This window comes from Ochotona curzoniae, unplaced genomic scaffold (genome assembly GCF_017591425.1).
Source record: "Ochotona curzoniae isolate NIBS_2020 unplaced genomic scaffold, NIBS_Ocur_1.0 contig_2723, whole genome shotgun sequence".
Classification (NCBI taxonomy): domain Eukaryota; kingdom Metazoa; phylum Chordata; class Mammalia; order Lagomorpha; family Ochotonidae; genus Ochotona; species Ochotona curzoniae.
In genome coordinates, this window is record NW_024465573.1 from 20,536,780 (window position 1) to 20,680,958 (window position 144,179).

Consider the following 144,179-nt stretch of genomic DNA (forward strand, 5'->3'; position numbering starts at 1 on the left):
GGGACCTGCCACCCACCTGAGAGACATGGACCAAGTTATGGGCTCCCAGCTGAGAACTGACCCTCCTCTGCCTGGTGGGGGTATCTGGGGACAATAAGCCACTGCATAAAAGAGCTTGCTCCATCTATTTTTGTTATTGAAGTAAGAAAAAAATTTAAAAAGTAAAATTACAGTTAAAAAATATAAAGCTATTCCCTTCTGGTACCCTTACCAAGTTTAGGACATTTAATAAAGTTATTAAAGAGCAGGAATGTATTTAAACCTGGATAGGAGATGTTGTAATGCTTAAGCAATGATCATGTCAGTATCACTCTCTTCAAATCAGATTGGCTAATATCAACCTGGCCTTGTAACCACGTGTACCTACCTACTTTATGCCCCGATTATTTAGAACCTACCCGTGGTCCCTGCACAGGCGAGGGCAACACTTTAAATTCTTGCTCTGTGACAAACTCTCCGATGGGAACTGCATCTGGAAGTCTGCTCTGAGTCATTGCTACTCCCCTGTTTAAACCACAACTACAAGGCTAAATATTTTCTTGGGCTGTAGACCACAGAAACAGGTCAAGCTGGTATTTAAATTTACATGCGTCAGATTTCATTGTCAATATTCTCTCCGTGAGCCACATTTTTTCTCTCTCTCTAGATGTGTGTGGGCATACGTGTAAGGCAGAGAGACACATGCAGAGATCTTCCATCCACTGGCTCACTCTCTGAATACCTACAACGGCTGGAGTTGGCCAGCTTGAACAGGAAAACCTGAAACTCCATCTAGGTCTCCCATGTAGAAGGCAAAGACCCAAGACTTTAAAAAGCCAGAGTTATAGGGAGACAGAGAGAAAAGGCTTATTATTGGCTGGCTCTTACTGGCTGGCTGCAACTATCAGGATTGGGTCAAGCCAAAGCTAGGAGCCTGGAACTCCATTTGGGTCCCCCACACAGGTGGCAGGGTCACAGACATTTGAGCCATCTTTTGCTATTTTTCCCAGGCCATTAACAGGAAGCTGGATCAGAAGTGGAGCAACCAGAACATGAAATGACTCCCACATGGGATGATGGCCAAGCAGGCAGTAGTTTTACCCACAATACCACAATATTGGACCAGATATCCAATTCTTTAAATATATATATTTTTTAATCTGAAAGGTATTTTTAAAATTATTTTTTATTAGAAAGGCAGATAAACAGAGACAGAAAGATCTTCCATCTGCTGGTTCACTCCCCAGAGGGCCAGAGCTGAGCTGAACTGAATCCAGGAGCAAGGAGCTTCTTTCAGATCTGCCACACAGGTACAGGTAACTAAAGACCTGAGCCATTCTCAACTGCTTTTCCAGGCCATAAGCAGGGAGTGGATATAAGTTGTGCAAATGCAACATGAACTAGCACCCATATGGGAGACGAGCACTTAAGGTGGAGTAGCACTTGACTAGCACTCAAGCCTGTTGAGCCGTAGCACTGACCCCTGAAGGGCATATTTTACAGAGAAGGAAAAACACAGAGAGAGATCTTCCATCTCTCAAGTGGCCACAATGGCCAGACCTGAGCCAAGCTGAACTCAGGAGCCAGGAGCTTCTTTCAGGTCTTCCACAAAGGTGCAGGTTTCCAAGGACTTGGGCCATCTTCCCAGGGCCCAGGGCATAAGCAGGGAGCTGGAGGGGAAGTGGAACAGCCAAGATACCAACGGGTTACCAAAAGGGATGCCAGCACCCATATGAAGAGTTAGCCTGAAATGTGATCACATTGACCATGAAAGCCCCAATTCCTTTTAGTTTTTTAAGATTTTTTATTGGAAAGGCAAATATATAGAGAGCAGAAGATACAGAGAGGAAGATCTTCCGTCTAATGGTTCATTCCTCAAGTGGCCTGAACAGCCAGAGCTGAGCCAATTTGAAGCTAGAAGCCTGAAGCTTCTTCCGGGTCTCCAATGCAGGTGCAGGGTCCCAAGGCTTCAGACCATCCTTGATTGCTTTCCCAGGCCACAAGAATGGAGTTGGATGGGAAATGGACCAGTCAGGATTAGAAGCAGTGACCATATGAGATCCCAGAGCATGCAAGATAAGGAGTTTGGTCATTAGGCCCTGCAGACCCAATTCTTAAGCCACCACTTGCTGCCTCCCAGAGTGGGCCTTGGCAGGAAGCTGCATCAGAAATGAAGGGGACCTGTACTTGAACCAAGTACTCCCAAATGAATGCCAGTGTCCCAAGCAATGTTGAAACAGCTGTGCCGAACACCTGCCATTGAAACCCATCTTTTAAGAGATATGCTGACTCAGCATGACTTATAAAGCAAGAAGCCATATTAACTTCTGAATGTAGCAGAGTCTGTGTAACTTTGTGAATGATGGCACTTGGAGGTCATCTCGAAGACTCTTCCTTCTGTGAAGTATCTAACCACTCATCTGGGAGGATGCATGGCCTGACAATACTACCTCACTGCAGACAGAAAACTGGCCATCCTACCATGCAAACTATAGCAGCAGAACTAGCACACATTGGATTTTTTTTTTTTAAGATTTTTTTTTATTGGAAAGCCAGATTTATATAGAGGAGAATAGAGAAGATCTTCCATCCACTGGTTCACTCCCCAAGTGGCCACAATGGCCTAACTGAGCTGATCCGAAACCAGGAGCCAGGAGCTTCCTCGGGTCTCCCATGCAGGTGCAGGGTCCCAAGGCTTTGGGTCATTTTCTACTGCTTTCCCAGGCCACAAGCAGGGAGCTGGATGGGAGGAGGAGGAACCAGGACACAAACTGGCACCCGTTTGGGATCCCAGTGCATGCAAGGATTTAGCCAATAGGCTACTGTGCCAGACCCCCACATTGAATTGTCAAAGTTCACCACTGGTAGATCTTGGGTACTATTTTTGTGCCAACTTTCAAATTTCACGTCATCTAAGATCTTTAGACAGTTTCTATCACTTAGCAGTTCGTCGAAGTCAGTATTCCTAATTCACTTCTATTGCCATAAATTCCAATCCTGCTGGTGTAGCAGGAACGGCCCAGGCTAATCGTATTTTTGGAAAAGAAAGAGATCAGGCCCTGAGCAGGTTCTGTTCTCCTGTCAGTAAGCAGCTCACCTGTCAACACAATAAAGAGCTGGAGGAGTCATGAACAGCCAACAACCCGAAGGCCAGTGGAGCTATCAGGGGCTTAGGAACGAAGACGGGAACATGTCCTTCTAGAACTTGTGAGCCAGATCCACTTTGACTTATAATAGATACATGAATCTGTTTGTTATTCAACAACTTTAAAAAAGCAATGTGCACAATTTTCTTTTTAACGTTCAGGAAAAAGTAACATACTGCTGGCACAGCACAGAATTTAAACTTGTGAGCAAACTTTAAAAAACAGATATGTCCATTCATGGAAATTAAAGGCTGATGATATGGAACATGGTGCATTCTTCCCTATGTCCCTCAAACCTGTGTAAGTTAAAACACACCCATTCATCCAGTATAGAACCTGTAATACCTGAAGCTTCTGCAGACGTTTAATAAAACCACAGAATTCACAGTGTTGGTCACCATGTAAAAGCCACTTCCTTAGGCACGCAAGGACTCAGAAGGAGTGGTTCTCAGCTGTGATTGTACCTGTGACTGCCTGTGATGCTCGTTAAACATAAAAGCAACCAGCCAGGCCTGTGAGATAGAGGCTTTGGCAGTTACGTTTTTGAAAGTGACACAGCTGGAGCCCAGTGCGGTAGCTTAGTGGCTAAAGTCCTCGCCTTGTACATGTCAGTTCTAAGCCCAGCAGCTCCACTTCCCACCCAGCTGCCTGCTTGTGACCTGGGAAAGCAGTCGAGGATGGCCCAAAGCCTTGGGACCCTGCACCCACATGGGAAACCTGAAGGAAATTCCTGGCTCCTGGTTTCGGATCAGCACAGCTCCGGCCATTGTGGCCACTTGGGGAGTGAATTATTGGATGGAAGATCTTCTCTGTCTCTCCTCCTCTCTGTATACCTGACCTTCCCATAAGAATAAAACACATCTTTAAAAAAAATTAAATGACACAGCTGATTCTGGGTTAGGAACCACTGCCAGAAAGCTTGGATTTAAAACAGCCCAAAAACTTACAAGGGAAAAATAAAATAAAAGCTGCTTCCTTCAAAAGATTAGCTAATAACTGCCTGAAAATACTAGCCAATAAAGAAAAGCATGAATCTATACATCAGCCACTATTAGTATGGAAAGAAGGATAGCACTGTAGATTCCAGAGTCATTAGGGAAAAGATGCAATTATGAACCTCCCGCCAAATTTTAAATTTTAGACAAAATGGGCAGATTTCTAATATTTTCCAAAAACTAAGTAACTGGAAAAATATCTGAAAATTCCATGTATGAAAGAAACTGCATCTATAATTAAAGCATTCTAGCAAAACACACAAGAACAAAAACTCCAGCCTCAAGCGGTTTCAACCATGAATTCTCCCCAATATGATGGCACCCATATAGGATGCTAGCAGGTAGCTTTACCTGCTTTGCCACAATGGTGGCCCCTTGGCATCACCTTTATGTTTTTTTCCTAAGATTTATTTTTTTTTAATTGGAAAGGCAGCTTTATAGAGAAAAGGAGAGCGAAGATCATCGGTCCATTGGTTCACTTTCCAAGTGGCCACAAGGGCTGGAGCTGAGTCAATCCAAAGCCAGGAGCCAGGAACCAGGAGCTTCCTCCGGCCTTCCATGTGGGAGCAGGATCCCGAGGCTTTGGGCCATCCTCTACTGCTTTCCCAGACCACAAGCAGGGAGCTGGATGGGAAATGGAGTAGCTAGGACATGAACTAGAGCCCATCCTGGTGCGTGCATGGAGAGGATTTAGCCACTGAGTCATCACACTGGGCCCAACTTTCATTTTTTACCCCCAAATCCATTTTTACATGAAAGGCAGACAGAGACCAAGATACAGACAGGAGTAATCTTCCATCTGATGATTCATTTCCCTACCGCCTGCAATTCAAGCACTTTCCAGAAGAGTAAAATTAAAGGTCAATTTCTTACATGAATAAGCATGCAGAAATCCTAAATGAAATGTAACAGGAGAAATTCAAGTTACATATAATATATATGTCATGACCAGACTTTTGTTGTGACAATGCTTGACTGACTTAACATCTGAAATCAACAGCATAAAGGAAGCATACTATATTTAATCATTTTAATGTATATATTTTTTTATTTCAGCAGGGTTTATTTTATTTTTTTTTTCATGTTTAACTGAGTCAGCTTTGCTCTCTCACAGATTCTTTAATTAATTTTTAAAGAGTATTAATTATTTTTATTTTTGATGATTTTAACATAGTTAATTGGGCTGATTAGGGTCAAGGGCTGCAGGAAGGTGGGTGAGATCACCATTTCCACATTCTCTTTTTTTCCTTCCTGTATCTGGGAGAAGGGGAGAGACATGGATAGAAGCCACACCCAGCCTCCCAAATGCCTCTATAACTTGGGATGGAGGACAGCCACCCAACACTATCCCAGGGACCCTGATGTGGGGCATGCACTTCACAATTAGACCATGGAACCTGCAATTCTCACCATGGTTGGGGTTCTGGGTCCAGCAATTCAGTTGAGGAGATGCCCATAGAAACTTTATCTAAGGTGATCCCAGACCTGATTCTTGTGTGTGCTTGCCAGTACAGAGTCCAGCACAGTCCGTTGCCCCAGTCAGCTTATGCATATGTGGGTGGTTGCAATTGTTGGGTCAGTTTTGCCTCCAACCCTGTCTTCTACACAAACCAATGGGTGTTGCAGTAATTGGTCCTGCCCACCACACACTTGGCCTTCACGCAAACCAGTGGGACCTGCAGACTAGTCAGAGCAACTCGCAATAATGCCCACCAGGCCCACCCCTGCCCTGGTTCCCATGTTTGCCAGTATGTACAGCAGACTGGTCCAGTTTATCCCATATCCCATTCAGCTCTCATACATATTAATGGGCATTATAACTTAGTTCAACCCAACCAGCCCCCCTATCCAGCCCATACACTTGCCGGCAGGTGCTACTCTCTGTCTAGTCATGCCTGCCCCAGTCTTGGTTTTCATGCTCACCAGCTAGAGTGGCAACCGAAGGAAGGTGGCTACTACTTCCCTACTGAGCCCATTCCTAGATCTTGTATTCTCCAGATGGTTCTACACTAACTTGACAGAATTTGCCACCCATGCCAACATCTGCCAGCTTATGCTGTGGCAAACCCCATCTAACCCACACTCACTCTGACTTATGCATGCACCAGTAGGAACAAGTCAACCCAGCCTGGATTGCCCCTAATCCAGCCCACAGGAGGTCAACATGTCTTGTAGCCCTGCCCAGTCTTGTCTGCCCCATCCCAACTCTGATGCTATCCAGTGGGAGTGGTGGTCCAGTAGGGGAGCCTTCCATAGACCCTCTACCAGCTTTGCCCCCTCCCCACATAGGTCTCACACGTGCTGGTTGTGTGCTGTTGCCCAGTCTGGCATGGTCCACCTCTCCTCAGCATTTGCCGAAGGGTGCTGTAGCCTGGCCAAGCCCGGCTCACCCCCAATTCCAACTCACACTGGTGGGGGCTGCAGCCTAGTCCAGCCCAGCCCTGCCCAGCCAGCACCCAGTCCTCCTCTCATGTGAACTGGCTTATATTGTGACCCAATCCGGCCCAACCCACACTCCATTTGGTGATCAGATTTTCCAGCAGGTGATATAAACTGGCCCAGCCTGGTTCACCCCCAACCTGTGCTAAATGTATGCCAATGGGTACCATTTCTTGGCCTGGTATGGGCTGCTTCCTATTGTGGTTCTTGCACTCTGACCTGCAGGGATTGTGTCCCAATAGAGGAGTTCCCCAAGCTCCTCCATCAGAACATCTCCTAATGCCAGACCTTGTGCCCATTGGTGGGTCCATGGGCCAACCTTCCTTAGTCCACCTCCTGTCCTAGCAAGAACAGTGGCCTTTTCTGATTGGCCTTCACCCATCCTGGTTTTTACTGTTGGGTGTTACAGCCCAGCCAAGCCTGGATCACACCCTGACACAGCTCACACATGGCTCAGCAAGGGCTAAGACCTAGCCCAGCCTGTTCTACACCTACCCTGGTTTTCATGAGCACCAGTAGGTGCTGAAGTCTAATCTAATCTGGCGCACCCAGACCCAGCCCACGCTTTTGCCAAGGGACACTGCAGCCATACCCAGACTAGACAATAGCCTCAATTCTGGCCTTCACACTCACCAGTGGGAACCCCAACCCAGCCAGGATGTCCCCTTTGTTCCCCAACCAGGCCTGTTCCCAGCCATAGATCTTGCAAGTACCATTGGTTGCTCTGACCAAGCTTGGCATAGCCACACATCTTGGTGTTTGCCTTTGGATGTTGTATCCTGGCCTGATCTTCCTGTACCCAGTCCCAACTCTTGCTGGAGGTTACTGCAACCTGGCCCTGCTCAGTCTGTTCCCATCTCTGGCTCGTGTAAACTAGTAGGTGTGACAGCTAGCCCAGCATGACCTGCGTTCCAGCCTGGATTCTTTACTTTGCAATGAGCTAAGGTTTGCTCAGTGCTGCCCAATCCACTCCCTTCCAAAACCAATCTACACATTAGCCAACAGTTAGAGCTACCTTGCCCAGAACACCCTGCTCTCAGGCCTGGACCACATACTCACCAGCAGAAGATATGACCCATTTTGGGAGTTTCCCAGGTACCCCCACTCAGCCCACTCCCAGACACAGACCTCATGCATGCCAGAGGGTGCTAGGCCCTTGGCCCACCATAGCCTGCCCGTACTTCTTGGCCTCTTATGAGCTGATGAATGTTGTGGCCTGGCCCACCCCACACCCTATTTTAGGATGCACACGCGGGTGCTGCAGCCTGGACCTGCCCAGACTATTCTTGGTCCTTGTACCCATGAGAGTTGGCAGGTTCTATGATCATATCTAGTTCAGCCCATCACCACACCAACTCTTGAGCAAATCAGTGGGACTTGTATTTCCACAGGGTTTGGCCCACACATTCCTCACAGAATCCACCTCTGGACCTGGTTCACTCATGTGCTGGTTAGTGTTATGACCTTGCTTAATATGACCCATCCCCTGTTCAAACTTTTAGTTAGCTACTGGAATGAAGCCCTGAACCCACATGGGAGACCTGGAAAAACCCCTGGCTTCAGATCAGATCAGCTCCAGCCTTTGCAGTCACTTAGGGAGTGAACTGGAACATAGAAAATTCTGTCTCTCTTCTCTATGACTCTGCCTTTCAAATAAAAATGAAATACATTAAAAAAAAATTAAATGAATATGTTGTCAGTAGTTATTCAAAAAAATGAAAGGTGAAAGGAGTCTGACATTTACATTACTTGTATTATTTTAGGGCTTCAAAATAAAAAGTATTTTATAATTGTTCTTTACTATAATAGTTCATCTCTTTATATGCCTAATTTAAATATTCAACTTTAAAATATACTAATAAATAAAGATGGGGCTAGCACAGCAAACCAAGTTTCTGCTTGCAACACGTGGCATCCTATATCAGAGGACTGTCCTACTGCTGTGTGCTGTTTCTCACCCAGTTTTCTGCTGATAAGCCCAAGAAAGTAGCAGAAGGTGGCCCAAAGGCTTGATGCCTGCCACCCACACGGGACACCAGTCAGGAGCTCCTGGCTCCTGGTTTTGGCCTGATTCATACCTATTTCTGGTAATTGGGAAATGCACCAGAAAATCAAAAACTTCCCTCTGCCTCTCAAATAAAAAAATAATAATTTTTAAAAGATTCGCATTTATTTGTATTGGAATAAAATAAGATTTACAGAGAGGAGAGACAGAAAGATCTTCCGTCCACTGGTTCACTCCCCAAGTTGGTGCTTTTTAAAAAAGCTTTTTTTTTTTAAAGCTTTTTTGAAAAAAGCTTTATTTTATTTTCATTACAAAGTCAGATATACAGAGCAGATATACTTTCCCAGGCCACAAGCAGGGAGCTGGATGGGAAGTGGAGCTGCTGGGATTAGAACCGGCGCCCACCTGGGATCCTGGCGTGTTCAAGGTGAGGACTTTAACCGCTAGGCCATGCCACCGGGCCCAATAAAAATAAATCTTTTTTTAAAAATTCAGTTGTGTGTGCCTCAGAAGACGTGTATGTATTCCTCATAGCATTAGGCATAATTACCCGAAGACCACTCAAATGAAAACACAGAACAGATTGTGACAGAGACATACAATGAACCAAGCACCAGAGTCCCCCACAACCATGTGAGCTCCGGAAATGCCCACACCCCTCTACCCTATTCCTGTCTCCTCCTGGCTCTTCCTTCAATCCTTCTCTCATTCGTTTAAGTTGCTTTGCTGTGTTTATCGACCGAGTACTTCTTTCTTGAGGTGGGTAGGGTAAAAATGAATTTATATGCCTCTTAATATTTGCAGGAGTTGAGATATCTAAACAACAACAACAACAAAAAGGATTGCGATTCCAGTTTTGAATTGCACAGAAGGTCATGGGACAATTTACATGAAGGTGAAATATCCAGCTCAAACCCAACTCATTTTAGGTAAGGGTCACAGATTTCTTCTTCTGTCTCCTGCTATCCTTCCCCCTATCCTTCTCTATTACAACTCTTTGAAAAGCCTAAATATAATTCTGAGCCTGGAAAAAAGCTAAAAGCAAAACTATCAAGGGATTAGTTTGAGAAGCCCAGTAAGGAGGCTGTACTGAACAGCCCGCCTAGGTGGGCAGCAGGAATGGGTTGTCAGCACTCCCCCTAGTGGTGGATGCAGAACTGCGCAACAGCCCTGGGAGCCCTGCACTCACTCCACGGGTGTCATTGTTGCCTTCTTGGCCTTGTGTAATTCCCAACAGCTGATCAGAAAACAAAGTGGAGAAGGAAACAAAATATTTCCCAAGGTTTTCCAAAGAGTGTTGAGCAGTCACTAAAAAAACAGGCCATGGTCTAGCTAATGGTAACCTAATGGCTAAAGTCCTTGGCTTGCACGTGCAGGCATCTCCTATGGGTGCCAGTTGTAATCCCCGCAGCCCCACTCCCATCAGCTCCCTGCTTGTGGCCTGGGAAAGCAGTCGAGGACGGCCCAAAGCCTTGGGATCCAGTACCCACGTGGGAGACCCAGAAGAGGCTCCTGGATCCTGGCTTTGGATGGGATCAGCACCAGCCATTGCAGCCGCTTGGGCAGAGAACCATTGGACAGAAGATCATCCTCTTCGTCTCTCTGTATACGCACCTTTCCAATAAAAGTAAACAAATCTTTAAAAAAAAAATAATAATCGGGCCCAGCGCGGTGACACAAGTGGTTAAGGTCCTCGCCTAGCATGCCCGGGATCCCATATGGGCACCGGTTCTAATCCCGGCAGCCCCGCTTCCCTTCCAGCTCCCTGCCTGTGGCCCGGGAAAGCAGTCGAGGACGGCCCAAGGCCTTGGGATCCAGTACCCGCGTGGGAGACCCGGAAAAGGATCCTGGCTTCAGATTGGCATAGCATCGGCCGTTGTGCTCACTTGGGGAGTGAATCATCGGACCTTCCTGTCTCTCCTCTCTGTATATCTGCCTTTTCAATAAAAAAATAATAAAAATAAATCTTCAAAAAAAAGTAATCTACAAAGTAAAGTAAACTGAGAAATTCTAAATAGTGAAATGAATGCATTTGTAAGCTAAAGGAAAAAACTTGAATCAAATCCTGGCAATGCACTTTAAAATCCACACAACATGGCCTACCACTAATTAAATCAAGGTGGCAGAAACTGTTTTCAGGAAAGCCTTTTTGCTTTTTAACACGTTGTGTCAGAGGTGGGCATTTGGCGAGTGGTTAGCAAACCGAGTGGCTGGGGGTAGGTCCTGGCACTGCTCCAACCCCAGCTTCCCCCTCAGAGGCAGCACATGGTGGCTCTTTCTGCCATCCACGTGGGGAGCCCCAGATGGAGTTCCTGGAGGCTGTTGTTAGTCTGGCCCAACCACAAGTTTTGTGGGTATCTGGTGTGTGAACCATTGATGGGAAGACCCTCGTTTGTCTCTCTGCCTAAATAAAATGTACCTTGCAGCATAGAGGGAGGCAGGGTGGGGAAGGAACCACACAGCCTTGCAAATTCCAAAGCAGGTATACTTGCAGGCCATGCAAATCGCAAGGGTGGGAAAGAACTCATTCACCACTAGGTACTGCTCAACTGGCCTGCTCTTACTCCAAGCGTTGACACTGTCATCCCCATCAAGTTTCTCAACTCAATTTTTTTTAAAGTATGCATTTCCAATCTTTTTAAGATTTATTTGTTTTTATTGGAAAAACAGATTTAGAAAGAGGTGAGGGAGAGAAAGAAAAGATCTTCAGTCCATTGATTAAACTCCCTGCTAAATGGCTTACAACAGCCAGAATTGAGCCGATTCAAAGCCAGCGGCTTCTTTCAGGTCTTTTAATGAGTGCAGGATCCCAAGTCTTTGTGCCACCATCCAGTGCTTCCCCAGGCCACATGCAGGGAGCTGATGGGAAGTGGAGTAGCCGGGACACAAACTGGCGCCCATATGGAATCCTGGCACGCACAGGGGGACGATTAGCTAATTGAGCCTTTGCGTTGGGCTCAGCTTTTTCATTTGGAAGAAAAAAAATTAAAACGATAGAAATACTCACCAAATCCATACATTTCCCAAATGGGAATTATAAATAAAGGCCATAATGCACACCAGAGGCAAAACAAGTATCTTTATTGCACATTTATAAAATCTGCATAGTTGGATTATTTTTCCCTCCCACAATTTCTCGATTAATCTTTAAAATTTGGTTAAAACACAATTTTCAATTAGTAATCTTTTAAAAATGGTCAACAGGGGATAGTTCTCTCTACATATACATATATATATAGACATATTTTCCTTTTTACAAATCCACATCCCTTAGTTTTAAAAAAAGAAAAAAGGAGAGGGGAGAACCAAAAGGTATTTTTGGGGGGCACCAGTAGCCTTAGACACCTGTCTGAAAATCTTCAGATACTAGAAACTTCTGTCTAAATAGTTAACAACTATTAAAACACTATCTTTACTCAAGTTTCACGATGCTATTGTGTCTAAAGTCCTTAATGCTTTCCTTTCTTTCACTGAGAACTGACTGTGAGGTTTTCTGGTTCATTTAAAAATATGAAAAACAGAAGAAAGGAGAAGCAGCTTGCAGGACAAGCTCAGTCCCCACCCACCTGTGACCCCAGCACCCACTGTGAACTCTCCCGTCAGGAGCCAGGCACAGCCATCCCCCCCATCTCTTGTAGCTATGGATTTTTACAAGTCATCTGTGTTTGACAAAATAACGAGTGGCTGCTCATCTGGTTCTGATGAGTCACTCTTCTACTCTGCTGTCAAAAACATTTATGTCTGCAAGATAATTAGAAAAGTGGCAGGAGACTTATATAAAAACACAAGCCGTTTTTTGGAGGGTTCAAAGGCATTTCAGGTCTTCTGGTATCACTCAACACCTTAGTATACTGGCTCTTATCTTTCCTAATGAAATAGCTTTTCTGATTCTGTACCCAAAAGTACAATTTTGTTTTTAATCCTTCCTTAAATATGCAGCATCACTGGGGCCCACATCGGGACCTCATTTGTCCAGTCTTCCCCAGGTGAGCACTGACAAGCGTGTTGAACATGTGGGAGCTTATTTCACTGTTACAGTTGAAACGCCTTGAATTGACTCCATGACAGCTGCAAATCGGCTGCAAAGGTCGTAGGGAGAATTGGGTCGAATAGTTGGAGGCTCCTTCAAGACAATGATTTCTGCAGAAGGATCTAGAAGCCTGGGCAGAAACTCCCCTAAGCACAGCTGCAGATTTTCTGTGGAAGAAAAATGGAAGGTTACATTTACAGCTAAAAATATCTCTGGACAAAAAGCAATATGCCTATAAAGGGTATATTACAATATATAAACTATACAGAGGGTCTTTAAAATGCCATGATTCAACTCTAATGGTCCAAGCATTATGCTGGCCAAATAGCAGCAGATTATTTCTTCACGCACAAGCAAGACTAAAAGACCCACTTGCCAAATGCACTCCATATCATCCCTTGTTGGCTGACCAACACTGTATACACACTTCATACGGAGAGGTCTCATAACCAATTTTCCTTTTAAAATCTGAGAAGTTGGATATGACACTCTGTATTGTAAGCATCATGATGGTATTTTTCTGGATGCTAAAACAGACATGTGTATACACACAGCACTGAGAAAAACTATATAGCACACATTCTCTAATTAAAACTAAAGGCATTAAAAGAAAATATGTAACAGCTAGTTATTATAGCATTCATAATAACTCAAAATACTTGAACAAGCCAGTGAAATAAGAAGCTGACAGAACTTAGATCAGAATACACACCGAGCTTCCAGTCCACTCCTCACCATGTTCTGCACAACCAAGGGTTAATCCATGTGTTAATTAATTCACTCATCTCAAAATCTTGACAAATAATATTTTTATGCTCGCAACTTCAAGGCACAGGAAAATTTACATCAGATACGTCTACACAATTATACTGTGCACAAACCAGCTTTTACATTTGAACTGTAAGAGGATTCCAACTTGGACTGAAGGCAGGAAGAGAAGCTGGACATGGCCGGACAGTGTGTTGGCTGCTTCTGTAGTCAGAGGAGGTTAGGGGTGAGTGGGCAGAGGCCCGGGCACCCCAATGCTTGCTGCAGTAGAGCAAATCTATTGTTAACTCATTTGTATTTTGTGTGCATGTCCAGGAGGGAGAGAGGACATGGTAAGTGCTCTAATTCCTTAAAAAGGTTTGGTAACCAGTGAGACCACTATCATTTCTTTAATTTTTAAAATCTTAAGGGATTTTACCAACACCATACCTGCAATATCTTGCCCAAGGTAGGAGCACCAATGGTTTCTCATGACCTCGATAGCGTCCAGGTCATCCTTGGAGATGTCATTATTAATGATGAGGTGAATGCAGGGAATGATAAGCTCATTCATCACATTGATGCCCTCAGTAACAGAGTGGTCATCATTTGTTTCAAAGAGAGAAGCTGCTTTAGCGTTTAGCTCCTACAGATAAAATTATATATTTAATAACAAGTGGTTATTATTAACAAGTGGTTTCCATACCAGCACACATTGGAGACGCCTGAGGAACTTCACAAACTACTGATGCCTGGCCTCCACCTAATACCTGCTCACTTAACCAGTTTGCAGGTGACCTGAGCATCGGGCTTTCATCAGTTCCCAAAGGGATTTTTTTTTAATTTATTTTATTTTTATTGCAAAGTCAGATATGCAGAGAAGAGAGACAGAAAGGAAGATCTTCAGTCCACTGATTCACTCCCCAAGTGGCCGCAATGTCCAGAGGTGAGCCAGGAGCCAGCAGCCTCTTCTGGGTCTCCTGCACTGGCACAAGGTCCCAAGGCTCCTTGACTGCTTCCCCAGGCCACAAACAAGGAGCGGGATGGGAGGCGGGACTGCCAGGATTAGAACCAGTTCCCATATGGAATCCTGGGGTGTACAAGGCGAGGACTTTAGCTACTAGGCTACCACGCCAGGCCTGAACATCCCTAGTTTTTGGAGGCCTTAAGGTGGTCTGCAAGCTCTGACATGTGGGACCACACAGGGAGATGACAGTGATGGAATGAATCTGAATCCCGAGACTGCATTACAGTACATGCTGACTGGGATATTCAAAAGGTCAATTTGTGTTTGGTAATTTTAAAAAGAAGTGCATGGGTCCCGTGTGGTTGGTTGCCTTGCATTAGCTGGGATTCCATATGGGTACTAGTTCATATCCCCACTGCTCCACTTCCCACCGAGCTCCCGACTGTAGCTCGAGGATGGTCCAAGGCCTTGGGACCACATGAGAGACCTGGAAAAAGCTCCTGGCTTTGGAATGGCTTAGCTCCGGCCACTGCAGCCACCTCAGGAGTGAACCAGCAGATGGAAGATCTTCCTCTCAGTCTCCCTCTTCTCTGTAAGTCTGACTTTCCAATAAATAAACAAATAAATCTTAAAAAACAACAAAGTGCATAAGCCTAGCGTAATGGCTGGATTGGTTAATCTTCTGCCTTGCAAGCACTGGAATCCCACATGGGTGCAGTTCTGTCCCCCGGGCCCACTTCCCATCCAGCTAACTGCTTATGGCCTGGGAAAGCAACACAGGATTGCCTAAGTCCTTGGAACCTTGCATCTACATGGGACACCAGGAATTCCCGTCTCCTGGCTTCAGATGCACTCAGCTCAAGCTGTTGAGGCCAGTGGAGGACTGGATCAGTAGTTTTTTTTTTTTTTAATTAATTACATTACATTATGTGACACAGTGTTATGAGCACTGGGATTCCCCCACCCCTCCCCGAACCCTCTCCCTATGGTGGATTTCTCCACCTTGCTGCGTTACCACAGTTCAAATTCAGTTGAGGTTATTTCATTTGGACCAATAGATTTTTACCCCTCCTCTCTATAAATCTGCCTTTCCAATAAAAATAAATTAATCTTTTAAAAACACACTCATATATATAATACAACCATGAGGCTCTAACGCAGTTTGGATCACTGAAACCTGCAAGGCCCTTTTCCTCTAGGTTGTCCTGTCCCAGACATAACTGACATCAAACTCAGGAATGCATCAGGACACACTCCATCCTCACTGGTGCACAGCAACGACACTCACAGAACAGCAGGACCAATTATTAGGGCACAAACCTTGTTCCAAAAACTAGACTGACAAGTTGCTGATAACCTACTTGCTTAGTGGGGAACAATGAGGAAGCAGGCCTCCTTCCAGCACTTTAACCTGCTTCTCACCAGGCATAGACAGCTGGACAGGACGACCTGTGCTTGGGGAGCCCAGGAGGCAGCAGGGGGTAAGCTAACCCAGGTGGGAATACAGGCAGGCAAAATCATTTCATCCAGCTCTGCCAAGAAAATGGCAGATGGGACTCCCAAGTTCACTAACACTGTAGCAGGCTGATTTTAGGCTTAAGGTTCTGCATGGCCCCACACTTGACTCAGAGTAACTTAGAAGGACCTGCTGCAATACCAAAGTGCTCAGCAGAGTACAGGAAAATCTAAAACTTACTGGAGGGGATGAATGTGTTATAGTTCATCAGATTTCAAGCAGCAGAGGGCATGCGTGCGCGCGCGCACACACACACACACACACACACACGACAACCTCAGCCTTTACAGCAATACAGACCAGCAGGCATTTTCTTCGGTACAAAGCAATCACGGACTCCTTCACACCGCGGCGAGGCCCTTTGGTCAACAGGGCAGCATTACTCTGGTAGGCATACACCAGGTAGGACAGCGCCTCTTGGTACCTTGGAAATGGAAGACACACGACACCTCAGTCCTCTTTTGCCAAAATCTAGGGCCTAGAACTCACAACCCCCTAATAGGAGAATCTGCTGGGCTACAATCATGGAGAAGGCCAACAGCATTGTGTCCTGTGAAAAGCTCGAGGGCAACTACTGCAGCCAATGTTCCACCAAACGACCAGGAGACCAGCCCCAAAACTCCAGGGCGACCAGTCTTCCTCAGCTTAGATCAAAGCAGCCAGTTGGCTGCTTTCTAGGGATGCCAGCTCACAATTTACATTCTGGGTTCATCTTCATTTGTCAGAAACTCTGATGCTGTGTCTCCATGTGGTAGCCAAAGAAAAGTGGAAGCACTGAAAGGTACACAAGGATATGGCAAGGCTGGGACGCAGTCCACTGTGCGTGAGTGGGCCCTGGTGAGCAACAGTGAACGTCCTGACCTGACATACTCTCAAGAGAAATCAAAGGCAACATACTTTCCTTTTTGATAGAGTTCCAGGCCTGTCAGGAGGTACACAGACACCTTTCGGAACAAACTATAATCTTCATGCCACTTCTGAAAAGAAATTAGAGCATTCAAGTAAAATAGGCTGCATTTCCCACTAGGTGAAATTTTAAATTCAAGACCAGTTTGTATTGAGCACATCTGGAAAGGCATAAAAACAGCAGACACAAATTTTCAGACAAAAACTGTTCAACGCTTAGAATAAAAATCTCCCACTGGCTTTAATTATTATTATTACTATTTTTCTTAAGCGTTCTGTTCCTTCACTTGGGAACAGAAATACTCATTTCACATAAGCTTTAGACTTTCTCATCCCAATTCTTCACATCACGGTCACGGTCAGTCATTGCAGGCTTGAATGACTGACCTCTCAAGGGTTGACAAAGACTACCCGGATCCAGGGGGACAGGAAGGCCAAGGCCCTTTCCCAGCTGGACAGATTGGCAAACAGGCCCACGGTGGGCTTCTTGTAGAATGCAATGAGCTCTTGTAGCTATATTTGTCTCTTAATGCCTTCCAGAAACTTATCATTTAAGGTAAATCAAAAGCATCATCTCAAGGACTGCAATGCCTGGGACAAGGCTGAAGTGGGGAGTACTTAGGAAAATCAAAGGGGAATTCTCTTTAATAAACGAATGGAAAGAAAGAGTCCTGCTATTCTCAGGAAGAGATCCTTTACCCATTCTTTCCAGGTTTTGGGGAGCAAGGGTAGAAAAAAATTCAGCCTAGGAAAACACAGATGTGTGAGCTCTGCATCAGGAATTAACAATTACTTTGCAGACTTAAAGACATCACCTTGTACTCTTCCATATTCATGTCATCTGGACCAATTTCCTTTAGTTTGGCTTGAGCCACCTTCATAATACTGATTGATCTGTAACAGGACAAGGTGGAGGAGAAAATCAGAGGGCACAATGGCACAAAAGAGGGACCAGAGCTACACAGAGCAGGAGCCACCAGAGTTGTCCCGTCTTACCTTTCATCATAGCTAAGATTTTTATCCGCAAACTGTTCCAGAAGAGTCCGTTCCACTACCCTTTTGGGGGCTTCATTTTGGAAAAAGTAAACCAGCACATGCTGAAGTCGAGGGTCGCTGTGGGAAGTGGGGGTCTCCTTGGCAAGCTGATAGAGCCTGGAGTATTCTTCATGGAATGCCTGTTACAGACATCACACACGCTCAGAAAGATGCACAGCACCACTCCGTAGAGAAGCTCACACGAGGGCTGCAGGCACCATCCCCCAAGAAATGACGTGCGCAGCTACACATCTACGTACGCTACTTGCATTTCACAAGGAGTGAAACTCCTCTAGCATTCTAGCGCCAAAGGATTTCATTTTTTCCCATAAGGTTATCAGTATGGCATGTATTTGGCTATAATCATTTCAGATAAATTCTTATTTATTTATGATATATTTTTGAGTTTTTAATTATGTGGTACAATTACGTATATATAGGCTGGGATTCAGATATATTCTCAAACCCAGTGACCTGAATCGTAAAAAACCAAACAAATGGGCCTGGTGCAGTGGCCTAGCAGCTAAACTCCTTGCCTTGAACGTTCCGGGATTCCATATGGGCGCTGGTTCTAATCCTGGAAGCCCCACTTCCCATCCAGCTCCCTGCCTGTGGCCTGGGAAAGCAGTCAAGGATGGCCCAGTCTTGGGACTCTGCATCTGTTTGGGAGACCCATAATAAGTTCCTGGCTCCTGGCTTTAGATCAGCACAGCTCTAGCTGTTCCGGTCACTTGCAGAGTGTTTTTTTTTTTTTAAAGATTTATTTTTTTATTTTTATTGGAAAGGTGGATATACAGAGAGGAGGAGAGACAGACGCTATGCCGATCCGAAGCCAGGAGCCTCTTCCGGGTCTCCCACGCGGGTACAGGGTCCCAAAGCCTTGGGCCGTCCTCGACTGCCCTCCCAGGCCACAGGCAGGGAGCTGGATGGGAAGTGGGGCTGCCAGGATTAGAACCGGTGCCCATATGGGATCCCGGGCAAGCAAGGTGAGGACCTTAACCACTGTGCCATAACGCCGGGTGAATCAACAGACGGAAGATGTTCCTCTCCATCTCGGCACCTCTCTGTCCATCTGACTTTGCAATAAAAATTAAAAAGCAACAACAACAACAAAAAATAATTTTAAAAATGCAATTTTTTTAAGTACAATATTCAAAACGTAAGCCCAGTGCAATGGCTCAGTGGCTAGGATTCTTTCTCCCTGCAGATGCCAGGATCCTGTGTGGGTGCCGTTTTGTATTCTTGCTGCCTCATTTCCTTTCCAGCTTCCTGCCTGTGGCCTGGAAAAGCAGTGGAGGATGACCCAAAGCGTTGGAATCCTGGAGGATACCCCCGATTCCTGGCTCTAGATCAGCTCAGCTTTAGCCATTGTAGCCACTTGGGGCACGGACAGTAGACAGAAAATGTTTCTGTCACTCCTTCTCTTGTGAATCTGACTTTCCAACAAAAACTCCTAAATCTTTAAAGAAAAAAAATAACAGCCTAGAGCAGCAGCCTAGAGGCTAAAGTCCTTGCCTTGCGTTCATCAGGATTCCATATGGGTGCTGGTTTGCAACTCGGCAGTCTGGCTTCTAATCTGGCTCCCTGCTTTTGGCCTAGGAAAGCAGTAAAGCACAGCCCAAGGCCTTGGGACCCTGCACCCACATAGGAGACCCAAAAAGAAGCTACTGGATCCTGGTTTCCGATTGACACAGTTCCAACTGTTGCATCCACTCGGGGAGTCAATCAGGGGATGGAAGATCTTCTCTATCTCTCCTTCTCTCTGTATTTCTGCCTTTCCTGTAAAAATAAATACATCTTTAAAAAAAAAAAAATCCAACATCTGGTAAAATTAAGGCCTGCTTTTTTATGTGACTGCCCTCACGTTCCAGAGGCACAATCTCAGGGCTTTACTAACACCTAGCTCTTTAACAACAATGTGCAACCCTCACGGGCAGCCGCAACAGAGTGGGTGCATCTATCAAAGGGAGCAAATGCACAGCCTGCTAGTGATCCGGACAGGTAAAGGCATATTCCATTTTACCTCATTTAAACTCCATTTAACCCATTTTTCCTCCATCCAATATTACAATATGTGAGTTGTAAGGGGTAGAATTTGAGAGTGATACCTTGATAAGCCCTGCTTCAGACCCATCTCGGTCGAAAGTCTGACGGGCTTTAGCTATGGCCAGGATGACCCCTTGCATGGCAGGGCTCAGCATCACCTACCACAAGAGGACACAGGACAGAGAAAAGGGAGAGAAGAAAGGTTCAAAAGATAAGTGTGAGAAGAGCAAGGCGTAGATGACGGTGCTCAAGGATGGCAGAGCAGGCCGCTTCTCAGTCAGCAACAACAGTGCAAGTCAGCTTTTGCACACCTACCCCCTAGGGCATGCACGGTCCCCAGCCTTCCACGTTAACAGCAAAACCTTAGCAACGCATGCGTGTCCTAGGTGGCACGTTCTGTTTCAGACAGTGAAGGAAGTTGCGTGTCCAAAGATATCTCCAAAGGCACTGCTGACGAATGAGCTTAAGTTACAGCTCTCAGCAGGGAGAGGCCTGAGACAACATTTCCAACGTAGGTTTACATTTTAAATACAGAAGTTTTTTTTTTTTCTTCAAATTTTAGGAGGAGGAACAGGAAACCAAAAATAATTTGGAAACAGAAGAATTATACAAATATGACTCTAAGATGAAAACCTTTCAATAATTTTGTTCAAACTCTAAGTTTGCAAGACAGGTTTCATGGCCCAGTGCAGCACAACTGGGCAGGAGATAGGCTACAGATAATTGGGATTCTATAGCCTCTTCTAAAGCTTGACAATTAAAAATGTCAGCAACTTTCATCCATATTTGTTTTGGAAGAAAAATCACTGAACAATACAAAATTGACTAATATAAAATACAAAGAATTCCCACTTAAAGTGAGAAGGCAACTTTTTGTTCATAATACCAAAAAGTAACAATTGTAGTTTCCTGCGCCTTCTGGCCTCTGTGCTGGCCTCCATAAGGACCAGCCTGGGTAGATACATACACCCTAAAGAGGAAGAGCAAGGCTATCTTTTAAATAGTAACCAAGGTCAAAGCCAGACAGGCCTCCTTGTCATTTAACTGCATCAGTGAGAAAATACTAGCTACAACCAGACACTTACAAAAAAGAAAGTGTGCTTAGTCACAAGAGAGGAAAGACTGACGACAGACAGCTACTTCCTGCACTTTTCTCTGTACCTCCTCATCATATCCATCTGCATCACATCTAACCAGAATCCTTCCCACACTGGGGATCTCCACTTCAGAGACCTCAGAAGTAGGCTGGGCAGCAGGCTCTGCGTCAGGTGCTTTTGGGGGCTGTTCTGACTGCTCTGCAAGGGTTGTTTCCTGGGACATGGGCTTCTTAGGTTCAGCTTCCTTAAGCTGTGGTAGCAGAAGGCGGAGAGAGAGAGAGCGAGAGAGAGAGAAAGAACAGGAGAAACAAAGAGGCGTTGGTTAAACGCAGCAGAGATACGGAATAATAGAAATGTGAGAACGCTGAAAGTTACTGTTGAAAACCCAACCTTCTCAACAGTTTGGGCTTTCCTGCCGGCTCACCTCACTCAGCGCTGCTTCCACGCCACTCTTTTCGTACGCATGCGCGGTGTTTGCAATCGCCTGGGCAGTCTGTTCCTTTACAATCACGGCGTGCTCAGAAGACAGGCAGCGGACCCCATGAGCAGAAGTGACAGAAGGCTCTGACAACAAATCGTACAGCAGAATCAGCATCTGAGGACACCTCAGTCAAGAAGAGGATGACAAGAGGCAAGCAGGATGAACACAGCTGCATATACAACCCTACCCTTCTAACATACTTAAAAAAAAGTCTTTTATGAATAAACATCCTCTAGAGAAAAGTGGTTATAAGATGTGGTTGCTTTGGCAAGAACCCAACCGATGATCCTGTACAACCCAAAGTACGCCCACCTATACTGCATTTCTTTCTGCCAGTGGCCACCTGCCTTGAGGAAGATGTCTACCTATCAGACCCATCACAGTTTCTGCATTGCTGGGCAAAAGCATAACCACACAGGTGGCCAAGTCCTTCAGATATGATCCTGCTCATCAGAAGCCACAATCTACAGATACTATTAATTCCATCAGGCTGGGACACAGTAACTACACAGGTTGAAGGCTGTAGCAGCAAGCGGCATGAATGCTACTACACCACGGAGAAGGTCCTGCTCAGATACCTGGCGATGCGGAGAAATCCTGCGACGTGGAGCTGCTGGATGATTCCATCTGAGGGATTTTGCAAGACTGCTCTTCTTCCCACTCCTCTACCTCCTGCTCAAATCGCCAGTTATCTTCCTGAATGTAATGCTTCAGTTCAACAGACAGTGCTTCCACCTCCCCTAACATCTGGTCGGACTCATCTGAGGCTGTCTCTGAGGAGAAACAAAGGGACACATCACCTAGGAACCAGAAGGCCAAGAACAGGACGGTCCACCTTTGGTCTGACCTCTAACTAAAGCACATACATACAAACAACAAGCCTGACAGTATAAGGCCAAAAACCACAGTATACTAGTAACAGGGTAACAGTGCCTGGCAGTTTGGAGGGAGGCAGTCATTAATTAACCTGTTACATCAACTAATGAAGGCATGATAGAGTAGGGATTTGAAAGAGAGGTCAGTAACATGTCTCAGAAATTTGGAAAATCCATAGATTTAATAGAAATTTTAAGCCAAATATTACCAGTTTAACCACTGTGCTCATTATTTTGAAGAATTCCCATTCACCTCAAGAGGATCAGGGATACAGTTGAAGCCATTTATACAGCCTCAAGTTTTGTTTCTTTTTTTAAAGGGATTGGAAATATTTTTTTTAAGATTAATTTTTACTGCACAAAGTCACATATACAGAGAGGAGAGACAGAGAGGAAAATCTTTCCACTGCTTCACTCCCCAAGTGACCACAACAGCCAGTGAAGCGCCAATCAGAAGCCAGGAGCCAGAAACCTCTTCCAGGTCTCCCACATGGGTGCAGGGTCCCGAGGCTTTGGGCTGTCCTCCACTGCCTTCCCAGGCCACAAGCAGGGAGCTGGATGGGACGTGGAGCTGCCGGGACTAGAACCAGTGCCCATATGGGATCCTGGCGCATTCAAGGCGAGAATTTTAGCCGCTAGGCCACGCCGCCTGGGCCCCCGACTCAAGTTTCAAACAAATACCATCTGAAAGCACTGTAAAATAATGGGTAAATGGTTAGTGAAATCTGGCTCAAAGTTTTGAAAAATGGCAAGGATATCAAAAGCATATCAAATTTAATTTCTCATCTTGTGACCAAACCACACCTTTAGCACAGTCACTTATGGTTGTCCTCAGCCAGATGTTTCACAGGGCAAATGTCAGTTTTCATTTGCTTCTTTCTTTTTAATATGTATTTATTTGAAAGGTAGAGTTCATCTGCCAGTTAACTCCCCAAGTGGCCACAGCTGCCAGGAATGGGAGACGCCGAGGCCAGGATCCTGTAACTCTATCTAGGCTTCCTATATGGGCACAAAGACCCAAGCACTCGTACCATATTCTTGTCGCTACTTCCCCAGGCACAATGGCAGGGAGCTAGATCTTGAAATGGAGCAGATGGAACTGGAACCGGGTGCTGGTATTGTAGGTTGCAGGTCAACCCCTGTGGCAGGTTGCACTCCACTTGCGTCAATGACCCATGAATGCAATACTAAGGTTTGGATGTACTATCCACAGCCAGCCCAGTCATTGGTACAGTAACTCCCACAGGTTGATGTTCGTGCTTTCACAGTAGACACCCGATCCTGAAGCGCAATCTCTAGGTGATCATTCTCTTCATCCCAACTAGCAAATCAGATACTATGCTGCATGGGCAGAATGCCCGGCCTATTTCCTTTCTTGACAACAAATTAAGTTTGGATACTCAAAGAAAGCTTTCTATTTTCTCACATGTACAATACTGGTCTCTCACAGACACTGTGGCAGGAAGGAGAAGATAATCGAAATTGGAATAGCACAGAACTGGAAATCAGAACCAGATCTGAATCTGAGCCTGCCATTTGGTTACTGTCTATATGACTAGCTGCTACAGAACTCCATGGAGCCTGTTAGTCAGTTGTAAAATTAGGGTAATAATAATTAATATCCTGTACCAGAGGGATAGTTTGAAAACACTCATTAAGGATTAATGTATTAATATAAAAGATCATTACTGTCAGTAATAACAAAAAGCATATATAGGAATATGTTTTTTTTTAAAAAATATTTATTTTTTTATTTTTGGAAAGGCGGATATACAGAGAGGAGGAGAGACAGAGAGGAAGATCTTCCATCCGATGATTCACTCTCCAAGTGAGCGCAACGGCCGATGCTATGTCGATCCGAAGCAAGGAGCCTCTTCCGGGTCTCCCAGGCGGGTGCAGGTTCCCAAGGCTTTGGGCCGTCCTCTGCTGCTTTCCCAGGCCACAAGCAGGGAGCTGGATGGGAAGGGGAGCTGCCTAGCATGCCCGGGCGTGCAAGGCGAGGACCTTAACCACTGCACCACCGCGCCGGGCCCAGGAATATCTCTTTTTAAATATAGTTATTCAGGTGTGGCACGATAGCCTAGTTGCTAAAAACTCTCCTTGCATCTGCCGGGTCTCCATATGGGGAGCCAGTTCATACCCCGGCTACTCTATTTCCCATCCAGCTCCCTACCTGTGGCTTCAGAAAGCAGAAGAGGAAATTCCAATGCCTTGGGACCCTGGATCAACATAGGAGACCCGGAACAGGCTCCTGATCCACTCAGCCCCAGCCACTGCGTCCACTTAAGCAGTGAACCAATGGATGGAAGTTCCTCCTGTTTTTCTTTATCTCTGTATAGCTGCCTTTCCAGTAAAAAATAAATCTTAAAATATACATATATAGTTATTCCTTAATTCTGGCAGAAAGACATAGCAAAGTCATGCAGTGCCAGAATCACGTATGGATGTTTTGGGTGCTTCACTTCAGATTCAGCTCCCTACTAATAGCCTAACAAAGCAGCAAAGGATGGCTCCAAATTTAAAGCAAAGGATGGCTCCAGCATGAATAAAGCAGACCCAGAAAAAGAACCTTGATCACAGCTTTAGACTGCACCAGGCTGTTGTGGCCATTTGGGTGATGAATCAGAGGATGGAAGATCTCTCTATCTCTCTAAAATTCAAGTAAAAATAAAGGAAAAACATTTTTAATGTAATTATCGTTCAAAAGGCATAAAAATGTGTGTACAAGGATGCCAATTAAAAAACAGATTGTGGGCCTGGCGGCGTGGCATAGGGGCTAAAGTCCTCGCCTTGAATGAGTCAGGATCCCATATGCACGCCGGTTCTAATCCCAGCAGCTCCACTTCCCATCCAGCTCCCTGCTTGTGGCCTGGGAAAGCAGTCGAGGACGGCCCAAAGCCTTGGGACCCTGCACCTGCGTGGGAGACCCAGAAGAGGCTCCTGGCTTCGGATCGGCATAGTATCAGCCGTTGCGCTCAACTTGGGGAGTGAATCATTGGACGGAAGATCTTCCTCTCTGTCTCTCCTCCTCTCTGTATATCTGACTTTGTAATAAATAAATAAATCTTTAAAAAAAAAAAAAAAAACAGAGATTGCAAGCCTGGCGGTGTAGCCCAGTGGCTAAAGTCTTCGCATTACACATGCTAGGATCCCATATGGGAACTGGTTTGTGTCCTGGCATCCCCACTTAGCATCCAGCTCCCTACTTTTGTGTCTGAAAGCAGTCAAGAACAGCCCAAAGCCTTGGAACCCTGCACTCATGTGGAAGACCCAAAAGAGGCTCCTGGCTTTGGATCAGCGAGCTCCAGTTCCTGCAGCCACTTGGGGATCAAATCAGTGGAAGAAAGATTTCCCTCTCTGTCTCTCCCCTCTCTGTATATCTGACTTTTCAACAAAAATTTAAACCTTACAGAAGAAAAAGTGAACAAGCAGACTGCTAGATGTGAAAGGAATGAAAGAGGTACAGAAAAGATTCTTAAAGTCCAACTGGGCCCAGTGTGGTAGGCTGGTGGCCGAAGCCCTTGCATTGCATGTGCCGGGATACCAAATGGGCACTGGTTTGTATTCAACCTGCTCCACTTCCCATCCAGCTCCCTGCTTGTGGCCTGGGAAAGCAGTCGAGGGTGGCCCAAAGTCTTGGGATTCTGCACCCACGTGGGTGACCCGGAAGAGGCTCCTGGCTCCAGGCTGTGGATCAGCTCAGCTACAGCCTTTGTAGCTGCTTAGGGAGTCAATCACAGAGGATCTTTCTCTTTCTCCCCTTCTCTTTGCAAATCTGACTTTCCAATAAAAAAAAAAAATCTTTAAAAATGACTATTCTCTTTCTATATATATATATATATACACACACACAAACACACACTATATAATACATAATGCTGTATATAATACATATACTTTATACTTAATATATACTTTTACAAAATAAATCTTAAAAACAAAGACCACCTTAGCAACTTCACAGTGTACTCTTGTTGGGGGCCAAGTTAGCTCTCTTACGACATTTGTACGTAGTTTATACATAACAGAAAGCTGTAATTTAAAAGGGCAGTAGAGATCCTCCCCAGTGTCCGGCTCTGCTAGGAGGTCTTTACCTGCACTGACGTGTGGCAGCTTGTCGTTTCTATACATCAGACAGTAAGCACTGACGTTTCTCAGACCACCATAGGAATCCCTTTCAAGTTCTTCCCAGGAAGATTCGGTAACAGAGATGTCATTGTACTTGAGCCAGATCTGTCGGGGCTGATTATAGATATAGGCCCAGTAGTGTCCAGCATTGGCTTGACCTTCATGAACAAGAACCGCATGCAAACGATAAGGCACCTGCAAATGAGAATATCCCTGTCAGGTAAAGCAAGGCATTTGGTAAAATGTATTTTAATAGAATTCTTTAGGGCCCGGCAGCGTGGCCTAGCGGCTAAAGTCCTTGCCTTGAACACGCCAGGATTCCATATGGGAGCCGGTTCTGATCCCGGCAGCTCCACTTCCCATCTAGCTCCCTGCTAGTGGCCTGGGAAAGCAGTCAAGGACGGCCCAAAGCTTTGGGATCCTGCTCCCATGTGGGAGACCCGGAAGAGGTTCCTGGCTCCTGGCTTCGGATCAGCACAGCACCGGGCATTTTGCTCCCTTGGGGAGTGACTCATCGCACAGAAGATTTTCCTCTGTCTCTTGTCTCTGTATATCTGACTTTGTGATACAAATAAGTAAATCTTCAAAAAAAAAAATACAGCTTTAGAGTCTATTAATTCTGTCTCAATTCCTCAATCTTTAAAGTGAGGCATCAGATGATCTGTCTGAAGATTTTTTTTTAACTATAAACTACATCACAAATCTAAACCAAAGATGGTCTAGATCTATTTATCCTTCCAAATCAAAACTCAGTTTGTCTAAAAAGAAGAGGACCTTGACCCCTCTATGTTGAGAAAATATTTACTATATTTGGAAATGAAAAACAAGTTCAGCAGCTCTCTTGTCTAAGCTTGTTTGAATTGGAACCAAAACGAAAGATGGCCACAGGTCCCTTATGTTTTTTCTTGTGAGTGATCACACATCCATTTGTAGGATAAAGATCCATGTAACTACAAACTTGCTATGTAATTTTTCAACATGGAGAAAACCAGTAATGCTTGCCGGTTAAGTAAGTTTTAGTGAAAGTAAGGAAAGCCCAGTCTTCAAATCAAGTAAAACCTATACTATCTTGACATGTTGCTACTAGCAACAGAGAATTTTGAAATATGACAAAAAGAATGGGGAAATCGAATGATTTACACTGTGCACTCTTGTTATGCAACTAAACAGTGCCTCGACGTTATTCTAAAAATGTTCTCTTCTCATAGCCATCTTGTCTATTGTCTACTCACACCACAGACACTGCACTGACATGCCCTGACCACAGCCTCTTTCCCCCTTCAGTTCCAGAATGCCAATATCAACGAAGACAGGAAAGCCACACTAGGCTCCTCCCTCTTGGCATCAGCCTGGCCCAAACACAGCTGCTATAAGCATCTCGGGAATGAACCACTGGATGGGAAAACCTCTCCATGCCTCTCAAAGAAGTAAGAATCCAAAACTCAGAAGATTTTTCTTTTTAAATAAAAGGTTATCTGCACTAACTTCCTTTCACAGTTGCAATGGTGAATGAGCCAAAGCCTTCGGATCCTGCACCAGTGGGTAAGACACTTGGGGAGTGAACCAGGGGATGGAAGATCATTCTCTCTGTCTTTCCTTTGTAAATCTGCTTTTCCAAGAAATAAATCTTCAAAACAAACAAAAAAAAAACTTGACAGTTTACTATATAACAAATAACAAATACATTGCAGAATCAAAATAATGCTCCAATTCCACTACTGGTTAAAGCCATTCCTTAGTCTAAAGTGAACAAAACATAACCAATTTCAATTTTAAGTTCAATCTGATATTGTGTTGGAGATTCTCATCCATTTTCAAAGAAATCAACGAGATTCATTTTTTTTCCTGATCTACCATTACCATGTCTTGACCACTTCCCCATCAATTTTTTATTCTACCTGTCGAAGTAGAGGATCACAGTACATCTGCTCAATAGCTTGGGTGGTACTACTAATGCAATTCTTCAAATCTGTTAAAAAAAAAAAAAAACACTTTGTTAGATCACCTTGCTCTGTGCCACAAGGGCTGCTTCTACTAAGCAACAGTATTCAAAATAATGTTACCACCTTACCTTAAACAACAAAGTAGTACACAGTTTTATTATTCAGTATTTTATAAAAGGCTCATAGCTCAGTATAATCACTTTAAGAACTTCAAAAATTGGGCCCGGTGTGGTGGCGCAGTGGTTAAGGTCCTTGCCTTGAACGCCCAGATCCCATATGGGCGCCGGTTCTATCCCGGCAGCCTCGCTTCCCATCCACCTCCCTGCCTGTGGCCCGGGAAAGCAGTCGAGGACGGCCCAAAGCTTTGGGACCCTGCACCCGCATGGGAGACCCAGAAGAGGCTCCTGGCTTTGGCTCGGCGCATAGCATTGGCCATTGAGCTCACTTGGGGAGTGAATCATCGGACGGAAGATCTTTCTCTCTGTCTCTCCTCTCTGTATTATCTGCCCTTCCAATAAAAATAAAATAAATCTTTAAAAAAAAAAACTTCAAAAATTGCCTTTTATAAATTATAAAAGCACCAACTATCTTTGCCTAAGGTCTCTTAGGAAAGACCTTACTACATTGGTCATTTGGCTGGAAAATATGTGAGGGCAGTAAAAAAACAACTCATGGAAAATAAACTTAAAAAAAAAAAATCCTTGAAATTCATTGTAGTTTTTCATATTACAGATTTTAAGACCCTTTTTTATGTCAAAGCTACAGGTTCTGAGAGGACAAGAAAGGGCAGAATTAAATGTCAATGAATAAGATCTTGGGAAGAATCTATTTTACTTGCCTTTTTGTTTCCTAGGTAGCAAAAGAAGAAAGGCCCACTGTCACAGTCTGTGCTTATGGCAAATAGGCCAAAAGCCTATTCAGAACACGGCACCATGACATTCAGTTTTATACTATGTGCATTGCTTAAAGACCCTCAGAAACGTATGTTTCACATACAAAATACCTCAAAATAAGAAATCCAGGTCAGCTAAATTTGTCATTAGGGTCAGTGTTTGGATTATCTACAATAGGAACAGAAATTACTAGACTGAGACCAATCCCAGCAGAAAGATCAAGAGCACCTAAACTTTCAGAAATTTCCAGATAGTCTGAGGAAACACAAGAGGGCGCTTTCTCCCACAGGGAAGTGGGGACATGAGCCAAACTTACGGAGTCCTTACAGCCACACTTACCAGGCCCAAATGCAAAAGTTCACATGAAAATCATGGCAAAGGGCAGCCAAGCTGCCCTACTTCCAAATAAACAGCAAAGACCAATGTTATAAGAGCCAACCTTGTATATCTTGTTCAATCTCACTCCTCCACCTCTGCAGACATGTCTTCACAAAGCTCATCTCCTCATCTGTGACAGAGCGAGGAGCTGGGTGCTCGGGCATCTCCAGGGAAGATCGAGAAGATGCACGTGGCTTACTTATTATCTCAGACTTGAGCGGAGAATCTTCAGGAGAAGAAAAGGGACTTTCAGCATCCTGAGAAGAGCTTTCTGAACTTGTACTGAAGGAAGACAAAAATGATGGTCATATGATAATTTCCAGACATGTGGCAAGTTGCTCTACATAAAAGTACAGCTAACATTTAGTGAGTGTTAAATCTGTATAGTACTGAGCCAAACTTTACATGAATCATATTAATTACTATCTTCACTGTATTGATTACCAATGTAGGCATTAAAGAAATTAACTAACTTAGCAAAGTTCACCGAAACAACGACAGACGAGCATTTAAACTCAGCTCTGGGTTCATGATCTCTCATCATCCAGCATGAAGCCTTCTCACAAAGACAAAATCCTCGCCAGCAAAGAGCTCAACAGCTCCCTGAGCTCCATGCACTGAGTGTCAACTAGGTGGAAAGAGCTAGTGAAAAGGCCCGTTTTCATTACCTTTTCTTGGTGCGCAGGTCAGTACGTGGGCAGAGCACTGTGCTGACTGACAATGCCGCACATTCGTCACTCTGCGGTGGACAGCTTTCCGAGGTGGGTTTTGTACTGGCAAATTCAATAACATATTTCAGCATGTCTGGCAGTGGGAACCGAGCTGGGCCCGAGCCGTACTTCACATACCTAAGAGAAAGAACAGTGGTACTCCACCAGCTGTGTCTGCCTTGTACATGAAGTTTTGCTGACAAAAGACGAGAACAGCCAATGGAGGAACCTATACAAAGACTATGTAACATTTACCAAGGCATTCAAACAATTTATGGGGAAAAATCTACTCAACTACAAAAGTAAAAAATTACTAACCCTATATTTTGATTTATGACAGGAAACATTTCAAACAGGCTAGTAAGCACAGCCATGCAATTTATACTTTTCTCTCAAAGTCACACTCTGTTCACAAAAATAAGAGGTTTCTTCCAGTAGGCACACATATTGCTAGTAACCAAATCAGAAAACAATTCTGATGAACGGGTGCCAAAGGTTTCTTTCCTTGCTGACAGAACTTCCATCTGCAGGTTTACTTGCCAAATGCCTGTAGCAGCAAGGGCTGGGTTAGGCTCAAGCCAGGAGCCTAGAATTCTATCTATGTATCCCATTTGGGAAGCAGGGATTCAAGAATCTGAGCCAAGATCTACGTTTGTTACCCTTTAGACCAAAAGTTTTACAACTGAGCAAAACAAAATAATCAAACCTGAGCTATCGCTTAACACAAGTGGCAAGTCTGTCTTCTCCAAGGATATAAACACACTATCATTCATACAACCACTAAATGGCATAGACTAGGTATAAATTATGGAAGATTTCTTTAGGATGAATAGAGTAGGGACCAAAACAATACCTATTTTAATAACATCCAATATCACTCCATTACCACATTATATTAGATTCATTAAGGAAATTTAGCTCAAAATGATAGTTCAACAAAGTAAGTGGTTTAAATGGCTAGTATATATAAACTGGTAATTAGTAGAATGCAGAAACACTAAAGAAAGAAACACAAAAAAAAACTCCGAAGAAAATTGTTCCTAGAGCAAAAGGACATTATAATTTTGAAACATGAGGGTATACAACATAAGAGAAAGTTAAGTAGAATCTGCATGCCAGAATCACAGCTTTTATTTAAGAGGATTGCAGATATGTAAACGTAAAAAAAATTTTTTTTTAAAAATTAAGGCTTTTACTGCTGCTATTATCAGCTTCTTTCAACCCTCATCTGCAATGCAGGACTGGCACTGTATTGGGATCAAAGTCAGCACTGTATATCTATAACTCTTCCCAAATTTGCAGTGTTCAATGATACTGATATGAAATTCCAGGGAACTTTTTTCTGTACGAAATTTATCTTCAATTTCATAACAAAGCCATTTTCATGTTCTCCACTGAATTTCTTTCGATAACTTTTAGGATCAATGACTTTTTTAAAATAAAGATCTGAGGAAGAGACAGAGAGAAAGATTTGTCTGCTGATTTACTCCCCAAGTGGCCGTCACAATGCCCAGAGCTGAGCCAATCTGAAGCCAGGAGACAGGAGCTCTTCCAAGTCTCCCATGAGGGTGCAGGGTCCCAAGGCTTTGGGCCGTCCTCGACTGCTTTCCCAGGCCACACAAGCAGGGAGCTGGATGGTGCTGTGTCGGATTTTGAAATCCCCAGATAATCATCAAGTCTAAAGCCAGTACTAAGGCATAAAGGTGGTTTATTCAGGTCAACCTAGGTCTCCCAGCCACCACCCCCAGCCCAATAGGGCTGGGTGGGGGAGGGGCAGCCGCAGCGAGGCTGCTGTAGGATCTGCAGGGAGGAGAAAAAAGAAGCAAGAGCAAGAGCACCAGAGAGAGAGAGAGAGAGCGCCCAAGCCCCCCAGTTCTTATACATTTCAGGCTATTAATTATACAGTCATGATTTAGCAGGCTTCTATTGGTGGATTTGAAACAAGTAACTTTCAAAAGGTACAAACTGATGAGCTACAGCGGTGGATCTACACTAGGTACCTCCTTCCTGAGGAGTGGTCTGCCTACGTGACCTGCCAGGTGTCCTGCCGGGTGTCATGCAGACTATCAGGCCTGGAGTTCACAGGCCACCCGCCAAGCCATTAAGGCAGAATCACAAAAGGCAGAAAACGCCTAGGTTCTTCAATGGGAAGTGGACCCACAGTGACAGGAACCCATTACCATATGGGATCCTGAGGCACACAAGGCTAGGACTTTAGCCATTAGGCTATCATGCCTGGCCCAGGATCAACTATTTTATGCAATAAATCACCTATTCTGACAAGCAGAATTAAACAAAAGATGGTTTCAAAAATGCTGGTTACAGAAAGAATAAGAAGTTTGACTTTTGATGTTATGTGAAGGCTATCTTAGAAAAAAAAAGAGTGAATATTTTTATTTTTAATTTTTATTTATTTAATTGGAAAAGTCAGATATGCAGAGAGGAGAAGAGACAGAGAAGATTTTCTGCCCATTGGTTCACTCCCCAGGTGGCCGTAGCTGAGCAAATCCCAAGCCAGGAGCCAGGAGCCACCTCTGGGTCTCCTACATGGGTGCAGGGTCCCAAGGCTTAGGGCCATCCTTGATTGCTTTCCAGGGAGCTGGATGGGAAGCAGAGCTTTCAGGATACAAACCAGGGCCCATATGGGATGCCCTCATGTGCAAGGCGAGGATGTTAACTGCTAGGCTATTATGCCAGGCCCATTTTTATTCTTAAAAGAAAAAACTAGTACACGGTACTTGAATGAAAATGAAAATGTAAACACAAAAAAGTTTAAGTTAGTTCACTATGTAATCTTACCACCATATTTCATTTCTATATTTACTGATATCCCTTAACTCCCAGGAGTATGTCACAACCAAACATGACAGACCTCAAACAAGCAAATGACTATTTTACAACAAAATTAATACCAAAGAAAATATCCCTATACTCCTATTTTAAAACCTAAGTATATCAGAATATTTGGTTGGTTAGTAAGCACTTCGTAGTTATGTGGCTACATAAAAGCAATTAAGATCCTCTAGCCTTGGGCCCGGCGGCTTGGCCTAGCAGCTAAAGTCCTCCCCATGAACACGCTAGAATCCCATATGGGCGCCGGTTCTAATCCCAGCAGCTCCACTTCCCATCCAGCTCCCTGCTTGTGGCCTGGGAAAGCAGTTGAGGACGCCCCAAAGCTTTTGGACCCTGCACCCGCGTGGGAGACCCGGAAGAGGTTCCTGGTTCCCGGCTCCGGATCGGCTCAGTACCAGCCGTTACGCTCACTTGGGGAGTAAATCATCGGATGGAAGACCTTCATCTCTGTCTCTCCTCTTCTCTGTATTATCTGACTTTGTAATAAAAATAAATAAATCTTAAAAAAAAAATCCTCTAGCCTTACAAAGCTCCACTAAAACTTTTAAAGTAAATTCTGCCACACTTAGAAATCCTGTGAACAACTCTGAGGACCACATCTGAGGAGGTGGCTTGCAGCTTAAGGCTCCACAGTGTATCTTGGTAAGTACTTGGTAAGTAGATGAAGCAGGGATGACAATGATAGTGACCGGGCCATCTGGGACCTGGCATGGAAAGTGCTATCCTTTAGGGAAACTAATGACCCAGCAATACAGTGGGTGGAGGTGGGGTGGCAATACAAGGAAAATAATTAAGCAGATAAAGAGGGAAAATGTCATCGTAATGTATGTGATTTCCCTTATAAATGAGAAATCAATGCAACCTACCTGGACTAGAAAGAAATTATACTGACTCGTCCTAAAGAAATCAAGGTGGTTCCACAGAAACAGTCAAGCGCAAAATGAACAAAAAGCAAAGAATCCTCTGAAGATAAAGGATCTTACTGTCAGAAATACTGGCCCTTTTAATCAGTGAGCACGCCACTCTATGGAGAGTAGCAATTTTTTTAGTATTCCTAGACACTTTAGAAACTGCTTTCCCAAAGCAAGTGGGTTGGAGATTGTGAAAGTTCTCTCATGCTGGTGACAACGACGGCAAGGGAGTAGAAGAGGCTATCACATCAGAATTCTGCCTCTCCTCAGCACACGGCCAGCAGCTGACCATGTCTGCGATGCTGCTCAGCCCGACTGCTGTCTCCCTCTGACCTGAAAGGCTGCTTCACACTGCACTTTTTTTTTTTCAGCAGCTTCATATAACACTCTAGATATTACATACTGAGTTAACTTTAAATAAACAAATTATCTCATTTGAATGTTTTACTCCTTATCTTTTGTATTTTTTGTTTTATTAATATAAAGAGGACAGATATGATGCAGTTTATAGATACAATCCTAACATTGTAATACTTACCCCCACCCTCCTTTCTCTTTTGCCAATGTTTTAAGCTTACTGTGATCTACAGGCTGCCGCACTGCTTTTTGTTTCCGTACTGTAGTGGTTATCACGTTCATCTCATATTGGTTTTTTTTTTTTTTTCTTAATACAAAACTGGGCATATATATATGATTTACTAGGTAATATTTCAACACACGATTATACTATGGAGGGTTCAAAGTAGGATAAACTTGCCTATCTTTTTATTTAGCATTTTTTGTGGCAAACTTATCAAATATACATTTTTTTAGGTTTTCTGAAATATATCTTTTACATGTCTAAGTACAACTCACCTTTCCAGTTTTTGCTGAAGAACTTTTATTTCTTCTTTCAGCTTTCGAATACATTCCCTCTTCCTGCGAATAAGCTCCTTGCTTCTGTACATGTACCTAAGAAAATGGTAATCCCACAAACATTAAATTCCTTATTGTCCATAATCACATTAAACTAAATACAAAGAAACTTCCTCAATCTGAATAGACTTTGTAAAAAAATTTCTCATACAAATGATTCATAAACAAGTACATTAAAAATACTCAATATCATTAGTTATAAAAACAAAAAACCACAGAAATTAAAGTAAAATATTCCATATATCCACTAAAAATGCCCAAAATTAAAGTGAGCTGTAGCTATAATCATAGGCAAGGACTTGTTTTGGTTTTTTTTTTCCAAAAAAGGGTCAATAGAAATAAAATGTTCATTTTGCCATATTTTTGAAATCAATGCTATTTTTATGATATATATTTTCCAAAACCTGGTGAAGACTCCTCATACACATAGACTTCAGAAAGTTTTTTGTACCAAAAATTTGCCATCATGTATTCTCTTTTGTTTTGAGTGTCTTTCTTTCTTTTTCTTAATAATCTTACTTAGTTGATTAGGGTTCAAAGCGTCAAGGGCTACAGCAAAGTGCGCAATACCATTGTTTCCACACTAATATCATCATTTCCCCCCTGTGTCTGGAGTCACGGTAGAAACAAAGAGAAAAGCCCTACCCAACCTCCCCGCCAACCCAGGTCCCCGATGTGAGGCACGCTCCAAGCGTACAGGCTTGGAAATATGTAGGAAATAAAGCTATTGGATACTGGTGGAAACAGCTCAAGCATTTCTCTTTCTCTTTTTTTCCAGATTTATTGTTATTGGAAAATCAGATTTACAAAGAGGAAAGATCTTCCATTTGCTGGTGGCTGTTAACTGAGCCAATCCAAAGGAAGGAGCCAGGAGCTTCTTCCAAATGGGTTCACGGTCCCATGGCTTTGGGCCATCCTCCACTGTATTCCCAGGCTATACACAGGGAACTGGATGGGAAGTGGAGCATGCAGGACACAAACTGGCACACATAATGGATCCCAGTGCTTGCAAGGTAAGGTTTTAGCCATTGACCCATCACACTCAGCCATCAGGTTTTCTTAATAAAGTTAAACGTATACCCTTCACATAACCTAGCAGTTCTATTCCTAGTATTTTATCCTACCACATAGTTCTAATCCCAGTGGCCTGGCTTCCCTTCCAGCTTCCTGCCTGTGGCTTGGGAGAGCAGTCGAGGACAGCCCAAAGCTTTGGGACCCTGCACCTGCATGGGAGACCTGGAAGAGCTCCTGGCTTCGAATTGGCTCAGCTCCAGCTGTTGAGGCTGCTTGGGAAATGAACCACTGGACAGAAGATCTTTCTCTCTGTCTCTCCTCCTTCCTGTATATCTGACTTTGCAATAAAAATAAATAAATCTTAAAAAAAAATAAAAAGTACCAGGGTTACTCCATACACTGTTCCTTACATCTAAAATACCAGCTTTGCTCTGAACCCCAGCTGTTCAACTGCAGTCAAAAAAGAAGTAGCTCTGAGCATCTCTCAGAAACACAAACGTAGGCCACAACATTCCATGAATCCAAATCTGCTTATTTATGAAGACCTCCAGGAGACTCCTTGGCCTAGTATACCTAGTACTTAATCATTCTAGTGCTGCAGTTGCCAAGAAGACAATCAACTAGGAACTCACCTGTCCATATAAATAATCTGAGGAAATTCCAGCTTATTGTGAATTTTCTCTGGTTGTCCAAGAGACTGATTGAACTCAAATCTTGAGAGTTCAAAGGTCAATACTGGAGGTAATTTTGTAAACCAGCGCTAAGTGAGGAGAGTAAACAGGAAAGAAAGAAAATAAGCTTTAGGACATGACAGTGGTCACATTTAAAGTATTACTCATCAAATTCTTCTTTCGGTATAGGATTAATTATATTCAAATCAAATTCATACTAGAGCATGTTTTTATCCCAAATACTAACGGAAACGGACACCTTAACTCATATTGTCTTAAAGAATATAGTTAAGCATTCCTCAAGACTCCAACTTTGCTAATGTGTCAAAGCATTCTTTACTCCACCGTTATCCTTACAAATATACACCCTCGAATGTGGGAGCTGCAAGGTACCTACACAACTGATTGTGTATCATCACCATTCAGCAGGGTTTGGAACCCAAGGACAACAGCCAGCTGAACCACAGAGATAGAAATTATGATCTCAACAGCACATCAGCAAGGAGCCAATTGTCTGTATGACTTGTTCAAAAATACTAATGTGAGCAAATATTCTGTACCATTTATTTAGTCTAGGAAGTCTAAATGGAATCCCCTTATGTGTAAAATGTAAACTTAAAGTACCAAAATGGCAAAATGGGCTACTTTGTTTCCAGTTTCTGAGACAAAAAAAAAAAAAAAAAAAAAAAAACCCCAAAAAACTATACTGATGTCCTGTAAGGACAAATCAAACCCACCTACAATCAGTAATACCATAACTTTCAGGAATAGAATGCACTAGCTTATCAAAGAGATTTCCAACTGTCACTGTTACCGGGCGAGGAACCACTAAGCCAGGAAACACATTTCTGTTCCCTTCACCTGTGTGCCACAGATTCCTACAGTGGTGGAGGGTCCCCTTTGGCAAAGGTGCAAACAGTGAATTCAGATAGCCTGTTTGATGACTTCATGGCTCAAGCTAAGCTAGCACCAAGACTGTGTTCGGTTCTCTTTTCAAAAAGAGATCTCACCATTGATTATGCTGGTCCAAGCAGCTGGTGGACACCCCTTTCTATGCTGTGAACAGGTCAGCACAGGAGGGAACCATGACAGGCCTCCCCTTTAGGGACTAGTTCTTTCCTTGAAAAGCTCTGTTGAGATCCAACACTGCTCAACAGCTAAAGTACTTTCACATATCTCATGTTTCAGCTCCCCACTTTAACTCCGGAAAGCTCTTCTTTTTATCCTATTATAATCACTGAGTTTACACTCTTAGAAGAGTAACAGTTGTGTCTCAATATGTCAGACGAAAGAAAAATCTAAACAGTGCAGTGTTGAAATGATGCCACAAATGCTACTAGTTCTTAACCCAACTGGAAATCTGAGGTGTTCCTCTGTTTTGATCTCCCTTTGATCTGATCTATTCCCTTCCAATCCTCCTCCCACAAAAATAAAGGAAAATTAAATTTAAAAAATCTTAAGATGCAAAGGCAGAATTTACAACTGATAACGGTACACACTAAAGAGGGAAAACATTCTGACAGGCATACCAGGTTTTAATCACTGTACTTTTACCCTCCAAAAATATAGAGGCAGTGGGTTCTCCCTACTCAGGGAAAGGCAGGCTTCAACAGAAAGAGAAACTTGATCATACTTTAAACATATTCACAGCACACAGCTTCACATGATTAACTCAAATTCTGAACTTCAGTAAAAGATTTATTTATTAAAGCACAAAGACTGACACACATCAAATGATGAAACAAGACAAAATCAAGTTCTGTTAACTAAATACAAAGCTATTTCGTACAAGAGGGAGATTAGCTTGCCCAAAAGCACAGTCTGACTTAACTGGTTTTGTCACTAGCACAGCAAATAAAAATACCCAACCTACCTCTTGTCCATACTTCACTGAATGATCAGAAGGAAGTAGCTCAATGTCTCCTTCCACCATGGCCCCTTCCAAACACTCGTCTAAGTTGCGATAACCGTTTACCTGAAGGGGATACTGGCCGAAGGTCTCATTGTTACAGAAGGGCTTTCCTAGGCAGAGAAAGAGACAAGCTGATTTTTAACCACATCCCTACAGCAACCTAAAAGTCTATGTATTGGCTGCACAGAGACAACTTCTTCTCATACTGCACTACCTTCTGAGAACTAGCTAAAAATACATGAAGGGAGCCTTGCATCCTCCAATGAGCCCGTGAGTCCAGATACTGGCCATGAAACAGCTAGCTAATGGTGCAGGGGGGGAAAAAAAAAACCCACATGCCTCCACCCTTCTCATCGGACTCTTCAATCAAAGATTTTCACATCACCTACAATTCAGTCTTGCCAAATAAAGCTTTACCTGAATTTGGCCAAGCGTCCAGACTCAAACATCAATTCACAGAAAGAGGAAGAGAGAGAAATATACTCAGAGTATGCTAAATATGGATCAAGGGAGTATAAGAAATACTAAAGAACCAACAAGCCAATTCCTTCAGAAAATACATTTCAAGGAGAAAAGGGTGGTGGAGTGGGGAGGGAAGAGGTGCCAGACACCAAGAACCAAGAAGAGTCTTTAAAGATCAGCCTGTCATAAATGAACCACACTTGATCCTGACTAAAGCAAAGTTCCAAAATAAACTCAATTCTCTAACTACAGAGAATAATGCAGTTATAGACATTTGATATTAAAAAGGCTATTTTCCTGAGTGGTAGTGGTACTAGATTATCCTTTAAAAACAAGAGCAAAAGGAAGAGTTGCCATGGTGAGCTGGGAACAGCTGGCTGTGGGTCGGTGGTGGCTGGGTGCATAGGGTTTGCACATGCTCAAAATTCTGAAGTAAAAAGGATGCTATGCCCAGCACGCAGCTTAGGTATTCTATCAGAAAACTCACCAGAGACCAAGGAGCATCCCTGTGCATCTGACACTAATGCTAGTTGTATGCTCTGCAAACATACAATTTAATGAAACAATCCCAAAGTAAAGACTGCCCACTGCACAGAAGAACAGGATTCAGGAACTCACAAAGTCCTTGATTACACAGACATCAAGAGACAACACCAATAGTCAGAAGTGGCTTTCTCTGACAGTGCCCATTAAGGAGATAGAGTAAGAAAGACATGGTCAAGGTCTAAAATTAACATTCAGTATATAGCAATTACCTTCACGAACCCCTTCCGTCAGGAAAGTACCGTAGAATAGCTGCACCATTGGGTTTTCAGATTTATTCCTGGGACTGCTGTTTTCAAAAAAGAGGAGACAACTATGTATGAGCTACATGTTTCACAAAACCAAGCCCATCAAAGCCAAATCAGTGCATCTTTATCAATCGTCCAAGAGCCAGGTATGGGCTAGAACAGTAACGAACTGGACAGTTCAAACATCCATTGAATAAGCATATGCCCGACACTGTATTAAGGACACAAAGAGAAGACATGATGGCTGGCTGTAAGGTGCTCAAAGTCTCATAGAGGAGTCATCCATGCAAACACAAACATCTGTATGTAATCACTACATACACCTTTGTCCAATGCCAAATGTATGAAAGGCACAGAAGAGAAGAAACTCCACTGTGCAGTTTTTGTAAATAAATAAAAAACATTCTCAGTGGCACAACAGAAATGGAATTAAGCAGTTTTTCTCTACAAATTCATCATAAACTGTTGCTAACTATGTAAATAGGTATTTACAAAGGTGCTTTATGATATACAATTTTTATATCCAGAGTCAACACTTATCACCAGCTTCTCAGTATGTGTATTAGGCAAGCACTTCACATATTCCTAGCCCTGAATTTTACTTATACCATGACCAAAATAATGTACCTCTTGGTAACATTCAAGTAGATTTCAGAGGAGGTCAAGATTTAATTCTATGCATCCACATAGCATCACTCTGTTCACATCTAGCACTTATTTGACCTTTTAGAAAATACATTTTAGAGCCCAGGTTATGACTTTAGTAAAGTTGCTGGCTCCAGCCCTTTCAGTCAAAGCTACTCACATGCCAATGTTCCTGTATCTGAGACAGCAACAGTCAAAGGGAAAGGAGATTCACAGTGAGGTCGGGCCCAGGGATTACCCCACGACGCTTAGGGAAAACCAGCAATTTTTCCCTTGAAAAGTGTAATTTCTCCCCACAACCATAATTCTCACTGGCCCACTGTGAGTCAGAAGGATGCACAAACAAACCCTCAACACTCACTTAACATTAACAGCTAGCTGGAATGCGTCCTCTAGCCAATCCAGGAGCTTGTGTGTGAATTCACTCACATCTTGCTATAAGAGAGGCACAAATTGCAGAAGAGTTAGATGTAGCACTGTACTTACTGGAAGGAAGATTTGCCCGAACCCCACCAATGAGCTAAGATTCTGCTACTATGACCATGCAGGAGGGCTGCACAGTGTGACGCTACAGGACCCTCGAATCTAGCCACTTCTGGACACGGAGGTGTCTTAGGCAACTTCGCGTCAAGTTGTGGAAACAAGGAATCTGGAACTCCACCAGTTCCAGCCACATCTTTTTGTGAAAAAGCAAAAACAAAAACAAACAAAAAAAAAAACCCAAACACACACACACACACAAAAACCCAAATCTTCCAATTTCACCTTCTGAAAGAAAAAGCCCCAAAGAACAGACTAGAGTCCTCTAGGGCACTAAGAAAGGAAATTTTTATGAAATGTTTTGAGAATTTTGCAGAATGTTAAGAGAAAGAATGTCAACATTTATACGACAAAGACATTAATATAAACAACTTTGTGTTTTAATAGGAGATAGAGAAAGCATTAATGTCTACAAGAGAAAAAGCATTCAGAAAAGTTGCAACTTAAGTTTAGATAACTATAAAAATAGCATTTTATCTGGATCATCCCGAAATAAAGACACAAAGACTCTAGTATCCTCAGTGACCCCTCTGTAACTCTGTGAGATCTTTTCCATCCTCTTTCTACTTCAGTACCCCCTGTGTAATTCTACTATTCTGCCTACATTTCTTCTTCTTGGGATTGCTAGCTTTGGGTATGTGTGTGCATGTTGTCTGTCTCCGACTTCCTCTCTCTTTTACACATGTTCTCTCTCACCACTCAGTTTGTAGGTAAAATAAAGAGCAACAACAAGCCAACACTGCCCTGCTTAGTCATATGCCCAGCCTGGTACACTGCTGAAATAATGCAGGAATTCCAGGACTGTTTATGACAGATCACTTGACATTGAAGAATCCCAGGAAACAAGCTTCTTTTGTACCTGCTGTTCCTCAGATGATCGGAATGCTCCCTTTAACAGGTCCACAGCTGCTGAAGGGTCTACAAATTTTCGATTTGATCCCATCATCAGAGCAAACAAATACTGAAGTTCTTGCATAAACACAATATTTCTCTTTTCCTGTAGAAAACATATATTTTATTTGGAAAATCAGAACAGAGAGAGGAGTTGCCAATAATCCACTCTCTAGTTTCTGCTTACCTGGATCTAGACCAAGAACCAGGCCTCAAGCTATCTCACTGTACCCCAGACCACTGAAGAATCCCGTCCAGCAGTCACTGAACTGTGACTGCTTCAATACCAGAAATTTCCATTTCCATTTCCTAAAGCTGCCATCCTCCCTCCAACTAGGGAAATACACCTGACCAAGGTGATACCTTGGAGAGGATGAGTTCACTGGAGGGAGGCCACATCCACTGGCAAGAAGAGACCACCATGTTGGCTGGGAAGGCCCAGGCCAACAAGGTGCAAGGCTAGCTGTTCCACATCACAAGCTGACCACAAACAGAATACCTGAGCACAACCCAAAGAGGACAGATGTTCTGTGCTGCCCTCACCCCACCCAGAAGTGGCTCCTCTTGCTTTCTCAAACTGTTCTTTAATTTTACACGTACTTAATTTTACACATTTGTAAATACTTATTTTGTCATTAGAAGGGAGAATCATTGATAAATGAAAACAAATATTAGTACAACCTTGTAGTTTCATGGTTATCAGTTTTGGTAAAAAATTGGGAAGCCTTTGTGATGAAATAGAAAAAAAAAAAATCCCTCAACACCAACTTACTGTGTGACTTCGACAATTTTCAAGTATATTCTGGGGCAGATTATAACTCAGAACAAGTCTTCGAAACTCAGGCAACTGAAAGAGAGACTGGGAAAAAAAAAAGCAAGAAATGGATTGATAACTTCTTTGCAAAACAAGTGTACAAATAAAATCCAATTCTTTAACTCTCAATCCTAACCATGAATCCAGCAATTTTTTATTATTTCTAAAGAAACAACAAAGATTGCACATAAAGATGAGCTGAAAGACTAGGTAAAAAATAAATCTAACAAGAGGAATCAGATTATACAAATTATAGGAGAACTTCACTTAGGTTTAAAAGATGATCACGGGGCAAGAAATTTTTGAAATCTGTTTTTAAGGAAGGGTCTTCAAATAGTTCATGGTAAATGTACGATGAAGAACTGTGGACCTCAATATTTTTTGGTACCAAAATTATCTTTTTCTTTTCTAAAAGATTTATTTTTATTTGAAATTCAGAAGCAGAAAGACAGAGATCTTCCATCTGCTGGTTTACTCCCCAGGTGGCCACTACAGTCCAAAGTCAGGAACCTGGAACTTCTTCTGGGGCTCCCATGTAGGTGCAGAGTGCTCAGATCTTGGGCTATCCTCTGCTGCTTTCCCGGGTCATATGCAGGGAGCTGGATCAGAAGTGGAAGAGCTGGGACAAGAACTGGTACCCAAATGGGATGCTGGCCAGGCAAAAGAGGATAAACATGCATTAGCACTACACCAGTGCCCTAAAATTATCTGTTAATTCCACTTTCCCAGGTGGAAGAAGATTGGCAGGCTAGAAAGGAAAATCCTAAAAACAGAATCTGAAGTTTGCATGAAGCCAACTACTATATACCTATGAAAATGGATAAACAGTGCTATCTATCAAGTTTTTTTTAAATCAATAGATAAAACTAAGAAATACATATTTTTTCCTGAGAAAGTTTCAGAAAAAGCAATTATACTGTTTATATAAAGTTTAATACTATATAAAGTAGTATTACATATTGTCTGGGGACCTCAAATGTGTAGTTATGCCTGCAGGGCAGGAAAGATGTGACAATTTATTTCTTCAGCTAAAAGCCAAGTATAGCAGAGTTTGTTATTCCACATTCTTTCTTAAAAATACTGTATTTTCAGGCCTGGCGCAGTAGCTTAGTGGTTAAAGTCATCGCCTTGAACGCACTGGTATCCCATATGCATGTCAGCAGCCCCACTTCCCATCAGCTCCCTGTTTGTGGCCTGGGAAAGCAGTCAAGGACAGCCCAAGGCCTTGGGACCCTGCACCCACGTGGGAGATTTGGAAGAGGCTTCTGGCTCTTGGCTTAGGATTGGCAAAGCTCCAGTGAGTGCAACCACTTAGGGAGTGAATCAGCAGATGGAGGATCTCCTTCTCCACCTTTCCTCTTCTTTATATATCTGCCTTTCCAATAAAAATAAATAAATCTTTTTTTAAAAAAAATACTGTATTTTCTACAAGACTGACAGTAGATAATCTACCTCTCTTGTGAGAATTTTTAGCATTTTCATAAAATCACACATTTTCATTATAAAATCACACATTTTCTACTATCTCTTCATAAAGTTAGTTAAAAAAAAAAAAAAAAAAAACCCGGGCCCAGCGTGGCTTAGCCTTGAATGCACCAGGATCCCATATGGGTGCCGGTTCTGATCCCGGTAGCTCCACTTCCCATCCACCTCCCTGCTTGTGGCCTGGGAGAGCAGTTGAGGACGGCCCAAAGCTTTGGGACCCTGCACCCGTGTGGGAGACCTGGAAGAAATTCCTGGATCCTGGCTTCGGATTGGCATAGCATCGGCTGTTGCGCTCACTTGGGGAGAGAACCATCGGACGGAAGATCTTCCTCTCTGTATATCTGACTTTCCAATAAATAAATAAATCTTAAAAAAAATACCTGTCTGAATGTAATTCCCATCCTAACATCCTCCAACAAAGAAGAATTGCTGAAGTTTCCTCTTACAGCTCTGGAAGCAGTACATGAATGACAGGGAATAAAATGCCTTCTAGGTATACCCAGAACACATTCTTTCACTCATCATCACCAGGATTTCTTTCTCTCATGGCTGCTTCTACTGTGTTCCCTGCATCACCTAGCTACTTTCTCCTCCACCAAAATGTCAGAATGTCAGAACAGGGTCAGCATTATGGCACATTAAATCTGTGATGTCAGTCTCTTATAAGTGCCTGTCCAAGTCCCAGGTACCCCACTTCTGATCCAGCTCCCCACTAACGTGCCTGGCAAAGTAGGAGATGATACAAGTGCCTGGACTCCTGCCAGCCACATGGGAGACCAAGATGGAGTTCTAGGCTCCTGACTACAGCCTGGCCCACACTCGGCTATTTCAGCCATTTAGGGAGTGAACCAGAGATGAAAAATCTTTCTCTTTCCCTCTTTATAACTGTGCATTTCAAATAAATAACCATTCACACCCAATGAGTCAGTCCATGTGCTGTTTGCACTGCCTCCTTCCCATGGGTCTCCACCCACTGCTCTCTTCCAAGGCCCACCATGTTGCACCAAGATCACTTAGCATCCAGGTCTGCCTTCAGAACTTTGCCTTTAGTGACAAATCCAGCATGTGGGTCCTTCTAACTACCTCTCTAACAAATCAGGGATAATGTACTCACTCACTGAAAAACTACCATCCCCTGCTAACAGTACTCCCCACCGCAGGGCCTACCATCCTCTATGACTTTGGCCAACATGCATTTCACAGAGCATAGCGGCTACACTGCCTTCAGGATATAGCAAGAACCCAATCACTTCTCTACTTCCACAGCTGCCAGCTCAGCCCCTGCACTATCCCTCCCATGTGGATGGCTTTCCCTCACTTCCTTGTCACCACATTCTGTTCCCACAAGGGCCAAGGAGAGCCTCACTTTCACAGCTCTTCAGCTCAGTACTCCCCATATCATTCAGAATTCTGTCCCCAATGACCTGCAGACTCCTAATGTTCCTACAGCATGCCAAACCTATTTTCACTTAAGGACCAATGCTCTGTGGGTTCCCTACCTGGAACTAGAACGTCCCTCTCCAGAGAGCTGCACGGCTCACTGCCTCCCTGAATTTATTCCACATCTCATCCTCTAGCCAGGCCTAAGCTAACTCCACAGTTGATACTGTGACCTCTTCTCACCTCTGTTTGTTTGGCCAATTATTTTGTAATATATTGCGTATTTACATTTACCTAGTAATCCTTTAGTTCTTAGTTTACCATTTGTCTATCTACCTTACCTTATGAGAATTTAAATTCTGTGAAGGCATGCCTGTCTTTGTTTTGTTCTCTACTGTATGTCAAATGCCCACACTGTCCTAGGCATGCAGTAGGTGTGTAACTACATGTAACCTCCTACCAGAATCCTCCTAGCAGAGTTGTCCTAGCTACAGTGACAGACGACTCCACCCATCTCAATACCACAAGCAAGGTTGCACCTAGAGCCAGCAAAAATCCCACCCTGAACCATGACATGTCTTCTGGTTTAATTGTCCAGCGACCCACAGGCCACCTCTTTCAGCAGGGACCCCAGTAACCTGACTTCTTTCCTTGGTCCATAACTATCAGTTTCTTTCTGTCTTTATTCTGCCATACAGCTTCTACATCCATACCTGTCACAGCAAATCCTCCGACCTCATTGGATGGAGTGCTCCACCTAACAAGGTTAGGGTGTGCACACACGCTCATTTGTTGATGTTCGTAATCTGTATTACCTTTCTATATTGTAATACAGATGCCAATGATCCTCTTCAAACGGAAGCTGGATCCTATCAGTTCTCTCTTCCAAACCAGTACTTTCCTGTTTCACAGGCAATTCCAAGGTCCCCCCCTCATGATCACAAGCTCCCCAACCAACCCCCACCACTGCTTACCCCTCTGTTCTGGGTCACATGGTTCTGACTCCTTGCACCAGAAAGCAAGCTCCTGGTCCTAGGTCATCATACTTGCTGTTCCCTTTGCCTCCTTCATGTAACTATGATTCATTCCTTGTCACATGCGGTCCTCTGCTGAAATGCACACCTTAACAGAAAACCTAACCCTGACCGTTCTATGCACATGGCACTCCTACCTTTTCTGGCAGAATACTCTCCAGCTCCTACTGATCACTACCTGATCCTTGCTTCCTTTACTGCCTCTGACTGCTCCACACTGTGCAATGTAAACTCCATGAGACAAGGGGCGTTGCTTTATTCACTGCTGTTTCCCCAGGGCCAAAAATAGTGCCTAGCTCATAGCAGGCTGCAAGCAAAGGGAGTGTAACACAGGATGATTCCATTTTTGGCCTGAGCAGCTGAGTAGCTGCCATGAACACTCTGATAAAAGACTTCAAGGCGAGGATCAAGGGAGGCACCATGGCCATGTCATGCTGGAGATGTCTGAGATTCAATTCTGGAGCCATCACTCTCTGCATGAACCCATCCACTGTTCCTGGCCGTCCTCCCTCTATTGACATTAATCCCAAGAACTGTATCTGTTATCCAGATCTTTTTCTGAGCTATATATCCCCACTGTTAACTACCCCAAGGCATATCTTCCTATGGGTGTTTTATACGGGCATGTCTAAAACTGTACTGAACTCTATCCTTAACACACCCAAATCAATCGCCCTCCAGTGTCAGATGTCACTATTATTTTCAAAGTTACTCCTGCTGGAAACCTCTGAGCCCTACTTCTCAACTCTTTATGGCATATATCTTGTATCTAATCACAATTCACACCCCAAGGCCTGATCTCCTTGGTACTTCTCTCCTTTCCTGACGTTTTTCCTTCTTTACTGCAGGTTGTCCTTTTCTCCTGCCTGGATGTCTAAAACAACTTCCAGAACTCATTTCTACTCATTTGCCCTTACTCTGCTGTAATACAGAACTCTCTAAATGCTGGCAGCAAAAATTATTCAACATATTTACAGCCACACAAGGATGTGATGGTAATACCACCCAACGTGGGAATCAGAGCATGTAATGTAAACACAGGAAAACAAGTCAAATGCCATAAAGCAGTCATTGGAAAAACTCCCCAGATTTATATTTTAATTCAATGTATAGCTATGTTCTACACATTTTAACTTAGTAAACAACATTATTTCCAGAAGGCACAACCATTTCTTTAAAGTAACATACCTGAATAACAGCACTAAACCAGCATGTATTGCCAACATTTTTCAGCCCCACTGGCCACCCGTCAACTCTCCTCCAATCATTTGGATTGGGGTTTTCTCCCCAGACTTCACAGCGTTTTCGCTTTGAGCGTTTTGTTTCTGCAGAGGTTGCCTCGTGCATCCTGTAGGGTACCAAGACCATACACCAAAATTAGCAGAGTTTTAAAACAAAACACATTCTAAGGAGGATGCTGCTAATTTTTCAGACATAAGTATAAACATCAGAAAAACAATCTATTGGGTAACCACCGGCTAGCTGGTAATGACAAGATGTAATGTAAGAGGAAAGCAAGGCTTACATGCAAAAAAAATCTGTTTTTAATTTTTCATCTGTATGTAACAGAGGTTATGAGCAACAAGGTCCACAAAGTTTTATCCTTCAACAACAGCAATCCATCTAGCATCTGTGGATGAAAGGGGGCCGATGAAATACTATGCCCACAGGTAAGAGTCTAACGTGGTCAGCACACACAGCCAGCCCTGTGTCCCTGAAGGAAACCACTCCGCCGTGTCCAGACACTGACAGACCCCAAGCAGAACTGGATGTCTGTAAGTAGCACCAGACAACCAAGAAAGTCCCAGTTCAATGCATATACGCCCCTGAGCACTTCTATTTCAAAGTTTCTCACAGAAGACATTTAATTTAGGAATCATTCAGGAAACCTGGGAGAAGCCACTTGGTTAAGATCCTGCTGGGATGCCAACATTTCCTATCTGGGTATCTGCTGCGAGCCCCTGGGCACTCTGCTTCTGATTCAGCTTGCTGTTCATGGGCTGGGAGGCAACAGATGTGGGCTCAGGAACGTGGGTCCCTAGCACCTTTGTGAGAGACCTGAATGAAATGCTGGGGTCACGGCTTTGGCATGATCCAGTTCTGGCTACTGCAGGGATTTATACCTGCCCACTTCTCTGCCTTTCAAATAAAGTAAAAATTAACAGAATAAATAACTGCATTTAAAGTAGGAGCTTTAAATTAGGAGCTTGGCAGAATTATTCCTGAATAGCATTCATAGACCTCTGATCTACATATCACAGTGAGAAGCCAAGACAATAAATTAAACACCTGTTAAGATCTCGTCCGTCAGATGGAATCTTGGGGGACTCCAGGAGGCTCAAAGCAATGGCAGCCTGAATATCATCTTTGTTATCATGCGGAATATCATGCGTAAGGTCTATTACTTCTGTAAGACAAACAGATTCAATTAGTGTACAAGCAAGAAACACTGCCGTTCAGTCCATGGTCTAATAAAGGTAGAGATTCATAAAATCAGAACTAGTCCCTGGTTCTCACCACAAACCCGTATTAACAACTTTATTATTCCACATAGAAGCAAATGAATAACTTACAGCTACGCTGTAGCTATGCAGTAGACTTTAGTACAGGAGTAACAAGCTGCTAAAACGCAAGCACCTTCTTTTGCCATCTCATTCCAGAAATGTGTCCACCTTGTATCTACATTAGACTGTCTCTATCATTGTGAAACATCAGTGAAATGTGAAACATTCAGGGACATTTTCAATCTCATATAAACTGTCCTTCAGAACACAGGACACACCTATTTTGTAACTTCAGCATAACAACTAACACATTTCAAACTAAGTATGTATAGCAAAAGAAAAAAAAGATAAAATCATGAGGTCAAAGGAAAAATAAATAAATAATCAAAAAACAAATACAAACTGGATAATTAGCAAGAAGTTAAAGCTGAGTTTGTTGGAGGAATAATGTTAGAAAATTGACCAGTAGGTTTCAGCACAGCAGCTTGTGGTTAAAGTCCTTGCCTTACATGCCTGGGATCCCATATGGGCACCGGCTCATATCCTAGCTGCTCTACTTCCCATCCGGCTCCCTGCTTATGGCCTGGGAAAGCGGTTGAGGATGGCCCAAAGCCTTGGGACCATGTACCTGTGTGGGAGCCCCGGAAGAACTCCTGGCTCCTGGCTTTGTATCAGCTTAGCAGCAAATGTTGTGGCTACTTGGGAAGTGAACCAAAGGATAATATGACCTTCCAATAAAAATAAATCTATCTTTTTAAAAAATTGACCAGTTAAAAGCCACTGTCTGTAGAGTTAAGGAAAAATAATTGCCTCACCAGAAAGAGGTAACAGTATCTGCCTTCAGGATACTGAAACCAACCAGCAATAGAACATTCTTGAGCCGAAAGGACACAGGGGAAACCCATGACTAGCTTCATAGTTAATGGGAACATGTCCACTACTATGTTGGAAAACCTGTCATAAAACCACAATCAACCCCAAGACTTCTCTGACTTCACAAGGCACAGCGACGTCCCACCACTAGCCAGCAAGCAATCAGTTCTGTGGCAGGAAACGGCAGCCAGGTGTCCTCTCATTCAGCACAGTTCTAACAATACCTACAAGCACTCGGAATCAGACTCCATAGGCCAGGGGCCCAGACGAAGTTCACTGAAATGCCAGCTGTAGTGCCAGGTTGTTCCACCTGTGCAGCTGAGTTTTTGGCCATAAACCCAGGTTCCCACAATCCCAATCAGTTTGCTTGAGCAGCTTGCAGAACTCAGTCCCATATACCAGTGTTACCTGAAGGCTACAGATGAAGAGATGAATAGGGTAAAGTATGGGAGCCCACGCTGCTCAGGCACACACCATCTGGGAATCCCTGGATGTTCTGCTGCCGCAAGCTCTGAAGCTGTGCTATGGGATTTTCAAGGAAGTGTCACTACATTTGGACACTACGTTGGACACTGGTGATTGGCTTTCCCTTCATCTCCTCACCACTCCCTGGAGGCTGAGAGGAGCCAGTCCATCCTGAAGCCATCACTGGGAGGGCAAGCCACCAGTCCACACCTTAGCATAAACAAAGGAAGTCCATGGATCGTAGGGGCTGTGTGCCAGGAAACAGACATAAAGACCCAGCACACATTTCAAAATATCACCAGTACATTTTCTTTCACAGCAATACTGAGCCAAAAAGTGTCTCTACCATCACCACTTTTAATCATCATGATTCTGAAAGTGCTGCCTATTGGGAAAAGAACTCCAAAAAGACAAAGACAGGAATATGAGAAGCAAAACTGCTCAGATCCATATATGATGATCACCCACACAGGAAACCCAAATGAATCTACAAAAATGTAACTGGGTAAGGACAAGTGAAAAGAAAATTCTGTACATCGTCAATGACAAAGACTACAGTAATCAACTGCAGTAATCAAGACTGTGCTTCTGGCACAGGTTAGACACAAACACTGATAGAATCAAATTTCCTTCACATTTACAAACTGATTTTCCACACAGGTACCAAGAGAAACATCATCTTTTCTACTAATGATACAGGAGCAATTACATATCCACATGCAAAATAAGCCCTACTGAAAACCACACATTAAAAAAAATCAACTCAAAATAATCAATCAAGACATCAAGCAGGAAAATAAACAGGAAAGAGCACTGTTAGTCATTTCAGACAGGTGTCCAGCAGAGCCTTCGATCTGGCTGCGGGCACACGTGCACTCATATGCATGTTGATCTTTGGACTGGGCCATTGCAGTTCACCAGCTCTCATTAACCATTCGGAAACTCCCATCCCCCGGCCTCCCTCAACTGCCAACATAGAAACAACATGCTTTGTTATGAGACAGCCTTTTGTTCTAAGACAGCCTGACCCTTGTGGGTGCAAATCACAATAACCTCCACCCCACTGTGATTCTAGGTATCAAATGCAGCCACCATTTGGTTAACAACCTTGGAGCACAGTTTCAAGGCTGTTTGAATCCATATTTTCCCAGATTTAAGTCCCAATTACACTAAAAAAAAGCCACACTTTCCTTTGTTCTCAATCAAGCTGAAGGCACGGGCACCAGCAGTCTCCAGAGCAATCCTCCCTGGTGGCCCAGAACTTCCTTTGGACTCGCATCAGGTACAGCTCCTCTCCCTCTCCAGCCCTGGGAATGCTGGGACACAGGGTAGTAGTCCTCCTAGATTCCAACATCCAACTCACCTCTGGCTATGGTCTGAACCTTTATTTTGTAGTTTGAACCAGTATTTTGTAGTTATGCTGTTTGTGGGAATTTCTCTTTCTCTCTCTCTCTCTCTCTCTCTCTTTTTGGCCATTAAGTAAAGGATTGGACTTTTAGATATACAGAGAGGAAGATCTTCCATACAATGATTCACTCCCCAAGTGACTGCAATGGCCAGTGCTGCGCCCATCTGAAGGCAGGAGCCAGGAGCCTCCTCCAGGTCTCCCACACGGGTGCAGGATCCCAACGCCTTGGGCCATCCTCAACTGCTTTCCCAGGCCACAAGCAGGGAGCTGGATGGGAAGTAGGGCTGCCGGAATTGGCACCCATATGGAATCCCGGCGCATTCAAGGTGAGGACCTCAGCCACTGGGCCACCGCATTGGGCCCTAGATTTTGTTTTTGATGCCAAGCAAAAAGTTAGGGTTTAAAAAATTGAGCTGGATTGGAGTGGAGCAGGCAGAACTCAAACCATTGCCCATACAGGACGCTGCTGTTGGTAGGTGGTGTCTTGACCCACTATGCCACAGTGCCAACCACAGCACTAGTAAGTTCTATGTTACTTGGGAGAATCTCAAGTAAATAAAGCTAGTTTCACATTGCTGGTATAGATACAGCTTTCTGCTAGTGGACCTAGGAAAGCAGTACAAGATTGCCCAAATCTTTGGGCCCCTGCACTCATATAGTAGACCCATCTGAAGGTCCAGGCTGCTGGCTTTAGCCTGGCCCAGTCCTGGCTGTTGAAACCATTTGGGGACTGAATCAGTGAATGTAAGATCTCTCTCTATTTGCTTCTCTACTTCCCTCTCTGAACTCTGCCTTTCAAAGAAATAAAATCTTAAAAATATATATCTTGCTGACACATAATTAATCTGAACATCCTGCAATATTAACTTCAACAATTAATTTGAACATCCTGCAATATTAACTTCAATAAAATACTCATGTATTTTACCCCAACGTTCTTGCATGGATGGTGACAGCCTACCATCCACTTGCTGTAAACATGATACCTTGAGACAGTGGGTGTTGAGTTTTCATTACATCAGAACACAGCTAAACACATGTGGGCTTGATGGTAGGCGCTGCATGATCCACCAGGCCTTATCTTTCTGCTCTCTTCACTCACAACGCCTCAGCCTCGGCATATTCCCACCTTCAGGCCTGGTACGTCTTACTCCCTCTCCTTACTTGTGCCTTCTCAAAAGGTTCATCCTATTAAGAGCCAATCCTAGCACCTCTGTTTTCACTTCTTTCATTCTGTCCTTCATCTTCCTCCACAGTACTTACATGATGTATAATTTACTTGTTTCGTTGTCAATCTCCTCCTACTAATAATATATGAGGCAAGGATTCAAGATGCCTGACACGTCCCTGGCACTATTAGCTAATTAGTTTATCAACTAAGTGAAAGCGTTTCAGTACTTGGAGCTGTGGCTGGGACGGATTAAGGGCCTGACAAGCAGCTATCTCCACTACTACTTCCAAAGGAGTGATGTGATGACCAGCACACAGACACTGACTTCTTACGTTCTGCTGACCCAAGAGAAGGAGCCATACAGGACATACTCACTTGCTAGGACTTCTGTGTTGGCACCACTCCCCTCAACCTCAGAGGGCTCTGTGGCAACAGCGTCTGGACTGGGCTCCTTCACTCTTTCATCAGTGAGAAGGCTGACTGCCTGGGTGATGTCACCGTTACTGGCCTAGGAAAAAAAAAAAACCCAAAAAACACAGAAATGTCAAAAGTAATGTATCATTGAATTAAAATAGTGCATCTGTTTTCTGGTTCTATCTCCTCTCTGCCACAGTAACATACTAATTCAGACCAAGTATAATTTTAGGGCAGAAGGTAGAGAGTGAACGTATGTTGGAAAACAGGTCTAAACACCTGAAGCAATCAGTCCTCTAATTCAGGCATACATCTGGCACAGTGGTTAGAGTACTGCATTGCACACCTGCAGCCGTATCAGAGCACCTGCTTCCAATTCAGCTTCCTGTTAAAGTGCAGCTTAGGAGGCAGCAGATGATGGTTCAAGTACTTTTGTCCCTTCCCCTAATATGGGAGACCAAGAAGAGATCTGGGTGTGGCTGTTACAGGCATCTGAAGAGTGAGCTAACAGTTGCACTATCTTTCACTGTTTCTGTTTCTCTATTTTTCAAACATCAAATGCCCAACCCCAATAGATTCAAAATGAAGTGAGCCTCTGTAATAAAAGAGCCAACAGTTATCATATTTTGTAGTGGTGACAACACTTGGGGGAAAATTTCTAACACATAAAAAAGTCAACTGAATAAACCCCACATACCCGTCATTAGCTTCAAACAATGATCATGTCACAGGCACATTTATTGCCTAGTCTTTCTCAGTTGATTTGAAGCAAATGCCAAGCACATTAGTTCACTGGTCAATATTTCAAAATATATATATCTTTCAAAAAGATAACCTTCATGTTACTGTCATAGTTTGGCAGTAATAGCAGCTTTTCAATAACAAACAGCAACTGCAAACTTTTCCTACTCAAACGCTCCTTAGTTTGTTGGTGTAAAGCAGCAGGCATTTAAAGTCTACATGATGCAAATAGTCGATGTGTTTCATTTCTATTTTTTTTAAAGACTTATTTTATTTATTTGAAAGGCAGAGTTAGAGATATTTTTCATCCGCTGGTTCACCTCCCAAATGGCCACAATGGCCAGGCCATTGTGCCAGAAGCTTCTGTGTTTCTCACTTGATGTAGGGCATCAAGCACTTGAGCTATCTCCTGCTGCTTTTTCAGGCCATTAGCAGGAAACTGGATTTGAAGTGACGCAGCCAGGACTCAAACTGGGGACCCATATGGGATGCCAGCAGTTTTATCTATGTCACAATGCTGGCTCCAATGTCTTTTTTTTTCTTAAGATTTGTTTATTTTTATTGGAAAGGCAGATTTACAGAGAAGATAAAGATTTTCCATCTGCTATTTCACTTCCCAAAGGCCACAAGAGCAAGAACTGATCCAATCTGAAGCCAGTGTTGCAGGGTGTGAGATCAGACTAGGATTTCTTAAGGAGTCTTCATTAACCAAGCTTGGTGAGAACAGGACCCACTAGAAAAATAGCAAATCACAAGTCCATATGGCAATGCAGTCAATCCAACAAATGGCCATTACCCTAAAGTCCACCTGTTAAATTGAAGACCAGTGTCCCCGCTTCCCCAACAATATAAGCTATACTAAGAGACATGTAACAAATAACCTGGACACAATTACAAAGCAGCAGACATTCACCTTTCCCTGGCTTTTCTGCCCACATTCCATTACTGCTAGGCCTCACTTCCCTTAGAACTCCTGATAGTACACACATTAGTAATACACAGCATCTTAGCATTGCTATCTTTACTGTCCCACCCAAGCAAGGAACACAGGGTGAAGAATACAGACACACAGGGGCCTTGCTCAGGGGATACCTGTCCTTAGTCTGTCCTTGGGAAGCCGGGAGAGCAAGCAGGTACTGGGGAGACCAAGAGTCAGAGTGCTAGTTAGCTGGAAGAACAGGACCCAGAGAGAGAGCCCCTCCCCAGCAGGGATCTTTATGGAGGTTTGTGAGGGGAGTGGTTACACAGCAATACAGTATCACCCCCTCTCAGGTGATAGGTGAGAGTCACAGGTGGGCAGGAAGGAACACCTAGGTCGTGTTTGGGGAGTGGCTTCCAAGCTCGGGACCTTATTGGTCCCTACCACACCAAGAGCCAGGAGATTCTTGTAGGTCTCTCGCGGCCTCCTCCCAGGGCAGGGTCCCAAGGCTTTGGGCCAACTCTATTAGCCACAAGCAGAGAGCTGGATGGGAAGTGAAGCAGTCTAGACATGAACTGACACCCAAATGGAACTCTCAAACTTTGCAAGAGAGGATTAGCCATTGAGATATTATGCCAGACTCCCTTCCCCCAAGTGCTACTTAAATCTCCATTCTAGGTACTTCTCTCACCTGTTAGACTGAACAGAATTAGGTGGGTGGTCTCTATACTCATGTAGATGTTTAATCCTAGACTAGTTTTATGCTAATGGTAAGTGGATTAATGCTAAAGGTTGCTGACTCTGGCCCAGAGGGGATACTTGATTTAATTGTGGCCTCTGACAGGTGTGGCCAATGGGAGGCCAGAGGCTTGCCCTTAAGAGATAGTACTTACAAAAGAGTTAATTAAGCCAAATTCAGCCTAATCTCCCTATCAGCTTCCTGGCTCACCCTGTGATTGTCCTTCAGAAGTTCATTCTGCCACTGCCAGCGTACACCAGTGGCTAGACTAAAGGGTTACCCAATGGTGAACTGAGTACCTCCAAATCATAAGCCAAAGCAAGTCTCTTTCGTTCTAAGAAGCTCTTCCAGGAACTTTAGTTAAGGTAATGATGAGCTCTGATGGGTATTTGGTGCAATGGTTAAGATGCCACTTGGGATACATGCCATGCTAGAGTCTGTGGGTTCAAGTACCCACTGTCTGTGATACAGCTTCCTGCCAAGGAGTACGCTGGAAGGCAGCAGATAATGGTTCAAGTACTTGGCTCCCTGGAGACCCACACCTGGGGAGTAACACAAGGAATGGCAGCTCTCAAATACATACAAGCATAAATTAAAATTTAAAGAATAACAAAGAGCAGGTGAACACACCCATCCAAATTTGCACTGCCTCATGTTATCTGACAGGTTAAAGGTACAAGGTCACCTGGCCTGTAGGTCTTCTGTCCCCATGCTGCTTTGATTCAATTACCTTGAAAAATTAAATTAAAAAATTATCTTGATCTGATATGGGAAACTGTTTCATAGCCTTTGGTTAAGAGGAATCTGAAAACCAACCTTTAGCGCTTCATGAAGAAAGGAAGGGTCCTGAATGCCTGTGATTTCTCTCAGTTGGTTTAACAGCATCTGGCAGCTCTACATTTGAGAAAAAAAAAATCACAGACATAAGTCAGAAAGGAAAAGTGGGCACATTTACAGCATCCTGGATAAGCGGGCATAACACTTGCATTTTTTTTTAATCGGCAGAATTGACAAGCTCCAAGTTAACAAGATGGTGTTGCTCGGACACATTCTGAAATGCCAAATGAGGTCTCCTTTCTAAAAAGTCATTATTAGACAAAAACACAAAAAACCAAACCCTCTGGCCATGCATGAAAGCAATGTGAGTAAACAGTACAGCTACATATCAGGAAACATTTCTTGCCGCCCTAGTTGATCCAAGTGCCTCGGGGTCTTCCTTCTACTAGCAGTGCACAGGCAGCAGGCCACAGGTGCGAGCCAGGGAATCCACTCGGAGGTGAAGACTTGCTATTTTAAGATTCACTGCACATACTGTTTGTGTGTGTCATCCTTCACTGACAGCAAGTTCCCAATCATGGCATTAGCAAATGATCACTACCACCAACATTGCATTTCCCACTTTAGGTAAGAACTTAAACTGCATGCTAGAATCTTCTGAGTTATTAAATAAAATTTATAATTACACAGAGAATGCTCTCTCTTCATTTAAGGAAAAACCAAACTTGCTAACTTTCAGCTACCACAAGGAGAGGTTCCAGCACCTTTTATCCTAAAACCATCACCCCATTTTGTTTTCCCTTGCACAAAGCTATCCTAAGTAATTTCAATTTCCAACAACTGTCCAGCCCAATCTGAAATTTAATGATTCTTCAGATGAATTCTGAAAACAAACTAGCTCAACACTAGTTCAGTGAGGAAAAAAAAAATCTAATTTACATCATAGCTAGGGTTATGTCAAAGTTAGGTTATGATTCACTACCCAGTATTTCACCATTAATTATCCCTCAGTTAATACACTGGGACAAAGTCCACATTCATGGGCAGCTGTAATAGAAACAGGATCCTGCATTCTTCAGCAGCTGAGGGCCCAAGGCAACGCAGCATCACACAACTAGAAATAACTAGCTAAAACAGCCCTCCCCAGCCCTTAGACCTGGCAAGCTAGTCACAGGCTCATCACTGGCCAGAAGGGTAGCTTTGCTCCACAGAGATCAGCAGTGCAGCCCTGCAGGCTAAGTAAGCCCTGCCTTTGCACTGCGAGAGACTGGGTACCACGCTGCAAAGGTGTCAGGATTTAGTCTTGGCAAAAGCTGAAAACATAGCATGTGACTTTGAAAAAAAGTATTAAAAGATTTTCAAAATGAATTCTAATTCCTCTTTAATTTTACCACAAAACTATGTGTGGATCTGTATGTTTTAGTCATAGGCTGAGTTTTCTGAAAGATCAAAAAAATATTAATACATCTCTCAGAGGGGGAAATAACTGGAAAGAGGAATGAGCAGCATATTAATATCAAGCTGGACCCAAGAAGGTAACAGTGAGATAGATAATCACATCCTTGGGCCTGGTGCCATAGTCTAGGGGCTGAAGTCCATGCCTTGTAAGTGCCAGCATCCCATATGGGAGCCAGTTCATGTCCTGGTGGCCCCGCTTCCCTTTCAGCTTTCTGCTTGTGGCCTGGGAAAGCAGTGTAGGCTGGCCCAAGGTTTTGGGACCCTGAACCTGTGTGGGAGGCCTGGATGATTCTCCTGGCTTTAGATCAGCTCAGTTCCAGCCATTGCAGCCACTTGTAGCATGAACCAGTGGATGGAAGATTTTTTTCTCTGTCTCCTTTTCTTTGCAAATCTGACTTTCTAATAAAAACAAATCTTTTTTAAAAAAGATGGTTTGTAAATAAATAAATTAGATAAGCTATGTCAAAATTTGGAATTACTCTGTCTGTATAGTAATCAATACCTAAGATTCACAGAAAACAATCCCAGGAGAAAACAATAACTAACAAAGAAGCACTGCTCACTTCTGGCCACCTGGTGTTCTAAGCACTACAAGTAGTAACTAATTTATCTCCTTTGTCTCTGAAATAACAAACCTATGAGACAAATCTGCTCATTTGACAGAAACCTGACACACAGGTGTCAGATGAACTACCACAGGCTCCTGCTAGCAAAGACGAGGGATGGGATCTGAACCTGCATACTAACCAATATGACCTGCAGTATCTGAGAAGACAAAATAATGCAAATATTATTATTCTACTATTTTGACCTCGATCTTTGTATCTTAACCAGTTTCTCTGGTTTTTTTCTTTTTAATTTTGCTTGCCTTTTTACAATCACAAATCTGATTACTTAATAGTACAATCTGTTCTAAACAAGCTATCATGAGGAAGTAGAGATAAGTACCATATTTGACTAAGTCAAAAGTGTCACTGGTTATAAACTAAGCAAGGAAAACTACAATTCCCTAATGACCATCTTAGAGACATATGAATGGGCCACACCCCTTCTTAAGGCTGCAAATTCTCTCATCCGTGTTGAGGACTGAGGCACTTTCCCCACTTCCAGGTGCACTGCTGTGTGACAGGCAAATCTTTCGTGTGTTTTTCAGCAACAAAACTGAACAGAATTCAACACAGCTATGAAATATTGCTTTACAAGTCACAACAAACCATGATTGTACCTTTGCAAGAAAATAGGAAAATAGTTTTTTCCTGTACATTCTTCCAGCAAAAATTATTTTGTTTCATATAAAACCAAATTTATACCCTTGTATTTTCATGTCCTTTTTTCAATGCTAAATCACAGTGTATGCTTCTAAAACGTACTCTTAACTGACAAGCAAACTAGGTGGTACTAACAGTGCTGGTAACTTGATGTCATCAGTGACGCCCAAGAGCACACATATGCAAAAAATGCCAACTATATCTGCTATTTGGAGAGCAGCAAATGTAAAAGAACATTGCCAGTAAATATGAATCAATGAAACACAGTATTAACATCACATATTTTACTAATCATCTGCATTTGGCCTTGGATGAAAGTCAGTCGCACTCAAATGTTCTCACGTTCTCTGTCCACTGGACTAAGGAGTAGTGAATAACACATCTGCATATGTAGCACATTCTTCAGTTTTCCTTTTTAGGAAACTATTGGGAAGAGTTTATTTTTCATATTTTAAGCTGTACAAAATTATTTTTACAGCTCCAGGAACAATCCTGCACATGGTCATTCAAACCCAGATCACTTACCTTGCCACTGTGAGACCATTCCTGCATTCCATCCATACCCTCACAGCACAAACCCTTCTACCCAGTTCCTCAAGCCCTCATTCTCTCATGCCCGTTAAACTCTAATAACACCTACTACCTTGTTAAATTACAGAATGCCAAATGACAGGCAAGGATTATACTCCTCCATAGAGTTTTTCTAGGCATAAGGTCCACATTATTCTCTCCTTTTCTAACCTCCCACATTGAAAGAATCAGAGCTTGTGAATGAATGGACTTACTCTACCTGGTATTTCTCCTTATATGGTTCTCTTAATCGTTCTAAAATTAATTTTTTAACCCCCTTTAATACAGCAATCATACAACAAAGAGCCTAACTTTAATCATTCATCAAACTGTACTGGTAAAAATGGTAACTACCCAGCCCAGTAGCTTAGTGGCTCAAGTCCTAACCTTGCACACGCCGGAATCCCATATGGGCACCAGCAGCTTCTGTCCCAGGGGCTCTTCCCATCCAGCTCCCTGCTTCTGGCCTGGAAAAGCAGCAGCGGAGGGCCCAAAGCCTTGAAACCCTGCACCCATAAGAAAGAAGCTCCTGGCTCCTGACTTCGAATCAGCTTAGCTCTGGCCACAGCAGCCACGTGGGGAGTGAATCAGCAGAGAGATCTTTCTCTCTGCCTCTCCTTCTGTCTTCTCTGCTCTGTATGTCTGAGTTTCCAACAAAAATAAACAATCTTTAAAAAATGGCAACTAGGGCCCGGCGCGGTGGCGCAGTGGTTAAGGTCTCGTCTTGCACGCCTGGGATCCCATATGGGCACTGGTTCTAATCCCGGCAGCTCCACTTCCCTTCCAGCTCCCTGCTTGTGGCCCGGGAAAGCAGTCGAGGACGGCCCAAAGCTTTGGGACCCTGCACCCGCATGGGAGACCCGGAAGAGTCTCCTGGCTTCAGATCGGCATAGCATCGGCCGTTGCGCTCACTTGGGGAGTGAATCATCAGACAGAAGATCTTCCTCTCTGTCTCTCCTCTCTGTATATCCGCCTTTCCAATAAAAATAAAATAAATCTTTAAAAAAATGGTAACTAATACTTATTTTTAAAGGTTTGTAATGAGTCGTCTTCTTCTTTTTTTTTTTTACAAAATCAGATACACAGAGAGGAGGAGAGACAGAGAGGAAGATCTACTGTCCGATGATTAACTCCCCAGGTGGCTGCAGCCGCCGGAGTTGAGCCCCATCAAAACCAGGACCCCAGAGCCTTTTCTAGGTCTCCCACACGGGTGCAGTGTCCCAAGGTTTTAGGCTGTCCTCTACTTTCCCAGGCCACAAACAGGAAGCTGGATTGGAAGCGAGGCTACTGGGATTAGAACCGACGGCAACTAATACTTACTAAGCACCTATTTAGTGTCCAGAAGCAGGTACCCTGTGTGCAAGTACACACAGTGCTTAGGACAACCTTTTATAGGTAGACACTGAGTAAAGTAGGAAGATAAGGTTTACAAAACTTATTTATCATCTCACATTTAAGTTAAAAGACAAAGACAGCTACTAAAAAACTGAATAGCAAAGTTCACAAGTATCTTTTTTAAAGATTTATTTATTTCTGTTGGAAAGCCAGATTTACAGAAAGGCGAGACAAGGAGAAATACCTTCCGTCCACTGGTTTACTCCTCAACTGGCCGCCAATGGCCAGACCTGAGCCAATGCAAAGCCAGGAGCATCCTCCAGTACTATATATTAAATGACAGTTTTATAGTAACAAACTGAACATGTCAGAATCCTACTCCACAACTGAGTAACATCACATAAAGTGGATCTGAAAGTCCGCTCCACTGTTAACTGCACTGCTGTGGATAAAGAACACACCCAATGAGAGACAAGACAAAGCCTGTGCTCCTGTCACAAAGAGGCAAATAACTTACAAGAGCCAACAAGTCTGCACTTCCTTAACTAAATTCACGTTGTTTCCACAAAACAAAAAGTGCTGTCTTTTCCTGCCCAGAGGCAGTGAATAAAGACAGGCACACACACATCTCCGAAGGAGGGAGCCAGAGCTACTCAGTGGCTTGGGTGCCATCCAGTGCAATTCTCAGGACTGATAACTTCTTAGAGACAAGTAACTCACTTCAAAACAAGCAATGCAAAGGATGACTCAGATAATGAAACAGTTATTAAGTTTTTCTAACAAATTAAAACTCTGGTCAAATAAGACAAAACTACTAATCTTTGAAATATCTAAGTATTGTGTAGATCTTTCTAGATTATTCCATCTCTTCAGAGATGTTACTTTCTTTTTTTGTTTTGTTTTGTTTTGATTAGAGATGTTACTTTCATCACCCTGATATACAGTACACATTTCCTAATCTGGAATGTCTATTCTTCCAAAGGCATTTCTATATTTAATTCTGGAAAACCATGAAATGTTCTTATACACCAAAGAACTACAAGATGTGCCCACAACACGCCCTTCCTAAGATAAAGATCTTTCTCATTTTAAAATAAAACTTAAATACCCAAGGAAAGCAAAATAAACAAAATTGAGAGGAGGAATTAAAGAAAATACATGGCATCAATCAATTCCAGAAATATTGTCTGGCCAACAGTGTCTTAATAATACATGCTGATACCACTGCTAACATTTTCAAACCTGAAATAAAAAGAAAACAAACAAGGAATGTTCCACAAAAGACTCCGGGGTCTTTTCAGAGTTCCTTCCAGAAATAATTCCACATTGGTCCAGTTTATTCAGAGTAGAAACTTAAAGAGACATAAGGATGCAACTTTCTAAAAACCACCATTAGTAGTAGTTCTTTGTAGGTACTACTAAATCCTCCATCTGTAATGTACTATTTGATAATTTATGTGAATGATGGAAAATCTGGTATGTAAGTATATTTATTTTAGTTCATTAACAGACAAAATGTTTTTTTTTAGCATTAAAATTTTTTAACAGTTAAATACTATTATGTGTCAAATTTAGGCTGGCCCAGCACGATAACATAGTGGTTAAAATCCTCGCCCTGCACATGCCAGGATTCCATATGGGCACTGGTTCATATCCCAGCGGTCCCATCTCCCATCCAGCTCCCTGCCTGTGGCCTGGGAAAACAGTCTAGGATGGCCCAAAGCTTTGGGACTCTGCACCTGACCTGTGTGGGAGACACAGAAGAGCTCCTGGCTCTTGGCTTCGGATTGGCTCAGCTCCAGCCGTTGTAGTCACTGGGGGAGTGAACCATCAGACGGAAGATCTTCCTCTCTGTCTCTCCTCCTCTCTATATATCTGCCTTTCCAATAAAAATAAATAGATTTTTAAAAAAATAATAAATACAATTAAATTTTTAAATCAAGAAAAAAAATCACTTTTTCAGATTTTTCATCTTTTTTTCCATACGCTCTGCATAAGGAGTTTCAACAGCATAAAAAGACACTAAGTGGAAAGCAAATCTCCCTCTTCTTCCTGCTACCGTTCCCATTCCCAGCGGTGACCTACTATTAATAGTTCTAAGGTGTCTTTCCAGAAATTGTTATATATACATAACAACTCGTATATATATAAATAACACTATATATATAAAACAATTCATATATATATATGAAGCATTTTTCATACTGTTCTTAATGTTCAAAATTCTGCTCTTCCTTAGTTTGGAACACAGCATCTTTTGATTTCTTTGAATGCATGGCCTCGCCAAAAATGAGAAGACTGGACACCACTATACTCTTATTTGATATTTAGAAGCAGGAAAAAAAAATCTCAAAAAAAAAAATCTTCAGAAAAACATCTAAACCCATTCCACTTGATTTAAAATGCTAAATGCCAGCCTACCTGAGTCCAAGAGATAAAGACCAATCCAGGCCAAATGCAGAGACAGAAAAACTAAAGCTTTGAGGTACTTCCTCACAGAGCCCCAGGCTTGAGTCCCCAAGGATCTCAGCATCAGACCACAACGTCCCTCCAACCAGGACTTGTGTCCAGACAATCCCAGAAAATAACTCTCATTCCCTTCCCTAAAGATCTGTCTGCTAAATCAACATTATAAATTAAATACCAGCCATGAATGCAGAAATTCCAACCAGGTCTCCCACATGGCAGGGAGCCAGCACCCACCATCTCCCAGCTGCATTCCCAGGGAGCTGGATCAGCAGCAGCTGGGACTCAAATTTGCACTTAGATATGGGATGTAGGCCTCCCAAGCAGCAGCTTAAAACACTGTTTCAGGGAATTCCAAGGCAGCCTAGTGGCTAAAGTTCGCACCTTGCACGTGCCACGACCCCATATATGGGTGCCTGTTCATAATCCCGGCTACTTCATTTCCCATCTAGCTCCCTGCCTGTAGCCTGGAAACTAGGGGACGGGCCAAAGCCTTGGGACCCTGCAGCCTCCTGGGAGACCTGGCAGAAGCTCCTGGCTCCTGGCTTTGGATCAGTTTAGCTCCAGCTATTGTGGCCACTTCAGGAGTAAATCAGCAGATGGAGGATCTTTCTCTCTGGATCTCCTTGTACCTGCCTTACCAATAATAAATAAATACTTAAAAAAAAAAAGCCAACTGAGAGACATTCAGGTTCATAGATTAGAAAACCATATTAGGATTCTCCAAAGAAACAGAATCAACTTAGAGATTAAGCATCCTTAAACAAAACGCCAGGACCAGAAATGTTTCAGATTCTGGGTTCCCTCCACCCGAATTTAGGAATATTTTCACAAACTTTACTGACTGAGCATCCCTAATCTGAAAAGTCAAAATCACTGAGGAAGTTACAGAATTTAGAGCATTGTAAATTTCAGATTTTTATTTGATTAAGGATGCTTAACCTATACACAGAAACTTGTCACAAGGATTTATAATAAAGAGCTGGATCACACAGCAACAAAGGTTGAAAAGTTCTAAGATCGGCCGCTGGTGAGCTGGAGAAGCCGGGAGACCAGGGGTGGCGTCCTAGCCCTAGGGTAAGGTCCCCAAACCAGGAGAGTCCACAGTGTAAACTGCAGAAGGCATGAAAAGACTCCTCCAAGCTCAGGTGATCAGGCAAGAATCCCTCTTCCTCAGCCTTTCTTTACTCAAGACTTGCCCACATGAGGCTCCTCACATCAGGAATGCTGGTGGGCTTTACTCTGTGTACTGTTTTCGATGCTAATCTCATCCAGACACACCCTAAGAGACACACCAGGAATAGCACTCAAGCAAATGGCAAGATATCTTGTGGACCAAACTAGCACAGAAAATTACCATAGTAATGTCTTAATATTGAGAGGACAATACTACCTAAACAGCTTGACAAATTCCTGTATCAAAATTCCAATTGCCCTTTTTGCAATGGAAAAGTAGATCCTCAAATTCATACAGAACTACAAGGGACCCTGACAAGCCAAGACAATACCGAAAAAATTAAAGTTGAAGGACTCCTGATTCCAAATTACAGAACTTACTGCAAACCTACCATTAACAGTAACACTGCAGATCTGTCATAAATGTAGATACGGTTACGCAGACTAATGGAACAGAATTGAGAGCCTACAAATAAACTCATAGTCGATGCTCAATTAATTTGCAGCAAGGCTGCCATCTGTTACGGTTTGGATGTGCTCTGACTACGCTCCCCAAAGGTTTACACTTGGGATCCTGGAATCAGGGTGGCAGTGTTGGGAGATGCATGATCCTCTCAGAGGTGGGACAAGCTAAGGGGAAATTATTGCATTATTCACAGAGCTGCTCTCAAAAGGAATTAATGTAGTTCTTCTGGAACCCTGGTTCATTCTCCTGAGAGTAGTTACAAAACACAAGACCAATTCCTCCGCACACTCGGCTTCCTGACTCACCATGGAATCGCGCCCTTCTTGCACCTGCTCAGGCCATGAGGCCATCTGCCATTCTGTGTCTAAGCCAAGGAGCCCTCCCCAGAGGCCAAATGCATGGGACCAGTTGACCTTGAACTTAGCCTCCAAAACTCCTGAGTTAAATAAATCTCTTCTTGCTGAGTACTCACCTGGAGAATTCTGTTACATGGAAAATCAATGATTACACTACTATAGTCTCTTCTACACAGCTGGCAAAACTGTATGCCACGAATAACGAATGACACAATATACATAAGCTAATTAAAACTGAACCCATAGGGCTGGGCACGATAGCCTAATGGCTAAAGTCCCACTGTGCTTGTGCTGGGACCCCCCCCCCCCATGGGTGCCGGTTCAAATCCCAGCTGCTCCACTTTCCTTCCAGCATCCTGCTTGTGGCCTGGGAAAAGCAGCAGAGGACCACCCAAAGCCTTGGGACCCTGTACCTATGTGGGAGACCCAGAAGCTCCTGGCCCCTGGCTCCTGGCTTTGGATCGACTTAGCTCCAGCTGGCGTGGTCACTTGGAAAGTGAATCAGCAGACATAATCTTTCTCTGTAATCTGACTTTCAAAAAATTTAAAAAAAAACAGGTTAAAAAATGGACAGGCTTGACACGGTAGCCTACCGGCTAAAATCCTCACCTCACACGTGCCAGGATCCCATCTGGGGACTGGTTCTAATACTAGCAGCCTCACTTCCTATCCAGCTCCCTGCTTGTATCATAGGAAAGCAGTGGAGAACAGCCCAAAGCCCTGGGATCCTGCACCAACGTGCAAGACTCAGGAGAGTCTCTGGGCTCCTGTGTTTGGATCAGCGCAGCTCCAGCCATTGAGGCTGCTTGGGGAGTGAATCACTGAATGGAAGATTTTCCTCTCAATCTCTCCTCCTCTCTGTATATCTATCTGACTCTCCAATAAAAATAAATAAATCTTAAAAAAAAAAAGGACCCACAATCTACATCTGAGAACTAAAACTAAAAAATTCTTCCAAGAAGGCATAGAAGAAATCTTCACGATCCTGGACTTGGCAACCAATTTTTAGATAAGCAGCAAATTTAAAAAAACGATAAACTGAATCGCATCAAAACTAAACATCTTTGTCCATCACGAATATCATTGAGAAAATTAAATTGCAACCCTGGAATCGAAAAAATATTTTCAAATAATCTATTTGAGAAGGATTTAGCATCCAGATTCCATAAAAAACTCTCAACAAGCACACCAAGTAAACCGATTTATAATTAGGCAAAGAACTCAACCAGACATTTCTCCAAATACATCAATGGTTAATGTTATGAAAAGATAGCACCATCAACCATGAGGAAAAAGCAAGTTAGAGCATTTCACACCCATGAGGATAGCAATTATTAAACAAAAACCTACTGGTACTACCTCAAAATGTTAAACATAGAATTTCCATGTGATTTAGTAATTCCAATCCTAGGTATATGTCCAAGAAAAGGAAAATAAGTACTCAAATAGTTTACATACATGTTCTTAGCAGAACTATCAAGACAGTCAAAAGTTGGACGTAATTCAAATGCCCATCACTGAAAGGATGATTAAACAAAGCAAGGTGCAACTGTCACAACTGTCACTCTTCACTCCTCAGGGATGGGCGCCAGCAAGCCAAAGGAGGCCAAAATCCTCCGGTGCTCAAGTGTCTCGACATAAAATGACATGGCATGGGACTGGCACAGTAGCCTAGTGGCTTAAGTCCTCGCCTTGCATGCACCAAGATCCCAAATGGGCACCAGTTTGCATCCCGGCTGTTCCACTTCCCATCCAGCTCCCTGCTTGTGGCATGTGAAAGCAGTTGAGGACAGCCCAAAGCCTTGGGACCCTGCACCCTCATGGGAGATCTGGCAGAAGCTCCAAGGTACTGGCCTCAGATGAGCTCAGTCCTCATCATCGTGGCCACTTGGAGAGTGAACCAGCAAATGGAAGATTTTTCTCTTCGTGTCTCCTTCTCTCTGTAAATCTGCCCTTCCAATTAAAAAAAAAACAAAAACACATAAATCTTTGAAACAAGACATGTTGTTTACACATAGCCCAGGTACACCCTTCTGTATACTTTCAATTACCTCTGGATTACTTAGAAAATCCATTAAAATATAAATGATATGGGCCCGGCACGGTGGCGCAAGTGGTTAAAGGTCCTCCCCTTGCACGCCCGGGATCCCATATGGGCGCCGGTTCTAATCCCGGCAGCCCCGCTTCCCTTCCAGCTCCCTGCCTGTGGCCTGGGAAGGCAGTCGAGGATGGCCCAAAGCCTTGGGAACCTGCACCCGCGTGGGAGACCCGGAAGAGGCTCCTGGCTTCGGATCGGCATAGTATCGGCCCGTTGCGCTCACTTGGGGAGTGAATCATCGGACGGAAGATCTTCCTCTCTGTCTCTCCTCTCTGTATATCCGCCTTTCCAATGAAAAAATAATAAAAATAAATCTTTAAAAAAATATATATATAAATGATATGTAAATAAAGCTATTACTCTGAAAGGATGATTAAGGATGATTATTTAGGAATAAATAATGGTGTGGGATCTAGGAAGGGTATTGGGGTACATTTCAAGCCAACTATTAGATGCTTGCATCCCATATCATAATGCCAGATTGAGTTCCAGCTGCTGTGCTTCCAATCCAACTTCCTATTAATGCAACTAGGAGCAGTAGATAACAGCCCAAGTACATGGGTTTCTGCCATTCACATGGGAAACTAGATGGAATTCTAGCTCCTGGCTCCTGGCTCCTGACTCTGGCCTGGCCAAGTCCTAATATTAGTAGGCATCCCTCTCTCTTTCCCCATTTCCCTCTCTGTCACACTACTGTTCAGTTTTTTCGTTTTTTTTTTTTTTAAAGGCTGTCCCAGCACCATAGCACAGTGGCTAAAGTCCTCAGCTTGAACACCCAGGGATGCCATATGGACGCCAGTTTTAATCCCGGCAGCTACACTTCCCATCCACCTTCCCGACTGTGGCCTGGAAAAGCAGTTGAGGACGGCCCAAAACTTTGGGATCCTGCACCCACCTGGGAGACTCGCAGGAGGCTCCTGGCTACTGGCCTCAGATTGGCTCAGCTCTGGCCATTGCAGCCGCCCCAGGATCCCATATGGGAGCCGGTTCTATCCCAGCAGCCCCGCTTCCCTTCCAGCTCCCTGCCTGTGGCCTGGGAAAGCAGTTGAGGACGGCCCAAAGCTTTGGGACCCTGCACCCATGTGGGAGACCCGGAAGAGGCTCCTGGCTTCAGATCGGCATAGCATCGGCCGTTGCAGTCACTTAGGGAGTGAATCATCAGACAGAAGATCTTCCTCTCTGCCTCTCCTCTTTGTATATGCACCTTTCCAATAAATAATAATAATAATAATAATAAATAAATCTTTTTAAAAAGAAATATATATTTTTAGAATTATTTATTTTTATTAATTACATCGCATTATGTGACAGTTTCATAGGCTCTGGGATTCCCCCAACCCCTCCCCATGCCCTCCCCCCTTGGTGGATTCCTCCACCCTGTTGCAGTATTACAGTTCAAATCCAGTCATGATTCTGGGCCCGGTGGCATGGCCTAGTGGCTGAAATCCTTGCCTTGAACACGCCAGGATCCCATATGGGCGCCGGTTGTGATCCCGGCAGCTTCACTTCCTATCCAGCTCCCTGCTTGTGACCTGGGAAAGCAATTGAAGATGGCCCAATGCTTTGGGATCCTGCACCCATGTGGGAGACCTGGAGGAAGTTCCTGGCTCCTGGCTTCGGATCGGCACAGCACCGGCCATTGTGGCCACTCAGGGAGTAAATCATCAGACAAAAGATCTTCCTCTCTGTCTCTCCTCCTCTCTCTGTGTATCTGACTTTGTAATGAAAATAAAATAAATCTTAAAAAAAAAAAAACCCTACCTTTGAACCTGGCACTTTCACAGCAGCTTAAGCAGATGTCTGTATTTCATAATAAGCAGTAGTGGTTTAAGCCCCGGCTGCTCCAATTACAATGCACCTCCCTCATAACACATCTGGGAAAGCAGTACATGCTTGACATACTGCAGTGTGGGCGACCCAGATGGAGATCCTGGCTCCTGTTTCAACCTAGCCAAACTCCAGTCACTGTCGCCATTTGAGGAGTGAACCAAGAGGTAGAGCTCACTCCCAACCCCTCTTCCTCTCTAACTCTACATTTCAAATAAACCCTGAAAGGCTCACACTGAAAAGGCTCTCAAGCAGGCAGCTTGGCAAATGATGCTGTAAAACCACTGACTAGTGCTTTATCACCCAGTCTGTAGCTGCCTGGCCAGCTTCTTGGTAGGCCTTTGGGCGATCAGCCCTACTCTGCTGTTGTTATTGTTATTATTTAAGATGTATTTTACTCAAGAATTCCAGAAAGGGAGAAGTTTATCATCTGCTGGTTCATTCCCAAAATAGCGGCAACAGCCAGAGCTGAGAAAGCCCAAAATTGGGAGCCAAGAGCTTCTTCTGGGTTCCCCACGGGGGTACAAGGATACAAGGACTTGAGCCACCTTCCAATGCTTTCCCAGGCCACACGCAGGGAGTTGGATCAGAAGCAGAGTAGCCAGTACTAGACTACTCTACCGTAGGCGGAAAATAAGCCGGCTATGACCCTGCACTGGTTCCGTTCAACCCTTATCTTGCTGAAATCCAGACAGGTTCCCACTGCCACCCTGTAACAGCTAATGCTGTCATCTCAAGCTCTTTACCGAGATCTGGGAACCAACCTTTCCCAGACTCCTGTCAACTGAGAGTTCACTCTGCTTAGGTCTGTATTTCATACTGAGTTTGGAAAAAATGTGTTAAGAAACAGGTGGTTTATAAAAGTTTGTTCTAAAAGTAAACAACATAAGAGGAATGAGACACACAACAGCTGGACAGGGCCAGCAGGGTATTTCACTGTTGCTCTAAGGTTAAGGACAGTATGGGCTCAGGAGCATGGAAAATGGTTTATTTTATCCACAAATTTCCCACAGTTAATGTGCAAATGAGTCATCCAAGAATTCTGTCAAAAGGTAGGACTGGACACAACAGGTAGAGGTAGAGGGCTGGTGGGCTTTTCCTTGCTTTTACTCACACCTTGGCACTTTTAACCTGCCAACACAGGGTCAGAGAAGACAGAGCTGGAAGAGATGTACCCAAATGCCCCACACAGCAATACAAACTGGCTCCAACACACCCAGCTTCTGATTTTCTACATCCTAGCTGATGTGGCTGTTGCTCATCTGTGAATCAATGTGAATAGCAAGGGACCGGAAAACACTGAAGGTCTGAGTTCTGGCTGCTCTGCTTCCAATCCAGCTCTCCACTAAGGTGCTTGGCAAGACAGCAAGTAACCGCCCAACTCCTTGTGTTCATGGTGGAGATCCAGATGGAGTGTTTGGCTCTTGTACCATCTGTGGAGGAAACCAACAGATGGAAGAACAGAAATGGAGCAGCCAAAGCTTTAATTGGAGTTTCAGTATGGGATGCTGGTACCTTAGGCTTTATTCATTATGCCACAGCACCAGCTCTACAAACACATCTTATAAAAAGGCCTCCAGAGATTTTCAAATCTTTCCCCAGTAGGAACTGCTGATCTAGAATTATCTCTCTGAGAAATAAAAGGTCAAGTGGAAAAGGCTATATCTTCACCTAAAATAAAAGAGATGTTACAATGAAGGACAACACATGAGGCAAGAATTTTTTTTTTAAGATTTATTTTATTTTTTATTGGAAAGGCAGATATACAGAGAGGAGAGACACAGAGGAAGATCTTCCGTCCGATGATTCACTTCCCAAGTGAGCGCAACGGCCGATGCTATGCCGATCCGAAGCCAGGAGCCTCTTCCGGGTCTCCCACGCAGGTGCAGGATCCCAAAGCTTTGGGCCGTCCTCAACTGCTTTCCAGGGCCATAGGCAGGGAGCTAGATGGGAAGCGGGGCTGCCGGGATTAGAACCGGCGCCCATATGGGATCCCGGGCGTGCAAGCCGAGGACCTTAACCACTGCGCCACCGCGCCAGGCCCAAGAAAGGATTTTTTTTTTTTTAATAAAGATTTGTTTTTGGGCCTGGCGGCGTGGCTTAGTGGCTAAAGTCCTAGCCTTGAACATGCCAGGATCCCATATGGGCGCCAGTTCTAAGCCTGGCAGCTCCACTTCCCATCTAGCTCCCTCCTTGATGGCTGGGAAAGCAGTCAAAAACAGCCCAACACCTTGGGACCCTGCACCCGTGTGGGAGACCTGGAGGAAGTTCCTGGCTCCTGGCTTCGGACTGGCACAGCAACGGCTGTTGCGCTCACTTGGAGAGTGAATCATCAGATGGAAGATCTTCCTCTCCGTCTTTCCTCCTCTCTGTATATCCGCCTTTCCAATAAAAATAAATAAATCTTTAAAAAAAGAAAAGATTCATTTTTGTTGGAAAGGCGGATATATAGAGAGGAGGAGAAACAGAGAGGAAGATCTTCCATCCAGTGGTTCACTCCCCAAGTGAGCGCAACAGCCGTTTTTGTGCCAATCCGAAGCCAGAAGCCAGGAGCTCTTCTGGGTCTCCCATGTGGGTTACAGGGTCCCAAGGCTTTGGGACATCCTTGATTGCTTTTCCAGGCCACAAACAGGGCCACCAGGATACAAATCAGCACCCATATGGGATCCTGGGGCGTTCAAGGCGAGGACTTCAGCAGAAGATGCCCCAACTACTTGGGCCCTTGCTACCCACATGAGAGACTTGCATGGAGTTCCACACCCAGGCCTTTAGCCTGTCTCAGTCCCAGTATCACACAGCCATTTGGGGAGTGAACCAGGGAATGAAAGATTCTCTCTCTTTCCCTTCGTCCATCCTTGCTTCCGTCTCTCTCTTTATATCCCCAACTCTGCATTTCAGATAATAAAATACATCTCTACATCTCTAAAAAACAAACAAAGGTCAGCTACCTAGAAAAAGTGCAGGAGTTTCACAGGTTAACACATTGAGGGAGTAGGGGTGTATGGCCAGCATTATGGCACAGCAGGCAAAGCCACTGCCTGTGGTGCTGCCAGCATCCTGAATGAAAGCAGGTTTAAGTTCCAGCTCTCCACTTCCCCTCAGGTCCCTGCTGATGGCCTGAGAAAGCAGTGGAAGATGGCCTGAGTACTTGGGCCCCTGCACCTATGTGGATGACCAGGAAGAGGCTCCTGCCTCCTGGCTTCAGAACAACTGTGCTCTAGCTGGGTCTTAAGGGGAGTGAACCAGCAGATAGAAGATCTCTCTCTCTGTCTCTCCCCCTCTCTGTGTATTCTACCTTTCAAATAAATGAAAACAATTTTTTTTAAAAGGAAGCTAATAAGTTACGATAGAATTTCTAGAGAAGGCACAAGGAAGGAAACGGGAAGGGTCTGAGCCAGAACAAACGGGCTCAGGTTCTTCAAGTCAGAGTTGCTAAGGTTCAGCTCTGGCTGCCGCATTCCCCAGCTGAGTGGCACTGGACTAATTATTTAACAAGTATAACCCTTTTCATAGACACTTCACAGAGCCGTCTTACAGTACCAAGATGAAATGTAAAAAATTAGGAGAACAGAGGCTAGCTGCAACTACTGCCGGCATCATTGTTTCCTTGCAAAGTACTTCACTTTACTACTGGTCTAAACTTCTTTGATGAAACAACAGGTGGAAACATTCTGCCTGGAGAGATACTATTTGTCAATTGGTGTCTTCCGGTGTATTCATTGTGTGAGTACACCTGCTTACAACTGAGAAAACAGTCGTAAAATCCAAACAATCACTGACTAATGTTCCTAAGCTCCCAATTAATGACACAAGGTACCAGGAAATAAAAGTCAGTGACTAAATAGAAGGCAAAAATGGCACTGAATTTACACTGACACTAGCAGGTTTTTACAGGACTGGCATAAAGAACATGCAATGCAGGGTGCCTGCTGCTTGGGACACCCACACCCCACATCAGCACTGCCCGAGTTCAAGTTCTGCCTCCAGTCCCACTTCTGGTTTCCCGCTCATCTGCCCCCAGGTGGTAAAGTGGATTGGGTTCGGATTTCCTAGCTTGGACCAGCCCGACCCTGGTTGCTGTGGGCAACTGGGGAGTAAATTGGTGGACAGAAGAGCTCTCAGTGACTTTACGCTGTTCAAATGAATGAAAAGAAACAAATTTCTTAAAAACTGATGCTATTCCCCAGTAGTGCTGTCAATAATCAAGGTTTATAAGTAAACTGTCTTCCAGCTGCTTATCCTAAACTTTGCCTTTTTTTTTTTTAAATCCAAATCAAGAACAGATTGGAGGGCCCAGCCCAATTGCCTGGTGGTTAAAGTCCTTTCTTGCATTCGTCAGGATCCCATATATGTGCTGGGTTTAGTCCCAGCTGCTCCACTTCCCACCCAGTTACCTGCTTGTGGCCTGGGAAAGCAGTAAAGCACCGCTCAAGGCCTTGGGACACTCCTGCACTGGAGACCCAGAAAAAGCTCCTGGCTCCTGGCTTTGGAATGGCTCAGCTCTGGCCATTGCAGCCACTTGGGGAGTGAGCCAGCAAATGGAAGATCTTTCTCTGTATCTTCTTCTCTCTTATATCTGTCTTTCCAATAATTTAAAAAAAAAATTTTAAAAAACTGTTATTGTAAAATAATTGATTACAATAGAAAGCAGACACCTGTTGCTAAGTAATCACTTTAGATATGTATATCAGTCTGCAGTCTGGAGGATATAGCGATTTCACTCAGTGTCCACTGTCAGATTCCAATACATGCCCAGAGCAGGGATCCTGAGTACTATTTTCTGTCATTAAAATTCTTGTAATGCCATCAAGGGCTCTGTAGTCCTGAATATAAATAACCAGAAAGGGAAAACATGTATATTAGGTTTTAAACAGGTTTTAAGTATGTGTGTGTTGGGGGGCAGGAGGAGCTAGCTCTTTCAACAATTGCAGTTAATTGTCTTCCAAAGGGGAGGTGGAACCACCTCAGAGAATTCAAAATGGAGAATTCTAATGTGACAGAGAAATGACTGAAACCTCTCCCAGTAAGATGGCCGAGGTCCTTTCCCCAGGATAAGTTTCCCCAACCTGGAAGGCTAACTTCAAAGGTCTTTACATTAGCAAAACTAAAAATGGCAAGCATTGTCCAGCATTTCCATCTTATCATCTGTCAGTGCAGGGCATATCACTGGGAAGAGCAGTAAATGTCACCACACTGCAGGTGGCCAGGAATCAGGGGACTCCAGCCAAGCAAGTCCTGGGAGTGTCAAGCTGTCCCAAAATAGCTCTGACTTACATATAAATGCCCATGAAACACCTCCCATGCGAACTCAACAGCAGGGCTGGAAAGGGGTCACTCCTCAACCTGAGGCAGAGGTAGGAACAGCTCTGATGTTATCAGGACATGGTCTTAAATGACAGCATCCCAACAAATTTAAACATGATCCATCCGCTCTTAAAATAGTCATTTCTCTCAATCACTATTAGGGTCTCAAAACCACGCTCTGCCCACCTGTTTTGAACTCACTGGCCTCAAATAGAACTGATGTCTGAGACCAGACAGACAAATCCTGAGTCACATTCCAAAAGGCCCCAGTGATAACATCAAGCAAGCAGTACCATTTCCGTTAGAAATGCACCCAAGTAGCACCATCCCACACACCAGGTCCGTTTTCACCGGAGTTTTAAGAAGTTGTTGTGTCCACGCTACACACCACGTGCGTTTTGTGCGTGCACCAAATGGACACCCGCGAGAGCTCTGGGCACAGATTTTCCCGTTCCTTTCAGGACTCGAGGGGCGATGAGGTAGCGTTATAACATTCCAAAGTAACTTTAGAAGAAGTTCTCCCATAGCTCACCTCTCTAGTTTCTGCAAGGCAGCCTTTGGATTCCTCTGCCCCCACCCACCTAAATCAGTGTTGAGCCCAGAAATCCAGGTATTGATTTCGATCTCCTTGCATTCTCCCAGTACCTGCTATTCACTCCGCGCTTCCTCCTCCTTAAAAAAAAAAAAAACAAAAACAAAAAGCAAACCAGCGAAAGCGAGGAACGCACTCTGCTCAGGCAAGGGAGAGAGGAGGGCACCAGGAGCTCCCCGCCCCCCAAAACCCGGGCTTTTCTGCCATCTGCATGATAAACCTTGGATTTTACGGGCGCTACCTTGGGTCCTGACCCAGACGCTTTAAAAACAACACCGCCATAAAACTGATTGAAAAGCCAAAGGCAAAACAAAAACGCCCCAGGCTCGCCCCTAAAGGAAGTTTCCCTCCCCCTCGGGTCGGAGTCCGGGAGCGCTCTCCTCGGCGTCCCCGGATCCCACAACCCCACGTGCAGCGCCCTTTTCTAGCTGGGATCCCCAACACCCGAATCCCCTCCAACTTCAGTCCGCCCACCGACCTAAAGATTTAAAAAAAAAAAAAAGTCCTCACGCCGCCGCCCCGCGCCCGGGAAGGACTCGAGCCTCCTCCCGCGTCCCCATCCGCACCCGCGCCCTCGCAGCCCCCTTGCCCAGGCCGCCCCGCGCTCCCAGCCCCGCAGGCCTGCGCCCCGCTCTCGCTCCCGCCCGGGCCCCGCACCCTGCCCCCTCGGGCCCCGGATCCCGCCCGTCGCCCGCCCCACACCGTCCTCCTCCACGCCCGCACCCACCGAGCCGTGGCCGTCCGCCGCTCCGGCCGCTTCGTCCTGCTGCAGCTCAGCAGTCATGGCTGAGGAGCCCCTCGGCGGGTCACCGGACTCCCACCGCCGCCGGCCTCCAGCACAGGCTCCGCCCCCGCCCGCTCCCTCCACCCCTGCTCGGCCCGGGCCCGCCCCCGCCCGCCGCGCGCGCGCCGCAGGCCCAGCCCACACGGCCCGCCCCCGGCCGGCGCGCGCCCGACACCGGCGCGCTCTGCGTGCTCGCGCGCACGCCGCGCTCCGACCCGGCGCCGGACACGTGACCGCGGCTAACGGTCGGCGGCGGGGCGGGCGGGAAGCGGCGTCCGCAGTCGGCCCAGTGTGTGTGGGCCTGACTCCCTGGGAACGGGCACGACTTGGCGCCTCCCGGCCGGGTGGCCGTTTCCAAGTCCAGGGACACCAACAGTTGTCGCTGTGTGTACCCGAAGCAGTGCAGACGGCTCTGTCCACCATCGACAAGCGCATCCGCGACCTGGTGATCCAGGTGGAATGGGGCAGGTTGCCCCCTTTCCGGTTTCCAATGCAGGCTACAATGTTTTGTATTATTTTGTGAAGTTGGAGCTAGACGCTTTCATAATGTATAAAAAGCGCAGGTGCTCCCAGTTGAGTTTTCAGTAAAATCGGTGGAAACGCTGGCCGTTCAACCATGTTCCACTTTGAGGTGGAAATGGACGGTGCCGGTTTCCTGTGCCCTTTGGGACGATAATGGTGACACACCTTGTGACGATGGAAGGAGCAAGTGTAGCTCCCAGGGACCTAGGCTGGGGCTGGGGCTGCGTTGGCCAGCTGGAGTCGACCGTGGTCGGCAAGGATATACCACCTCATAGAATCTTCCACACTCGGCAGGCCGACCCTCTGGTTTCTCTCTGATGGTTACAGGACCGTGTATGCTGTGCTTTCTCTTTATCCTGTCGTGAGTAATCAAAAGTTGGTTGTTGGCCTCTGCCTGGGTATTATTGCAGAACTAGTTGTTTTCTGAGCCTTGCTCATTTGCAGCATTGCTTATTTCCATGCTGCTACAAAGTTCTATTTTTGTATTTTCTGTATCTCAGGAGCAACCCTTGTGTGTGGTTGGCCATTTATTTTGGGAAGGTGTTTTATTTAAAGTGTGTGAGTGGTTTTTGAAAGCTGTAACTGTGTAACTCATGAAAGCGAAAAGATTGTCAGAAACCTCCTATGCCCAGCTCTGAAAGAGGTCTGTACAAGTCATGTGGTAAATAGAGACACTGAATTTTCATTAAGCCCCTCTTCTTGTGTTTATATACAAGATTCATAGCAAGGGGGTCCAGCATGGTGGCCTAGCAGCTTAAGTCCTCACCTTGAACATGCTGGTTCTGATCCCGGCGGCCCTGCTTCCCATCCAGCTCCCTGCTTGTGGCCTGGGAATGCAGTCGAGGACAGCCCAAAGCTTTGGGACCCTGCACCCGTGTGGCCGATGCGAAGAGTTTCAAGGCTCTTGGCTTTGGATTGGCTCAGCTCCAGCCATTGCTGCCACTTGGGCAGTGAACCATCGGTCGGAAGATCTTCCTCTCTGTCTCTCCTTCTCTCTGTATATCTGACTTTGCAATAAATAAATCTTAAAAAAAATTCATAGCAAAAAAGAGTCCCTTTGATGTGAGGGCTGTGGAAGCGATAGCCTTCTCAATGCCTTTGACCCTGCCATAGTGCTTGACATACTGCCAGCGACACCGTGTCCAGTCATGGCCGCATCAGTGCTTAGCCACTAATTGGTGGGCTTCCCAGTGATCAGATATGCAAAATGGATATCATGGAATATGTGCTGTTATTAGCAAGGATGCTACCCTACAGGAGTTTACAGGACTTTCCTCGTGACTAATCAGAAGTCATGCTCTTGGCCTCAGCCTGCATGTTGTTGTAGAACCAGTTGATTTCTGAGTCTTACTGACTTGCCACGTTGCTTTTGGAGACACGGCAAGAGCCCTCCTCAGTCCTCTTAAAGGATCGTACATGGGGGCACCAGAGTAATGACATTATTAGCCAATAATCAGTTCAAGAACATTTTGGGGCAAAATGAAATATTAATAAGAACTAGTAGTAAATAATTGAGCTGGTGGGATTTTTTTCCGTAAGATTTATTTTTATCGTGAAGTCAGATATACAGAGAGGAGGAGAGACAGAGAGGAAGATCCAGCACCCATACAGGATCTTGGCCCTTTCAAGGCGAGGACTTTAGCTGCTAGGCCACTGCAGTGGGCCCTGTTGTTGTTTCTTTCTTTTTTTTTTTTTTTCTTTACATTGCATTATGTGACACAGTTGTAGGTACTGGTACCCATGCCTATTGTTGTTTCTTAAGGAATCCTTTACAAAATGTTTCCCAGAGAAGACATTTTTTTTTCTGCCTTTCCTGGAGAACTTTTTGTCCCAGTAGTAAGTAATTTTTTTAGGTTCAATGAATTTCTCTGTGTCCTACAGACTTACCTCAAACCCCAAATACAGTTTTTATATTTTAATGAAATTGTCTCGCTTAAGTGTTGGTGAATGCTTTTGTGAAGTGAGAGGATAAGTTAGACAAGTGTTAAAAGAATAGAAAAAGCAAGCACGGAGCTGGGTTTGTCCTCTGCCTTGTTGTTCAGAAAGCTGTTGTCAGTGAGCCACTCCAGGTGAAAGCTGAAGGCTGCAGGTGATGGCTTAGCAGCTCTGAGTGATCTCTGACCTCCGGTTCCTTGCCAGAAATGATCTAGTCAGAGACACCCTGAGCTTCAGTCTCTTGAACAGCAGGGAAATAGCATATTTCCAGCCTTCCTCAAGTGTGTGCTTCAGGCAGAGTGATTTGTAGAGAACTGAAATAATTTTCAATAAGGTTAATGAGTTCATCTTTGAAAGTTATTTGGCTTTGGCATTCAAAATAACTTACTATCCTCTTTTTCTTTCCTTAGAAAATAGAGACATTAAAAGTTCTTAAAATTTGCTTTTCACAGGCCCAACACAACGGCTCAGTGACCGAATCCTCATCTTGCATATGCTGAGATCCTTTATGGGTGCTGGTTCCTGTCCCAGCTGCTCCACTTCCCATCCAGCTCCCTGCTTGTTTCCTGGGAAAGCAGTAGAGGAAGGTCCAAGGCCTTGGGAATCTGAACCCACATGGGAGACCCAGAAGAAGCTCCTAGCTCCTGGCTTTGGATTGGCTCCATTCCTCCAGCTGTTGTGACCACTTGAGAAGTGAAGCAGCGGGTGGAAAACCTTTCTCTGTCTCTCCTTCTCTGTGTAAATCTGCCTTTCCATTGATAAATTTTTTTAAGATTTTTTTTTTATTACAAAGTCAGATATACAGAGAAGAGGAGAGACAGGAAGATCTTTCATCCGATGATTCACTCCCTAAGTGACAGCAACGGCCGATGCTCTACTGATCCGAAGCCAGGAACCGGGAAGCTCTTCCCACGTCAGTTGCAGGGTCCCTAGGCTTTGGGCCTTCCTCTACTGCTTTCCCAGGCCACAGGCAGGGAGCTGGATGGTAAGTGGACCTACCGGGATTAGAACTGGTACCCATACAGGATGCTGGTGCATTCAAAATGAGGACTTCAGCCACTGGGCTCAATAAATAAGTTTAAAAAAATTTTTTTTCACTCTTAAAAATTTGTTTGAAAGACAGTGAGAGTGGGTTACATAAAGATGTCCCATGTGTTAGTTCACTTCTTACAAGCTTGCAATGGGTAGAGGTAGGCCAGGCCATGCCAGGAGTCCAGAACTCAACTGAGTCTCCCACAATGTGGCTGGAAACCACGCAGGTTTGAACTGCTGTCTCCCAGGTGAACTCCAGCAGGAAGCTGAACCTAAGCTTTAAACCAGGCATTCTAAAACCACTGGATCGAACAAATACCATTGTGTTCATGAAATTCTCAGTGCAATATTTCCTTTTTTAAAAATTTTACTTATTTTTATTATTATCATTTTATGATATAGTTCCATAGATCATGGGATTTCCCTTATCCACTCCCCAAATCCCTCCCCGCTCACTGAGTTTCCCTATATAATTACTGTAGTATAGTTCTTCATACACAGTCACATGTCCATCATTGCAGGCATGGACAATGGCTGAGAGACCAGCTTCCTATTGTCAAGATATAGTAAACAGTTTCATTGGGAATCTATCCTTGCCTGAAAGTAGAGATGCATACTGCATTGTATCCTTACATCTGGGTATGATAGTCTCCATTACATAGTTACTATACATCCCCTTAAATGAAAAGCCACAATACAAAATCAACAACAGGAAAAAAATAGTAATTTACAATGCCATGAAGTTAAATAACATGCTGCTAGATATGATATTCTCCTTTACACAGTTTCTATACATCACCTTAAATGAAAAGCCACAATCATAATCAACAACAGGAAGAAAAAAAAAGAAAAGAAATTAACAACACCATAAAGTTAAATAACATTGCTACTGAATGACTAATGTGTCACTGAAGAAATGAAAAAGAAAGCCATTTGAAGAAACGAAAGTGATTTGATTTTTTTTGTTAGTTTCATCTCTTCAAAACACTTTCTTCTCATTAAAATCTTCAGTGACTCATAAGTCATACAGTAGCATCATTTTCTTCAGAAGGTTCTTGACTTTCTTTTTTAATATTTTCTTTTTTAAGAAGGCAAACTGAGCAGCTGGCACCCTGACATAGCTGACTAGGCTTCTGCCTTGGGCACCAGTTCTAGACCCAGCTGTTGTAATGTAATGAGGTATACAGCTAGTTCAGGGTCCCGAGCTTGGAAGCCTCTCCCCAAACACGACCTAGCTGAACCTTCCTGCCCACCTGTGACTCACTTATTACCTGAGAGGGGGTGATACTGTATTGCTGTGTAACCACTCCCCTCACAAACCTCCATAAAGATCCCTGCTAGGGAGGGGCTCTCTCTCTGGGTCCTGTTCTTCCAGCTAACTAGCACTCTGACTCTTGGTCTCCCCAGTACCTGCTTGCTCTCCTGGCTTCCCAAGGACAGACTAAGGACAGGTATCCCCTGAGCAAGGCCCCTGTGTGTCTGTATTCTTCACCCTGTGTTCCTTGCTTGGGTGGGACAGTAAAGATAGCAATGCTAAGATGCTTTATAGTTCTTTTTTATATAATTTTTTAAAATGTATTTATTTTTATCGGAAAGGCAGATATACAAAGAGGAGGAGAGATAGAGAAGAAGATCTTCCATCCGATGATTCACTCCCCAAGTGACTGTAGTGGCTGGAGCTGTGCCAATTCAAAGCTGGGAGCCTGGAACTTCTGGGTCTCCCATGTGGGTGCAGGGTCCCAAAGCTTTGGGCTGTCTTCCACTGCTTTCCCAGGCCACAAGGAGCCAGCTGGATGGGAAGTGGATTAGTACCAGCATTCATATGGGATCCCAGGCGTTCAAGGAGAAGACTTTAGCTGCTAGGCCCAGATGCTTTGTATTTCTAATTTGTGTACTTTCAAGAGTTTTAGGAGAGGTGAGGCCTAGCAGTAATGGAATGTGGACAGACAAGCCAGGGAAAGGTGAATGTCTGCTGCTTTGTAATTGTGTCCAGGTTATTCACTGTATGTCTCTTATATAATTTATAATTATATAGTAATTATATTTATGTTGCTGGGGAAGTAGGGACATAGGTCTTGAGTTTAATGGATGGACTTCAGGGTAATGACCATTTGTTCCTCTTGGGCTTATGATTGACTGCATTGCCATATGGACTTGTCATTTGCTGTTTCTAGCGGGCCCTGTTCTCATCAAGCTTGGTTAATAAAGCCTCCTTAATAAATCCTAGATTTGTCTGGCATGATCTCATTCATACCCCGTAACAGTGCTTCCTGTCACGCTCCCTGTTTATGGTCTAGGAAAGCAGAGGAGGATGGCTCAAGCTCTTGGGGCCCAGCACCCATGTGGGAGACCTGGAAGAAGTTCCTGACTTCAGATTGACCCATTTACAGCCATTTGGGGAGTGAACTAACAGGTGGAAGATCGCTCTCTGTTTTCTCTTCTCTAAACCTGCCCTTCAAATAAAAATAAAATTCTTTTTCTTAAAAAAACACAAAATGAACAATAGCATCCAAAGAGATAATAAAATAGGGAACTAAAATAAGACCATAGTACAACCACGTTCAGAGACAATTTGATATTTACTACTAAAGTTTCAATTTTTGCACGCCTCATTGCCAGCTATTCTAAATACCCTGCAAACATTTTCACTGGAAATGTTCACTGCATATACATGCAAAAATCTTCATAGGACTTTAATAAAAGGGGAAGCAGCCTGAGTGCATATCAGCAGGAAAATTGATGAATTGTCATATAGTCATTCAGTAGAGCGCTACAGAGTAGTGAAAAGGAATGAATTATATGTATGCAATAACTTAGAGGGATTTCAAAACTAAATAGATAGTATCTTAGGCAAAAAAAAAAAGTGGCACAGGTGACATACAACAATTTTATTTATGCATTTACAAAATATGTGTTTCCTCAGATGATAAACATTGTTAAACTACAAGTTAAAATGAAAATTCTGAGTAGTAGCTCTGAGGGCAGGCATGGGATGCTAAACGGCATTGCTGACTTCACACATAATGGTAATGAGCAATAATAAAAACAAAAACAAAAAAATAATGGTAATGAGCTATGTGTATCAGGTGGCAGATCGGTGAAGGTTCATTGACATTTGCATTCATTTTATGTAATATTTACACATAATGAAAACAAAAGGCCCAAATAACGTAATTCTTTTTTTTTTTTAAAGGTTTATTTATTTTTATTACAAAGTCAGATACACAGAGAGGAGGAGAGACAGAGAGGAAGATCTTCCATCTGATGATTCACTCCCCAAGTGAGTGCAACGTCCGGTGCTATGCCAATCCAGAGCCAGGAGCCTGGAACCTCCTCTAGGTCTCCCACACAGGTGCAGGATCAAAAGCATTGGCTATCCTCGACTGCTTTTCCAGGCCACAATCAGGGAGCTGGATGGGAAGTGGAGCTGCCAGGATTAGAACCAGCACCCATATGGTATCCCGGTTCAAGGTGAGGACTTTAACTGCTAGGCCACGCTGCCGGGCCCCCAGAGAACATAATTCTAAAAGTTCAAGTTTAACATCCTAGGCTGGGAGCAAGGTGACAGTTGAGCAAGACACTCCAGTAGTCACCTCCCAACAGCTGGCTTGCATCACAAAGTCACCTTCCTCAGACTCTCCAGAACCCGGTGGCAGACCTAAGAGTGCCTTGTTTTAGCATAATAGAATTATTCTGAAGGGAGAGGAAAGTGTTGCCTGCCACACTCCTTTCTCAGGAATAGCCCAGGAATAGCACAGCATGGAGAGAGGCCCCTCAGAGGGAGCTGAATGCCAATGCCAGTTCTGCTGCATTACAAATTTCAGTTTCATAGAACCTCATGGTCCCTGCTCCCAGGCTATATGAGGGGACAGTTTGGAGTCTCCCTAGCCTGGTAGCTTGTGATCTCTTTATCCCCTCCTCTTAAGTGCTGAAAGAAAGAAGAACAGAACTCCAGCTACTGCAGAGCAAGACAGAAGGGAGCTTTGGACCTGGCCTTGGAATGCAGAGTGGACTTGCCACCCTTACCCAGGATCCTGATAAAGCCCAGCAGCTCTACAGCATTAGACTTTCCCTGCTCCAGTGAGATGGACTTGTTTCCTGGAGCCTGCTTTGATGCTGTGTTCCATAACCCCAGTTGATCAATCTTACACCCCAGTCTGTAACAACAATGAGTGCTAGGAACTGTATCAAATAACTCTACACTGTATCAGCAGGCTGAGCACACTAGTTATAGAGCACACTGGTCTCTGTGAGCTGTCAGCTCTGGATGTCATGTAGAACCACAGTATTGGTGTTAAATCAAAAGCCTTGGCCTACCACAACATCAGAAAGTGGCTCCTAGGGACAGATTTCCCCTTTTCAGGATCTCCCAGGTTATTCGGCACAACATGCTGTGAAGTTGGAACAAAGTCAGCTTGGGGAATGTTGTAGAACTGTCCTGGGGTCCTTGCAGTGGATGTGGGGTCCATTGCAGGCAGTGGATGTGGGGTCCATTGCAAGGAATTTCCTGCTGCACAGTAGGGCCTGGTGGATGTCTCTACAGTCACCTGAATGTAGCTCCACCTTCCTTTGCTTGGACATCCGACCACTTTGTGGAAGAATTCTAATCCATTCAGGCATTGTTTGCTGCTGTGGAGTTGGCTTATTACTCAATGTGAACTTGGAGGTTAATGTCAATAATAACATCTTGCAAAAGGGCCTTTTATTATTCCTGCTGTCTCTGCTGTCCCTATCAACCTTATGCTAATGCAGGGATCTGTGTTCAGGGTTTCATTCTTTTGTTGATCTTTAGGTTCTCCTTTTCTTTGTGATACAAGATTGAGTTGTAGAATAAGAATTATAGTAGGAACTTCTATTGTTTATAGGTGAAACAAATGGCAGAATTATTCTTGGATACACCACTTGACCTTGCCATCAAAAGTATGTGCCAGAGCTTGTGAGGGTTGCTGTATAAATAAAAGAGACAGCTTTCTTGCATTTGTCCATTATGATCATGAAATTGTAGTGGTCCAATTCTTTCCTCTTTATGCCTAAACTGTACCGGACAGCTTAGCCGGTAGCATGGACACGGCGAGGGTCAGGGAATCAGACACCAACAGGAGACCAGTAGTGGTGGAAGAGGTCTCTCTCAGCCTCCCTTTATTCAGCCATATATACCTTTCCCCCAAGCCTCTAGCAGAACAATCGGATGCTAATGAGTCTGACAGACAAGGTGCCACTAGCCTCCAAGCCCATTTCCTGCAGGAGCCAAGCTTAACAAATGCTAATCAACTCCTCAGCCCACAACACTAAGACACGCACCTTCCTGAGTTCCAAACTCTGCTGGAGCTGGAATCCAGCAACTGAACACAACAGCAGTGCTATGGCAGACCTCAATTTAGCATCCTGTCACTAAAATAATATAAGTGATCAAGTGCTCAAAGAAAATAAACTGCTTAAAATTTTCTAGCAGAGCGGGCCTGGCGCAGTGGCCTAGCAGCTAGAGTACTCACCTTGCACACACTAGGATCCCATAGTTTTAATCCCGGCAGCCCCACTTCCCTTTCCGCTCCCTGCTTGTGGCCTGGGAAAGCAGTCTAGGATGGCCCAAAGCCTTGGGACACTGTAACCCGTGTGGGAGACCTGGTTGAAGCTCCTGACTCCTGGTTTCATATTGGTGTAATACTGGCCATTGCAGTGACTTAGGGAGTGAATCATTGGATGGAAGATCTCCCTCTCTCTGTCTCTCCCCCTCTCTGTATATCTGATTTTGCAATAAAAATAAATCTTAAAAAAAAAATTTCTACGAGAATCAAGATGGCAGAATAGGGTAAGGACACTTTTAAACAGACGGAGAAGCATTTAACCAGAATGAAGCAGAGAGGACATATTTCAGGAAATACGAAAGGACAGAACAACAGCAGAGGGGTACCTGGAGACTGACAGACACAGAAAAGCAGCAGGCACAGCAGTGTGGTGTTGCAGTGAATGATATTCCAGCACGACGATTTAAACTCCACCAGCAGCCGGAACTCCACCAGCAACCAGGTGGGAAGGGACTTTCAGTGGGAGTTTGGGAGGAGAACCCAGACGGGAACTGTCCGTCCTGCTGGTCCGTTTGATTTGACCAGGAGCAGAGACAGAGCAGCAGATCCCAGGCGGGCAGTGCGAGAACAGCAAGGATTTCATAGCCCAGTCAGCCCCCTAGAGCTGAATTGGGTGCCATTTTGCCTAAGGAGGAAAGGGCAAGGGAAAGGACTGAGCATGCTTTGAGCAGGGAGTGGGCTCATTTCTGACTCGGTGAACTGCAAGGACGTGGCATTCTACGGGTTCCATCCGGGGCAGGTCTGGGTAGCTCTGGGATCTGACAGGCTAGCAGATCAAGAACTGTTGTGGTAGCACGTCGGGCACCATTTTGCGCATTTTGTGGCAATACCTTTGGGACTGCAGGGGACAACAGTGAACTGTGCATGTGCTGAGCTCGCGAGAACTCGCTGAGGTCCCACAGGAAAATAATACCGACTGTGGCATCATACCGGTCAAAACAGGTCCGTGTGGCACCCAGACCTAACATCCAATAAGTTCCGACAAGATCAGCGCCACCAACAACCTAACTATAGATAGGACACCTATCACATGGGTTTTGTTGTTTTCTGTTAGTTTCATCTCTGCAAAACACTTTCTTCTGATTAAATCATTCAATGACTCAAAGATCATGCAGTGGCATCACTTTCTTCAAGAAGGTTCTTGATTTTCACTTCTTCAGCTACACGTTGGACATTTAATAGCATGTTGTTTAACTTCTTGGTGTTCTTAATTGCTTTTTTCTTCCGGAAGTTGATTTTGTTTTGTGGCTCTTCATTTAAGGGAAGGTAAAGTAGTTGTGTAATGGAGACTGTTATATCTAGTAACATGTCATTTAACTTCATGGCATTGTAAATTTCTATTTTTCTTTCTATTGTTGATTCTGTATCATGACTTTTCATTTAAGGGAATGTACAGTAGTTATGTAATGGAGACTGACAACCAGATGTGAGGATGCAGTGTGGCATGCATCTCTGTTTCCAGACAAGGAAGGACTTACAGTGCAACTGTTTATATTATATTTTGACAATAGGATTCTGGACTCTCTGCCATTATCCATGCCTGCAATGATGAACATATGACTGAGTATGAAGAACTATATGTTAGTAATGATATAAAGGAACTGGGGTGGGGAAGTGAATTGGGGAGGGGATAAGGGAAGATGGAACTGTATCGTAAAATGATAGCAATAATAATAAAATGTGAAAATAAAAAAAAAAAAAGAAAATTTCTAGCAGAGTAGCTACCTAGGATGCCAGATTATTACTGCTAATGAATGAATGACATAATATACCAAGCATCAAGGAATTCCAGGGAATCATGATATAATCCAACAAGCAAAACATGGTACTAGAAACTGACCATCTGGAATTGAAATTTTGAAAATTTTGAAATAGTTATTTAATGGAAACACAACTGAATGTAAAGGGGACCGAGAGAAATTAATATTCTAACATAGATGGAAGTAATTAAAATCAGAATTTCTCCAACTGAATATGTACTAAGTGAAATTAAAAAGTGTAAAATAAGGGCCCGGCGCGGTGGCGCAGTGGTTAAGGTCCTCTCCTTGCACGCCCAGGATCCCATATGGGCGCCGGTTCTAGTCCTGGCAGCCCTGCTTCCCTTCCAGCTCCCTGCCTGTGGCCCGGGAAAGCAGTCGAGGACTTGGGCCCCTGCACCCGTGTGGGAGACCCGGAAGAGGCTCCTGACTTTGGACCGGCATAGCATCGGCCGTTGCGCTCACTTGGGGAGTGAATCATCGGACGGAAGATCTTCCTCTCTGTCTCTCCTCTCTGTATATCCGCCTTTCCAATAAAAATAAAATAAATCTTAAAAAAAAAAAGTGTAAAATAAGTCATCAATGGGATAACAGAAGAGTGATTTCAAACTAGTTGAAAATAGAGTTGAAAAAAAAAACTAAAGAAAACATTTGGCTTTCTTCAGCATGGAAAGCTGGATAGCATGGAAAGAACAATTATCCAAGTAATACTGATTTAAGACGTACTTCAGATCCTCGCTTCAGCAGCATATATACTAAAATTTGAACAATACGTAGAAGATTAGCATGGCTCCTGCACAAGGATGATATGTAGATTCATGAAGCGTTCATATTTTTAAGGGAAAATCACAGGATCTGTGGTCTGACATTGGAGAACAGGTGTCATAACCGGGTCTCATTTGCTATGCAATGATGGCATGTTCAGATGCACATGGGGGACATGACAACCAGTACACTGAGGCTTGTAGAGGACATCTGGTACCACGGAAGGCAGAACACATTGGACAGCTCTCCCAGCCAAGCTTTGACAGCAGTTGTCTGGGTGAGTCGACACTCCAAGGTGGACTATATCAACCAAAGGACCTTGGAAGGATTTCTTCAACCTTGGAGCAATGAGATTAACAGCATCTCAGAACTATCAAGACAACTTAAGCAGTATCCTCAGAACATGCTCCACAGCAGGGACCCTGTTTATGACACTGGGTGACCGTCCCCCATCCCCAAGAACTGATGCAGCTGGCTGCTGGGAGCGGCCCTCTCCTCTTCTCTCCCCAATTCCCCAGATACAGGAAGTAAAAAGGAGTTCGTAAACAGTTGTCTCATCCATTTTCCTCCAATCCTTGATCTTCCCCCACCCTAATTGGTGGTCTACATGGGCATGCATCCTTCTTAACTGTGTAAACATCATCAAAAATAAAATAAATTTATTCTTATAAAGAGGGACTTCAGAATGGCAAGGGGGTAAAAAGCATTTTCAAAGAAATAAGAACAGAAAATGTCCCAAACTCAAGATGCATTTTTACCAGTGATAGGAAAGCCAAAGAATCCCAGTCAAGTCAGCCCAGCTGAGTCTGTGCCAAGACATAATCATACTTTTCAAGGTTAAAGATAGAGGATTCTTGGGCCCGGCGTGGTGGCGCAAGTGGTTAAGTCCTTGCCTTGCACGCCCGGTTCTAATCCCGGCAGCCCCGCTTCCCTTCCAGCTCCCTGCCTGTGGCCCGGGAAAGCAGTCGAGGACGGCCCAAAGCTCTGGGACCCTGCACCTGCGTGGGAGACCCGGAAGAGGCTCCTGGCTTTGGACCGGCATAGCATCGGCCGTTGCGCTCACTTGGGGAGTGAATCATCGGACGGAAGATCTTCCTCTCTGTCTCTCCTCCTCTCTGTATATCCGCCTTTCCAATAAAAAAAAATAATAAAAATAAATCTTAAAAAAAAAAAAAAAGATAGAGGATTCTAAATGCTGCAAACAGCGCACTGCAGACTTCTTAGGAGAAACCTCTCAGGGCAGGAGACCCTCAGTACTAAGGAAACAGAAAACAAACAAAAAAAAACCCTCCAAGAATACTGTAACCAGCAAAGATATCCTTCAGATAGGAATTGGAATTGAGGACTGTCATCACCGCCAGCCCTGTCTTCGAAGGGAATTCCTCAAGCTGAAAGAGACACAAATGAATAGGAATAAAACAGAAACTATAAAACTCACATTATTATATAGATAAATTCAGAATCCTGTGGTAGAGAACAGAGAACCATATTTTGAATTTGTGGAGAATATATATATATATAAGCCAGGAGCAGGAGCTTACCAAAAATAAGAAGAATCAAAGTACACCACTAAAGAAAATCACTGAGACACAAACAAAAATTGTGAGTGGGAGCAAGACAAGAATTAGAAAACAAGTGTAAAAGTGGCAGCAGTATGACCTATAATAATAAGCTTAAGGTTTTTTTAAAAAAGATTTATTTTTATTATTTTTTTATTGGAAAGGCAGATATACAGAGAGGAGAGACAGAGAGGAAGATCTTCCGTCCGATGATTCATTCCCCAAGTGAGCGCAACGGCCAATGCTATGCCGATCCGAAGCCAGGAGCCTCTTCTGGGTCTCCCATGCGGGTGAAGGGTCCCAAAATTTGGGCCATCCTGGACTGCTTTCCCGGGCCACAGGCAGGGAGCTGGAAGGGAAGCGGGGCTGCCGGGATTAGAACCGGCGCCCATATGGGATCCAGGGCGTGCAAGGAGGGGACCTTAACCATTGTGCCACCGCGCCGGGCCCAAGCTTAAGTATTAATGAACTAAATTATTCAATTAAGAAATTTAGAATGATTGTATAGTTTTTAAAAAATGACTCAAGGATATGCTGCTTACAAGGAACTCTTTTCACTTAAAAAAGAAAAATATTCATTTTTATCTGAAATGCAGTGTTACAGAGAGAAGAGACAGATTCATTTTTCTTCCATCTGCGGGTTCATTCCCCAAATGGCCACAACAGCCAGAGCTGAGCCTATTTGAAACCGGGAGCTTCCTCTGTGCCTCAAAGGCCCAAGGACTTGAGCCATCCTCCCCTGCTTTCCTGGGGCATCAGCAGAGCTGGAGCTGAACTGGAACAGCAGGGATACAAACAGGAGCCCATATGGGTTACTACCACTGCAGACAGAGGCTTAGCCTACTATAATGTGTCACCAGCCCAAATTCATTTCACTTATATATATGTATATATATTTTAAAGATTGTATTTATTTATTGGAAAGTCAGATATACAGAGAGGAGAGACAGAGAGGAAGATCTTCCGTCTGATGATTCACTCCCCAAGTGACTGCAAGCTGATCCGAAGCCAGGATCTAGGAACTTCTTCCAGGTCTCGCACATGGGTGGGTCCCAAAGCTTTGAGCCATCCTCAAATGCTTTCCTAAGGCCACAAGCAGGGAGCTGGACGGGAAGTGGAGCTGCTGGGACTAGAACCGGCGCCCATTTGGGATCCTGGTGCATTCAAGGCGAGGACTTTAACTACTAGGCCACGCTGCCGGGCCCTTTCAGGGAGATTCTTTTTATAAAGATTTATTTTTATTATTTTTTTATTGGAAAGGCGGATATACAGAGAGGAGAGACAGAGAGGAAGATCTTCCGTCCGATGATTCACTCCCCAAGTGAGCGCAACGGGCCGATACTATGCCGATCCGAAGCCAGGAGCCTCTTCCGGGTCTCCCACGCGGGTGCAGGTTCCCAAAGCCTTGGGCCGTCCTCGACTGCTTTCCCAGGCCACAAGCAGGGAGCTGGAAGGGAAGCGGGGCTGCCGGGATTAGAACCGGCGCCCATATGGGATCCCGGGCGTGCAAGGCGAGGACTTAACCACTTGCGCCACCGTGCCGGGCCCTCAGGGAGATTCTTAACCCACAATTTAAACTTTGCAGTTTGTAGTGATTAAGCATGGTTTTTACAGAACTTTGCATTTAGCAATTGAGGAATAGAAAAGTTTTAGGCAGGTGAGCAGGGAAATCCCCAACAACTTAGTGAGTAAGAATTTAACTCTACATTCAATTAGTCTCTATCTAAAATAATTTTGGGGCTCATAGGCAACCCTGATGGTCGTTGTAAGAGAGGGCTGGGAGCCAAGGCTGGAGCTAGGTAAGAACTAGAGAAAGCTCCTCCTCTGAGTCCAGTTGTCTCTGAGTGTCACCTGGGGCTCCTGACTGAAGTTCCGCTGTCACCAGACCCTGTGACGAGGGAACTGGGCTGCTTCAATCCAGTGTGGGAAATTCACTAGGAAAGGACTGACCTCAGAGTTCTCGGCCTCCAAGGGCACTCACCTTCCTTGTGATCTCCTTGGCACTCGGGATACGGTTCTCGATGTCCTTGATGAGGCAGGTATCCACTGCTTCTGTAGTGAAAGCACATGGGAGACCTCCGGGGGTCTCCAGGACTAGGATAGAGAGCTCCTCTTATCCTCCTGCTCTGCCTTGAGATCCCTTCCTGCTCTGTACACACAACCTCCTTTAAGAGGGTGTCAGTGTCGTCCTTGGATTCCACCACAAATTAATGTGGCTTTTGTAATGTCTAAGGCAGTTAAGAATTTGTTATCTATGAATAATAAGTTACACTTAAAGTCTTCCTCAAACATCCTAAGAAGGTGGAGAATTTCTCTGCACTCCTGACCTGTAGTGGAACAAGAGGAATATTAAACAAATTTAGTTTTTCAGTTCTTACGGGCAGTTCCACTGGGGCTTCCGTCTTCTCCAGGGGCAGTGTTGCATTGAAGGGAGTTGCTGCACTTCTAAGGTCAGATGAGCCATAGGGAAACCACAGTTTGTAGGATCCATCAGGAAATTCTAGGGACAAGAGCATAACCTTTCCCATGGATTATTAATGTTCCAGAATATTAATCATTCAGTTATACTATCAAATACATCATGAGGGTAGGGTCAGGGACAGTTGTGCTTGATGCACCAATCTCTTAGAAACACCGCCCCCTCCCCATCACCCGGTGTTGGGAGGGGTCTGGCCTCCTCCTCCTCCTCCAATGTTTCCTTGATGGTGATGGATCTTTCAGGATGAGGTCGTGAAGCTGTCTTACTGCAGGCTCTTCCTCCAGTGAATGGAGTCCAGGACTTTACATTATGAGTAGGCATCCACACAGGCTGCAGCTCAGTTTCTGGCTAAATAAGCAAACCCTCTTCCCACAGTTAGCAAGGGGTCAGGACCTCTCCACTTGTGAGTGGCTGGGTCCCTCCATTGAACCAAAGGCATCTGTGTTGGGCCTGCAAATAGCCTCCAGTAATGCAGAGCTGTTGCTCACCAGAAGGCAAAATCTGAAGAAAATTTAAGATGAATAAGACCAAATTAATGCACTCACAGGGATAGCATATTTCCCTCCTCTGCTTTAAAAATGTAACTTTAATATGTTGGTGTTTCTTTTTAACTATGTCCCAATCTTGAGGATATTGGGGGAGGCTTTAGATCTGAGCTACCATGTTGTTTACCTTAGGAACAGTATAAAATGAAAACTGCTAAATATTAGATTTACAAAAGATTATCCCAAAGGCCTATTGCCTGCTATAAGTGAGACAGGAGTACAGGTTAACAATAAACTTAAATATAAATGTATCAATGATGTAACATTTTGAAAACAGCCTATTAGTAATTTAAGTTACATAAATCAAAGAAATCTGTGTTAATTAGTAGTATTAGCCTTGGACAAAGTAAATCAGATTTAGTAACAGTTTAAAATCATGTAGATACTTTTACAATTCTATCAGAAAGCTCTGGGGAGTCACTGCAGGTTGCCATAGTCCCAAGGCAACCTGCTCTTGTTGATAAACAAACAGCAACACATGATAACAATTTTAAACAACTTTTATAAAAGACAAAATGTTAAGGCACACAGGTATGCGTGCGCACACACACAGACACACACACAGTTTTGGAGACTTAAAATATTATTCTCAACCAAGCTTAGTAGTAGTGTTCACCAGAAACCAGTAAGTGAAACAATATTAAATCAATAGTCTTGAACCAAGAAACTCAGAGAAAAACGTTGATCACCGCTATGAAATCCCTCCATCAATCTAAAAATGCAAATCTCAGTCTTCCCAATAATATAGCCATCTTAAGAATACATAGTTAACAACCAGATACAACTTTAGAGCTAAATCATTAAAAGCGTGCAAACTAAAATTTAAACCTTCACAACTCCATGGACGCATACGACATTTTGACACAATAAAATTGTACTCCATTTTGCATTTGGCAATAATCGTAATATAATCCAATAGCCTGGTCAACTGTCTCCACAAAACGGGAGATAGATCCGTTGGCATTCTTGAGGCCTAGTAAGAATACCAATGGAAGCCCTAGGATTTGAAACCTTTGAATACTTAAATGCTTTTTTAAAGATAGCTGAAAATATCTGAAAGAAGATATGTTGTTGAAGTTAGCATGACACATTTTGCATTACAATTGGTTATTGATGTGAAATCATCACTCAAATATCTTTAAAACAAATACAAAACCTTGACACATTAAAAGGCAGTGAGAGATTTAACAACTAGCCAAAAACACGAGAATTAGATTAATACATGCACTTTGTAGGCAATGAATATCACATTAATTTAACTTATACCTTGAAATAATCTAACAGTGTGTTACAGTTCAATTCTATACCAAAATTACGATAAAATGTCACTTTTTTTTAAAGAAAAAGTCCCCAAAAAAACCCTCAAGATTTACAAAAGCCTAGTATTTTCTTTGAATTCCAAGTTCCCCAAAGTTACAATGGATATGCAGATAAAATCAGCTAAACATTTATTACAACAAAAGACCTTGAAATTGGTCATTATTGTGAAATCTAGCTGTTAGACTGAAGGCCTGTATTCCAGCATTATAAAATATTCCAAAAGACATGCAGTTACAACCTGGGTACATTAACACACAAAACAGCAAACTTTCACCTTATAATGATATAATGCCGTCACCCAAATGCTCCTTAAAGCAAGAACATCACTTTGTTAATTTTAAACAATGAGAACTTAATGAGACAGAGAATATAAAAATTAACTTAATATAAAAACTTGTATTTAAAAATTAGCATACATGAGTAAGCAATGCTGTATAGGAAAAAGTGCAATATGAATAGCATGCATTCACCACAATTGATTGGAATTTCAGTCTCCAGGATTTACTTGCAGGGTGAAGAGCACAGGTGGGGCATTGAGACAGTGGCTGTTTTAAGTTTAGGATGTTCCTGTTTTGTAAACCTCTGAAAGTTTGGGACCTGGGGCTGGCCCCTCCAGGAGTCTTCTGGCCACAGGCATCTGCCATCAGGATCAAATTTAGATTTACAATCTTTTTTCCAGTGCTGGCCTCTATCAGCATGATGTCTTTGAGTTGTAGGAAGCATCTGGCAATTTTTTCTAAGGTGTCCTGGCTTGCCACAGTTAAAACATTTAGCATTCATTTGCTTTTGAATGGCAAAAGTTTCAAGTGCTGCAAGGCCAGCACGGTGTTTAAATGTCCCTATGTTGTGACAGGCTTTCAGGTAACACAGAAGATCCTTTTTTTCTTTTATAGGACAAATAACAGCCTGGCAGTCCTCATTCGCATTATCAAAGGCCAGTTGCTTTAATAACAATTTCCTAGTGCCTTCTCCCCTAACTTGTTTTTCTATGGAGTCTGTCAAACGTCTTACAAAATCAGCATAAAATTCTCTGGCTCCTTGAATGACTTTTGTATAACTGCCTGCAAATTCAGACCCAGCTTCAATTTTCTCCCATGCCCACAATGCTATGGCTCGTGTATGAATGAGCACAGCTTGAGGTGGCAGTATCTGTTGCTCTGTAGTAACCCACTGTCCATCTCTAACATATCATAAGTTAATTTCCCCTCTCCAGGGAGTTGCCGACCTGATGCTCCTAAGGATTGCAATTTTTCCTTAGCCATATCGCTTCTCCACATTTTCCATTGTAAATATTGAGGAGGAGAGAGCCCTATTTGTGCTATTACTTCAAAATCATAAGGAATCCAGTTTGCTACCTGGCTCCAGCCATTTAAATATTCCCACACAAAGGAAGATGTAGGTCCGTTGGACACACAAGCCTTTTCAAAAGCTGTGATGGCATTAACATCTAGGCTTTCATAAGTAGGTTGATTGTTTTCTTGACTAAGTATGATTGGAAAAAGCATTTGAAATTCATGAGGCCTCCGGGGAACATCAGACATTTGGAAACATCTTTGATCAGATTTAAGAGTGAGATGGCATGGGCTGATGTTTAACTGTTCCTTTATCCCATCCTCATTTACCTCACTAGAGAAATCCTGTGGTTAACACTAAAAATTTTCTTATTTTTCTTAGTTCTCATTTCATTTTCAGTCACATTATGGTAACATCTTCCATTAGGAGAATCTCTCCTGAGTTTTCTTTTCCTAATTTCCACACCTGTAGCATAAGGCCTTTCTCTTTTAGCTGCATTACAGTGGCATCTAGGAGGGTCTCTCACAGATTCTTTTCCATCTTCTTCATCTGTAGTATAAGCCATTTCTTTCCTAGCCACATTACGGTAGCGTGTCCCATTAGGGAAATCTCACAGGCTGCTCTTTGCCATCCTCCTCATCTGTACAATGAGACGTTTCTTTTTTAGCCATATTACAGCAGCCTTTCCTGTTAGGTGGACCTCTTAAGAGTTCCCTTTCTCTTTCTTCCTTGTCCGTATTATGAAACACTTCTTTTTAAGCTACATTTTGGGGGTGTCTCTTCTTAGAGGAGTTTTTTGCAGATTCCCCTTCTAAAATTATAGTAACAGCTCTAATTAAAGCTGATATAATCCAAAAGCTAACTTGAATATCTTCTATCCTTCTGGCCTTTTCACCATTTTTCTGAATAAAATTCTTAAATCCAGTTTCTAGTGAAACCTATAGTGACAAAGTGTCGGGAATAAAACTTCTGTCTTCAGAACACATGTGACTTCTCCCTGCATCACTTCTCTCTCATTTTCTTGGGACAACATTTTTTTAAAAAGATTTATTTATTTTTATTGGAAGGGCAGATTAGATTAATGGAGAGAAGAAGGGACAGAAAGATGCCCCATCCACTGTTTCATTCCCAGAATGACTGCAACAACCAGAGCTGAGCCAAAGCCAGGAGCCAGGAGCTTCATCCAAGTCTCCTGCATGGGTACAGGTTCCTAAAGCTTTGGGCCACCCTTCACTGCTTTCCCAGGCTGTAAGGAGAGACTTGGATGGGAAGTGGAGCAGGTGGGACACAAACTGGCATCCATATAGGATGCCGGTGCCTGCAGATGAGGGGATAGCCAATTAGCCTTCGCACCGGACCCATTGAGACAGCATTCTTTGCTTCTTGGTGGATATAGTGGAAACTGACACAAGTCTTCCCCTGACCTACAACACTTCTGACTCCTTGCCTTCCACAGCTCCAATAAGCTGGCTACTGGTTCAAAGTTGCAGGCGAGGTCTAGGGGTTCATTCAGACCAGGGACCTGCCCCTTATTCTATTGACTTTGCTGGGATACTAACACATCTTCAGCCACTAGAACTGGAGAAAAAGGAGGTTGTCTGAGAAGGGTAGTGTGGATAGGCAGACATCCCGGAAGTTTCCTTCTATTTATGTGCTGAAGGGACTGAATGGCAGAGGTGCATGGGACACAGAGAGGGTTCCCGTGTGCTGGTTCACTCTCCAGATGGGCCAGGCCACACCTACAAGTTCCACTAGAGACTTCTCTTGGACCACTGAAGTTTCACCTGCCCAGGAAATAACAAGAAAATCAAGCATGGTGCTTGCCCTCTCTCCTTCTCTCTCTCATTCAAGCCCTTACCAATGACAGATGTGAGAGTGTGAGCAAACCTGGCTCCCTTGTGTAGCTTTGTCACCATCAGAGCTTCCGTGGGCAGAGGCTAAAATCCAGTCCTCTTGCTTTGCGATTTCCATCGTGAGAGCTTCTACGGCATTTGTACACAAATCCTTATCTCAGAAATGCTTCAGGAAAGTACGTCCAGGTTAAAGGCGATCAGCTTCAGGGAAGTCTATCCGGGCTATCAATATTAACATTCAAGCCGGCTTTCCATAACTTTGTGACATTCCGGAGGTGGAGAACCATGACTTTATGAAGAGCAGGCAAGTTACCTTTTAGGGACCAAGAGTTTGTGCCACCATTGAGCTGAGCTCATCTGCTCTGGGAGTGCGGTTGCTGGGTCGGGTATGTGGTGGCTCTGCACGCTGCTATACTGGCTGTTGCCTTCTTGTCAGGGCAAGCTGTGCTCTGTGGCAGTGAACTTTTGGTGGAGCCTTGGCTGTTTGCAATGGATCTTGGATAAACAAGATGTGCTGGAGGAGCACCAAAAGGACTTTAAGTTTCTGTTAGAAGAGGATTGGAAATCACAATTATTTTAAAAAGTATTATTCAAATGTTAGGTGAACTGAGACAATAAGAAATTACCAGAGCTATAATCTATTTGAAGAAATTACATGCCAGGTGTCTCTGAAGAGTGTACATCCTGCAGTAATGGCTTCTACATGCATGTTTTTGGCATGCACAGCAGAGGAATTTGGAGTCGTTTCAGATATAAGATTGATGCCTACTGATGTATCTGTTTTAAAAACTGGATTTTCATATGCCTTTCCAAAGGAATTTTCTTGCAGGATGAGTCATATATTGGAATGTGAATTATATCTTTCAGAGCTAATGGATATTGCTTAATAGTGTATTGTCCTTATAGACTCTTGCTCTGCTCTATGTGAGGGACATGGACCAACGTCTGTTGCTTCCCCTTGCATGAAGGATAGTGAACGACACCTACAGGATGGGTCTTTGTCTAATGCGTCTTTCTTTCTTTCTTTCTTTCTTTCTTTCTTTCTTTCTTTCTTTCTTTCTTTCTTTCTTTCTTTCTTTCTCTCTCTCTTCCTTTCTTTCTTTCTTTCTTTCTTTCTTTCTTTCTTTCTTTCTTTCTTTCTTTCTTTCTTTCTTTCTTTCTTTCTTTCTCTCTCTCTTTCTCTCTTTTTTTTCCTAACAGAAAACTGATCTTTTTAAGATTTATTTATTTTTATTGGAAAGGCGGATGTACAGAGAGGAAGATATTCCGTTTGATGATTTACTCCCCAAGCGGCCACAATGGTTGGAGCTGAGCCAATCCAAAGCCAGGAGCTTTTTCCACCTCTCCCACATGAGTGCAGGCTCCCAAGGCTTTGGGCCATCCTCCACTGCTTTCCCAGGCCACAGGCAGGGAAGCTGGATGGGAAGCGGTGCCACCGGGATACGAACTGGCGCCCATCTGGGATCCTGGTGCATGCAAGGCACTTAAGCACTACGCTGTCGCGCCAGGCCCTACATCCTTGTTTCATCATACCTCATCTTTCCTCCATGCAGCCTGTTCTGGAGAGCAGAAAATGTCAGACGGCGGTTTGCTGAACTCTGTGGATGTAGAAAAGATTTTGAAAGTTTTCAGGGTTATTTTAAAGCCAGGTGTGCAGTTGAAGAACTTTGATGAGAGGAGAAGATGGCAGTAATCCTTAGTAAGAGGTCAAAACCAAAACCACCTCCGACAGAGAAGGCGCTAAGTTCCCAAAGAAGTGAGAACTTGAGATCCAGCCTTTCTTAAACATTCCAAAGAATTCTGTAAAGAACCATTTGGAGACAAAGCACTGGTGAATTTCAATAATGCCTTCTCTGGAACACAAATGGAAATGAATGGGGAGTTCCCATCAAGCATATTGGGAAATGATTTTATTTTTACAAAATAAATTTTTCTGTACCTTAGTTGATTCTAGTACATAATTGATTAAAATCTGGTTATAGAAGCTTGGAAAGCTTCTAAGTGGGCCTACAGGCAGACAGACATTGCAAAGTTAATAACTTTTATTTAATATTTCTCAAATCAGATAATACAAAAAAATTTTAGGCCAGTAAACATAAAATATAAATGTTTAAAGTTATCTTTGGGCCATTGGGGGAACAAAAAAGGACATACAAAGTCAATATGTGAGTTTTTTTTCCTCTCCTTTCATATGCTAAACTTTAAAGTTGTACTTATGAAATAAATTTCACAAAATCCTGGAAGACTTTGATGATAGTTAGAATGTCGGGGAACTTAGCCAAGTACCTATTGATTTTAAAAGTGTATTTCACTCAATAGTTTTGGTGTTTTGACATGCAAAATAGTACCCTAAGCTATTACAAAGTACAATGTGAGAGACATTGAAAAGGTTTATATGGTCCAGCACGATGGCTCAATCCTCTTACAAGTGCTAGGATCTCATCTGTCACGCCTACTCCACTTTCCTGTTTGTGGCCTGGGAAAGCAGTAGAGGAGGGCCTAAAGCCCTGAGACCCTGCACCCATTTGGGAGACCCAGAGGAAGCTTGTGGCTCCTGGCTTTGGATAGGTTCAACTCTGGTCGTTAAGTCATTTGGGGAGTGAGCCAGCCGATAGAAGATCGCAAATATTAGGAAAAATAAGCAAATATTAGGGAAAAAAAAGAGAAAAGTTTATGGAAAACATATACTACGAACAACTGCATGGACTAAAAAATTTCATTTTATACGAAAACATTTTAATTTCATTTTCCATGAATTTTATTTATAAAGATGTATTTATTTTGGGCACAGCGCAATGGCTAGGTGGTTAAATCCTCACCTTGTACATGCCAGGATCCCATAAGGCTGCCAGCTCATGTCCCAATCACTCTACTTCTCATCCAGCTCCCTATTGGGGCCTGGGAAAACACTAGAGGATAGCCCAAAGCCGTGGCACCCTGCTCCCACATGGGAAATCCAGGAGAAGGTCGTGGCTCCTGACTTTATAGCAGCTCAACTTTGGATATTGTGGCCACTTGGAGTGTGAATCAGTGGATGGAAGGTTTCTTCTCTGTCTCTCTTCCTCTCTGTATATCCGCTTTTCCAATAAAAAGAAACAATCTTTAAAATAAATATGTCGAAATTGTTGCAGGGTGTGAGCAAGAGTACGCCAGACATGTCTAATGTTTAGTTAGGAGTCTTTATTAACCAAACTTTGTGAAAACAGGGCCCACTAGAAATAGAAAATCACAAGTCCATATGGCAGTGCAGTCAGTCATAGCCCAAAGAGGAACAAATGGCCATTACCTTGAAGTCCATCCGTTAAACTGAAGACCTATGTCCCGGCTTCCCCAGCAACATAAGTTATTGAGCCATCGCGCAGGGCCCGAGAATTTTTTTGTTTTAATAATATATACAGGGCCCAGCGCGGTGGCGCGGTGGCGCAATGGTTAAGTTCCTCGCCTAGCACGTCCTGGATCCCATATGGGCGCCGGTTCTATCCCAGCAGCCCCGCTTCCCTTCCAGCTCCCTGCCTGTGGCCTGGGAAAGCAGTCAAGGACGGCCCAAAGCTTTGGGACCCTGCACCCACGTGGGAGACCCTGAAGAGGCTCCTGGCTTCGGATCGGCATAGCATCGGCCGTTGCGCTCACTTGGGGAGTGAATCATCGGACGAAAGATCTTCCTCTCTGTCTCTCCTCTCTGTATATTTGCCTTTTAAATAAAATAAATCTTTAAAAAAAATAATATATACACCCTTTTTTACTGTTGTCGTCAGCCTGGACTTACACACTTACTACAGGAATCCTGAGCAAGAAATGCAAACTGCCTGAAAGCAGGTGACACAATTTCAAACGAACAATGTGTGATTTTCTGGGGCCTCGCAGAACTCTTGGAGGCAGGCGTGCCGGCCACCACAAGGTGGCACTCTGTCCTCAGCAGCCACAGGCCTGCTTGTCTGGGAGCGTAGCCGTTTTCCCAACTCGTCTGTGTCTTCAAGGGCTCTAACTAGAGGTCTGTCACACTCCAGCCATAGTCAGCCAACCTGTTATTAGTGCCAAGGCTTCCTCCTGGAGCAATGACAGTGTAAATTTCAGCGACAGCAGAAACGGGACAAATGCAGCTGTTGTGCATTTCAGAGTAATTGCTCCCGGCCATTTGGAGACAGCTTTGTAATAACAGCGCTCCTGCAGACGCAGACAATATTTCTCTCTTCTATTTTAAATCCCCTCATCACCCTGTCTCCCAAACTCGTGACTGCAACACACGGAAGTCTGGAATTCCCTGTCCCCACCTCCCTCCTCAAATTTTACAAAGTATGGCTAGTGGTCCCAGGAAGGCCTGTCCTGCTAACCTTCCTGCTGGGAGCCCCATTCTCCCTCTCCTCCCCCACTCAACTCCTGCACGCCCCAAGAATGACATTTGTGAAAAGTCCTCTTTTCCCATTCCTCTCTCAAGTCTGGCTCTTTTATCTGCTTCCATCTCATCCAGCCTGTGCATACTTGGGGCATTTCCCACTGTTTTCTAAGTGTTTCTTTTTTGTCCCCTCCAACTCCAATCCCTTGAGTTTTGTTATCTGCATTAGATCCACAGTGCCTACCACAATGTCTTACTCCCGGGGAGCAGGGTCCTAACTTGGGACACTCAGCGAGAATCCAGTGGAGGGATGATCTACCTGCACTCGTGTCTCATGGGTTTATCCCTGGCACTGCTTCTTTGTTGGTTCTGGAGTCAACAAATCTCACTTGGAACCCAAGATGCCATTGACCACCTATCATGAGGTGGGTGGTGGAAGAACAGCACATCAGATGCGGGTTTTTTTTTTTTTAAGATGTATTTATTTATTGGAAAGTCAGATATACAGAGAGGAGAGACAGAGAGGAAGATCTTCCGTCCGATGATTCACTACCCAAGTGAGCGCAACGGCCGATGCTATACCGATCCAAAGCCAGGAGCCAGGAACCTCCTCCAGGTATCCCACATGGATGCAGGGTCCCAAGGCTTTGGGTCATCCTTGACTGCTTTTCCAGGCCACAAGCAGGGAGCTGGATGGGAAGCAGAGCTGCCAGGATTAGAACCGGCGCCCATATGGGATCCTGGCGCGTTCAAGATGAGGACTTTAGCTGCTAGGCCACACCACCGGGCCCAAGATGCGGTTTTGAGAAAGCTGCTCACCTCTTACGTTCATCTTTTCTTTGCATTAACCAAAATTCTAGTCTGTCCATGTGTTAGTTTTTCCCATCTTCTCTTCCTTCCAGCTTTCTGAGCCATGTAAAGAGCATAGAGTAGTTACGTAGCAACTGTCCATCTGTTAGCTCAATCCCAAGTGGCTGTAATGGCCAGAGCTGAGCTGATCTGAAGCTGCTTCTGGACCTCCCATGTGGATCCAAGGGCTCAAGTACTTGAATCATCCTCTTCTGCTTTTCCAGGCCATTAGCAGGGAGCTGAATTGGAAGTGGAGCAACCAGGGCACGAATTGGCATTCCCTATGGGACCACAACACTGCAGACTGAGGCTTAGCCATCCGTGCCATGGTGCTGGCCCCTTGAGTTCTGACCAAAATGGCTAAGTTTGTGGTGATTGATCATGCAGCTGTCGGAATGACCCAGTGCAGATTCAGCCTTTTGAACAGATGGGAACGCTTAGGCTCGGAGAAGCGATCTGACAAAGGCTGTGAGCATGCAGTGAGTGGTGCAGCTGAGAGGCTGAGAGGCTGAGGGAGGTGAGTGTCTCACGCCACAGCCTGATACCTTAGCAGCAGTGCTCAGGGTCATGCCCTAAGGGCATGAGGGCTCCTGGCCAAGAGGGACTCTGTCCCTGCATTCTTTGGGCATCAGAAAAGGTGCATTATCAGTAAAAGTACAGTTCTGAACTAGAAAGAAATCTTGAGTGTGCCCTTGCTTGCCTTGAAATTCCATTTCAGAGGTCAGCCCTATGGAGCAACAAAATCCAAATGGGGCTCCGCTCATAAAAACTTGCGCCTGGCCAGAGTGTCCATTTCTGCCTTCCTCCTCCAGCCTGACCAGATGTGCTCAGAAAATTTGGTTCCCCCTGAATATGTACATCTGTCAAAATTCCTGTCCATTTCAGCATGCCTGCCAAGGGAGGGAACAAAGAGAGTTGGCGATTAACTTCCAAGAACTTTGTTGGAGAGGAATAAAGATATTTAAGGCCTATTTTGTGAACTAATTGCATTTGCATATTTATGGGATTTACTGATATAGCAGTAATTAAAAACTATTTAGTAGTCTTAAAGGACACATAACTCAGTTGCTGTTTGCATAATAAACACTTTCTTATTATGTTTGCATAATAAACCCTCTCCCCGGGCTTCTTCTAAAGACATGGGTCCATGGAAGAGGTACCATGGCTTCCTGGGAAATCAAGGGCAAACACGGCACAAGGTTCAGGGGGCAGTGCAAAGGGGCTTCAGAAGGAAATGTATGCCTAGGTACCTCCTAGGGGGCAGGCCTGGCCTTCCAGTGCTGTCAGGAATGGCCAGCTCAAACCTCAAGTGAGGTGTCAGCTTCCTGTGCCACAGTGAGGACACTGGAGGAACCCCTCAGAACTCCAGGTTTTTGACTTGAGAACACTGAACTGCTTGGAAAGACCTGAAGCTCATCCAAGTCCCTGCTCATCCTTCCTTAAGAAGACAAAGAAGTCGGTCAGGAGTTGCAGCTCAAGAGCTTTCCCTGGATGAGAAGTGCTGTATTTAAGGAGAGTGAGAAGGGTGATTTTTCTTCCCCCTCTAGTAAAAACCAAAAGTTTAGGTAAGAAGTAGTACCAAATCTAAAAGAATGGAGTGAATAAACCCAGACGGGGCAGCAAGGTGAGTAAGAAGAGCGTAGCCAGTCAGCAGGACAGACAGGAAGCACCTGTCTACAAATGACTCAGTTGATAAGTCGTTTTCACAAACCCATCTTGGCAGGAGTCATCAGCCAGCAACCTGTGATGGGCAGGATCCCCAGACTGTCATTAAATTAGCTAATGAGGGTCATAATGCGCCTGCATCACACATCATTAGCAATGGCCTTCCAGTGACAGATGGGCATACAAGAAACTGAAGGAAAGGGAGGGGAGGCGCGTCCCAGAACACCTTAGAGTCACGGCTTACTAAGAAGCCTGCCCAAAATGCAACATCAGTGGCCGTATCCATGAAGACTGCGCATATAGGGAAGTTGCTTTCTCTTCCCAGGAAAACACTACCTGCAGAGCTCTGTGACCTATAGCCTGCCCTCCTTCTGTCCCAACTCATAAGCAGAAACAGGCAGTGCCGAGAATCTATACAAAGGACAGGGCCTTGGAGACCAATCATCTGAGAAGACCCATTTGTCTGTCCATCTTCCCCAAGATGGACATCTTCTGTCTCCCTGTCTTTCTGTAAATCTGCCTTTCCAATAAAAATGAATAAATCTTGAAAGAAATACTCCTCAGATAAACTTTCCTGAAGTGCACAGTAAAGTTTATCAACCTGGTTAAACTTAAATGTATTTTTCTTCTGCAATATTCTTTTTTGAAAGATTTATTTCTTTGTTTTTAAAGACTTATTTTTATGGTAAAGTCAAATATACAGAGAGGAGGAGAGACAGAGAGGAAGATCTTCCGTCTGCTGATTCACTCCCCAAGTGACCACAACAGAGCTGAACCGACCCAAAGCCAGGAGCCAGGAGCTTCTTCTGGGTCTCCCACACGGATGCAGGGTCCCAAGGCTTTGGGCTGTCCTTGGCTGCTTTCCCAGGCCACAAGCAGATTTATCTGTTTTTATTGGAAAGGCAGATTAACAGAGGAGATGCAGAAAGATCTTTCTCCACTGGTTCACTCCCCTAAGCAGCCACAACAGCCAGAGCTGAGCTGATCCAAAGCCAGGAGCTTCCTCCAGATTTCCCATGCACGTGCTGGGTCTCAAGGCTTTGGGCCATCCTCTATTGCTTTCCCAGGCTACAATCAGGGAGCTGAAAGGGAAGTAGGCAGCCAGGATATGAACTGGCATCTCTATGCCATCTTAGCACATGCAAGGTGAGGAGTTTAGTTATCAGGCTATTGCACCAGGCCCAAGAATATTCTAAAATATGTAGACAATGTGAGAAAACAGTACCTCCCCACACAAACAATTGAGAGCAAGTGACTCCATGACGTGCCATAAGCCTTGAATAGTTAGGGTGTTTTTCTCACAAGTAAGGATTTCCTTTTACATAATGTCAAAAAGAAACCAAGAAATGGCTGTTGCTACGTCACTACCATCCAATACGCATACTCCACTCGGGTTTAAGCAGTTCTTCCCAAAACGTTCCTAGCAGTGTGGAAGCACAGGGCCCTCCAGCTGGGGCGTCTGTCCAGCCTTCTTTGGTCTGGTGCAGCTCCTTAGCTTTTAACCTTCAGATCCTTGATCTCTTGAGTACATGCTTACTTTTTTGTCCTTGTAGAACACCCCATGGTAAGGAGCTGGCTGATATTTTCTCGTGTGCAGTCTCAACGTGGCAGTTCTGGCAGTGTTATAACAAATGAGCTCCTGAATCTTGTCAATTCATTCTGTCTCATGGCAGGCAGCTCCCATTGCTGAAGATGCTAATTGTCATCATTTGATTAAGATGCTGTCTGCCAGCTTTCTCCACTGAAAAGTTTTTTTTTTTTCTCTAAACTTTGTAATTAACAAGTGCTTTACATAAATGCTCTGATCTTCATCAAAGTTTCACCAACTAATGTTAGCATCCACGGATGTTTCTTGGATGAATTAATGATCTTTATTATAAAGATTCCACTATACCTTTCCATATTTAGGGGTTGACATTCTAGTTTAAGGAAAAACTCTTTCTTCTTCCCATTTGTTTATTTAAATCAGTATGAACTTGTGACATATTTTCTTTATTAGGTTATAATTTATTAGCACTCTTACTGATTTCAATCTTAAACTGTTCCAGATATGGTTAGTAGTAGCCCCTTCATGTCTTGTCTTATCATGTCTTCATCATTTTTATTTGTTAGTTCTTTGCCTTTCAGTTCAAAAAGATGTTCTAGGCCTTCTTGCCCTGTCTTAGATACAGCATCAATCTTTTTTTTTTTTTTAAATATAACTTATTTATTTGGAAGAGTTATAGAGAGAGAGGAAGAGGGTCGGGGGAGAGACAGAGAGAGGAAGAAATCTTCTATCTCTGGTCTACCCCATAGTTGGCTGCAATGGCTAGGAATGGGAAAGAGTACAGCCAAGAGCCGGAAGTTCCTTCCAGGTGTCCCATGTGGGAAGTGGGGGTCCACATACTTGGACAGGGAGCCAGGACAAGTCTTGAGCCATCATCAGCTGCTTTCCCAGGCTTATTAGCAGGAGCTGGATTGGAAGTGGAAAGCAAAAACTCAAATTGCCACTCAAATAGGATGCTGGCCTCACAGGCAGTGGCTTAACTTGCTATACCTCAATAGTGGCCCCAGTGGTTACCATCTTCAATAAGCCTAGAAACATGACTTCTGAAGAAGCAATTTTTTGATTTGTGGGCAGTAGAAATTTAAGAAAGACCCCTGCTAATCAAAAAATCAATGTTTCTTTTAATTAAAGGAGCCTCAAAAAGCAGAAGCCACTCTTTGCAGTTGTTTTTCATTAGACAATACCACGTTTCCATTAGCTTTGTGTAATTCAAGAGTCCAATAACCATTGTCAAATGCTGAAGATGTTACTGCATAACTCTGATTTAGAACAGCTATTTGGATCTCAATTATTAATGAAATTAGCATCCTGAATGTCAGCAAGAGCACTGCCTTAGGTAAGGGCTGTAAAGAAAATCATATTAGCGTGGAATTTCCTCTCCTTAGGGGCTCCTCTTAGATTACATTATTCACTTAGCTGTCTCCTGCCAGGGAGATGGAACTGTTGGCCATGGCTGATCCAGGGGGCAGAACCAAATGGCAAAGTTAAGGGGTTTCATGACGGCATCATTTCCAAAACACTCATTGCTTAGTGCTGAGACTGCCTTTGGTTTCATTGAGTGTTTGCAAAACAGCCCCAGTGAGGAACTGGCAGAACAGGAGCGGCGGAGCAAAGAGGAACCTGGATGAGAAGCATTGAGTGGCCTTCCATGCAGGTGGCACACTTGTGATTCTCCTCCTTGGGAACGCTCGCAGGGATGTGGGTGACTGAAATGGCTGCTCTGTGGCCCTGCATCCTGGCGGCTGCCTCAGGTGAGTCCTGTTGGTGAGTAGACCAGGCACTGGGTGAGTAGTAGCTCTCAGGAGCTCATGACCATATTTTTATACATGGGGCTCTGTCACTTTCTGTGAGTGCATGCTTTTACTCATCATCTCTAAAATGCCAGTCCTTGTCCCTGCACTTACAGATACACCCACGTATGTCGTCACATGGTGGGGCTGCTTGACATAGCTGAAAATATGCTCTGCACCGTTGGGTTTGTTTGATCAGACGCTGCTTCTCAGAAGTCAAGTTCTCTGCATCTGTTCACTGAGGCGTGCGGACATTCTGCCTCAGATTTGCTTTTATGTATGGAGAATGTGTTTTTATTATTCCCAAATAGTCTTGGCTTCATCATAAGCTGTTGACAGCTCAAAGAGTCTCTTGGATTTCTGTTGGTGACACTGCTTATGAATCATTTGAGTACCAGCTTTTATGCCCATCCTTGGAAAATCTGTGTGCATATCCTAAGGACAGGTACATCATATAAAATTATGAGTATGCCTCATTAGCCTGCAAGTTTTGAGTTTACAGTTCTTAATCATACTTTAGGCATGATCCTTTTCCCCCAAATTTCTGAAATTGTTCTTCTATGCTACTGGTGTCACCTTTATTCAGGGTTGATTATTTTCTGTAGGATACAATTGATTCTAAAATGCACACAAATCAAGAGGATATGCTGTCACTTTCCCAACATTCCATGTTCTGTGGTTCTCTTAGTGCTCATAAGCTTTGCAGTGTAACTGGAAGTAGAATGAGTCAATTATAGAAAAGAGTAAGGAATTTGGTGGCCAAGAAGCCGGATACATTATTTTTTTAATTGGGGAGAGAAGAAAAATAGCCAATTATCATTAAGATATATATAAAAAAAATCCTGGAAGTTGAATTTAAAGGAGAAAGCCATCTTAGTTATAAAATTAAAACCAGGAAATTTCATTAAATGCCAAATGGGTTTCTTCACATAGAACAATTGTGAACATTAAAGTAAGATAAAATAAAAAAGCAGAGGTAAGAAAACAGAAGAACTTCTTAATATCTTTCTAATGTTTTACATCATGCTTGGTTATTGTTCTAAATGTGGCAGAAAAGTTGTGTTAATAGTGTCTAATAAGCATCACTTTGAAACAAATCATAATGAGGAAATTTGCTGCTGAAGGTCTGTCTTCCAGAATTTTGCTAGAAAAATATCAAGGCAGTTTGCTGTAAGAGAACTGAGCCAGTGAATGGCTACTTCTGGAGTGGTATGCAGACAGGAGGCCTGGATGAGGAGAATGTTCTAGCTTCTGCTTCATATTCACTGTTTGCATCAGAGGCCTCAGATAGCTAAAGTCAGGTACACATGGAAAAAGCAGCTCATTCAAACAAGGCAAACGAAGGAATGAGTCTGTTGTAGTCCTAGTGTTCTTAAATCTCTCTTTACCTACAAGTGCTTCATAGATCTATCCCTACCACATTCTACTGCCCAGAAATCTCACTAGTGAATATCTGAAGTTGACTATTAGCATTCAAGCAGGCGATGTTGCTAGGAATCTCTTCTGGGCCTGTTGATGGCTTCCATCAGTGTCCGTTGAAATATCACTGAACTGTGAGTCATTTAGTGCTTGTGTGAGTGTCACATTGCTTTCAAGGGACATAATTTACTGTTAATTAATGGTCACTTAAATCCTTAATCTCTCTCCTATAATTGATCTCTCTCCTTAGGCCAATTTGTATTCACAGTAGAAATGCAATTTATTATTTCTTTCCATCTTAATCAAAGAACCATCTTTCCCCTTTTGGTTTATGTAAGAATACTTAGTTGTGTATTCATTTTCTTTTTTCATAGCTCATTTCTCTTTGCTCCCTAGTTCAGCTTCTAGAACTTTCTGGTTTCCCCCCCCCCCACCAGAAAACATGTGTTTATCCATAGGCGACTGTTTTCACGAAAAGATTGAAGAAGGAAATTTGAGTCCTTTTAACACAGGGGGTAGGGGACATGTATGCATAACTCAGAATTATGTATCCTCTGTCTCAGGTAGTCTCCTGTACTGCAACACATACTTTTCGGCTTCTCCCTGGCTGAGCCTTGCACTGGGGGCTTCCGAGCAAAGTGAACTCCCCAAAGCGCAAGGTTTGCTTTGTGCTGCCAGCCTCCCTCTCCTTGGGGTGTGCCAGTAAGAGATGGTCTCAGGTAGAGAGATTCAGAGCATACTTTTTGACTATAATTCTTCACAAGAAAAAAAAAAACAACAACAACTAAAAAATGGTACCCAGTGCAAGCCACCCATCCACCCATCTTAGCACCACACATTTGAATAGCGGATGCTGCTTTAGGCATCTCCTCGGGTGGCTAGGGAGCTAACATGCTCCTAAGGCACCCAGTTCTGTTGGTAACAAAAGTGCGTATTCCACCGCTGACAGTGAGTCTGGAATTGCACGTCCGGCCTCACTGTTAGCATTTTGGTCACACTGACATTGATAAATCATAGAAACTGCTGCCTGTGGCAGCAAATGACACGACATCATTCATAAAGAAATGGGTATAAACAGGATTGTCACGCAGGGAGAGGCGATCTCATTTACAGTTTCCTGCTGGATCTCTCACACTTTCAGCAGCTCATCAAAAAACCCATCAACATCTCGGAGAGCCCAGACGATTTCACACGCAGGACACTGCAGATACATTTCGCTCATGCACCGTGTCACGAGGTGTGGAATTTGCTTCAGTCCAATGGCTTGGAGAGGTTTTAAATCCCCTCAGGGGTGGCGAGGCTGGTGAGCAAAATAACTTTTTGCAATTCAGAGCAAGCCCTCACAAATTTGTCACTTCCAATTGTGGGTGCTCATTTCTCATGCGTCCTTTCCCCTGGTCTCCCCTCCCTCAACACCAATCACTGTTTCGCCGCAAATCAAGATTCCTGGGCCGGAGGAAATGGTTGTTCCTTAGAACCAGAGAGATTGGCCTAAAACCAAGATCTCATTTTCTGACAAGTGCCTTTTATTTAAAAGAAAGGAGTGAAAAGGAGATTTTTTTTTTTAAAGAGAGAAGTAAGCAGGAATTAGAATCTCATTAGTCCCATTATCTAGGATTCCTTACGATTCTTGGGGTTCACAGGCTTGTGGTTTTGCTTGGGTTGTCTATGTAGTTGTTGAATTACAAAGGGAAAATCAGAAGCAAATAACTAAGGCTAAGTGTAACCTTTTGGCTAAGTGTGTAGATGAGTTTCTTCTCTATGCCAGGAGTGGGTGATGCTGGAATAAAGAAAGGGCTTTGCCTCTAAGCTGCAAGGTGGCTGTCCAGCGGAAATGTAGGTACTGTTTGTGTTCTTGGTGATGGGCCTGATCTACTTAACTTTACAATTAGATTCCTTTATTGGGTGCTTAGGTCAACAGCTTCTTTTTTCTTCATTAAGACTTACTTATTTTTATTGTAAAGTCAGATTTACAGAGAGAAAGCTCTTCATCCACTGGTGGCTACATCCCCAAGTGGCTACAATAGCCAGAGCTGAACTGATCCGAAGCCAGGAGCCTGAAGCTTCTACCGAGTTTCCCACACAAGTGCAGGGTCCCAAGCCTTTTGGCCATCCTTCACTGCTTTCCCAGGCCACAAGCAGGGAGCTGAATGGGAAGTGGAGCAGCCGGGACACAAACTGATGTCCATTTGGGATCCCAGTGCATGCATGGTGAGGGCCACTAGGCTAATGTGCCGGTCCAGCTCAACAGTTTGCTTTAAGGATCTGGCAGGGATAGGTGCTATAACACACTGGGTTGGGCTGCCACCCGGGTTGCCCACATCCAACATCAGCATATTGGTTCGTATCCCACATACCCCTAGCTTCCAGTCCAGCTGCCTGTGAAAGACAGCATCTGATGGATGCAAGACCCTGGGTTCCTGCTGCCTCTGTGGGAGATGCAGAGGATTACCAGGCTCCTGTCTTTGGCCTGGTCCAATCACAGCCATTGTGGGCATTTGGACAGTAAACCAGTATATGGAAGAATCTTGCTCTCCTTTTCCCTCTGCCTCTCCTGCTTATTCTGTCACTCTACCTTTTAAATAGAAAAATACTGTGGCAAACAGAGATCTGTACTCTACTTAAGAGTCACCAAGCGTAGCCTGGTGGCTAAAGTCCTCGTCCTACACACCCAGGATCCTATACTGGCGCCGGTTCATGTCCCAGCAGCTCTGCTTCCCTTCCAGCTCCCTGCTTGTGGCCTGGGAACAGCAGTCGAGGACAGCTTTGGGACCATGTACCCATGTGGGAGACCCAAAAGAAGCTCCTGGCTCCTGGGTTCGTATCGGCTCAGTACCAACTGTTGCAGCCACTTGGGGAGTGAACCAGCAGATGTATTTCTCTCTCTCTCCTTTACTCTGTAAATCTGACTTTCCAATAAAAATAAGTAAATCTTACAAAAAGAAATGAGTCACCAAGCACTGAATGTTCTCAAACTCCCTAAAATGTGCTCAGTTCCTCTTACTTTTGCCTTCCTGGTGATCCTTTTCCTTTACAGGAATTCTTGCTACGGATACTTCTCATGCCAGGAATTCTGCTCTGTATCATCTCACCAAGCAGCTCTTACAGAAATACCAAAAGGAAGTGAGGCCTGTTCATGACTGGACCGAGGCCACCACCATCTATCTGGACCTGTCCGTTCATGCCATTTTGGATGTGGTAAGGACTATCCTGCCCTTTCTTACTCTTGGCAGTCTCCTTTAAAATGGCCTGCAGCTTCTGAAGAAGTCTGAGAAGGTTACATGTTGTTGAGACTTTAGTGGAATTGTTAGGAGGGTTGTACTCTATTCAATTTTAGCTGTTAGTACTTAATAGGCAAATCATGCTTTATAGTCTCTCAGTTTATGTTATAAAGAGCAAACAGTCACGAAATCAGTTTGTGGAGCCTGGTGTGGTAGCCTAATGGTGAAATCCTTGCCTTGCAAGTGCCAGGAGTCAATATGGGTGCCAGTTCATATCCCGGCTGCTTCACTTCCCTTCCAGCTCCCTGCCTGTGGCCTGGGAAAGCAGTGGAGGACGCCCCAAAGCCTTGGGACCCTGCACCCGCATGGGAAATCTGGAGGAAGCTCCTGGCTCCTGGCTTCAAATCAGCTCAGTTGCAGCTGTTGCGACCAGTTGGGGAATGAGCCAGTAGATGAGAGATCTTTCTCTCTGTATGTCCTTCTCTCTGTAAAACTACCTTTGCAATAAAATCAATAAATCTTAAGAAAGAAGGAAAGAAGGAAGGAAGGAAGAAAAGAGAAAGAAGGAAGGAAAGAAAGTTAGTTAGTTTATGAAATTAAGATGTTTTAAGAATTGTGGTCATACATCAATATCTGGGTGATTGGAGACATGAGTTTGACTACGTCAGCCAATGGATATTGGGAAGGTTGCCTTAACCTTGGATTGGCAAAATCAATAGCATTTCAGAGCTATCCAAACCACTTGGGCAGAACCCTCAGAACATGCGCACATAGGGACCTTGGGTTGATACTGAGTGGTGGTTCCCCATCCCTGGGTACTGGGACATTTTGAAGGCTGGGTGTGGCTTCTCTCCTTCTCTCTCCTCTTCCCCCCAGAGACAAGAAGAAATAGGGAACTTGGAAACAATGATTTCACCCACTTCTCCCTTACCCTGAATCCTTCTCACCTTGGTCAACCATGTAATGATCATCAAAAATAAAAAAATAAAAAACAACTTGTATTCTGATTTATGTGGTCATACATTTTATACACTTACCATTATGTTATGAGAGCATGTTTCACATACTCTTCAATATTTGATGTTATCAGTATTATTTTTAACATTGAGTTATGTTACTTGGAAGGTCAGAATTATAGAGAAAAAGAGGCAGAGACAGAAAGATCTCCTTTCTGCTAGATCACTCCCCAAATGGCTGCAACAGCCAGAGCTGAGCCAACCCGAAGCCAGGAGCCAGGAGCTTCTTCTGAGTCTCCCACATGGGTTACAGGATCCCAAAATTCTGGTCCATGCTCTCCTGATTCCCCAGGGAGCAGGCAGGATAGCAACCTGTGCCTGTATGGGATGCCAGACCACAGAAGGATTGATCTGCAATGCCACTGGGCCAGCCCCTGTAATTGGTATTTTTAACTTCAATGCTTCAAGTAAGGGTAGAGAAATATTTTAGCTTTACTTCACATTTCCCTGATAGCTAATGTTTTTGAGTTCTTTCTCATATTCTTATTGGTTCTTTATAGCTGTTTTCTTGGGAGGTGGCCATTTAAGCCTTTTTGCCTTTTTAAAAATTGAACCATTGATCTTTTTACTGAATATTCATAGGAGCTGATTTTATATATACACATACATATTGTGTGTGCATATCTTTTTATGTATAACTTTTTAAAAAAGATTTATTTTATTTTTATTAGAAAGTTAGATATACAGAGAAAAGGAGAGACAGAGAGGAAGATCTTTTGTCTGATGATTTACTCCCCAAGTGGCCACAATGGCCGGTGCTGTGCCGATCCGAAGCCAGGAGCCAGGAACTTCTTCCAGGTCTCCCACACGGGTGCAGGATCCCAAAGCTTTGGGCTGTCCTCGACTGCTTTCCCAGGCCACAAGCAGGGAGCTAGATGAGAAGCAGAGCTGCCGGGATTAGAACTGGCATCTCTATGGGATCCTGGCGTGTGCAGGACTTTAGTTGCTAGGCTACCATACCAGACCCTTAAATCTATTATAAATGTTTTTTCCTAGTTTGAATTGCACCTATACATTTTTGTAGTGGGTTTTATGATTAACAGAATGTTGAAGTTTGGGGAAGTCTATTTTTATATAGTTCTTATTTATGGTTAATGCTTTCTGTGTCCCATGTAAGGACGTGCTACTCAAGGCCACAAAGATATTCTTCTGTATCTTCTGCTAGAATCTTTATCACTTTCCACTCTAGGGTTTTGGTCTATACTCTGCTGAGAACTGGATATTGGTGTGTATGAAGTGTGAGGGGTAAAGGCATTTTTTGTTTGTGCATTTGTATTGTATTGATATAATAATCATTTGTATTAAGATAGTTATTCCAGCATAATTTTTTCAAAAAGGTTCTCCTTTTTCTCTTGGTAAAAATGTAAACCAATTCTCTAAGTGTTAATCTATTTCTCAGAAAACTAGGTAGTGTGAGTCTTCCAATCTTGTTCTTATTTTTTTAACATTTATTCATTTTTATTATAAAGTCAGATTTACAGAGCGAAGGAGAGACAGAGAAGGATCTTCCATCTGATGGTTCACTCCCTAAGTGGTTGCCATGGCAAGTGCTGATCCGATCCAAAGCCAGGAGCCAGGAGCTTCCTTCAGGTCTCCCGTGAGGGTGCAGGGTCTCCAGGCTTTGGGCCGTCCTCTATTGTTTTACGAGGCCACAAACAAGGAGCTGGAAGGGAAGTGGAGCAGCTGGGATATCAACCAGCACTCATATGGGATCCTGGGCATGCAAGGTGAGAATCTAGCCACTAGGCTACCATGCTGAGCCCCTCTTTTGCCTTCCTATATACAATATGGAATCAGCTTGTGAACTTCATATCTTTTTTTTTTTTTTTTTAAATCTTGCTGGTAATTTGGAATGCTGTGGAATCTACAGATCAACTTGAGAGAATTGTCAACAGTATTGTTTTCCAACTCTTTAATGTGGCATATCTCTCAACATTATTCTAGACTAAAATTGTGTTTTCTAAGTTGCTGGGTAGAAGTTTTACATATAGAATTGTCTGTTTGAATGACTAGATGATGTGCCTCTTTTATTCAGTGAATGTGGTACAGTATTTTGATCCATTTTCAAATGTTAAATTAACTCTGCATGGTTGAAACCAATCAGATTTGATTTTTTAAAAAAATATTTCACTGGGCCTGGAGCAGTAGGCTTGTGGCTTAAGTTCCTGCCTTGCATGCACCAGGATTCCATATATGGGCACCAGTTCTAATCCTGACAGCTCCACTTTCCATCCAGCTCCCTGCTTGTGGCCTGGGAAAGCAGTCGAGGACGGCCCAAAGCCTTGGGACCCATCCACGTGGGAGACCTGAAGAGGCTCCTGCTTCCTGGTTTCAGATCAGTTCAGCTCTGGCCATTGTGGCCTCTTGCGCATTGAACCATCAGACAGAAGATCTTTCTGACTCATCTTCTCTCTGTAAATCTGTCTTTCCAATAAATAAAACTTAAAAAAAACCCCAACTAGTTGAGAGGTGTTTCCTCCTCAATTTTCTAAAGGATATTTTTCCTTTCTTATTATCCGATAGAATTTACCAGAACAAACATAAAGACATACAGTTTTTTCAAAAATGAAATCAGGTTTTTTTTTTTTTAACACTTAGAGATGTTCATGGTTTTGATTCCTTCATGTGTCAGTTTTGTTAATTTTTTATTTTTCACGGAATTTACTTCATTCAATTTTTCAAATTTCTTGGTTTAAGGTTTTCACTTTTCTTTCCATTGTTTTAATGTCCTTGGGTTCCCTGGTGACATAGCCTTCATGCCTCCAATTGGTAATATGCAAGATTTTTTTCTTGCTTTCTCTGAGCTTAACATTGCCAAAATTTACAATTTTTATTTCAAAGATGAAAATTTGGACTTACAAATTTTGTTTCACTGTTATCTGCTCTTATCTTTATTAATTTTATTTTCCTATTTTTACTTGGGATTCGGTGTGTCCTTTATCTGGTTATTAAAGTAAAAACTTAGGTAATGGATATTGAACCTCTTTTCTTTTTAAAAAATATTTGTTTATCTGAAAGTTAGAGTTACGGGAGAGGGGAGACTCACAGAGATCTTTTTTAAATTTATTTTTATTTTTGATGATTTTCACATATTTGATTAGGCGATAAGGCTCAATGGCTACAGGAAAGTGGATGATAGCACCATTTCCACATTCCCTTTTCTCCCTAACTATCTGGGGAAAAGTAAGAAGACAAGGGGAGACGCCATATCCAGCCTCCCAACCATCCCAGGGTCCCCAGTGAAGGGCATGCTCTGAGGGTCTTGCTCAAGAGTTTTCAATACTTCAACAGTTCCAAATTACTGCTGATCTCACCACTCCAGCATGATGAAATCTTTCCAGAGTCTACTGGTTGATATAGTCCACCTTAAAGTCTCCGTTTGCCCAGATAGTCACTGCTATCACTTGGCTGGGAGAGTTGATCAATTTTCCTGTCCTCCGCCCTCTGTTGTGGTACCAGGTGTCCTCTATAGGCATATCCTCTAGGTGTGCCCGGACATGCCGTCCACTGCTCTGTCTAAGACACTGAGGCCCATCTGTGATGCATGCACTCTACAGTCAGACCATGGAACCTGCAATTCTCTCCATGGTTGGGGTTCGGAGTCCAGCAATTCAGTTGGAGGGATGTCCATAGAAACTTCATCTGAGGTGATCTCAGACCTGATTCTTGGGTGTGCTTGCCAATACAGGGTCTGGCACAGTCCGTTGCCCCAATCAGCTTTTGCATACGGTGGTGGTTGCAATTGTTGGGTCAGTTCTGCCTCCAACCCTGTCTTCTACACAAACCAATGGGTTCTTACTCCAGGATGATTCTGCCCACCACACACTTGGCCTTCACGCAAACCAGTGGGAGCTGCAGCCTAGTTAGAGCGACCCTCAATAACCTCCACTAGGCCCACCCTCTGCCCTTGTTCCCGTGTTTGCCAGTATGTACAGCAGACTGGTCCAATTTATCTCATAGATACCATTCGGCTTTCATACATGTCAATGAGCATTATAACCTAGCTCAACCCAACCAGTCCCACTCTCCAGCCCACACATGTGCCAACGGGTGCCATTCTCTGCCCCAGGCCTGGTTTTCACACTCTTCAGTCAGAGAGGCAACCCAAGAGGGAGGTGCCAACTGTTTCCCTACTGGGTCCACTCCCACTCCCAGATCTCACACTCTCCAGATGGTTCTACAGTTTAACTTGACAGAATTTGCCCCCCATGCCAGCATCTGCCAGCTGATGCTGCAGCAAAACCTATCTAACCCACACTTATGAGTGCCAGAGGGTATTGTAGCCTGGCTGGGCCTGTACTACCTCCAAATCCAACTCACACTGGTGAGGGCTACAGCCTAGCCCAACCCAGCCAGCACCCTGGTTCTCATGAGCACCAGTGGGTGCTGGGGTCTAGCCCAGTCTGGCATACCCCAGACTCAGCCCACACTTTTGCTGAGGAGCAATGCAGCCCTATCCAGACCAAATAGCAGCCCCTTCTCTGGCCCTCACACTCGCCAACAGAAACCTCAACCCAGCCAAGGTATCTCCTTAGCTCCCCAATCAGGTCTGTTCCCAGCTATAGATCTTGCGAGAGCCAATGGTTACTCTGACCCAGTTTGGCATAGCCCCTCACCTGTCTTGGCCTTTGCCTTTGGATGCTGTAGCCTGGCCTGATCTGGCCTGCACCCAGTCCCTACTCTTGCTGGCAGGTGCTGAATCCTGCCCTGCTCAGTCTGCTCCCATGCTTGGCTCATGCAAACCAATAGAACAGCCTAGTCCAGCATGGCCTATGGTCCAACCTGGTTTCTGTACTTGCCAGTGAGCTAAGGTTTCTTTGGCCATTCCCGGTTCACCTGCTTCTAAAATCAACCCACACATATGCCAACAGTTGGAGCTACATATCTCCCACAGAATCTACCCCCAGACCTGGGACTCTCCTGTGATGGTTAGTGTCATGGCCCTGCCTAATGTGACCTGTCCCCTGTTCTGACTTTCAGTCAGCTACTGGGATGAAGCCCTGCTAGACAGGCCCCCAGCTCTAGCTGTCACGTGGACTGGCATGCGGTGGGCAGAAATGTTCCGTGCTAATAAGCCCTACTCAGGACTCCCATGTGGGCTGGTGTATCAGTCTGACCCATACAGATCTTCCAGTTTCTCCCCTCCAAACCACCAGGTCTCAGTACCCTCACTTAACCTGCAAGTACAGTGGCCCTATCATTGGGAGTCCCTCAGGATTCATTCCTGATGTACACGTATTGTTGCCTTATCCATGGATGACCCTAGGCAGTAGTCCTACCCCCTCAGGACCCCAGAGTTCACTACTAGGTGGCCAGCAGGCAAACTGCGGTGCTATTGGCACTCTGGCTGCCCACAAACCCAGGATTCACTCACTGATTGGCAGTGGTGGCTGCGGCTAGGGCCCCGAGCACTGAGTCCAACCTGACTTGGGTACCCCCAGCAGCCACATGCTTCCGGGAGCTCCATTCACCCAGGCCCCAAGGTCGAACTCACCCTGGCCTCTCCTAACTAGATGGTGGTAGTGGGCGGTGGTGGTGGGCGGAGCCAGGGATCTGGGTGCTGAGGCCTTCATGGTGTAATTACCTTGGAGGGAGAAAACTCAAGCTTAAGCAAGTCCGGTATTTGCTCACTGCTTGGTAGTGGTGGCTGGGGCTGGGGCCCCAAGCACTCAGTCCAACCTGATTCAGTACCCCCCAGCAACCACCACGCTACTGGGAGCTCCATTCACCCAAGTCCCAAGGTCCTCATAGAGAGATTTTATGTTTGCTGGTTCACTCCCCAGATATCTGCAATGGCCTGAGCTGGACCCGGCTGAAGCCAGGAGCCAGGAACTTGTTCCAGGTCTCTCATCCAGCACATGCTCTACCACTTTTCCTGTTAGCAGGGAGCTGGATAGGAAGCAGGGTAGATGGAGCTTGAACTGCCAGCATTGCAGCTGGTGACTACCTGCTACACCACCATGCTGACTTCGCTTCTCCATTATTTCTTTCTTTTTAAAAGTAAGATGTATTTATTTTGAAAGTCAGAATTATATATAGAGAGAGGGACAGACAGAGACACAGAGAGAAATCTTACATCCGCTGTTTGTAACAGCCTGCACTGACTGGGCCAGGAGCTTCCTGCAGGTTTCCCACAGTTAACAGGAGTCCAGACATGTGCACCATCTTGCATAGCTTTTCTCGGGCCTAAAGCAGGGAGCTGGAAGTGTAGCAGCCGGGACGTGGATTTGTCCCTATGGGATGCCAGCATCACAGGCAACAGTTTCACTAAAAAGTCCACCCTATTTGTTGCTAATGTAAGCACACAAATGAAAAAGTTAGAGCTTTCCCTCTAAACACTACCTTAGCTGCGTTCGGTAAGTTCTGATGCAGTTTTTTTAATGAAGCATAAATTACATAAACTGAAATTCACCTTTTTAAAGTCAATGCCTTCCCACCGCTCCCAGTTCCTGGGAATCACTGGCCCAGTTTTACCCCATAACCTGTCACCAAGGAGAGCCATATAATATTTTCCCTTCTGTGTTTGGCTTTTCTCACTTCACATGATACTGTTGATACTCGTGCACATCTCGTGTAGTTCAGTGGTGGTATTCTGGTGCACCGCGTACTGTGATCTGTTTATCTGGTTGTCAGTTGTTGAACATGTATATCATTTCTACTGAAGGCAACTGTGAAGAAAGCTGCTATAAACATTTGAATATATCTTTTTTAAAAAGACTGATTTTATTTTTATTGGGAAGACAGATATGCAGAGGGGAGGAGAGACAGAGAGGAAGACCTTCCGTCCGATGATTCACTCCCCAAGTGAGCGCAACGGCCGATGCTATGCCGATCCGAAGCCAGGAGACTCTTCCGGGTCTCCCACGCGGGTGCAGGATCCCAAAGCATTGGGCTGTCCTCGACTGCCTTCCCAGGCCACAAGCAGGGAGCTGGACGGGAAGTGGAGTTACCAGGATTAGAACCGGTGCCTGTATGGGACCTCGGTGCCTGTTCAAGGCGAGGACTTTAGCCATTAGGCTACTGCGCCGGGCCCAACATTTGACTGTATCTTTATTTCTCTTCAAGAATACTTGGGGGAATTATTGGTTAGTGGTATGATAAGTCTATGTTTATTTTTATAAGAAATTTTTCAAGCTGTTTTTCCTAAGTATCACAATGTTTGAGAGTTCTATTTCTTCCATACCACCCTCAGCACTTGGTATTGTCAGTCTTCATGGTTTTTAGCCTTTTGGTAAGTTTGTAGTAGTGTCTTTATGGAGTTGTTTGTTTTCCTAATGGCTGCTATTATCGAATTTTTTTCATATACTTATTTGCAAACCATACACCTTCTTTGATAATAATCCTGTTCAAATCTTTACCAATCTTTAATACACTAGATTGGGGCCCGGCGCGGTGGCGCAGTGGCGCAGTGGTTAAGGTCCTCGCCTTGCACACCCGGGATCCCATATGGGCGCCGGTTCTAATCCCAGCAGCCCTGCTTCCCATCCAGCTCCCTGCCTGTGGCCTGGGAAAGCAATCGAGGACGACCCAAAGCTTTGGGACCCTGCACCCACGTGGGAGACCTGGAAGAGTCTCCTGGCTTCGGATCGGCATAGCATCGGCCGTTGCGCTCACTTGGGGAGTGAATCATTGGACGGAAGATCTTCCTCTCTGTCTCTCCTCTCTGTATATCCGCCTTTCCAATGAAAATAAAATAAATCTTTTAAAAAAATACACTAGATTGCTTATTATTTTAGTATTAAGTTACATGGACACTTTATATAGTTTGAATTTATTTCTGGATACTATCCTAGCCAAGTAAATTTTAAGTTTCTCTTATACCAATAAAACACTGTCTCAGTTCAGTAGCAAAACCAACATCTTGAAATCTGATCATGTGAGCCTTCAAATCGCCTTTTTCAAGATGTTTTGACTTTTCCAGTCCTTTGCATTTCCATATAAATGAGTTAGAATACCTCATCAGTTGCTACACACACACACACATACGCACAAATCCTTCTGGAATTTTAATTACAATTACACTGAATCTATAGATCAATTAGAGGAGAAATGACATCTTGCCTTTACTGAGCTGCTCAGACCATGAGTGTCATCTGCCTCTCCATTTATTTAGTTATTTAATTTCTCTTATTAATGTTTCATAATTTTGGTGTTTTGCACACCTCTTGTTAAATTTCTTCCTGACAATCTTGTGTTTTGTTGCTATTTTAAATGGTATGCTAAATTTGAATCTAGTTGTTTATTGTTGGCCTGCAAAAATGCAATGGTTTGAACATGCTGTCCTTGGATTCCGTGACCCTGACACCTCTTTGTAGTTTTGAAGGCTTACCTGAAGAACTACCTGAAATTCTTTCAGATTTCATATGTAGAACGTAATGTTTTCTATGAGAAATGACCACTTTGTTTCTTTCTTTTCAATATTTACACCTGCATTTCCTTGATGCTCTAGCTACAACATCCAATATGATGTTGAATAGAAGGGTATGTAGACATCAATTCAATAATGTGGTTGACAGTGTTGCTAAAGTCTTCTAAATTATACTTTAGTTTTTGTCCACTCAATTAATTTCATAGAGAGAAGTGTTATATGAAATCTTGAATTATGATTGCTGTTTGTTTCTCTTTGATTATGTTCTTTTTAAAAAGTTTTGCTTATTTCCATTCCAAAGTCAGATACACAGAGAGGAGGAGAGACAAAGAGATCTGTCCGATGATTAACACCCCAAGCAACTGCAATGACCGGTGCTATGCCCATCTGAAGCCGGGAACCAGGAACCTCTTCCGGATCTCCCACACGGGTGCAGGGTCCCAAGTCTTGGGCCGTCCTCGACTGCTTTCCCAGGCCACATGCAGGGAGCTGGATGGGAAGTGCAGCTGTTGGGATTAGAACCGGCGTTCGCATGGGATCCCAGCGCGTCCCGGTGCGAGGACTTTAGCTGCTAGGCCACAGCGCCAGGTGGTTATGTTCATTTTTATTTCATGTATTTTGGAACTGTTTTTTGGCTCAGGTACACTTATACAATGATTTGTCCTCTTGGTGATCTATGCTCTTTTTATTATGAAATGCCCCTCTTGAATGGGGCATTTCCCCTTAAAGTTTAAGGGGAAAGTGGAATTTAAAAAGCAATAGAAGATTCTGTGAAGACTTTTAAACCCTCTGATATCTCACTTTTTTAAAATAAAGATTTATTTATTTTTATTGGAAAGGCAGATATACAGAGAGGAGGAGAGACAGAGAGGAAGACTTTCCGTTCATTGATTCACTCCCCAAGTGGCTGCAACGGCTGGAGCTGCGCCGATCCAAAGCCAGGAGCCAGAAGCCTCTTCCAGGTTTCCCATGTGGGTGCAGGGTCCCAAAGCTTTGAGCCATCTTCCACTGCTTTCCCAGGGCACAAGCAGGGAGTTGGATGGGAAGCAGGGCATGTGGGACTAGAACTGGTACCCATATGGGATCCTGGCGCATGCAAGACAAGGACTTTAGCCACTAGGCTGCCGCACTGGGCTTGATGTATTTAATTCTTATTTGAAAGGCAGAGTTACAGAGAGAAGGAAGGAGAAAAAGAGAGAGAGATCTTCCTGCACTGGATCACTTTCCAAATAGCCAAGGCTGTCAGAGCTGAGCCAATCTGAAGGCAGAAGCCAAGAGCTTCTCCTAGGTCTTTCATGTGGTTCAGGGGTCCAAGAGCTTGAGGTTTCCCCTGTTGCTTTCTCAGCTCATAAGCAGGGAGCTAGATCAGAAGTGGAGACTCAAACCAGCGCCCACATGGGTGCAGGTGCTACCAGCAAAAACAGCCCAATATACCATGCTGCCAGCCTTTTAAAGTCTTGCTCATGCTTACTTTTTCAAGGTATAACTTTGCCATCCTTTTTCTTCCTCCTCCTCCTGCTTTTCTTTTTCTTCTTCTGATTTACTTTATTTAAAAAAGAGCAATAGAGAAATTCTCTTTCTGCTACTTAACTTTCCAAGTGATTTTAACAACCAAGGCTGGGTCGAGTTGAAGCTAGAAGCCTGGAACTCCATCCCAGATTCGCACATTGGTGGTGGGCCATCTTTTGCTGCTTTTCCAGGGGCGGTAACAGGGACTGGAAGGGAAGTGAAACAGCCAGGTCTTGAACACTGAGATGCCAGGATGTCACATTTGTGTACCATGGCTTAACCCTTTGTGTACCATGGCTCTTTCATTTTCAATCTATTCCTGCCATTTGTATTTGAAGTCATTTATTGTAGACAGCATGTAGTTAGGTCTTTTCTTTTTCAAGCAAACGGGGCCTTTTTTTTTTTTTAGCAAAAAGTTAGGTCTTTTTTAATCCACATTTTATTTTTAAATAATTATAAATGTATGGGGGTTGTGAGGAGTCATACTGGGGCATCCAGTGTATCCTTCACCCAGCCTCCCTCAGTGTTGTTGTCTTGCACAAAGGTAGTACAGTGTCAATACTACAAAAGTGACAGTGATGTCATCTACCAAGCTGATTCAGAGTCCTCCAGTGTGCTGAGTAAGTGTGCATGTGAGTATGTGTGGTTCTATGCCACTTTATCATAGGCGTAGTTTTGTGTAGCCACCACAATAGTCAGCTGTCTCATCTGTTCCAAGTGTTCTCCATCACCACAGTTTTCCTGGTGCTGATTTTTAAAAATTATTTATTTTTATTGAAAAGGCAGATATACAGAGAGAAGGAGAGACAGAAAGATCTTCTTTCCACCAGTTAATTCCTCAAGTGGCTGCAATGGCCAGAGCTGAGCCGATCTGAAGAGAGGAGCCAGAAGCCTCTTCTGGGTCTCCCATGCAGGTGCAGAAACCCAAGGCTTTGGAACATCCTCTTCTGCTTTTCCAAGCCACAAGTAGGAAGCTGGATGGGAAGCGGGGCTGCTGGGATATGAACTGGCACTTGTATAGGATCCCTTTGTGTGTAAGGCGAGGACTTCAGTCACTAAGCTACTGTGCTGGGTCTCTGGTGCTGATTCTTTGTAGCAACATACAGCTGTAATCCCTAACTCCTGGCAGCCAGCAGTTTCTTCAGGATCTTTATGTTTTGTTTCAAGAATATTATATAAGTGGAATCATAATGCATATAACCTTTGAGATTGCTTCTTTAGTTGAACATAATTTCCCAAATTTTGTCTGTGCTTTGGTACATAGTAATAATTTCTGTTTGTTCATTTTCATTACTCGCTAGTATAGTACATTATTGCTTTTAAAAAGCAATCTGACGGGACCGGCGCGGTGGCGCAGTGGTTAAGGTCCTCGCTTTTCTCGCCCGGGGATCTCATATGGGCTCCGGTTCTATCCCGGCAGCCCCGCTTCCCTTCCAGCTCCCTGCCTGTGGCCCGGGAAAGCAGTCGAGGACGGCCCAAAGCTTTGGGAACCTGCACCCGCGTGGGAGACCCGGAAGAGGCTCTTGGCTTCGGATCGGCATAGTATCGGCCGTTGCGCTCACTTGGGGAGTGAATCATCGGACGGAAGATCTTCCTCTCTGTCTCTCTTCTCTGTATATCCGCCTTTCCAATAAAAAATAGTAAAAATAAATCTTTAAAAAAAAAAAAGCAATCTGACAATCCATACATTTTTTTAAAGTGCTAGATCAAATTTGCCAAAACAATCTTGCCATTTGTTCTTTTATTCCTTAAGCCTCCCTTATTTTAGGCAATTAAAAAAACTTTTTTAAAGATTTATTTTATTTTTTATTGCAAAGTCAGATATACAGAGAGGAGGAGAGACTGTGAGGAAGATCATCCATCTGCTGATTCACTCCCCAAGTGATCCCACAATGGCCGGTGCTGTGCCAATCTGAAGCCAGGAGCCAGGAACTTCCTCCAGGTCTTCCAGATGAGTGCAGGATCCCCAGGCTTTGGACCATCTTTAATTGCTTTCTCAGGCCACAAGCAGGGAGCTGGAAGGGAAGCGGGGCTGCCAGGATTAGAACCGGTGCCCATATGGGATCCCGGGTGTTCAAGGCGAGGACTTTAACTGCTAGGCTACCCTGCTGGGCCCCTAGGCAATTAAATTTTTAAATAATAATATATTTAAGTATTAAAATATCTGATTTTAGTTCCTCTATTGAATTTTTAGCTATCTATGTTTCTATTATATTATATGGTTTGCCCAAAACATTCTCATATTCATCATTAGCTTATTGTAACTAACATGATTAAAATCACATAAAATGTCCATAATTATAATGGCTAGATTGTATCTACCTGCCCCTCATTTTTTATGCTATGTTTAATAGTTAGTTTTATATTTTTATAAAGAATACATATTACAATATAAGGTTATTATCTTAATTTGTTTTGTTTAGATAACTTAATGATTCCTCTTAATATACCTTAATGGATGTGTTTTTTAATGTTAATATCTTAGGGCTATGCAGTGAATAATAGGATTTTAGTTTATTTTATTGATAATTAGGTAGTGTAATTGACCAAAAATTACATTTTAATCTTGGAGTATTGGGTTTATTATTTTCCTATCATTTGATTTACTTTAGTAATTTTCCTTCAATGTAAACAGATTCTTCTTAATTGTTTTTTTAGCATACAGAGATATTCAGATGATACTCCAAAATCTCCTCTTTTAGCATCAAATTGTAATTTTCCCAGTTTTGTTTTTTTGGCTCATCCTAACAGAAGTATGTATCTTTATGCTCCCTCAAAAAATATGTCTAGGTCTCAGCATTGCAGCATAGCAAGTAAAGCTGCAGCCTGTAATGCTATCACCCTGCATGGTCACTAGTTTGAGTCCTAGCTGATCCATTTCTGATCCAGCTCTAGGCTAATGGCCTGGGAAAGTAGCCAAGGACGGCCCGAGTACTTGGGACCCTGCACTCACGTGAGAGACCTGGGAGGAGACCTGACTCCTGGCATCAGCCTGGCTGCTCTAGGCATTCAGGGAGTGAACCAGCTGATAGAACATCTGTCTTTATCACTCTCTCTGTTTCTGTAACTCTGCCTTTCAAATAAATAAATAAGTCTTTTAAAAATATGTAAATAAATAAGTCTAGTCTCACCTGTAAGGAATATTGACCTAGAATTTTAAAGACCTAATGTCTCAGGACTGTTTCTTCACCTGGTGAAGGGGAATATTGTTCTTGCCATGCAAGTGTCAGTAAGCGATTCTGCACTGTGCACCAGGCATCTCCAGTGGTGAAAGTGTGATTTGAAAAGACACATCCTATGATCCATGGCATGCGACCCTCCCCCTGCCAGGGCAGAGGCACCCTGTGTCTAGAGTAAGCCTTCTGCTTCCTGACTTCATCTTGATGAAGACAAAATAGATCTGCTCGGGTGTTCCTTTAGGCGATGATTGGGAGATAAATATAGAAAAGGAGTAAGGTACTTTTGTCAAAGTATATCAAGTATATCAAATTGAAACATTCTAAACCTAACTCATCCTTCCTACTTTGGTAAAAGAAAGTAAAATTATATTCCTGATGGTAAGAAGAACACCATTATTTTCTCAAAAACGTGTTTTGAGTATGTTAAATGTGTGTTCATGTATATGGCTAGTTTCCGGTTGAAAGTCTGGAGAATTCTAGCATCTTGTCCCTCTTTTATCCCTGTCTTCTTACTTACCTCATCTTCTTCACGCATTCAGTGCTACAAGCAACCTCCACCCGCCGTTGTTTGCAGCCGTATGCTGTTCGTTCTGCTGCTTCCTTCTCTTCATTCCCCATCTGCAAAGTATTATATTCCTTCAAATCACTGCACCTAAAATATATTTTCCTCATTTCTCCAAGGTGACAACAGTGTCTCCTCATTTAAATCCCCTAAAAGTCTGTTTTTCTTCTTGCGTGTATTTATGTGTTAAGCTGTCATGCATCCCAATTTATCATCAGTTATTCATATTCGTCTCAAACCTACACATAACCATGTCCATACATTTTACTCTAGTCTGAAGACACTGGATCAAGTCTTATCAAGTGAATGAAAGAATAATGTACAAAATCTGAGTACCAGCTCTAGGCTTGTCTCTATAAATGCCAGGAGTCCCTGAGTATGTTTTTGCAACTGGCTCTGTCACCTCTAGGAAGGCTGAATCTCCGGTTCTGTCCAGGGGCAGGGACAGTTTTGAAGGACTTGGCACAATGACTCACAGACTCTGCCCTGGTAAGGATACTCCAATTGTGAAGAGATAACTTGGATGCATCCGCCAGCCGCTCGGCTGCTGGTGACTTGTGTTTGGAATGAAGAGCTTTCAGCCCAGCTCTCATCACATGGCACCTCGCTTCCATGATAATGTTTTGCCTCCTGTTTTGTTCATATAAAAGACTACAGTCTTGTCGGAGAATTTCTTGGTATTATGAGTACCTTAGGGAAATCTGATTATAGCGATAATCTACTCAACACGGAAGAGTTTCAATTTGTTTCTATTGAGTTTCATCAATTCCGAATCCCAGATACCTTTGTATTCCAGTCCATTGACTGGAGCCTCGCAGCCAGACGTTGAGGCATCTGTTTCTATAGTCTCCGGAACTGGGAAAGATAAATAAGAATGTGGGGGAATTATCTGTATATTTGCTAACCACCAATTTAGATCTAAATAGACTCCCTCTGTTAGGAAGACTAATGAATTCCAATTCTCTGAAATATCCTTTGCTTTTAACAAGCAAGATGGAAGGTATCTAAAGAAAAAGAAAGAAAGCAGAGAGCTACAGAGAGGGAAACGCTGTGAATAATGCCACCAAGAGAACCAATTATGTACACCAGCTGGCATCGAGGGACTTGTTTCCTTTAACAAAAAAAGAAAAAAACATTTTAGTTTTCGCCTCAAACTACTTTTTACATTGTGTTCTGTGGGGCTGAATGACAGATCTCCCCAGCCACCCCAGTCATGTGTCAGAAAAAAAATCGTTAACATTATTGTTACATTTAGTGTGACAAAGCAGTGGGCAGGAAGAGAAAAAGGACCCAAAGCATGAGACTTGGCATGTTGATAAGATAAAAATGATAGTGAAAACGAAACACTGGAACATCCAGCCTTTGGACTAAGTCAGCCGGATGTATTCATGAGCTGGCGTGGCAGTGCTAAGGCGGCTTGGAAGGACACTGTGTTGATGTACAAGTTTGTTTCTTGGGAAAGGCAGGACAAACAGCTCTATCCACCAGAAATATAAGGTGCATTTTACGTATTTTTTTTTTTTAATTCTGTTTTTGGAGACCCTGAAGGATGGTTGCTAAGCCTGGAATTGGGCCTTTGCTGCGTATGCCGGTGAGGCTTGACACATTTCATGCTCTTTCAGCCGGTAGATTTTGGAAGGAAGTGGTGTCGTCTAATCCTAAATTCTCAGTGGAGGTCTTTTTTCAACTCCCAAGACCCCTGCTGAGCCAGTCTTGGCTGGGAGTCCCCTCTGGTCCTCCTACAAGCTGCTCCTCAGGGAAATACTTGTGAATTCAATCTTTTCACTTTGTACATCACTTTAAAAGCTGCCTTTCCCAAGTATCTATTTGAACGAGTTCATTCAGCCCAGCCTTTGCTGTGCCACGGCAGCGGGTGACTGCAACAGCTCACAGTCCAGGTATGGAGAAATGCCTATTTGCCGGCAATTTGCTTTCTTGATTGTAAAAAGGGAAAACGTGACTCTAAGAAGTGTATTGTTTTCTCTTTTCAATGATGCAGCCTTGTGCAGAATGCCTGTGTATGACTATCAAGTCTGCGTACTGTACAATCCCAGGTATACTAGAAGTACCCCGCTCCATCACACAATCACTCCCCATTTCCTCCATCCCCAGCTCCCCTTCCGTTTACTGTCTCTGTGAATTTCACTACCATGAGTACTTCATGCAAGTGGGCTCACTTAGCGTTAGTTCTTTCTGTGACTGGCTTATTTCACTTAGCAAAATGTCCTCACCATTTATTTATGCACCATGTGTGAGAATTTCCTTCCCTTCTAAGACTAATATTCCAATTTAAGGAAAATATTCTTACTTTCCTTGTCTATTGATCTGTGGATAGAGAGTTGTTTCCAGCCCTTGGTTACTGGGAATAGTGCTGTCATGAACACACGTGTGCAAATATCTATCCAAGTCCCTGCTTTCAGGTTTAGGGGGGCACATCCTCAAAAACGGAATTGATGGCTCGTATGGTAGTTCTGTTTGTTATTGTTTTAGGAGCTGTATCGTTTTACATTGCCACCAACAAGGAATGCCCAGCAGTTCTTATTTCTCCACATCCGTGCCAATATTTATTGTTGTTTCTAGAGTATCCTAATGAGTGTGCCTGCTTTGGATTTCCTTATTGATGGGTGATTGTATTACTTTGAACTAACACAACCAATACTGTGGAGATTTATTCCTTGGTTCTGGGGGGTGGGAAGTACAAGGTCAAGGACCTAGATGGTTTAATCCTTGGCGAGGCCCATTTCCTGGCCTGTGGATCACCTTCACCCTGTGGAAAGAATTCTTTCTCTTCCTCTCCCGTAAGGCCATCAGTCCTATCAGATTAGGATTCTGGGGTTACAACCTCATTTAACCTTAATTACATCCTGGAAACCCTCTTTCCGAATACACACACTGGATTTTAATTTTTATGAAATCCCATGTATTCATCTGCTTTTCATTATTTTAATTAAAATTCCTGAGAGGAGCATCTTGGGAAAGCAAAGGTTTATTTCCATATACAGTTTGGAGGTGATAATTCTGGATTGGGTGCTGCCAGATTATGGTAGGTGTGGACTAGAGAGAGCAGCTAGGCGGAATGTGAACTCTAACAATCAACCCTCTCAAGAGGACCATCCTGCAAGGGCACGCCATCAGACCCACCTTTCAGGCACAAGTACTAGACCAACCCCCGACCTTCATCTTGCATGGATTTTGAGGAGACAATCCTATTCAACCCATAACAGCCCATCGATTTTTTCCTTCTGTTGTTTGTGCTTCTGCTGTCGTAATATCTAAGAAAGTGTTGCCTAATTCAAAGTGATGATGAGTTATTTCAATGCTTTCTTCTAAGAGTTTCATAGTTTCAGATCTTCCCTTTGGGTTAATGATCCATTTTAGGTTCATGTCTATGTGGTGTGATTCCTTTTCTTTGAATCATCAGGAACATTGTAGATCTCAAAGTTCTAGAATGTTTTTCACTTGATTATATATAAAAAACTGTGAAGAACGTGTTTTTTGGTTGCTGTTTTTGGAAATCTTTTTAAAAAATCACTGAGTCATTGCAGAATGGAAAATCACATTTATTATAGCATCTAAAATAATACCTCATTTACATTAAGCCATTTAGTTTTTTTTTTTATAAGCATAGCAATCCAAGCAGGGATAACTTAACAGGAATGGCTGATGAGATAACTCTACACTCATAGAAAGATTGTGAATAATATCTTGATTACAAATAAAAGCTTGGCTTCATCGTTTTAGCTCAGAGTTGGCTAAAATTACAAGTCACTTTTAAACTTGACTAATGGCAGAGCAACTAATTAGAATAGAAAAGAGATTTGCAAATCATTCAAGATGTCAGGTGTTGGCAAAGTATCATTCTCTTATACATAAATAATACAGTAAAGCATATAGCAACAGGTGTGCATACCAATTAGGAGCTTAGAATATTCACGTATGGAAGGGTGATGTTTTTAGAATCACCATTATCTTATTCAGCTTGATTTTCTTCCTCTGTGTTGTCATACTGTTGAATTGGTCTTTGATTTTATTGGTATTCTGAGACTTAGTGTGGATTTTCTTTTTGTTTTGCAGGATGCACAAAATCAAAAGTTAAAAACAAGTGTGTGGTACCGTGAGGTAAATGATCATGTTTTCTTCCTTGTGTGCTGGCTCTTAGATCTGCTATAAAATATAATTATTCTAAGAACTAGATACTGTTTTCGTGCTTTAAGTTGCTTAGATGTGCAACAACCCTAATTTATTAGAATCCGTGTAAGATATATGGACAGAATTTATGGTTGGGGCACTGGCTTTAAGATTTACGTGTGGGGCCCGGCGCGGTGGCGCAGTGGTTAAGGTCCTCGCCTTGCATGCCCGGGATCCCATATGGGCGCCGGTTCTATCCCGGCAGCCCCGCTTCCCTTCCAGCTCCCACCCGCGTGGGAGACCTGGAAGAGGCTCCTGGCTTCGGACCAGCATAGCATCGGCCGTTGCACTCACTTGGGGAGTGAATCATCAGACGGAAGATCTTCCTCTCTGTCTCTCCTCTCTGTATATCCTCCTTTCCAATAAAAAAAATAATAAAAATAAATCTTAAAAAAAAAAAAGATTTAGGTGTGGGGCCCGGCGCAATAGTGTAATGGTTAAGGTCCTCGCCTTGAACGCGCTGGGATCCCATATGGGCGCCAGTTCTAATCCTGGCAGCCCCATTTCCCATCCAGCTCCCTGCTTGTGGCCTGGGAAAGCAGTCAAGGATGGCCCAAAGCCTTGGGACCCTGCACCCATGTGGGAGATCCAGAAAGAAGTTCCTGGTTCCTGGCTTTGGATCAGCGCAGCACCGGCCATTGCAGCCACTAGGGAAGTGAGTCATCAGACGGGAGATCCTCCTCTCTGTTTCTCCTCCTGTCTGCATATCTGCCTTTCCAATAAAATAAATAAATCTTAAAAAAAAAAGATTTAGGTGTGAAGTTCTCTCCCCTGATAAAGAGAATCTAGGGGTTCACAAATTGGTTTATTAATCCAAATCTCTCCCATCTTCTTTAGTGAGATTGACCTTGCCTCATTTTGATAAATGCTCTTTCTGGTCACTTACCACAGGTTTGGGATGATGAGTTTTTATCCTGGAACCCCAGCCTGTTTGATGAGATCAGCGAGATCTCTCTACCTCGAAGTGCCATCTGGGCCCCTGATATCATCATTAATGAATTGTAAGCGTGCCAGGTGTATTTTTGTGGGGTTTTGGACTGCTGCGAATTTCCAGTTGCTGCTTACTTTAAGGGCTGTTCATTTTTGTTTGTTATTTTGTTTCTCAACTTGAAGGGGGGAGCACATTGTTGGGAATATTCAAGTCAGATGTACCATGAGTTGACTTCATCTGAGATGAAGATTTGATGAGTAATGACTGAGGTCACTCATTAAGTCTGTGTTGGCACAGTAGCCAACGAGTGAGCTTATGGGGCTGGTACTGCCTACCCTGTCTCCATCACGGTGAGTCATCTCAGGGGAAATGTCATCCCGTTCTGAGGTGCTAGGCTGGCCCTGGGTGTCTCAGCCACTGCCACCTCAGAACCAGTCTCGTGTTTGGGAATGACTAGAGCCCTCTTTGTAATAATCCTCTGTGTTCTCTGTAGTGTGGACACTGAACGATCCCCTGACCTTCCCTATGTTTATGTGAACTCATCGGGGACAATTAAGAACTCCAAGCCCATCCAGGTGGTCTCTGCATGTGGTTTAGAGACATATGCCTTCCCGTTTGACGTCCAAAACTGCAGCCTGACCTTCAATAGCATCCTGCACACAGGTAAACCATGGGGCTGCAGTTCATTTGTTGGGAAACACACCTTCACTAGGTTGGCCCACACAGATGACAGGATATGACATCATGCTCAGGCTTATTTTATTCTCACATATATAACTGATTATTAAAGTTAAAACTAACTACCTTCTTGCAGGTATTTGGTTCCTGCTGTTGCTCAGGCCCAGTGGACAATGTTAGAGCCCATTGCTATTGTTGGCTTGTGCATCCAGTGTTATGTAGCCTCCTGTGCCAACAAGAATGTCACAGACATCACAGGACAAGCTCTAACCTTACCTGTCAGGCTCTATTGTTCCACGGGGGTGGAGAGTGAACTCTAAGTCCTAAATTCATAGTTGTCATAGTTGTGTGTGTGTGTGTGTGTGTGTGTGTGTGTGTGTGTGTGTGACTAGAATAAAATCAAGACTAGTACTGCAGTGTTTTGGGGATGGGGAAGGGTGGGGAACAGGAGAAAAGGAAGGGTCTGAATTGGGAGGAAAACATGTACTGATGCTGGCGCCTCAGTCTCTACCTAGGGAAGTCTATTGCTTCTATGTTTCCAGTGGAAGATGTAGACCTGGCCTTCTTGAGGAGCAGGGAAGACATCAACCGCGACAACATGGTTTTTCTGAATGACAGCGAGTGGGAACTGCTTTCTGTGTCGTCTGTGTACAGCATCCAGCAGAGCAGCATCGGAGATTTTGCACAGATTCAGTTCAATGTAGGTTCTGCCCCTGCTGCCCCATTTTGCTGCAGTTCCTGGCTTCCTTTCCTGGGCTGCAGGACCCTTGTTCCATTCCGGATCCTCAGTTGTTAATATCCAAAAACAGATGGGTCAATGGCTTTGCACATGCAGGTGCACCCCAGCATTGCAGAGAATGGTGGTCCAAGGAGAGACCCTGGGCCCGTGCTGTGGATACCACCCAAGTGCATGGGGAGAGCATGCTGCTCAAATACCAGAGACCCAAACCAGCCCCTACGGTAGAGATCCTCTTTGAACACATACTAATATTACAACTTCTCATTGCTACTAAAGAAAAAAAAATCAAGGAAATTCACACAACAAACAGAAAACTCTCATTAGCATTATTGTTCTGAGTGAATTATCAATTAATTCTAGATGATTACATTTTATCTTGAGTATCTGAAGAGATTGACCCAATCATTGCCAGCAGGACCTTCAGAAACCACTGGTGGCTTCTGGATCAGAGGAGACAACGTCCTGAACAGGACATGAAGAGAAAGTATCCCTAGGGATGCTGCATCCCTAGGCATGCTCTTAGCTGTGCTGCTCTTGGGTTCATCATCTGTGGTCAGGGGGCCAGGGGATGCAGGCTAGTGAAGCCAGCTGCTTTGTATCATAGAGGCAGCATGTCTCCCAGTAACGCCCATGCAGCTACTAGACTTACATCATTAGTATTCAGTGGTGCTCTTGGCTTTACTGCACCACGTCAGCCAGTGGTGGCCATCATGGTAGAGAGGAGGGACAAGGGAGGACACCTTCATGCCAAGTCATAGATCTAAATGGAAAGCAGTGACTGTGAGCAGGTCAGAACTGCACGCAAGGTGAAGGCTCCTAGAGACAAGACAGGAACAAGAAGGATAATGTTGATCAGGGCTTCAGTTGTAAAGGAGATGCTAAAGGATGGCAGAGAAATAAGCTCATACTGAGAACACAGGGTCCCTGTATTGGTCCAACAAAGCTCTGACATAGCTGTGATGTAAATTTGACACATGAATAACACTGGCTGATAACGAATCCCAACCCACATCTTCCTAGCAATGGGGTTTGGGTACTGGCCTGGAATGTTGCTTTTTTTTTTTTTTTTTTTTTTAGCAAATCTAGCATTGTGGCCTGTTCGGCCACTTTTTTTTTTTTTTAAAGTGAGGGAAAGGAAAGAAAAAAAGAAAGGTTTAAAAAAATTTCAATGAGTTTCTTGGCTAAGAGTAAACACCTCATTAATTTTAAAGATATCAGCCCACAAACATTATTAATGCAGCTCGAATAATGGCGAGCATTAACGGGAAATGCGAGGAAGTACCACGTGCAAGGTGCAACATAGTCACCTACCAAGCGCTCCAGAGAGCACTGCACACATCATTACTTACACTGCATGGAGGAGACGAGCAGGTGAACAAACCTGCACGTGTGCACACACACATACTCACACATATTCCATGGAGCAGCTATTATTCACAGTTACATGCCACTGTTCACCCTGAATAATAATTTCTCAACAATCCCCGAAGCTTTCCTATGATGAGCAGGAAATTGCTTAATGAAGGGGAGGTCCATGAGTCTAGAAGTCATGGTCCTGATACTTGGCTTGAATCCCTGCTGGTCTTCCTTCCCGTTAATGTTTGCATGGAGGCTGGCTTTGTTTCATTTCATGGAGCATTTCCCCAAACCCCTTTGCTCTGGGGGCTCACATGGGTGTCCAGCTGGATGGTTTCTATCCTGGTCTTCAGAAAAACTCCCAAGTAGAGTCACAGATCATATGTACTTGGCAGGGCAGGGCACTAGACTTGGGAGAAATTCTTCAGCTTTGGAAAGACCCAGGTTCAGTAACTATCACAGCTCTCCATCTCAATCCCATCGCAGCAATATGCACTGTGCCTGAGCTTACTGCAGCCTGCACATCCCACTCTGAATTTAACATCCCAGGTATCCAGATGCCCTTCAGTCGTCCTTGGCCAGCGAAGTGAAATTCAGAGTCCAGTTCCATTCCAACATGGGCCTTACCAGTGTCCTAACGGGAAAGGGCCAACTCATCTTAATCTAATCACTCACCAAGTCTCAGTTCAGGCTACCCAGCAGGAGGTTGAGGACAGGTGGGGCAGGGGGGCGAGGCAACAATCTATTCTAAATACATCATCACCCTGGGCCTGATGGGCACTGCTGCCATTTATACTTAATCAAAAGCTCCGGATGCCCTGTTAGTTCCAACTTAATGTGCAATCATAGCTGTGGGCTCCGGGACACGTATTGTTTATCCGAGGGCATTGCTGATGCTTTGGAGTCAGGCTGCATTCCACAGGGGGCCCAGAACGCAGGCACTTCTCCCTACAAGGATGTCTGTGTGCAGCCTGGGACCTGATCCAGCAGCGATGGGAGGGGAAGCTTCCTGCAATACATTACCGGAGGTGCCGGCTCCCAGAAACAGCAGGGTGAGCATTCGATTTCTGTATGGCAGGGTTTTTTTTAAAAAAAGTAACAATGAGGGTAGGAGTAGGAGAATGTAGGGATAAAATTTAAGAATTTATGTTGGATGGAAAAGGATGCACAGCTGTGGGGACTAAGCTGAGCCCAACCACAGACATCCTCCCCCTGAGCAAAAGGCTCATTCAGGCAGGAGTTGGGGTGCCTGCAGGGTGTAACAGAGGATACAAAGGGGTTTTTTGGGGGGAGGAGAAAGATGCTTCATTTACACTTTTCCTTTCTTTTTTTCTTCTTTTTCTTTTGTAGATTAGAGTTTTTTTGTTGAGATAATCATTGATTGCAGCTCATATACTTGATAGAAGCTTCTAAGTGTGTACATGGGCACACACACAAAGGAGAGAGAACGAATTTACAGCTCTATATATCTTTCCAGGGTCACTTAAGTAATATAGGAATCACCAACTTTCTGCTAATCCCACATGATAACTCACAGTCCAGAGCTGAGAAGCTCCCACTCCAGTGCAGGGATGTCACTCTCCTGACAGCATCTTCCCCCTTCGTTCTGGACTGGGAATGTTGGGAGGGGCCTGGAAGAGGAGGCAAATGGGCTCCTGTATGAAGTGTGAGTCTGGGCGTCAAAATTCCAACTATGTCATAAAGACGGTCATGCAAAATTGAGTACTCGTGGGGTCTACCGCCAAGGAGGCCATTAGAGGCTAACCTTGGGGCCTATTCCATCTCCAAGGAGCTCTCCACACACAGATTCTGAATTAGATTGATCTCTTTCATTAACATCAATAGGCTCCAAATACCTTTGTGTACTTATTATTACCTGGCTTTAATGGATAATGAAATTGTGGCATAATATTGCTAACACCTGAAGGGTGTCTAATGGAGAACACGGACTGAAACTAAAGTGTTTTGCTTCTCTTTCTGTGGAATTTAAAGGCATCAGCTCCTTTAGTCCATTGGAAATGATGGGCTGTGGGCAGGGCCAGTTGTGTAGGGAGCCGTGTCTCACTGAGCTGGTGACATTCTGTTCCTGCCCTTCCCAGGCCCAGCAGGAACTTGACATGATCTGCAGTGAAGCAGCCCTCTTGGTAGGGTAGCACCCATTTGTGGGTAAAAGCAGCGTTATCAACCAACTCCAACTGTCCCATGAACGCCTTTTGAGCTTTCATCAAGCACCAGGTTCAATGGTAAACAGGACATAACAATCAACAAAACAAGGTTCCTGATCTCCACCACCATTCTCAAAACCTGCCCAGTAGGAGACTTAATGACTGTCAGCACAAACAGCATTTTCTCTGTGCCAGGGACATTGTTAAAGCATTTGTTCATCTAGTCCTAACCTCCCCATGCTTGAAATGGGTGCATTGAGGTACACAGCAGCTCCTTACTTAATAGAGATTGCATGATGATAGAGCCTGGACTTGCACCTAGGCAATGTAACTCCAAAAACAGGGTACTTTTGCCTCTATCATACGACACACAACTTGCCACTGCACAGTATACTCCAGCCCCATTCTCTGCCATCTACCCACTATGCATTCCTATGTGGGTCACCTGTGTTGGTCACAAGAATTCCATGATGAGGTACTCCAAGCTAAGTTCTGGAGGCATGGAAGTCTGAAACCAAGGCTTGGTTCCCTCTAGGACCTCTGAGGGAGATTCTACTCCCAGGCTCTCTTTCAGCCCTGGTAGTTGCTGGTGGCCCTTGGTATTCCTTGGCTTTTAGACGCATCACTCCATCCTCTGCCTTCATCTTTCTGTGACCCCCTCTGGAAGCTGCCTCTCTTAGGCACAGCAGCCGTATTGGGAAAAGGGCGTACTCTGCTCTAGGAAGATCTCATCTTATTCGCAACTTCAGCGAGCCTATTTCAAAATAAGGCCACATTCTGGGGAAGGACACCATTTCTTGGGGGCTACTATTTAACCCAGTGCAGCCAGCCTACTACCCTATACCTGTTCCTCCCATGATAAAATTCATAGTTGCATCCCAACTCCCCAGAAAGTCTTAACTCATTTCAGTGTCAATTCTAGGTCCAAAATGTCATCTAATAATAACTCCAAAGGCCCAGAATCTTATTACCTAAATCATATAAATCAGGAACAGGCTCTGGTCTATTAGGGTACTCAGTTGCTCTGTACCCACAGAATTGTGGGCAGCCAACTTGCAGAGACTGCTCCAGATTCCATAGCAGTCCTATCCTACCCACAGGACTGCTAAGTCCAGTACTTAATGCCTGGCAACTGCTCATGTTTGAGGAATAAAGGGCTCTGAAGATCAAATGAAAAGATGAAAGCATTTCTGGAAACTGTATTGATAAAGTTAGGTGGGTTTTTGTTTTTTTGGTGTGGTTTTGGAGTGCCTATCTGTGCAATTTTTAATAAATGGAGACAGGAGAGTTTAGTGTTTTGTGTCATAGCAGCTCTGACTACCCTTACACTTGTGTTCTTCTCTTCTGCTTCCAGCTGCTAGAGGAATAGCCTGCTGGCAGGATCAACTACATTGCTTGTGGGGTTTGGTGTATACCAGCCACTTGTTCAAAAAGTTTCAGGAATCTCTAAATGGCACTGGTAGAGCCTTTCCATGTGTGGCCACGTGTAACTGCCCAGTTTACATCCCCCATAAAGCCAACAGCTGCCCAGCCTCTTAGCTCTTCCTCCAACTTTCCCCTGATACTCCAGGAACATGTGCTCTGATAAAATGGCACTTTCTCAAAAATCAGGGACCCTGAGCAGTCAGCCACCTGTCAGTGGTTCTGGCCCAGTGTTGAATATCTGCCGGAGCCTCTGGTGCAAGAGTTATTTCAGCCTGTGCTAGCCATTGGCCTTAGCTTACAGAGCAGACCAGTTCATCTTAGATGTACTCAAGATGTTTGGCAAATAAACTGTTTTATTAAAAAGGTGGAAATTAGAGGCATGAAGAGTTTGCCTGCTCACTCAAGGCCGCTGAAATCAGCCCATAGAGACACTTGGAATGGGAGAGGCTCAGAACTCCATGGGCTCTTCCCTGTTGCTGATTATCCTGTTCTTCAGCTTGGTATTCTTGGGTTTTTCTCCTTCTTTCTGTAATATCTGCCATGGAGTATCTAGGATGTCCCTTTTTCACCTTCCAGAGACAGCAGGCTTGCTCATCTCTACCAACCCTGAAAGGCAAGGTCATCAACGGTCCTTGTTAGGTCACAACACAAACCCCCCAGGGGGACCCTGACTATCTGACTCCCTTTCCTCTGTCCCCAACTTAACCACAGCTGGCTCAGTCACAGTGGTGAAGGGAGCTAGAGAGGTGCAGGTTGATGGTAGTTAATTCTCTTGTTGTTTTTCTTGTTGACTGCACTTTGGTAGAAATGTGTTTTAACCAAATTATTGCAAAGCACTGAGTGTCTCTGTGGTTTAGATACCTGCAGCCAATTATGTTTAATGTGGAAGACAATAGCCAGACTACAATCCACCAAATGGCTCTGGCCTGCTAAGCTCCACTGAGTCGGGATGCACTCCCAGACCTGACAGCTGGGGAGCCTCAGCTCTCTTCAGTGAGGTGATATCTGAACTCCTGCCCCAAACCTCTGCTGTATTAGTCCCTGCACTTTCTCTTGGCATACTTCAGAGCAGGAGAGGACCACAGGGAGAACTGAGGTCTGGAGGGATTGAGTCCTGCTATGCTGTAGTCAGAAAGAACACGGGCTTCAAAGCTGGAGGACATGAGGAACTCAACTTACATATGGGGACAGGGCTTTTTTTTTTTTTTTTTTTAAGATTTAGTCATTTTTATTGCAAGGTCAGACATACAGAAAGGAGGAGATACAGAAGGATCTTCCTTCTGCTAATTCATTCCACAAGTGGCTGCAATGACCAAAGTTGAGCTGATCCGAAGCCAGGCGCTTCAGCCAGGTGTCCTATGCAGGTGCAGGGTCCCAAAGCTTTGGGCCGTCCTCTACTACTTTCCCAGGCCACAAGCAGGGAGTTAGATTGGAAGTGAAGTAGACAGGACATGAACCAGCACCCATATGGGATCCTAGTCATTGAGTCATTGTGCTAGGCCCAGGGGTCTGAGCTTTATTATCAAAAATCCACAAAATAGAAGATACTACGTCCTAGCAAGTTTGTAATGAGGAGTAAATATATCACATCATACACATGAAAGCACCTCGCATGCCATCTGACTCCTAGAAAGCATTCCTTGGTTGGTGGATTGGCGCAATGGGAGATTTCAGATTCTTTCTCCAAATCCAGTAGCAAAAGGCCTGGAATGTTCATTTTCCCCGTACACATCTATTGAACACCCACTATAAAATAGGCCTTATTTTGGTCTCATGGTTGGGGGATATCACCTCCCTAGGGTTATAATAATGTGAGGGTACAGAGTAGTACAGCCCTGCCTTTCCCTGGCTTCTCTTTAGGAAAGATAGGAAGAGAGAATGTGTTTGTTTGTTTGTTTGTTCGTTTATTTATTCTTTCATTTATGTATGTATGTTTTAATTTACATTGGAAAGGCAGATATACAGAGAGGAGAGACAAAGAAAAAGATCTTCCATCCCCTGGTTTACTCCCCAAGTGGCCACCACGTTGGAGCTGAGTTAATCCAAAGCCAGGAGCTTCTTCTGGGTCTCCCACGTGGGTGCAGGGTCCCAAAGGCTTTGGGTCATTCTCTGCTGCTTTTCCAGGCCACAAGCAAGGAGCTGGATGGGTGGGTAGCCAGGACCTGAACCAACGCCCATATGGAATCCTGGCACATGCAAGGCAAGGACTTTAGCCACTAGGCTACCTCACTGGGCCCAGAACATGTGTTTTTACAGTCTCCCATCACCATCCTAGAGGAGCTAGGTGTAAAAAAAAGTGACAGTCATAGGGCCCGGCGTGATGGCACAGTGGTTAAGGTCCTCGCCTTGCATGCCCGGGATCCCATATGGGCGCCGGTTCTATCCCGGCAGCCCTGCTTCCCTTCCAGCTCCCTGCCTGTGGCCCGGGAAAGCAGTCGAGGACGGCCCAAAGCTTTGGGACCCTGCATCCGCATGGGAGACCCAGAAGAGGCTCCTGGCTTCGGATCGGCATGCATAGCATCGGCCGTTGAGCTCACTTGGGGAGTGAATCATCGGACGGAAGATCTTCCTCTCTGTCTCTCCTCTCTGTATATCTGCCTTTCCAATAAAAATAAAAATATTTGCAACAACAACAAAAAAAGTGACAGTCATAGTGATTTCATGAGACCCCAAAGAGTTCTGTTTGGTCCTCATAGTGCAGGCCAAGCAGGACAGTGTCAACCAGTCCCTCCTCTAAGAGATCCTTGCCCTCTACTTTCCCCAGTTCTTACTCCTGCAGACTGAGCTTTTGCTCCATAGAGATGGAATCCCTGGTCAGGCCTGACAAAGTAGGGAGACAGGGAGAACAGAGGCAGGAGATGGGAGGGAGGGAGGTGGATAAGGCAGTGCTTATCTTGCCATGTTCAGCCAAAAACAGTTGTCAGGCTGTCCACACTCGTAGGAGAACCCCACCCCGCCGCCTGCACTGACTCTGCACAGCTCTCTCTGGCCTTGCAGTCTGGTTTTCCACTCCCAGCCCTCAGCTCCTTGGGGCCTGAGTGGTGGCAGCTTCCCATCCTCCAAAGCACCAGCGCAGCCCCACATCCAGCCCACACTGTGCAAATAGCCCCTTCATTGAGCTCTCCTGAAATTCCACAGTTTAGATGTGCTGTTCATTCTTACCCAGACTTTGATAGATTCACAAGCGCTAAAGATCAAGGGCATTCCAGGTAAGAAGACAGACTAAACTGAAAGCATCCCAGATCTATTGCATAGTCAGTGCTTTGAGAAGAAAGGATTTGGCTTTGAAAGCTTCTCACTGGCTGTATAGTTTTGGATAAGGAAATTAACCTCTTTGAGCCTCAGTCTCCTCATTTGTGAAATGGAGACAACACTGAACGCTTCAACCTGTGAGGACTGAATAGGTAAAGCAGATGTGATGCTTCAAAAGGTTTGGGGGGACATGGAATAAAACAGTAAGTTTATTTTTGGTACGAAAGATTCTGAAATGCTTACACATAGATTTTTTTTCATCAAATTTTGAAGACCTCGGGCCCGGAGTCATGGCCTAGCAGCTAAAGTCCTTCCCTTGAACACACCGGGATCCCATATGGGCGCCGGTTCTAATCCCGGCCACTTCCCATCCAGCTCCCTGCTTGTGGCCCGGGAAAGCAGTCGAGGACGGCCCTAAGCCTTGGGACTCTGCACCCGTGTGGGAGACCCAGAAGAATTTCCTGGATCCTGGCTTCGGATTGTCATAGCATCGGCTGTTGCACTCACCTGGGGAGTGAATCATCGGTTGGATGATCTTCCTCTCTGTTTTTCCTTCTCTCTGTATATCTGCCTTGCCAATAAAAATAAATAAATCTTAAAAAAATTTTTTGAAGACCTCTTGAATGCATGGATTTTTTTTTTACTAAAAATAAGTTAATGTTTTAATTCCATTTCCCACACAAACTTTTTGACTTGTATGTTTGTAGCAGTTTAGTGCCTGGCTCACAGCAAGTGGCAAATAACTGTTTCTTCTTATAATTATTACAACTGTTTGTTCTGTTTTGGGGCTTAAAGGATTTTCCCCCTATTTTGTAGAGCACAAAATAAACCTCAACTACTCAGAATGTTCAGATTATGCAAACAGTAGGATTTTGTAGGTTGTTCCTGGCTATGGACGTGGCCAGTCATGAGTCTGTCTGACAGATGTCTTGTCCCTGGCCAGGTGGTGATTCGCAGGCGCCCATTGGTCTATGTTGTGAGCCTGCTAATTCCAAGTATCTTCTTAATGCTTGTGGATCTGGGGAGTTTCTATCTGCCACCCAACTGCCGAACGAGGATCGTGTTCAAGACCAGTGTGCTGGTGGGCTATACTGTCTTCAGGGTCAACATGTCAAATGAAGTGCCTCGGAGTGCAGGGAGCACTCCTCTGATTGGTAAGCAGCCTCAAGGCTTCCAGACACCCATCCTAGGTGACACCTGCCAAAGATGTGCTGCTGCATTGCGGACTACAGGAGGAAGAGGACCAGAGCCTCTGCTAACTCTGCCTTCTCTGCTCTGCCTCTTCTCCCAGGGGTCTTCTTCACTGTCTGCATGGCCTTCTTAGTCCTCAGCTTATCCAAGTCCATCCTGCTGGTCAAATTCCTCCACGATGAACAGCACAGTGGGCAGGAACAGTCCCTCTTGTGCCTTCTAGGGGATACCGAAGCTAGCAGACCCAGAATGGAACCCAGAACCCAGCACGCTGGGCTAACAGGTTTGTGAAAAGTACTGAGATCACTACTGTGTAGTTATGTATCACTCTCAAAACTAATCCCCATTCTCAAGGTACCAGGCTGTGTTCTATGAAATATCAAAACACCTGCTTCTTGGCCTCCATATTGCAGGCTGCCTCCTGCTGGCTGTCTTGAAAGTCCCATTTACCCCTGTCCCCTCTCTTTTTAAAGTTTTCCCATTTCAAATATTTAACCAAATAATTGATTGCAGTACTGGTCTGGGCACATGCATGTGCACACACACATACACAAACATGCACATACATTGAACTTATATGTATTATAGTTCCAGTTGTTCAACATGAAAAGTATAGCTCAGAGTCAGCTGAAGTTGACTCAGGAAACTCAGAAAAATATCCTAGTTGGATCTAGCTCCCACACAGCCAACTTACATAATAGAGCTCTGACTTGTTCTCCCAGATTCCCTTCAGTACAGCCCTGCCTCTCCTAAGTTGGCAGGGGAGTGGGATCCCACCTCAAACACAAGCCAGTGCCCAGTTCTGCTGGATGCATCTAGCCGCTTCAATGGAAAATTCCAGGGGTCCTTGGGAGCTCCTGGGCTCACCTGAGGGTATGTTTCCTCTGTCCCGCAGGATCCTCAACTTGGCAAGACCAGCAGGCCCAGGCAGGGACCCTGAATGAAGTCTGGCTACAGCTCCAGTTCATCCACAACTCCCTTCGGAGTCAGGACCAGGTGGACCAGCAGGAGGCTGAGTGGCTGGCTCTCCTCTACCGCTTTGATCAGCTGCTCTTCTGGAGCTACTTTGCTGTGCTGGGGCTGTACACCATCACCCTGGGTTCCCTCTGGGCACTGTGGAGCGGCTTGTGATGGCTGTAATGGGCTCATCTCCTTCATGTGCTAGAATTGTTCTTATGGGGGGTGGGCACTGAAGGAGAAGGAATGGTGGATTTAGAAGTCCTCTCCTCATTGCTTCTTTTCACTAAGGTTTAGAATAGCATCCAGCAGACCTAGGGGCAATACATTCATGATGAAACTGTCTGTCTAAACAGTACAAGCTACACAAGAAAACATAGCCTTCCTTTATATCCCAGTACATCCCTCCAATGTAGTCATCCTTTGTAATTCCTTTCAGGAAACTTCTAGGCCTATATGTGCATACATGTATGTTTAGACAGCTTCTTTTTTTAAGTGTAGGGGGTTGCATTATGGCTTAGACCCACTGCCATGCCTGTGACGATGGTATCCCGTATGAGCACTGATTGAGTCATGGCTGCTCCACTTCTGATTCAGCTCCCTGCTAAAGGAAAAGCAAAAGATGAGCCAGGTATTTGGAGATACAGGATCCTGGCTTCAGTCTGACCCAGTACTGGCTCTTGTGGAAATCAGGCAGGATATCTGATTCTGTTCTGTATCTTTCTCTCTCTGTGTAACTCTTTCAATTAAATAAACAAAAAAAATTTTTAGGAATAAGATTACTGCATCTTTGAGTCTTTCCTTGGTCATTTACTTAACACAATCTTTACTGAGTGCTAATTAAGTCCTA

General features: G+C 44.1%; 2 protein-coding genes, 1 non-coding gene and 1 pseudogene across 3 annotated transcripts; 3 read left to right on the forward strand and 1 right to left on the reverse strand.

Annotated features, from left to right (window-relative positions):
* Positions 1–11,628: 11,628 nt before the first annotated feature.
* On the reverse strand, positions 11,629–76,359 carry USP28 (ubiquitin specific peptidase 28). The gene is made up of 26 exons (XM_040976965.1): positions 76,289–76,359; positions 56,685–56,762; positions 53,431–53,563; positions 48,924–49,041; positions 47,823–47,982; positions 42,694–42,780; positions 41,890–42,027; positions 40,852–40,925; positions 39,810–39,886; positions 38,554–38,702; positions 36,642–36,769; positions 34,936–35,031; positions 30,275–30,454; positions 29,668–29,888; positions 28,291–28,361; positions 26,359–26,587; positions 21,968–22,162; positions 21,333–21,472; positions 20,973–21,158; positions 19,874–19,969; positions 17,727–17,905; positions 17,546–17,624; positions 16,722–16,801; positions 16,125–16,248; positions 13,792–13,987; positions 11,629–12,761 (listed from the first exon to the last, which is right to left on the reverse strand). The coding sequence occupies exons 1-26, from the start codon at positions 76,343–76,345 to the stop codon at positions 12,586–12,588; spliced, it is 3,447 nt and encodes a 1,148-aa protein (XP_040832899.1). The 5' UTR covers positions 76,346–76,359; the 3' UTR covers positions 11,629–12,585.
* An 11,548-nt stretch (positions 76,360–87,907) lies between these two features.
* Positions 87,908–88,014, forward strand: LOC121154339. The gene has a single exon (XR_005883482.1). It is a non-coding gene; the product is annotated as a U6 spliceosomal RNA (small nuclear RNA).
* Positions 88,015–97,378: 9,364 nt separating this feature from the next.
* On the forward strand, positions 97,379–98,683 carry LOC121153981 (annotated as a pseudogene).
* Positions 98,684–107,079: 8,396 nt separating this feature from the next.
* HTR3B (5-hydroxytryptamine receptor 3B) lies at positions 107,080–143,905 on the forward strand. The gene is made up of 9 exons (XM_040977269.1): positions 107,080–107,134; positions 111,630–111,790; positions 130,522–130,566; positions 131,527–131,636; positions 132,060–132,229; positions 132,787–132,944; positions 142,125–142,335; positions 142,473–142,655; positions 143,268–143,905. The coding sequence occupies exons 1-9, from the start codon at positions 107,080–107,082 to the stop codon at positions 143,501–143,503; spliced, it is 1,329 nt and encodes a 442-aa protein (XP_040833203.1). The 3' UTR covers positions 143,504–143,905.
* Positions 143,906–144,179: the final 274 nt, after the last annotated feature.

Coding starts and splice junctions, on each gene's coding strand:
- HTR3B (XM_040977269.1), top strand. CDS start 107,080: ATGTGGGTGACTGAAATGGCTGCTCTGTGGCCCTGCATCCTGGCGGCT. Junction 111,791..130,521: donor TTCATGCCATTTTGGATGTG/GTAAGGACTATC, acceptor TTTGTTTTGCAG/GATGCACAAAATCAAAAGTT. Junction 132,945..142,124: donor TTGCACAGATTCAGTTCAAT/GTAGGTTCTGCC, acceptor GTCCCTGGCCAG/GTGGTGATTCGCAGGCGCCC.
- USP28 (XM_040976965.1), bottom strand. CDS start 76,345: ATGACTGCTGAGCTGCAGCAGGACGAAGCGGCCGGAGCGGCGGACGGC. Junction 38,703..39,809: donor GACGGAAGGGGTTCGTGAAG/GTAATTGCTATA, acceptor TTCTCTGCCTAG/GAAAGCCCTTCTGTAACAAT. Junction 22,163..26,358: donor GCTGCCACACGTCAGTGCAG/GTAAAGACCTCC, acceptor GTTTCTCCTCAG/AGACAGCCTCAGATGAGTCC.